Here is a 116,688-nt window from a genome sequence, read left to right as displayed (position 1 = left end):
CCAGGCTGGTCTCAAACTCCTGACCTTGTGATCCGCCCACCTCAGCCTCCCAAAGTGCTGGGATTACAGGCATGAGCCACCGCGCCTTTTTTTTTTTCTTTTTTTTTTTTTTTGAGACGGAATCCCGATCTGTAACCCAGGCTGGAGGGCAGTGGCATGATCTTGGCTCACTGCAATCTCCACCTCCCGGGTTCAAGCGATTCTCCTGCCTCAGCCTCCTGAGTAGCTAGGATTACAGGCACCTGCCACCACGTCTGGCTAATTTTTGTATTTCTAGTAGAGATGGTTGTTTCACCACGTTGGCCAGGCTGGTCTCGAACGCCTGACCTCAGGTGATCTACCCGCCTCTGCCTCCCAAAGTGCTGCGATTACAGGCGTGAGCCACCAAACCCAGCTGAGACTTAGTACATTCTTAAAAGCTTTTTCATTCATTCAACAAATATTAATTGAGGGCTTAAGCATGGCTTGGGAGCATGGATGGATAGATGGGCAGGAGAGCAATTCCTGCTTTCATGGACTTGCCATCTTGTCCAACTCAAAGGCTCACACAATTAAACCTGTTGTGGATTTCCTTTCAGGGAAGGAAAATGGTTTCAAGAGGAAAGGCACTGACCTAGATAGGAATATATCCTGGCAGGTTCCTTCAGGAAGTAATGATGGAGTTGACATCTGAATGAAGAGTGGGTGTTAACAAGAGAAAACAGGCTGGAAAAGCAAAAAGAAAGTGAATGTGGGCAAATCCCAGGAAGCCTATGGAAATAGTGCAAGATGAGGCTGGAGAAGTAAGAGTGAGCTAGACAACAGAAGACTTACTAGGAAGAGGAAAGTTTAAAGATTTGGCTCTGCCATAGACTGAATGTTTATGTCTTCCCAAAACTCATTGAATTCATTAGGGTGAAATCTAATTCCCAGTGTGATGGTATTTTGAGGTGGGGCCTTAGGGAAGTGATTAGGTAATGAGGGCAGAGCCTTCATTAATCGGAGTAGAGCCCTTATAAAAGAGAACCAGGACGGAGGCCCCTTGTGCCTTCCACCATGTGGACACGATGAAAATATGGTCACCTATGAAAAAGTAGGCCCTCATCAGATATCAGATCTGCTAGTGCCTTCATACTGGACTTCCCAGTCTCCAGAACTGTAAGAAATACATTTCTGTTGTTTTTATAGTATTCTGTTATAGCAGGCCAAACAGAGTAACACAGGGTCTTTTCTAAGAACAAAGGAAGTCCTGAAATATTTCAAACACTGATGTGCTCAAAGTTTTGTTTCTGTAAGCTCACTCTGGCTAAGTGTAGAAACAGGTTGTAAAGGGCATAGAAGTAATTCAGGGAGCCCGGGTAGGGACCTATTGCAATAGCTCAGGTAAAAGCTATGGTAATATGGACTAGTCTAACTGCAGTAGAATAGGGAATTTGAAATAACTGACTTATGGACTGAATGTTTGTGTCCCCCCTCCCACAAATTTCTATGTTGAAGCCCTAACCCGTGTGTGGCTGTATTTGGAGTAAGAAAGTAATTAAGGCTAAAGAGGTCATGAGAGTAGGGCCCTAATCTAATAGGACTGGTATCTTTATAAGAAAGAACATTGAAGAGCTTGCTCTCTCCCCACTGCCCCTCACTCTGCTGCACATGTACCAAGGAAAGGCCAAGTGAGAACATAGCAAGGAGGCTGCCATTTGCAAGCCAGGAAGAGAGCCCTCACCCACAAAGAACCCTGCTGAACTTTGATTTGGGACTTCTAGAATCCAGAACTGTGAGAAAACAAATTTCTGTTGTTTAAGCCACTCAGTCGTCCCTTGGTATCCATGGGGGATTGGTTCTAAGATGCCCTGTAGAACCCAAAATCCATGGATGCTCACATCTCTTATACAAAATGGCATAGTATTTCCACATAACCTATGTCCATTCTCTTGTAATTACACTGCCTTATTTAGAGAATGAGAGGGAAAAAAAGTCTGTACATGTTCAACATAGATGCAAATATCCTTTTTTAACTGAAATATTTTTATCCCCAGTTGGTTGAATCTATGGATGTGGAACCCTTAGATATGGAGGACCAACTACTATATTTTGTTATGGCAGCCTCAGAAGATAAATACAGATTTTGGTACCAAAAAGTGTGGTATTTCTGTAACAAATACCTAAAAATGTGGAAGTGGCTTTGGAACTGGGTAATGGTGAGAGGCTGGAGGAGTTTTAACATGTATGCTAAAAAAAAAGTCTATAGTGTCCTGAAGGACTGTTGATAGCTATGGTCCAACAGGTGAATGGATTAAAGGTAACTCTTATATGGGCTCAGAAAGAAAAGAGGAGAGCCAGAGAGAAAGCCTCCATATTCTTTCAGAATACATATATCATCATCAACAGAATGTTCATGGGCATGATGGACTTTAAAGGCCCGTCTAGTGAAGTCTTAGGTAGAAATGCAGAACAGGTTAATAGAAACAAAGAAGATTCTTGTTATAAAATAGAAAGAAATAAATAGTTGTGTTCTAGTGTTTTGTGGAAGGCAGAAATTGTGAGCAATGAAACTGGATCTAAATTTAGCTAAGGAGATTTCTAAGCAAAGTATTGAAGGAGCAACTTGGTTTCTCTACCACTTAAAATGCAAGGAGATAAAGTGAAGGAATTTTAAGCAAAAAGAAACTAGAACTTGAAGATATAGAAAATTCTCAAGCCTATCCACATTGCGAAGAAATGAGAAAGCTTGTTTTGAAGAGAACATTAAAGGTGTGGCTGAACAACCATTTGATAACATTAGTGTGGGTGTGAACTACAGATTTAATCAGCCACCTAAGCAGAAGCCAAGAATAGAGATGGGATTGTACCAGCAGAGATACTGCCAGCCGGGACTAAAGGGGACAGGAAAAATCAGAACGGAATGAAAGAAGGCTGTAGGACTTCTCAGATTCTACAGAAACATACAACAGAGCTATCTGGCTGTGAGCATGAGCTATCCTTTTAAAAAGTGAAGAATGGCCCCAAAAGTGATTCAAATATTGTCCGTGAACCACAGCCTGCCATTCTCACCACAGGCCTAAGAAGCAGGGATAGTTCCTCCTCCATTTCAAAGGGTGGGGCCTTTTCACTCAGGGGAGGCCAGGATCCCACTGCCCAATGCCTCAGGGACAAGGCTGAGGCCCAGTGCCATAAGGGTGACAGTGCCACCCAAGTGGGCCTGGAGGGCATAGCATCAAACCAAAAAGAATAATTTTAGAGCCTTAAGACCTAATGGGATTTGCCTTGCCAGGTTTGGGGACTTGCTTGGGACTTGTCATCCTTTTTTTCTTTCGTTTCTCCTTTCTGAGATGGCATGTCTTTCCTATGCCCGTCCCATCATTGTGTTTTAGAAGAGCACATTGTCTGGTTTCACAGGTTCACAGCTGGAGGGGAATTTTGCCTCAGAATGAATGGTACCAAAAGTCTCGGCCATACCTGATTTATGCTTAAATTAGGCTTTGGATTTTAGACTTTAGAGGTGATACTTAAACAAGTTAAGACTTTTAGTGTGGTTGGGATGGAAGGGAATATATGTGCATGTGACAAGAACATAGATTTTGGCAGGCCACGGACAGAATGTTACAGATTGAATGCATGTGCCCCCCACTTCAAAATTCCCATTTTGAAGCCCTAACCCCCAGTGTGGCTATATTGGAGTAAGACAGTAATTAAGATTAAATTAAGTAATAAGGGTGGGGCCCTGATCTGACAAGACTAGTGTCCTTATAAGAAGAGACACCAGATAGCACTCATGCTCTTCTCCCACCCACAACCCACTTTGTGTGTACACATTGAACAAAGGCCATGTGAGGAGAAAGCAAGAAGGCAGCTGTCTGCAGGCCAGGAAGAGAGCCCTCACCAGAAACTGACCCTGTTGGACCTTGATCTGAGACTTCTAGCTTATAGAACTGTGAGAAAAATTTCTGTAGGTTATGGTACTTTGTTATGGCAGCCTGAAAAGACTAATACACTGACAAAAATTGGGAAGTATTGAGGTAATGTGGTGTTAAGCTAATTCCTCACTTTTAATAGTAGAGTAGAATAAAATAATGTCTAAAATATACTGGCTAGTATTATGATGGTAACAACTAGAAAAACCAAAATTGATTATTAGAAGAAATTGGAGGGGGGTGTCGATGATAAAATTTTACTTTTTAACCCTTAGTTTTTCTAAAGCTATGTATATTAGTTTCATCAACCATTTCAAAATTTTAACTTAATTTTCAAAGAAAACTTAAAATATCATGCCTTCATTCCTTAAATTTCATTGCTTTATTTTTATGATTTTTGCTATATTAATCCTTGCCAATTTTAAACCAACATTTTTAACCTAAATCAATTTATTTTACATTATTTTCAACTTAAGCTGCTTATACTTACATTTTCCAATACATTAAAATATATAATTATTACAAATGTTCACCCATGTAATACCTAAAATTATCTCGCGTTCCAGGAGTGGTAGACGGCTTACACTTTGAAAAACATGACTAGATGCAAAATTTGAGTATTCGTCTTGATGGCTTAAAAACATATTAAACATAGGCCGGGCACGGTGGCTCATGCCTGTAATCCCAGCACTTTGGGAGGCTGAGGCTGGTAGATCACGGGGTCAAGAGATTGAGACCATCCTGGCCAACATGGTGAGACCCCGTCTCTACCAAAAACATAAAAATTAGCTGGGCGTGGTGGCGCGCACCCATAGTCCTAGCTACTCAGGAGGCTGGGGCAGGAGAATCACTTGAACCAGAGGCAGAGGTTGCAGTGAGCTGAGATCACGCCACTGTACTCCAGCCAGGCAACAGAGTGAGACTCCGTCTAAAAAAAAAAAAAAAAAAAGAAAAATCACATTAAACATATATGAGAAAATGAATTCCTGTCTTTTAAAAAATAATTGTCTCCACAAGTTACACGGACACTGATAGGATTTTAAGGACACCTGAGTATTTGGATGTCCCTTTTTAGATTACATTAAATATAACCTGAAAATATTCCACATAGCCAAAAGTTAAAAATTTAAAACTTTTAGTGCTGTTAAAACTAAATGCTGTTTTTAAAAAATCCAGAAACTGAACTTTGTTACATAAAATGGGCTTAGCTAAATAAAACAATATAAATGCCTTTTTAAAAAAATCATGGGCCAGGTGCAGTGGCTCACGGCTATAATCCCAGCACTTTGGGAGGCCGAGGTGGGCAGATCACTTGAGGTGAGGAGTTCAAGACTGGCCTGGCTCACATGATGAAACCCCGTCTCTACTAAAAATACAAAAATTAGCCAGGCATGGTGGTGGGCACCTGTAATCCCAGCTACTCGGGAGGCTGTGGCAGAAGAATCGCATGAACCCAGGAGGTAGAGATTGCAGTGAGCCGAGATTGCACCACTGCACCCAGCCTGGATGGATGACAGAGCAAGACTCCATCTCAAAAAAAAAAAAAAAAAAAAAAAAGGTTAAGTTTGTCCAATTCATCAATTTATTCAAATAATGTTTAACCAGTACCTACATGCAATCTACTCTGCTAATTACTGGAAATGTAAAGACAGATACAATGTCTCTAAAATTTGGAATGTGTCTGTGTAAGAATTTAAAGCATAAAGAAATGCCCCTCAATATAATGATATAACTTGTTGAATTAAAATAGTTCAGCTGTCAGTTATTGAAAACTAGTAAAAAGACTTAACCTTCACCACAATCTTCAGTAAAATTTAGAATGAGACTTACTTCTACTTATAGTCTTGGTTTAAAAAGCATAGTACACTACATCAAGTAGGCCCTAAGCATTCATATTTCTTTGCAGAATAAATATGCTATGGTCCATTTCTCAGCAGTCTAACTCTGTAAGGCAGTTCTTATATTTTAAGTGTCTAAAACATGTGTTTTCTTGATATGGGAGGAAATACTGAATTATTCATAACACAGATGAAAGTATTTTTCATCTACTTATATCCAGCCTTCTTAAAAAGCATGCCTTCAACCCCCATTTGCATAGCTCCTCTGCTAAATGTTAGCCATTCCCTCTTATGAATGTACTGCCCTCTTTGTCTGAAGGCATCTGTCTCCATCAACATTTCATTTCTTACAGGAGCAGGGGCAGTGAGCTCTCCAGTTCATTCAACCTTTAGTAGAGGAAGGGGCCCCTCACAGCTCCTAACTTAGCCTTCTGGTACTCTTAGCAGAGTCTGCTACCCCAGGGCTGCAGAGTCTACCTGGGTTAGGTGCTAGTTGTTTACCAGGGTTCAGCATCAGTCTGAACTGAGCTTCTATACAGCAAGTGGCCTCCCAAATGCCTTAGTGGTTTCTGGTTACACCTGGGGAACAGGGTCCTTAATCTCCTAAAAGAATATTTTCATACTGATAGTTATTTTATCCACGTAAAATAAATCACTCATTTAATTAAATGGTTTTATAAAAGAAAAATTATTTATAAAAGAAAAACTATTATAAATAAATAATAAAACTCATAATGAAATTAAATATTTATTTGAATTTCTCCTGGTAATAGCACTCAACAAATAAGAAAAACCAAGCTGTGAGGTTTTGTTTTAAATGTAGCCATTTTTCAAAAGGTAAAAAGTTGGCTTCTATATTTAATGGCAAGCAGGACATCTTCTATTTTAAAATTAACATTCAAAAAGTAGTAAAATATACACTATCATGAACACGATGTGTTTTATAGAATGGATTCATGTCTGAATGCTAATCTGAATGTGGAAGAAATATATTATCTGTTAAAAACCACACTGGAAAAATGTTCTTTTTTATAAAAAGTAGCTTGAAGTAAAAAGGAACTTGCTAATAAAGCCAGTAAACTTTCACACATGGGATTTTTAAAAAATCTCCACCCATCCCACCTCTGGAAAAAAAAAAAAAAGAAAGAAAGAGAAGAATAAAAGAAAGAAAAAGAAAAAACCCATATGGTCAATTTGAGTAGAGCCATTCATTACATGACTGCTCATTCTGTACAATGTGGAAGGCTGGTTATTTAGGAAATATTTCGTTTCCTCAAGTGCATCTTTTGAAGATTTGCCTAGTAAAACTGCAATATCATATACAAAACACTTAACACAAGACATGCAATAACAAAGCTAAATCATTCCAGTGTAAAGTTTTTAAAACTACTTTTAAAACTTTTGTTTCACCAAGAAATAAAGATGTAAAATACAGTAGCATTCTTGTTCTCCAACAGTATGCATTGTATGCTTTTGTTATTTGGCAAATCTTTTGGAGTCGAACAAAAATAATGGTCTAAACAATATTTCTTCTGTCATTATAATACGATTCCTGGGCAGAACAGTAAGATGTAGAGGAAGAGTTAGATTTTTGGAAGCTTTGGTGCGTTAACCACAGGATTTGCCTCGTGCAAGTATCTCCTCCCTGCACTCTTGTAATCATAGGTACAGCCATGAGTTTCTGCATAACGATGAGATGCACAGAAGTTGTTTCCACATCTAAAGCACAAAAAAAGTTTACATGAATAGTTGTATTTCTATGAAAGGCTCATCTGTCTGGGAGACAGGAGCTTGACTTCAGGTAGTCCAACAGGGGCCTTTTGGTTCTTTTTAGCAATTTCACTGCTGACATTTCCCTTCCATTCGTAAACAAGTATAAATACCCCCAAAAAGAACAAGTTAATTGTCTATGAATATGACAATTTATGATAAAGAAGTCATTATTGACTGAAACAGGGTAGACCAGGCGCGGTGGCTCAAGCCTGTAATCCCAGCACTTTGGGAAGCCGAGGTGGGTGGATCTCGAGGCCATCCAGGCCAACATAATGAAAACTCATCTCTATTAAAAATACAAAAATTAGCTGGGTGTGGTGGTGTGCATCTATAGTCCAGCTACTTGGGAGGCTGAGGCAGGAGAATCGCTTGAACCCAGGAGGTGGAGGTTGTAGTGAGCCAAGATCGTGCCACTGCACTCCAGCCTGGTGACAGAGAGAGACTCAATCTCAAAAAGCAAAAAGCAAAAAAAAAAAAAAAAAAAAGAATGAAACAGGGTATAGAACTCTATCAGTAGTAAAATTGCAAAAAGCCGATAAATATGCCCATCGTTTCTCTTATACCTAGTAAACCTAAAATAATTCTGAATTTCTGAGGAATTCTGTCTCATGATAAAATTAAAATAGTAAAACCTAACTATGCCATGAAAGGATTTTTAAAAATATTTCTAGTAGCAAAATAGGTTGTTTTCATTTGAACTGAATACACTCTAAAAAGCAGGGATTGGGATGGGTGTGGTGGCAGCTCACACCTGAAATTCCAGCACTTTGGGAGGCAAAGGTGAGAAGATCACTTGAGGCCAGGAGTTTGAGACCAGCCTAGGCAATATAGTGAGATCTGTCTCTACAAAAAATTTAAAAAATTAACCAGGTATGATGCCACATGCTTATAGTCCTCACTATTAGGGAGGCTGAGGCAGGGGGATCGCTTGAGCCCAAGACATCAAGGCTCCAGTGAGCTATGATTACAGTACTGGAAAAAAAAAAAAGGCTGCAGCAGCAGTTATTTTAATTCAAGCCTAGCCTCAATCTAAGGGCAGACATCCAAGATAATATGACATAACATCCTTGGAGGATATCAATCAATACTAATGAAATAAATAATTACAGTAAGAAAAAGGTCATACTTTTTGGAAATATATTATTCATCTATTTTATATTAACTTTTAATTTTTTAATTAAATTTTTAATAGAATATTCAGGGAGGGGTTCTTCCAAGGTACCACTCAAACAAAATCCAAGCAGGTTCATCATAAGACAAAAAAGGTACACTCTCAGATTGATTTAAATCTCCTAACTTAAAGGACAAGGAAGGATCTGTTTTTGTCTTTTGGAAACCCATGAGCTATCTACTTGTTCTTTACTTCAGCCAATTCGAAGTTCAACTGAAGATAGCTATTTGAACATCATCTTAATGATGTTATAAACAAGCAATTTAAATATTTTATTTTGCATAATCCCCAAGCTGGGTTATCAGAGAGAAAGCATCTGAGCTTCTCCAGCTCGCCAACCTGCCTGCATTCGTAGCTACTAGCCAGTCCTGTTTTCTTTCCACAAAGAAAACAATGATTTGTTGTTTTCTTCTTTGTCTGAAGAGGGGCTTTCACAGGTGGGAGGTGATGAGTAGTACATTCTCCTGTTTAGAGAAAGGACACCTTGATTAACACAGGCATAAAATCCTAAACATGAAATATTATTAAGCAAAACACAAAACATAGTCCTATCAAAGTAAATATCTATGCCATAAAAATTAATTTGTGCTATTTTTATATCTAAAATTACTTATAAAATCTACAGGTCAAGTTGCAGTGGAACTATTTCTTTTAAGATGTGGCAGGTTTCCAAACACCGCATATTCTCACTCATAGGTGGGAACTGAACAATGAGAACACATGGACACAGGAAGGGGAACATCACACTCTGGGGACTGTTGTGGGGTGGGGGGAGGGGGGAGGGATAGCTTTAGGAGATACACCTAATGCTAAATGACGAGTTAATGGGTGCAGCACACCAGCATGGCACATGTATACATATGTAACTAACCTGCAGATTGTGCAGATGTACTTAAAGCATCTACTTAAAACTTAAAGCATAATAATAATAAAATAAAAAATAAAAATAAAAATAAAATCATTGAAAAAAAAAGATGTGGTAGGTTTCCACTGATTAGAATTTATATTTTTAGAATTTTTTATACACACCATTTCCTGATTATTTCTAATGGTAATCAGTTTATATAAAGTACACCAAATTTTGACAGAGAATAAAGAAAAATGTCTGCTTCAAAATCATATTTCATGAAACCTCTGAGAACATGATTGCAATACAAATATTGTTTGTTCACACCAAAAAGGAGTACCAGAGTATCATGAAACATGCCTTTTAGTCCTATTATACCACAGACAGTAAGTTCATCAAACCATGAGCAAGTCATTTATTCTTTCAAAACTTCAATATGTTCATTTTTAACATAATAGAACATATATTTTTCTCTCTAGGTTAATAAGCACTTTAAGGTCAATTCAGTCCATATATGTAAAAAGCACTCTGAAAGTTTTAAGCATGTTATAATTACATAAAATGTCATATTAATAATAGTAACTAACACAGTACACAGCTCAATTTCACAGTACTACTAGTTTTCCAAAAATATTTACTGAATTCTGTATTACTGTATCAACTTGAGTTTTTACCTTAAAAATAAGAACACATCTGTTATTATATAAGAAAGAATTAAATCAATTTTTTTTTTTTTTGAGACAGAGTTTTGCTCTGTCGCCCAGGCCGCAGTGCAGTGGCACGATCCTGGCTCACTGCAAGCTCTGCATCTCGGGTTCAAGTGATTCTTCTGCCTCAGCCTCCCCAGTAGCTGGGACTATGGGCGCACGCCACCACGCCCAGCTTTTTTTTTTGTATTTTTAGTAGAGACGGGGTTTCACCATCTTGGTCAGTCTGGTCTGGTCTTGAACTCCTGACCTCATGATCCGCCCATCTCAGCCTTCCAAAGTGCTGGGATTACAGGCATGAGCCACCACGCCAGGCCAAATCAATTTCTTTAATTACTAAGTGAAATGTCTTTTAGAACTGATCAAAATGCCAACAAACCCCAGTCATAAGCAGAGAGGCTCAAAGTTCCTACCCATAGTTGATAAAGTAACAGTACAAATACACATGTGCTTGGTGTCACACAAAGGCTAAGAAGAGGCAAAGAAAGAATGCAAGAACAAGTGGAAGGAGTGAGGAAAAACTGGTAGTGTCAATGGTGCTGGGATCTTTTCTCCACTACTGAAAAAGGTTAGGAGGCCTAAGCTTGGTATTTATTTGGCAGCTGAAAGTCTGAAATTTCTTAAAGGGTTCAAAAAATTGGATTTACAATTAATTGGTTCTATGTCTTTTTTTTTTGTCACAACAGAGATTAGGTAATTTGTACACAAGCCCAGCAAAATTAAATCTTCTTTATTACCAGTCTAAAATACACTCCCAGATCTTGCCAAAACTAGAAACAAAATTTGAAACAACTGAGTGACTCCTAATGGTGCCTGGGTACCAACTCAGTTAATAAACGTTTTCTTTCTCAAGTGCACTTAGAGATACCAAGAACATCTCACAAAGGTGAGGGAGTAATTCCATTATTTAAAATATTTTTTAAAAGATACTTACTTGCACTTGCACAGGACACCAAAGAAAGGCATATATACAATGGTGGAAGAATTTCTGATGATAATTTAATTCACTGTAGTCACATTTTCATTTTTTTCTTTTCTTAGGGGATGCTTAACTTGATATTCTCCATACTTTTTTCATTCAAGAACTCTTGTGAGGCTGGGCGCAGTGGCTCACACTTGTAATCCTAGCACTTTGGGAGGCCAAGGTGGGCGAATCACCTGAGGTCAGTTCAAGACCAGTCAGGCCAACATGGTAAAACTCCGTCTCTACTAAAAATACAAAAATTAGCTGGGCATGGTAGCATGTACCTGTAGTCCCAGCTACTCAGGAGGCTGAAGCAGAAGAATCACTTCAACCCGGGAGGAAGAGGTTGCAGTGAGCCGAGATCGTGCCACTGCCCTTCAGCCTAACCAGGCAACAGGGCGAGACTCTGTCTAAAAAAAAAAAAACTCTTGCGAATGTGTAGAGACAGAGAATACATTAGTGACAGTAATGAGGCAGCACAAAAATATAAGTGCAGTACTCTATGAGAGCAGCTTCCATACATCCTTTTACCATTCAGAGAAAACTACTAGTCAACTACTGTGCGCTAGGAACCATCACTAAACATATTGATTCCCCACTATAAACAGGAAAAATCTAAATTCCTTAGACTGGCATTTAAGGTATTATTATGTCAATATAATGCCTTTCTAACTATCCAGAGACACTGTAATTTACCATGTCATACCTACCCTGAAGGATGTACCAAGTCCTTCCACATCTGCAATCTCTTCTAAAATAAACTCTACCTTGTCAACCCAGTAGAATTTGACTTATCCTGTAAGACATCATCAATTATCAACTCCTCTCTGAAGCCTTCTCTCAAATGTGTACTGAACAGATGAATAAAGAAAAAAACCCATAAAATCATATTGATGGGAAGAGTTGCTTTTCAGAACAAGATGAAAGGTACTTGAGGTAATTCACTTGTTTGCCATTTCCTAGTCTCAAATTTTATCTAACATCTAACAGGATCTACAAAAACTGACCCAACAGAAAGGCAGCAAAAAGTAATAAATTAGTGTTCCAGACGCAAGGCTGGCACTCGTCTGCCTAAAATCAATGGCTAAAACTATAATAATGAATACAGTTTCCAAGGGAAACCTTATAGTGAAAAGAATAGAGGACCAATGGAGGAATCTAGGAAGTCAATTAAATGAAACTTGTATCAAAATGTATACAGACTCTTCTAGATAATTCAAAATGATAGTTATTACGGTGAGAGAAAAATGGAAGCAAGTTACACAGCTGTACTGCAGCTAGCAGCTGATACTTCAAATCTAAATGAAATCAAACAAAAAAAGCATATATCTGGGGACAAGCAGAGGGCTGGTTAAAAAAAAAAAAAAGGCCGGAAGAAAACTGAGGTTAAGGCCGGGCACGGTGGCTCATGCCTGTAATCCCAGCACTTTGGGAGGCTGAGGTGGGCGGATCCCGAGGTCAGGAGATGGAGACCATCCTGGCTAACACAGTGAAACCCCGTTTCTACTAAAAATACAAAAAATTAGCCGGGCGTGGTGGCAGGCACCTGTAGTCCCAGCTGCTCAGGAGGCTGAGGCAGGAGAATGGCGTGAACCTGGGAGGTGGAGCTTGCAGTGAGCCGAGATTGTGCCACTGCACTCCAGCCTGGGAGACAGAGTGAGACTCCATCTCACAAAAAACAAACAAACAAAAACTGAGGTTAAAAAAAGATTAAAACAAAAGTAAAAATTTATAACAATGTAATAGCCTAGAATGTAAAAAAAAACTATTTCAAGAATGAAGGACACAAAAATCAAGTAAGATAAAGATATGGAGGCATCCAATGGATTTGAAATTATGGAGACTGTCAGTGACCACAGCAATAGCAGTTTCAGAAGAGCAGCGACATGAGAACCAGCACTGAAGGCTGAACTCGAGCTGAGTGAGTAGGGATGGCTGCAATGCAAATTTCCAAGATTAGCTGTGCGTTAGGGCAGGACAGAGTTATGTGTCAACGAAAAACAACAACTATAACATTAAAAGTCAGTAAATTACAGTAATAAAAACAATGTGATACTGGCATAAAACAGACACATAGACCAATGAGTAGACAGTCCAGAAACAAATCCTCATATACATGATCAAATAACTTTCAACACAGGTGCCAAGACCATTCAATGAGGAAGGACAGTGTTTCAACAAAAGTTAATAAGAAAATGGGATGTTCACATGCAAAAGAATGAAGTGGAACCCTTACTTTACACTCTATATTAAATCAAAATGGATCAAAGACCTAAACATAAGACCTAAAACTATAAAACTTCTAGAAGAAAAGATGGGGAAAAGCTTCATGGTATTGGATTTGGTGGTGATTTCTTGGATATGACACCAAAGGCACATGTAACAAAAGGAGAAAACAGACAAACTGGATTTCCTAATGTGTCAGGCATCGGATTTCCTAATGTGTCAGGCATTCTGGACTTTCCAGTGATGCCACTGAGATGGCACCTGTCAAAAGAGCAGTGGTTCCATTTCTAGATTGTGGATCTTCAGATAAATTCTGCCATTTTCATTTCACTTCCTGAAAGTTAGGGTCGGCTTGTGAAAAGTTGTTAAACAACATGCTAATGTGAAATGTCAACCCTCACTCTAAACTTTCCCCATTCAGAACATCAGATACTTCATTGGGTTTTATAGTGGCTTTCTGATTTTTGGTAGTCCATTGAAGAAGGGAGTTTGAAAGTTGTTGTATACTGTTAACCATTGTCCATGTACTGCCTGAAATACCATGATTGTTTATGGAAAGTATCTTTAATAAAGCTGATACAGTTTGGCTTGGGGGGAAAAAAAAAACATGAGAAGACATTTCTCCAAAGAAGATCTACAAATGGCCAATAAGCACATGAAACTACTCATTAGGAAATCAACTTCACTAATTAGGGAATCAATAATCAGTAACACTAATCATCACAGATACGCAAATCAAAACCACAGTGACATCACCTCACACCCATTAGGATGGCTACTAGCAAAAACATAGGAAAATAACAAGTGTTGCCAAGGATGTGGAGAAATTGGAATCCTTTTGCACTGTTGATGGAATGAAACATGGTACAGCAACTGTGGAAAACAATATGATGGTTCCTCAAAAAATTAAAAATAGAAATACCTTCTGATCCCGCAATTTCATTTCTGGGTATATATTCTAAAGAATTGAAAGTAGTGTCTCAAAGACATATATGTACACCCATGTTCACAGCACCATTATTCACAATAGCTAAAACATGAAAACAATACAACTGTCTATTAACGGATGAATGGATAAGCAAAATGTGGTGTGTGTGTGTGTATGTGACTATTGTGCGTGTGTGTGGGTACACACACACGCACAATAGAGTATCAGCTCCAAAAAGAAAATAATTTCTGATATATGCTACTACATGGGTAAACCTTGAGGACATTCTGATAAGTGAAATAAGCCAGTCATAAAAAAGACAAATACTGTTTGATTCCACTTACATAGGTACTTAGAGTATCTAAAAAATCATTGAATTAGGAAATGAAATGGTGGTTGCCAGGGTGGTGGGAGGGGGAAGAGTGTTTTAGTTTTGTAAGATGAAAAGTGTTCTAGAGAAAGATGGTGGTGATGGATCCCCAACAATGTGAAAGTCACTGAGCTTTATACTTAAAAATGGTTATGACAGTAAAATTTATGTTATGTTTATTTTACCACAGTACAAAATAATTGAAAAAATATGCAAACAGATCATGACTTTACAACCTTGGGCCTTACATAGGAATGAAAAACAAACCCTAAATGTCTTCAATAAAAACATAAAACCCACATGACAACCATAACAAATAAGATATCTTTTAAAACCTTGAGGCTACAAAGATGGCACATCTTTGGTAACGAGTTTCCCATCCCTGGTCTGGGTATTAAAACATTTAAAAAGATGGCTTCCTTCCCCCTTGAAAATAATGATTGGCCGGTGCATCTTTAATGTGTTACCATACTGGTAGAAAGAAGTGCTAATGTTATAGTCACTTCCACTACTAGGCCTTGGAAAGGGCTGGCCCTACAGACTGTCCCTTTCTTTTATCCAGAAATGAACAGTTCATCAAAAAGATTCTTACCACCACCTCTGATGTTTGGCCACGATGTTGAAAGACATCTTTCTAGGGTAGTTCTTCAAAACCCACATGGCTCTAGAGTGGCCAGCAACTAAGGTGGCTGGGAACTACATGTTCATTCTTCAATAATCTTGTGGGTTTTTTTGACATAGATAACCCCTCTTCCAAGATAATATATTTCAATTTCAATTTTTGTTTTATTCTTTATATATGTCCTACAGTCCTATCTCATAATTATTTTCTTAATTGGAAAAAGCATTTAGAGACAGAATTTACTCTGTACATGCCACAGAGAAGGTTCTTCCCATTTCTCTTTGAAAATTCAACCGGATGCATAATTATGTAATTATCAGCCTTGTATTGTTTTCAAAATTATCTGTAGCTTACCTATGCTTTTCTCTGCTGCTGCATTATTTCCATTCATTCCAACACCATGGGTAGACTACAATTAAAACACAAAACATCTATAGAGGTGAGTCAAAGAAGAATAGAAATAATCAACAAACATGAAATACTTGTATTTTATCACTAAGATGCTGTTGGACTTTCATTTTAAATTATTTAATCCAATTTTTGTTTAATTAAATTAACTCAGAACCTGATTCCACATCTAGCAATATCGTGCTTATTATTTAAGAGGGTAAAATTTGCCGGGTGCTGTGACTCACGCCTGTAATCCCAGCACTTTAGGAGGCTGAGGTAAGAGGATTGCTTGAGCCTGGGACGTCGTGGCTGCAGTGAGCTGTGATTGCACCACTGTGTTCCAGGAGTTTGAGAGCAGCCTGGGCAACATGGTAAAACCCCATCTCTACAAAGAATATAAAAGTTAGCCAGACATGGTGGCATGGGCCTGTAGTCCAGTGACTCAACAGACTGAGGTGGGAGGATTGCTTGAGCCCTGGAGGTCAAGGCTGCAGTGAACCATGATTATGCCACTGTGCTCCAGCCTGGGTGACAGAGTGAGACTCTGTCTCAAAAAAAAAAAAAAAAAAAAAGGCCGGACGCAGTGGCTCACGCCTGTAATCCCAGCACTTTGGGAGGCCGAGGCGGGTGGATCAAGAGGTCAGGAGATCGAGACCATCCTGGCTAACACGGTGAAACCCCGTCTCTACTAAAAATACAAAAAATTAGCCGGGCTGGTGGCGGGCGCCTGTAGTCCCAGCTACTCGGGAGGTTGAGGCAGGAGAATGGCATGAACCCGGGAGGCAGAGCTTGCAGTGAGCCGAGATAGCGCCATTGCACTCCAGCCTGGGTGAAAGAGCGAGACTCCGTCTCAAAAAAAAAATAAAAAAGGGAGAGAGAGAGTAAAATTTGATGACTCAAATAAAAAGTTCTTACTTGGGATGGAAAGAAACATTAAAAATATTTAGCATTTAAAAATACATATTTTTAATATGAATTTAAAAATACAGGTGTATTGGCATGTCCCTATATTCCCAGCTACTCAGGAGGCTAAGGCAGGAGCATTGCTTGAGCCCAGGAGTTCGAGGAGTTCAACATATACATACATATCTGATAAACTGTTTACATTAACTTATGTTCAAATTACTGTTCTCATTTCAGGACTAAAACAGCATTCAAAATTCAACTATCAAGAAGATTTTGTACAAACTAAACATTTTCAGATAAATTTATGAAAATAATCTAATCTTAGCCTTCCTTATTTATGTAAACAAAAACCAAACTTTAAATAAGTTGAATCACTACAAGGATAACTACTAGAGCATGTTGAAAGGAAAATACTGACCAAAAAAACTCCTGTATGTTCTAACTGGGGAGAACTTTTCCTAAAGTTTTCTTCCTGAAAATGCTGGAGGTCTGTAGACAGCCCAGTTCCAGAGTTCTGAAGCCTGCCTGCCCCACGTGTGCTCTGTAATCTGTTTCTACTTGTGCTCCGCGCCAGTGAGGCAAGAAAACTGATACTATTTACACAACCAACAGGCTCTTTGGAAGCCTTTTTAGTCATTTCTGTGATATCCTGAGCCTCAACTTTGGAAATAACATCAGATCTTTTCCCAGGTGAATCAACTTTAACACCTTGAAAGCAAGTAGTCCTAGAGGAAGAAGAATCAGTTATGTTTCGAACATTCAGTGACTGAGAAGAAGGCTGTAGCTTCCCAAACTCAAAACATTTGGACTGTTTCTCTGGTTTCACCAGAGAATTATGTAGCGACATTGGTGCAGAACAGCGAAGAGGTGACAAGAGTCTATTCTTGTGAGGACTTAATTCCCGGTAGTTAAGAACTGAAGTCTCTACTGATTCCCCATTCAGCACTCCTGCAACATGCTTGAGATGCTGCTCTGGAGCTTTCAACCCTTTGTCAGCATTAGTGAGTAACAACTCCGGATTCCCTTTGCATGCACCTTCTAAGCCGCTGCTCTGTTCATCAGCATTTCCTTCTGCAAATGAAGCCAGTGAGCCCACTTTAGGTAGAAGTGATTCTTCGGTTACACATTCTTCTGAAGGTAAGACAATGTCCTCATTACTAGATGGCAAGTTTCCTAAAAAATGTTTTGTTTGCCTAGGCAGGGATGATCCAAGATGGAGAACAGAGTCAGCAAGCTCCTGGTCATTTCCCAACTCCAAATGGGGTATCTGAGGAGGTAGTTTGACGTTGCTACTGGAGTGAGACAGTGTGTTATTCTCCCAGCTATTATCTTCCTTAAGAAATTCACCAGTGATAGAAGATATGGATCTCTCAGCAGAGAGTTGAGTTGCCAAACTTGAAATTCCATTCCTGGAGATTTCGGGCAGATATGCATTCCCAAAAGCAGGTGAACAAGATTGACCAATGTTGGGGAGGACCCTTAACAATCGGTGGCGAGATGGTGCAGTGGAACCACTAGAAGGTCGAGGAGCTATAGGTGGGTGAGGTTTTATCTTGACAGCTTTCTTAGGCTAAAAGGAATGAATATACAGTTTCTTTACACAGTCGTTTTCTCTGCCCATTAACAAAAATTAGCGAAGGAAGAAAATGTTACTTACCATAACATACTAGCATTTTTACTATCTCAATTTAAAATGTTTAAGAAGAATAAAATCTTAAGATTATGATAGAGAAGATGCTATTTTCCTTCACTGAGTATACTTTTCTGGGAATATTAAAGAAAAATAATTTTGTTTTATTTCCTTACTGCTGTTTCTCAGAGTTTTACTACAAAGAAAATGAACTGATTATATTAGATATGACATTGCTGACCTATTTTAGATCTCCAACAATTTTTCCTACTATGTTGAATAAATGTTTCATTGGACTGGTACACAGAAAAAAAGTTATCAATCCTAAAAAAAAAAAAAAAAAAAGAGTTAAAAGGGCTAAACTGCTATCCTTGAAAAGACTTGCTGACAACACTGGCCTTTGGCTGGCTTTTGGGAACATCTATTTCAGGAGGTTCAGGAGGGTTCCCATGAACCTAACTGATAAGAGTGGTTCATTGTGCCAAACTATTTATGCAATAATACAGTTCATGCCGAACATTTGCTTTCCTTTTGGGAATCTGAACTGTAAACGCTAGGCAGAGGGTGCCTACAATGAAGAGGCCCAGTAAAATCCCTGGGCACAGAGTCTCTAATGAGCCTCCCCGGTAAACAACATTTCACATATATTGTTACAACTCATTGATAGAGGACTAAGCACATCTCATGAGACTCCACCGAAAGAGGGCTCTAGGAAGCTTGCACTTGGTTTCCTCCAGACATGGCTCTATGCACCTTTTACCTTTGCTGATTTTGCCTTGTATCTTTTTGCTGTAACAAGTACAACTATATACAACAACATACTACAGCCCTGTGAATCTTCCTAGCAAACCATCACACCTGGGGTGGTCTTGGTGCCCTCTGGCACAGTAGATTTTAATAAAAGTACCATAAAAATTCAAGATCTTATAAATAAAGTTGAGAATAAACATAAGAAATCTTAGCTCTTAAAAATAAGCAAAAATGGTAGCAAGCAGGCATGAGGATGGGATGGAATATCTTATGACATACCAATGTTCCCACTTACAGAAAATATAAAATATATGAAAATATAAGAAAAGCTGGATAATTCAGTGGATACCAACTGAGGCAAGAAAAATTAGAGGAGCTAAGAAGGAAGAACCTTGGAAAGATGAGCTGGCTCCTATAGAAGTTTTTATCCTAGAGACAGAGTTGTCACCTAGGCTGGAGTGCAATGGCACAATCTCGGGCCTCCACCTTCCGGGTTCAAGCAATTCTCTTGCCTCAGCCTCCTGAGTAGCTGGGATTACAGGCACCCGCCACCATGTCCAGCTAATTTTTGTATTTTTAGTAGAGATGGGGTTTCTCTATGTTGGCCAGGCTGGTCTCGAACCCCTGACCTCAGATGATTCACCCATCTCGGCCTCCCAAAGTGCTGGGATTACAGGTGTGAGCCACCACACCTGGCCCAATCTGCAATTCTTTATCCAGCAAAAAATTCTTCAAAAATGAAGGATATGACTTCTGGGCTGTCGAAATTAATGACAGCTGCCTAAAACTGAATTTCTCCATGCTCCAGAAAAACTACACAGATCAACAACATACACAAATAAAATCACTCATAACCCATGCATCAGAAAAACTGGGAGACATATAATATGAACTTCAAAATATTCCCCAATCCAAGAAACTCATCTGCAAAGCCTATGCCTGTGGTGAGAGACAGGCAAAAGTATGGAGCTTCACCAAAAAAAAAAAAAAGGGAAAAAAAATAAAGAAAGGAAAGGAGAGGTTTGCATAACCTACAGCTGATGGAACAAAGAAAAATCCACAAAAGACAAAATCCCACTTGATTATGAAGATACTAAAAATAGGTCTAAGATATGGGATATCAAACACAGGCTACTGAGAAATTAAAAGGAAGTAACTTTATTTTTATGTGTATTTTTTGAGACAGGGTCTGGCTCTGTTACCCAGGCTAGAGTGCAGTGGTACAATAATGGCTCACTGCAGCCTCACCCTCCCAAGGTCAATCGATCCTCCGAGCAGCTGGGACTACAGACACACATCACCATGCCCAGTTAATTTTTATATTTTTTGTAGAGATGGGGTCTCCCTATGTTGACAGGCTGGTCTCAAACTCCTGGATTCAAGTGATCCTCCCACCTCGGCCTCCCAAAGTTCTGGGATTATAGGCATGAGCCACCACACTGGGCATTAAAGTTGTTCAGGATAAAGGAGGTAGCTTCAAGAAGACATCACTTTTTGAAGGGAGAAGGGGTAAATTGAAAGGAAAAGGCAACCATTGAGACTTTGACAGTAAAAGTAAAGAAAGAAACAGGAAAGGGAAAGTAAGGATCCTACAAAAACAATAGTGAATCACAAATCAGAAAACATACTGACGTTGCCCTCCAATAAGAGTGTCATTGATTTGAGCCAGGCATGGTGGCTCATAACTATAATCCCAGCACTTTGGGAGGCCAAGGTGGGAAGACTGCTTGAGTTCAGGAGTTCGAGACCAGCCTAGAAAACATGAGAAAAACCCATCTCTATCAATAATACAAAAAAATTAGCTGGGCATGGTGGCAGGAGCCTGTGGTCCCAGCTACTTGGGAGGCTGAGGTGGGAGGATCGCTTCAGCTCAGGAGGCAGAGGTTGCAGTGAGTCAAGATCATGCCACTACACCCCAGCCTGGGTGATAGAGCAATACCCCATCTCAAAAAATAAAAATAAATTAATTTTTAAAATAACAAATAAAAAAATGTGTCATTGATTTAAAAAACCTGATTTCACTACACCAAAGGAAGAGGATGCTCTTGAAATAAGAAACTTACTTCCCTACACAAAATCCTCACTTCTGTGTATTCATATATAACTGTTAATACTCATCTAAGTAAATAAAATTATGGAAAATACAATTAGAAAATAAATAGAAAAAGGCGACCAAATCCATGTAAAGCTGCTATAAAAATAAAACAGAAAATGAGAATCAGAACATTTTAGCTAATGAAAATCTCCCTAAAACAATGAAACAAAAGAAAACTCCATCACAATACCCCAACTTAAATTAAGTATCTTTTAGTATTTGCAGATATTTTTAAAAATCTCATCAAATCATAAATGCAAAAACTTAAGGCAGAATGGATAAAAGTAATAGGAGGATATGAAATGAGAGCTGAGCAAACCCAGAAATACTCTGCAGAAAACAAAATCATCTCAGAAATGAAGACTAAATTACAAGGTGCCCACAGGAGACTAAAATTCTACTTAATAAAGAATACTGAGAAAAGGTATAGGCCGGGCGCGGTGGCTCACACCTGTAATCCCGGCACTTTGGGAGGCCGAAGTGGATCACAAGGTCAGGATATCGAGACCATCCTGGCTAACAGGGTGAAACCCTGTCTCTACTAAAAATATTTAAAAAATTAGCCGGGCGTGGTGGCAGGCACCTGTAGTCCCAGCTCGGGAGGCTGAGGCAGGAGAATGGTGTGAACCCAGAAGGCAAAGCTTGCAGTGAGCCAAGATCACCCCACTGCACTCCAGCCTCGGCGACAGAGCAAGACTCCATCTCAAAAAAAAAATACTGAGGAAAGGTATGAAAACAGCCAAAAGAATAAAAATAAAATAGAGAATCTAAAAGGATAAGAGAGAAGGTGGTTGTATATTAGACAAAGAAGTTCTAACAGGGCAGGGGGGTATCTCATGCTGCTGAGGTAGGAAGGTCACTTGAGCTCAGGAGTTCGAGGCTGCAGTGAGCTCAGGCTATGGCACTCCAGCCTGGGTGACACTGCAAGACCCTGTCTTTAAAAAAAAAAAAAAAAAAAAAGACGACGACGACGTTCTAACTTATGTATAAAATAAGCTCCAAAGGCCGGGTGCGGTGGCTCACGTCTGTAATCCCAGCACTTTGGAAGGCCGAGGCGGGCGGATCACCAGGTCAGGAGATCAACACCATCCTGGCTAACACGGTGAAACCCTGTCTTTACTAAAAATTCAAAAAATTAGCCGTGCGTGGTGGCGGGCGCCTGTAGTCCAGCTACTCCGGAGGCTGAAGTGGGAGAATGGCGTGAACCTGGGAGGCGGAGCTTGCAGTGCGCCGAGATCGCGCCACTGCACTCCAGCCTGGGCAACAGAGTGAGACTCCGTCTCAAAAAAAAAAAAAAAAATTCCAAAAAAGAAAACAAACAAAAAAACAAATAAAGGACTAAAATATATATATATAAATTCTAAGAAATCATCCTTAAATAAAAGACTTGAATCTTTATGTTAAAAAAAGCTCAAGTGTATAGTGAAAATTGACCCTGAAGAGTTAATTCCAAGATACATCCTAGTAAAACCACTACATTTAAAAGAAAAAAAAATCCTCATTTTCTCCAGACAAAAAAACCAGATCATTTACAGAGAAAAGAAAGATTGGTAATTAGATTTCTCAATGGCAATATAAAAAGCAAAACAACAGCAGAGCAAGATTTTAGACAAACTCAGGGAAAAGATGTGAACCAAACATTTTACATCCAGGCAAGCCATCGTGTAAGGATTAAGGCTAATGTTTCTAGCATTAAAAAAAGATGAATATTGAAGGTTATGGATATGCCAATTACACTGATTTGATGTTTACAAATTATATTCATGGATTAAATTATCACATGTACCATGAAAATATATCTATTATGTATCAATGAAAATAGGAAAATACCAAAATAGAAGAAAAACCTACAATTAATAACATACATAATGGTAAAAACAAATAAAAATGTTAAGTCTAAAGAAAAGGGTTTGAACATCGAAAAATTCAAGAATTACTGTACCTACAAGCCTTTCTTGAGGACTTCAGATGAGCTTCTTCTAACCAAAATGTATGGGGAAACCTACAGCAAAAAGACTGATCATAAGAATGGAATACAATTGGCCGGGCATGGTGGCTCATGCCTGTAATCCCAGCACTTTGGGAGCCCAAGGTGGGTGGATCACAAGGTCGGGAGTTCGAGACCAGCCTGGCCTGACCAACATGGTGAAGCCCCGTCTCTACTAAAGATACCAAAAAAAATTAGCCGGGTGTGGTGGCACACGCCTGTAATCCTAGCTACTCAGAAGGCTGAGGCAGGAGAATCGCTTCAACCCAGGAGGCACAGGTTGCAGTGAGCCAAGATCGTGCCATTGCACTCCAGCCTGGGTGACAGGGCAAGACTCCATCTCAAAAAAAATAAATAAATAAATAAAAAGGATGGAATATAATTAAAACTGAAATAAGAGTGAGTAGAAAGAAAAATGATTTGTAAAGGCTGTGTTTTCTTTAAAAAAGTAGAAAACATTTTTAATGAGAGGATGAAGAGAGGAGAAAAAAATAAGTTCACTGATTTTCATTTAGTAATTAGGAGTCAAAGGATATGTAAAGCTCACAAATAAAAGAGGAGAAGGTTAAATAAGGAAAAGGCAGATCAAGAACATGATAAATAGCATTAATGTAAAGTGCATCAATAAAACAAAATGCAAAAGCTTTCTGAAATACCAAAAAATACACACTTACACATTCATATATACAGATGCACACAAAAGAAAGCATAGAGAAAGAAACTGTAAGTATAACAAAATAAGACATTTAAGAGCAAATATGAAGTCATATCAATAAATATAAACGTGATTAAGTTACCTGTTTTAAAATTTCAAGCTGGCTCACAAAGCAAAAACCAACTCTATACTGTATATAAAGGAAATATGTAAAACGAAGTGACTTAAAAGTTAATAAATAGAGACATGGGAAAGGTATACTAAGCAAATGAAACCAAGAAGATACCAGTAGGTATGGGCCTGATATCAGGCAAGGAAAATTCAAGGGGAAAGTCAGTGAATGCGATAGAGATGAAACATTTCACCACTTTTGTAACTAGCAACACAGTGAAAATATAAGTTATTAATATTTATGTACCAAATGACACAACTACCACTTTCTTACAGCAAAAAGTATGGGAAATGAAAAGAGAAATACACAGAAAGCTACGAATAATAGACCTTCATCTATTACTGTTCTCATTCTAAGACAGATCAAGTTGACAAAAAAAAAAAAAAACTTTAATAAGGTCTATCTTATAAATATCTAGCAAACTTTTACCTTTTTGATAGAGAATAAACTGTCTTCTGAGGTATATATTCATGAAAAGTGCTATTAGATCCTAAAGAATAAAATACTATAAAGTAGAAATACAAACAACATTCTCTGAGTTCCATGCAATAAAACTAGAAATTAAAAACAATGAAAAATCAAGCCCGGCATGGTGCTGCACACATAGTCCCAGCTACGTGGGAGGCTGAAATGAGAAGATCCCTTGGTCCCAGGAGTTCAGTAACATAGTGAGACTCCCACCTCTAAAAAAAAAGAAAAGAAAAAGAAAACCCAAAAAGCCTCTACCACCAGAACATTTTCAAAATATATTAAAATACTCTTGGACTAATGAGGAAATACCAACTAAAATTGCAAATTTTCTTTAAAAAAAAAAAACGAAATAGAAACTACTACAAATTAACATTATGTGCCTTCTGATGTGTTGCACTGAGAAGAATAAATCATCTGTATAGTATTCCTACCAAAAATGTTCAACTTCCATCTAATCATAATGCAACAGCCAAATCTCCAAATTGAAGAATATTTTACTAAAAGGAGACTATGAAAACATTACAACAAAATGCAATGCATCATTCTTGATTGGATCCCAGATCAAAAACAATATAAAATGCTATTAAGCACATTATTAAGACCTGGGAAATATGAATATAGATGATACAATGTGTATCAATCATAAATGAGTATGGTAACTGTATCATAATCATGTAAAAGGTGGCCCTTATTCTTAGGAGATACATGATAAATAAAGTATTTAGGGGAAGTGTCATGATATCTAACTCGCAAATAGATCAGCTAAAAAAAAATCCAAACAGAAAGCAAATGTGGGAAAATATTAATTGATGAATCTAGTCTTATAACATTTCTAAATAATTAAACATTTCTCAGCCGGGCGCGGTGGCTCATGCCTGTAATCCCAGCACTTTGGGAGGCCGAGGCAGGCAGCTCACGGGGTCAAGAGATCAAGACCATTCTGGCCAACACGGTGAAACCCCATCTCTATTAAAAATACAAAAATTAGTTGGGCATGGTGGCGCACGCCTGTAGTCCCAGCTATTGCTACTCGGGAAGCTGACGGAGAATCGCTTGAACCCTGGAGGTGGAGGTTGGGAGGCTGCAGTGAGCCGAGACCACACCACTGCACTCCAGCCTGGGCAACAGCGAGACTCCATCTCAAAAAAAAAAAAAAAAAAAAAAAGAATTAAACATTTCTCAAAATTAACAAGGTAAAATAAGTTTTCAGACAAATGCTGAAAGAATTTATCATCAGGAACCCTAAATGAAAAGAAGTACTAGTACTAGAAGTCCTAGCTGGAGAAATCAGACAAGAGAAAGAAATAAAGGGCATACAAATTTGAAAGAAGGAAGTCAAATTATCCTTGATTGCAGATAATATGATCTTGTATTTGGAAAAACTGAAAGACTCCACCAAAAAACGATTAGAACTGATAAACACATTCAGTAAAGTTGCAGGATACAAAATCAACATACAAAACCCAGTAGCATTTCTATATACCAACAGTGAATAATCTAAAAAAATCAAGAAAGTAATCTCATTTACAATAACTACAAATAAAGTAAAATAAAATACCTAGGAATAAACTTATCTAAAGAAGTGAAAGATCTCTATAATGAAAGCTATAAAACATTGGACAACACAAAAAAATGAAAAAATATTCCATGTTCATAAGTTGGAAGAATTAATATTATTAAAATGTCCATACCGCCCAAAGCAATCTACAAATTCAACATAATCTCTATCAAAATACCAATGACATTTTTCACAGAAACAGAAAAAATAATCCTAAAACGTACATGGAACCACAAAAGACACAGAATAGTCAAAGCCATCTAAGCAAAAAAAAAAAACAAAACTGGAGGAATCACAATTATCTGACTTTAAATTATACTACAAAGCTACAGTAACCAAAACAGCACAGTACTGACATGAACACAGATGCACAACCAATGGAACAGAATAGAGAACCCAGAAACAAGTCCACATACCCACAGTGAACTTATTTTTGATAAAGGTGCCAAGAACATACACTGGGGAAAGGATAGTCTCTTCAATAAATAATGTTGGAAAAACTGGATCCACATGCAGAAGAATGAAATTAGACCCCTTATCTTTTACCATATACAAAAATCAAATCTAAATGAACTAAAGACTTAACTCTAAGATCTGAAACTATGAAACTACTAAAAGAAAACATTGAAAGTAGGGTCTCAAAGACATATTTGTATACTTATGTTCATAGCACCATTATTCACAATAGCCAAAAGATGGGGGCAATCCAAGTGTACACTGAGGAATGAATGGATTAAAAAAGTGTGGTATATAGCCATACAATGAAATATTATCCAGCCTTAAAAAGGAAGGAAATTCTGACACGTTATGACAATTTTACAAGATAAAAAACTTCTGGAGATTGGTTGCACAACAATGTGTTATACACTTAATATTACTGAACTGTTTGTACAGTTAAGATGGTTAAGATAATTTTATGTCATATGTATTTTACCACAAAAATAAAATTAAAAAAATTTTAATGGTAGAATCTAGATATTAGATAAATAAGTGTTCATGGTAAAATTCTTTCAACCTTACTGTATATTGGAAAAGAAAAATATAGATCAAAATTTCTCTCATGAATGAAATCATAATGCAAAAATCCTAAAGAAAATATTAATAATTTAAATTTAAAGAAATGAAAAGGAAAATACATCACAACCAAGAATCGTTCATTCTAACAATGCAATACTATTTCATATTTTTAAAAAATCAATTCATCACAATATCAGAATATTTTTATTCAGTGAAAAAATACTTATTTCTCTTTGGACTTCTTGACTATTAGTTACTTAGAAGTGTGTTATTTTCAAATATCAGAAGGTTTTCCACATATCTATTATTAATTTCTAATTTTATTCCATTGTAATCAGAGAGCATTTTTGTATTATTTGGAATCTTTTATAATTTATTTGAAACTGGTCCAGGCGCAGTGACTCATACCTGTAATCCCAGCACTTTGGGAGGCCAAGACGGGCGGATTGCTTGAGGTCAGGAGTTCAAGACCAACCTGACCAACATGGTGAAACCCCGTCTCTACTAAAAATACAAAAAATTAGCCAGGCATGGTGGCATGAGCCTGTCGTCCCAGCTGTTCAGGAGGCTGAGGTAAGACAATCGCTAGAACCTTGGAGGTAGAGATTGTAGTGAGCCGAGATTGTGCCACTGAACTTCAGTCTGAGGGACACAGCAAGATTCTGTCTCAAAAAAAAAAAAAGAAAATTGAACCTGTTTTATGGCACACAATATGGTTTACCCTGGTAAATGTTCTACATGCACTTAAAAAGAAATGTGTACTCTGCTGTTTTGGGTAGAGCATACTGTAAATGTCAGTTGGGTCAAGTAGGTTGATTAGTGTTGTTCAAGTCTCCTAAATCCTTCACTGATTTTCTATCTGTTCCATTGATTTTTGAGAGTGGGATGTAGAAATCTTTTAACAAAAGTATTTGTTTATTTCTTTGTAGTTTTTGCTTCATGTATTTTGAAGTTCTATTATTAGATGCATAAACATTTAGGACTGTGAAGAAAGGATTTTTTTTCTTAATAGAGCTAGGTCAATTGTTCCCCATCAGAAAAAAAAAAAAAAAAAAAGATCTTTACCCCACTTTACGTTATATCAAAAAAATTTCAGCTGGGTGCGGTGGCTCGCTCCTGTAATCCCAACACTTTGGGAGGCCAAGGTGGGAGGACTACCTGAGGTCAGGAGTTTGAGACCAGCCTGGCCAACATGGCAAAACCCCATCTCTACTAAAAACACAAAAATTAGCCGGGCATGGTGGCACATGCCTGTAGTCCCAGCTACTCAGGAGGCTGAGGCAGGAGAATCACTTGAACCAAGGAGGTGGAGGTTGCAGTGGGCCAATATTGTGCCACTGCAGTCCACCCTGGAGATACAGCAAGACTCCGTCTCAAAAAAAAAAAAAATTTTCAGCTGGACTAAACCTAAGTGAGAGAAAAACAATCATAAAGCTTTAAGACCTGTGGTAGGAAAATATTTCATCAAAAGGTTATCAAAAATGATAATCATAAAAGCAAGCTGGGCGCAGTGACTCATGCCTGTAATCCCAGCACTTTGGGAGGCCGAGGCGGGCGGATCACAAGGTCAGAAGTTCAAGACCAGCCTGACCAACAAGGTGAAACCCCGTCTCTACTAAAAATACAAAAATTAGTTGGGTGTGGAGATGCACACCTGTAATCCCAGCTATTTGGGAGGCTGGGGCAGGAGAATCACTTGAACCCAGGAGGTGGAGGTTGCAGTGAACAGAGATCATACCACTGCACTCTAGCCTGGGCAACAGGGTGAGACTCTGTCTCAAAAAAAAGAAAAAAAAAGCAAAGCTGATAAATTAGAATACAATTAAAAACATTCACCCAAAGAATAAGAAAGTAAAAGAACAAGCCACCATAGAGTGTTAGAAATATCTGCAACCCATATATCTGACAAAGGACTTGTATCCATAGTATATAAAGATGCCTAGAAATCAGTAAGCAAAAGGCAGAGAACTCAATTTAAAAATAAGCAAAAGACTTGAACAGGCACTTCACATAAAAAATGTATCTTAATGGTCAATAATCATATGAAAAGTCAGTATTATTCCTCATTAGAGAAATATAAAAGAAAACCATTTACACGGTCACCAGGATGGTTAAAATTAAAAGGACTGACAATATCAAGTGTTAGCAAGAATGAGGCATAAACTAGAACTCTCACGTTGCTGGGAAGAGTGTAAATTGGTGCAAATGCTTGGCAAAATTGGCTGGGCTCGGTGGCTCACATCTGTAATCCCAGAACTTTGGGAGGTCGAGGCAGTTGGATCACGAGGTCAGGAGATGGAGACCAACCTGGCTAATACGGTGAAACCCCATCTCTACTAAAAATAAATAAAAAAAAAAAAATTAGCCGGGCGTGGTGGCAGGCGCCTGTGGTCTCAGCTACTCAGGAGGCTGAGGCAGGACAATGGCGTGAACCCGGGAGGTAGAGCTTGCAGTGAGCCAAGATAGCACCTGGGCGACAGAGAGAGACTCTGTCCCAAAAAAAAAATAAATAAATAACAAAATAACAAAAAAAATGCTTGGCAAAATTGTTTGGCATAATACTAAACATGTATCTTCCCTCTGACTCCGAAAGTCCATTGCTAGGTATATGCTCCAAAGAAACAAGTGCTATGTCCACCAAAGAATGTATGAGAATATTCAAAGGAAGTTTATTGATAAAAGCCAAAAGCTAGAGACAACTCAAATGTCCATCAAAAGGAAAAGAAAGAAGCAAATTGAGGTAAATCAATCACATAGTACAATAGTACACAACAATAAAAAAGAATTAACTGATACATACAACCACATGGATAAACCAAACAAATATTTTTAACAAAAGAAACCACACCACATTCTCTATGATTCCATTCATATAAATTTCAGGAATAGGAAAAACGTATTTATGGTAATAGATGTAAGAACAGTAGTTATTTCTGAGAGTAGGAAAAGGTAGGTATTAACTGGGAAATATTATGAGGTAACATTCTGGAGTGAAAGGTACTATTTCAATTTGGGTTGTGTCTACATGAGTGTATATAAATGTAAAAATTCATCAAGTAGTATATTAAAGATTTTTGAATTTTATTATATATGAAAAGGAAGGGAGCCATTAATAGAGTAAAAAAGAAAGCAATAAAGTGGTAATATGAAACAAAGGACTTTTATCTAGAATATATATAAAACTCCAAAAAAATCTGTAACAAAAAACATACAATCCAATAGAAAAAGGGAAAAATATAGGTGTTTTATTAACAAGGGTATCCAAATGCCCAATAAACATATGAAAGGTGCTCAACCTTCCAGGTCTCATCAGAGAAATGCAATTAAAACCACAATGTGATGCCACTACAAACAAAGTAGAATTACAAAAATTACAAAGGACCATGCCAAATACTGGTAAGAATATGGGAAAATGGCAACTCTCATTCACTATTGTAAAGAATGTAAATTGGTTCAATCACTCTGGAAAAAACTGACACTATCTACTAAATAGTAGATATCTTTATCCATAATAAATAAATATTAACATATTTTTAAAAGTAATTATTGCCAGATTAAGCTCTCTTTTTTTATCCTTCTTAGAACCAGAATGATCTTTAAAATGATGAATTATGTTAAGTGCAGTATAATCCCTTCAGGTGTGCTTCTAATCTAAAAAATCCAATTTATCCCTTTTAGAAGTTTAATAAATAACTGAGGCCAGAAACCTGAACTGAATAATACTTTATAATTTTTTCACAATGACCAACAGACCTCATTGCTGAGTGTTCTGCAGGGGTAAGCTAGAGATAAGCCTGGTCAAATGCCAACAGCTTCACCTTTTTGCTGAGATTCATGTTCTTCATCTTAGCCTTCAGCAGCTTCATCTTATTCATAGTTATTGAATTTTCAATTATCTGTTGCCCAGAAGAAGGCTCAGTTTCTTCATCCTCATCTGTATCCGAATTATACATAGAACCACCACTGCAAAGAAAACAATAACTACTTGAAATTTTTCTGATACCTGCTCGGTGACTAAAAATGCTCTATATGAAACAGCAATCTATAGAAGTTACTAATGATAAAACACTACATCCATTTTGTCAATGTCAATGTCACGAAAATATATTTCAAAGAATGTACTTCTTAAAAGAAAAAATGAAATGGGAATAAATATTATGATCTAGGATTACTGAAAATCTAGTATAGCTGAGCTTCTCTGAATTCAGTATATCATAAATGAAGACGTTTTGACACCTGCCATATCATTTCCAAAGAGGCAAAATCCATTTCCATGAGAATGTCTGATTTCATTTTATCAGCCAAGGCTAATAATTGTGCAACCCAGACAACAGGCTGATGAGATTTCCATGAATCAGAATTTTTTAAAATTTGGCACGGGAGAGAAGTACAGATTTTTAGTCATCCTGAGGGGATTCTCACTAAAAAAAAAAAAAAAAAAGAATTCATACACAGGTGTCATCAGAACATTTTCTATTCTTAAAGAGCAAAAAACATTTTTTTTTTCTTGAGACAGTCTCACTCTGTCCCCAGGCTAGAGTGCAATGGCACAATCTCGGCTCACTGCAACCTCTGCCTCCCGGGTTCAAGCAATTCTCCTGCCTCAGCCTCCCGAGTAGCTGGGACTACAGGTGTGTGCCACCACGCCCAGATAATTTTTTGTATTTTTAGTAGAGACGAGGTTTCACGTGTTAGCCAGGACGGTCTCAATCTCCTGACCTCGTGATCCGCCTACCTCGGCCTCCCAAAGTGCTGGGATTATAGGTGTGAGCCACCGCGCCCAGCCAATAAATTTTTTTAAGTAGAGATAACTTCAAATTTTTCTAAGTGTGTTTGAAAATGTAAAAACCTAGAATAGCATAGATTTTAACAAGAAAAAACACATCCAGTCAAGTCATGATACAAGCTATTAAACAGGTTAAACATTTCAATTACTGATCAACCACAGTGACGTTATTCATATTTCAATGTAATTAATATTTGCAGGCCTTCCTCTTTGATTGCATAATATAATGATGTATCACACGACCCTCATATTTATACTTACATGTTTGTTTTGCCCCTTATTCCCCCACATGTAAGCAAGTTGAAAGCAGATATTAGACTTTATCTTCTGAGTCTGCACCGGGCACAGTGCTTGGCACATAGCCAATAAATGTTTGATGAACTGAACACAAAGATTTTGAAATTTAATTTATTTTTTCTATAATGGGAAAATTAGAATGGCAAGGATTTGATAAAACACAAGCTCGGCACATTTGGAAAACGATTAAAACTTTAAATAAAGCAAAATAAGAATACATATTAGTTTCTATGCAGATTTACTTATAGGAAAACTAGGTTATCTACACTATGGAAGTATGAGGAAAATTTCCCGTTTTATATGGTTGTAAGAAATGGAAACAATTTAGGATAGCCTTAATGGGGTATATTCCTTAATGTTTCTGAAGCACATATTATTGTCAGACAAGGGCAAAAAAGAGAGCAGACAGCCCCATTCCTAAATTTTATATGGTGCAACATGAAATGTTCTGAAACTGTGGGTTAATTACACGTACTACACACATGGGTAGCATCTGAAGGAAGAATGTAGGACTGGTCTCCACAACCAATTCAGTCTGTGATGCTTGACTTGTGACAGCCACAGTTACCTACTACAGCATGGCTACCACAGTATGATAACTGACACAAGTACAACACTGAAGTAATAACATTGCCTGCCATTTACTGAATGCCTGCTCTGCCAGGCACTTCCCACACATTATTCCTAATTCTCACAAAACTACATAAGGTAGATATTATAGCTGATTTTATTAATAAAGAAACTCCAGGTGAGAGAGGTTAAGTGATTTGGCTCAAGATCAGAAAGCTATAGACAGCAGACCTAAGATTCAAATCCCCCATGTGTCTGGTTCCTAAGCTGATTCTTCCTACTACTACTCATTGCTTCCCCAGGCACCAAATGACAGGACTTACTGCATCATGCTTGTGCACCCAAATGAGTGCCATAACTTCTACTGTGTGAAGGCTTTTGTCTCAAGGCCAACTATACAATACCTGAAGAAGGGTGTATGAAGATTTTCGTCATGTCACCCTGTGGAGTTAGAAAGAATAACTCAAATATACACTATTCTCAGTTACCTTGCAATATTTTAACCTTAAATACTTCTGAGTTACCCTGTGGCATTTTAAGTATCTTTACTGAATACTGAAAGAAGTTTCTGATTCAACATCACTGTCATGAAAAGACCTATTCTCTCATGGAATATATACATATATACGCACACATACATACACACATATATATCTTTTATATATATAATATGTATTATATACATATATAAAAGAACAATCAGCTGGGCGTGATGGCTCACGCCTGTAATCCCAGCACTTTGGGAGGCCGAGGCGGGTGGATCACGAGGTCAGGAGATCGAGACCATCCTGGCTAACACGGTGAAACCCGGTCTCTACTAAAAATACAAAAAATTCACCGGGCGTTGTGGCAGGTGCCTGTAGTCCCAGCTACTCAGGAGACTGAGGCAGGAGAATGGCATGAACCCGGGAGGCAGAGCTTGCAGTGAGCCGAGATCGCGCCAATGCACTCCAGCCTGGGTGACAGAGTGAGACTCCATCTCAAAAAAAAAAAAAAAGAACAATCATGATAAATCACTGGACTCTAATTTTAGAGTATAAAAACACTTTTAAATTCACCTTTTTTTTCAAAGAACCACATTATTGTGTTTTCTCTCATGACGTATAGATTCATGAGATGAGTTAGAATCCAATCAGAGATTTTTTTCAGATGAAAAAATGTAACTAGGTTAACATAGTAATTCATAAATTTAATCCGAAATGACTTAATGACTTTCTTTATATTTAAATATACTTAAATTAAATACAACATTTCCTTAAATTTCTAAATTTTTTTTAGTGCTATATGTAATTTCTCCAAATCTTTTTTTTTTTTTTTGAGACAGAGTTTCACTCTTGTTGCCCAGGCTGGAGTGCAATGGCACAATCTCGGCTCACCACAACCTCCACCTCTTGGGTTCAAGCTATTCTCCTGCCTCAGCCTCCCTAGTAGCTGGGATTACAGGCATGCACCACCACGCCCGGCTAATTTTGTATTTTTAGTAGAGATGGGGTTTCTCCATGTTGGTCAGACTGGTCTCAAACTCCTGACCTCAGGTGATCCGCCTGCCTCCGCCTCCCAAAGTGCTGGGATTACAGGCATGAGCCACCATGCCCGGCCTCAAATCTTTTGATTTAATGATATGATTAAAGGATACAAGATAGGCAAATGTAATATTATTCAAGCATGAAATCTGTACATTGCAAAGCCAAGACCTCATTTAACTTTCACAGTTTACCATTAAGTCTTACAATGTCTCCTTATCTATCTTTCTGCTTAAAAAATCCCAGGCCGGGCACAGTGGCTCACGCCTGTAATCCCAGCACTTTGGGAGGCCGAGGTGGGCGGATCACCAGGACGGGAGATCGAGACCATCCTGGCTAACATGGTGAAACCCCATCTGTACTAAAAATACAAAAAACATAGCCAGGCGTGGTAGCACGTGCCTGTGGTCCCAGCTACTTGGGAGGCTGAGGCAAGAGAATCGCTTGAATCTGGGAGGCGGAGGTTGCAGTGAGCCAAGATCGTGCCACTGTACTCCAGCCTGGGTGACAGAGCAAGACTCCATCTCAAAAAAAAAAAAAAAAAAAAAAATCCCAGTAAGGTGGCATGATCCACTAAGAAGATTTGAGACTAAAAAAAGACTGATGCTGCATTTTGTATCAGAATGAAACAAATTAACACTCAATTCTCCCTCTTTCTTTTTAGAGCAGGAGCCCAGCAAACCATGGTCATGGGTCAAATCTGCCCCACCACCTATTTCTATTTCTGTGTGGCCCATGAGCTAAGAATGGTTTATGAACTTTAATTAGTTGAAAAAACTCAAAATAACGGTATTTCATAACAAATGAAAATTAAATAAAATTCAAATTTGTGTCCATAAATAAAGTTTTATTGGAACACAGCCACATTCACCCAATCATGTATTACAAATGGCTGCTTTTGCCTACAATGGCAGAGTTGAGTAGCCATGACAGACTTAATGTGGCTCTCTCATTGCTCTACACCGTGATATGGGAAACTACAAATCACAGTAACATAGTCAAAATTCAACAGTATTTTGACTGCCATGTATATTGTTATTCTGTGACTTTTTTTATTACTAGTGTATACCCAACCTTGTCAAACAAGAAAAGTAGACTTTAAATGTTGCCATTTTAAGGTACCGTAGAGTGGATTATTTGTTAGCAATTAGATAGCAAAGCATGATGCTTATAATGCAGTGACACTGTAGCTATGCTAAAGGAAAACAACATAAATAGACATTACCAGGTTAGGCATTCATCACAATATTCCCAACTTTCAGGAAAGCAACTGTCAGAAAAACTAGAAAATTCACAATAGAATATCTCATCACAGCAGAATTTCTTTACACAAATAAAAAATGAAAATGAAGCTATAACCAAAGAAGTTTCTGAATGTTTATATCTGCTAGCCAAGCAAGGAAAGCTACTTATCAATAGTGAATTAATTCACTATTGATCACAGCAGTTGAGGAAGTATGTCCTGAGAAAATAAACTTGTTTAAAGATTACTTTTCCAGCAGAGACAATTTCTCAAAAAGTTGACAGAATTGGACACAATGTCAACAGTTGATTAAAAAATAAGGTAAATGACTAAGTCATTTACCTTGTTTTTTGATGAGCTGACATATATTACCCATATTGCTCTGTGTTACTGTTTATTGAGGGCGTCAATACCAAGTTTGAAGTGACTGAAGAGTTGGCCCCTATGAATAGTCTGCATGAAGCTACTACAGGTGAGAATATTTTCAAATAAATTGCTAAATACTAATTTAGTACAACTTTAAGTGAACTCTGCTATAACTGATGGGGTGATGTGTGGAACAGAAAAAAAACTTAGTTGGACAAATTTATAGAGTTAGTGAACATGTAAGGTCTTTTTTTTTTTTTTTTTTTCCTGTCTTTTTGAGAGGGGGTCTCACTCTGTCACCCAGGCTGGAGTGCAGCTGTGTGATCTCGGCTCACTGCAACCTCCACCTCCTGGGCTCAAGCAATCCTCCCACTACAGCCTCCGAAGTAGCTGGGACTACAGGTGTGCGCCACCAGGCCCAGCTAATTTTTTTCCAGATGGAGTTTCACTGTGTTGCCCGGACTTGTCTCAAACTCCTGGACTCAAGAGATTCGCCCACCTTCCATAGCAAAGACTTGGAACCAACCCAAATGTCCAACAATGATAGACTGGATTAAGAAAATGTGGCACATATACACCATGGAATACTATGCAGCCATAAAAAATGATGAGTTCATGTCCTTTGTAGGGACATGGATGAAATTGGAAATCATCGCTTCTCCCTCCCCCCTCCCCCTCCCCCTCCCCCTCTGCCTCTTCGGTCTCCCTCTCCTTTTTTCGGTCTCCCTCTCTTGCCGAAGCTGGACTGTACTGCCGTGATCTCGGCTCCCTGCAACCTCCCTGCCTCGGGCTCCTGTGACTCTCCTGCCTCGGCCTGCCAAGTGCCTGGGATTGCAGGCACACGCCGCCACGCCTGAATGGTTTTTGTATTTTTGGTGGAGACGGGGTTTCGCCGTGTTGACCGGGCTGGTCTCCAGCTCCTGGCCTCGAGTGATCTGCCTGCCTCGGCATCCCGAGGTGCTGGGATTGCAGACGGAGTCTCGCTCACTCAATGCTCAATGGTGCTCAGGCTGGAGTGCAGTGGCGTGATCTCGGCTCCCTACAACCTCCACCTACCAGCCCCCTGCCTTGGCCTCTTAAAGTGCTAAGATTACAGCCTCTGCCCTGCCGCCACCCTGTCTAGGAAGTGAGGAGCATCTCTGCCTGGTCGCCCATTGTCTGGGATGTGAGGAGCCCCTCTGCCCGGCCGCCCCATCTGGGAAGTGAGGAGCGCCTCTGCCCGGTCGCCATCCCGTATAGGAAGTGAGGAACGTCTCTGCCCAGCCGCCCATCGTCTGGGATGTGAGGAGTGCCTCTGCCCGGCTGCCCCGTCTGGGAAGTGAGGAGCGCCTCTGCCCAGTCGCCCAACGTCTGGGAAGTGAGGAGCGCCTCTGCCCGGCCGCCCCGTCTGGGAGGTGAGGAGTGCCTCTGCCCGGCCGCCACCCCGTCTGGGAGGAAGTGAGGAGCACCTCTGCCCGGCTGCCCCGTCTGGGAGATGAGGAGCACCTCTGCCCGGCTGCCCCGTCTGGGAGGTGAGGAGCGCCTCTGCCCGGCCACCACCCCATCTGGGAGGAAGTGAGGAGCGCCTCTGACCGGCCGCCACCCCGTATGGGAAGTGAGGAGCGCCTCTGCCCGGCCGCCACCCCGTCTGGGAAGTGAGGAGCGCCTCTGCCCGGCCACCCCGTCTGGGAGGTGAGGAGCGCCTCTGCCCGGCCGCCACCCCGTCTGGAAGGAAGTGAGGAGCACCTCTGCCCGGCCGCCCCGTCTGGGAAGTGAGGAGCGCCTCTGCCCGGCCACCCCGTCTGGGAAGTGAGGAGTGCCTCTGCCTGGCCGCCACCCCGTCTGGGAGGAAGTGAGGAGCGCCTCTGCCCGGCTGCCCCATCTGGGAAGTGAGGAGCGCCTCTGCCCAGCCGCCACCCCGTCTGGGAAGTGAGGAGCGCCTCTGCCTGGCCACCCTGTCTGGGAGGTGAGGAGGGTCTCTGCCCGGCCACCCAGTCTGGGAAGTGAGGAGCGCCTCTGCCTGGCTGCCACCCCGTCTGGGAGGAAGTGAGGAGCGTCTCTGCCCGGCTGCCCCGTCTGGGAAGTGAGGAGCGCCTCTGCCTGGCCGCCCCATCTGGGAAGTGAGGAGCGTCTCTGCCCGGCCGCCCCGTCTGGGAAGTGAGGAGCGCCTCTGCCCGGCCGCCCCCTCTGGGAAGTGAGGAGCGCCTCTGCCCGGCCGCCCCCTCTGGGAAGTGAGGAGCGCCTCTGCCTGGCTGCCACCCCGTCTGGGAGGAAGTGAGGAGCGCCTCTGCCCGGCCGCCCCGTCTGGGAGGTGAGGAGCGCCTCTGCCCGGCCGCCCTGTCTGGGAGGTGAGGAGCGCCTCTGCCCGGCCGCCCTGTCTCGGAGGTGTACCCAACAGCTCCGAAGAGACAGCGACCATCGGGAGCGGGCCATGAGGACGATGGCGGTTTTGTTGAAAAGACGGGGGAGAAGTGTGGGGAAAGTTAGGAGAGATCAGATTGTTGCTGTGTCTGTGTAGAAAGAGGTGGGCATAGGAGAATCCGTTTTGTTCTGACTAGGAGAAATTCTTCTGCCTTGGGATGCTGTCGATCTATGGCCTTTCCCCCAGCCCCGTGCTCTCTGAAACATGTGCTGTGTCAACTCAGGATTAAATGGATTTAGGGCGGTGCAAGATGTGCTTTGTTAAACAGATGCTTGAAGGCAGCATGCTCTTTAAGAATCATCACCACTCCCTAATCTCAAGTACCCAGGGGCACAAACACTGCAGAAGGCCGCAGGGACCTCTGCCTAGGAAAACCAGAGACCTTTGTTCATGTGTTTATCTCCTGACCTTCTCTCCACTATTATCCTATGACCCTCCCATATCCCCCTCTCCCAGAAACACCCAAGAATCATCAATAAATACTTCATAAATTAAAAAAAAAAAAAGAAAAGAAATTGGAAATCATGATTCTCAGTAAACTATCGCAAGGACAAAAAACCAAACACCGCATGTTCTCACTCATAGATGGGAATTGAACAATGAGAACACATGGACACAGGAAGGGGAACATCACACTCTGGGGACTGTTGTGGGGTGGGGGGAGGGGGGAGGGATAACATTAGGAGATATACCTAATGCTAAATGGCGAGTTAATGGGGGCAGCACACCAGCATGGCACATGTATACATATGTAACTAACCTGCACATTGTGCACATGTACCCTAAAACTTAAAGTATAATAATAATAAAATAAAATAAAATAAAATAAAAATAAAATAAAAAAGAGATTTGCCCACCTTCCAAAAGTGCTGGGATTACAGGTGTGAGCCACCATGCCCTTTAAACATGTAAGGTCTTTAAAGTCCACAGTTATTCATTGTATTATTCATCAGCAGGTATTTCAAGGTAAATATCTGAATCTATCCTGTGTTATTAAACCAGCAGTGTTAATGGTAAACTTCAATTGTTTCATGGACTTATCCATCATCAGTTTGGTGGCTTACTGGTAATAAAGTTTTATTATGATTTTTTTTAGCTCAGGAACTCTGAATGAGAAGAACTGGCCTTAACTACTATTACAAACAGTTTTTAAATTTTTAAATTGCCTTTGGAAATTAATTTTTACTATGGACTTCATAATGTCTCGTAATGAATTTAACCTAAAATTACAAAATAAAACAATGTTTATATGTGAAACATACACTGCAATAATGTCATGTTAACAACAACTAGTGTTTGAATTGCATGTAATAGCAAGCTGCAATCATTCCCATGCTTTCAAAAGTTGAAATTAAGTGATATCTCTATTCCCACAGAAATTTGCAGCAGATATATTTCCGAGCTCAAACTATAGGTCTAGCAGTGTTTTTATACCTCAGTGCAATTTCCAAAAAATGTCCTATTTCAAAATTCATTTAAATGTGCAACTGAGGAGCTTCCAGGGCAAACAGCAAGAGAAGATCTGATAGAATTTTATAAATGCCTTACAAATGATCAATATGTTCAATAAAAGCATGTGCTCATGGACTGATATCAGTATCTGACAGTACCTATCTGTGTGAAAAAAAAATTTCTAAGATAAAATACATAAAATCTCATTACAGATCAGCACTAACAAGTGAACTTTTGTAATTGACCTTGCAAATTTGATGGGCAACACTAACTTTCAACCTCAATTAGGTAAAACATTATTCCCATGAAAAAGAATTCCATTCTTCTCTGGAATTCTGTGGTACAAACAGAAGAAAAGTACCCAATTGTTAGTCTTACATTTTGAACTTTGTTAGTGAAAGTTTTGTGGAAATTTGTTTTCTCTCTTGTTACATAAGTATCTATTTAATATCCCTGATGCTGTCTCTTGGCCTAAAAATCCTAAAATAGTTACTATCTGCACACCTTTACAGAAGTTTGCTACCCTTGTTGTAGACTAGGAAAGCCTCTTCTAGAACAGGAAAGATAAATGTCTTTCATGGTATGACCAGATCGTTTTCTGCTCCTCTTTCTCATTCATCCATCCCTTTCCTTGTCCAATTATTGTAGATGAATACAAAGGAAGAAAAAATAAATAAATTATCTTGTGATGAACAATAAGACAGTTCTAATTAAATTCCATGAAGATATTCGGGCTGAGTCATAAACACAAATAGAAGTTGGCTGAGGAGAAGCTGGAGTAAGAGGAGAAAATGACGTTTCAAGCAAAGGAGAAAAGATGTATAAAAACACAGCATAATGAAAAGACCTGGAAAACTGATGGTGACAGGTTGTCAAAGGACTCATATGCTAAGCTGAGGAGCTTAGGTTTCCTTTAGGAAAAGGGAGCCAAAAGAGTGTATACTAGAGAAGAAAACTAAACAGTGAGCCAGCACATGGCAAAACTGGTTTGAAGACATTCTATTAATGGCCTAAGGCTGTAACCCTCACTGCTACCTCCTCCATTTCTTGCCCAGGGTTTATGCCAAGTTTGAAGTGCTAACCAGATGCTGACATGTTAAAGTCAACAGGTAACACCCATGTGGCACAGTCTGCTCTCTGAGGCCACAAAAAATTGAGTCTAATCTTTCTTTCATGTAACACTCTGTCGGGGGCAGAATCCTAGGGGAATTTCTCTGACTCTTGACCCTTAGTGTTCACATCACATATGGTTTCCTACCCTTGAGTGTAGGCATGATGGACGTCTTGCTTCTAGCCAAATGAATATGGCAAAGGACGTTGCAGATGTAATTTAGGCCCCAAATCAGTCGGTTTTGGGTTCATCAAAATGGAGCTGAGGGCAGCCTCTAGTCAACAGCCAGCAAAAAAACTGGGCCCTCCATCATATAACTGAAAGGAAATGAATTATGCCAGCAATAAGAGTGACTTTGTAAGTAGATTCTCCTCCCCAGTCAAGCCCCTTGATAAGAGACTTGCTGACACCTTGACTCTAGATTGTGGGACTTGGAGCACAGCGATGCTGTGCCTGGACTCCTGACCCACAGAAACTGTTCTCCAAACTACAAGCTGTTTTTTTTTTAAATGATTTTACCACTACCTTTTTATTTTGCAGGACGTGTAACACCTTCCCTTGCTTTGTCTGCTTGGCAAACTCCACTCCCCTTTTAGGGTTACTTCTTCTCAGAGGGTGTGTCTAACTCTCTGCCTTTCATGCATAATAAAGGCCCTGTCACCTATTCTCCTAGAGATCTTGATATCTTTTTATAACATCACCAACATTATATCACCGATACTCTTTATAGTAGACTGCATGCTCCATGAAGGTAGGAATAATCATCTTTACAACATCAGTGCCTTGCTCAATGAATGGCCATAAAAGTTCAGTGAGTGAATGCTTAATAACTTGAAGTGAAAGGAGATAAAAAATCATAGTAACTCAGAATGCACAGCAACTAACTGAGAGGTTGCCTTGTCCAATTCTCTAATTTTTCTATTGCTTAGCTAATATCTGTAGGGTTTTTCCTCCTGATTTTAGAATATTACAATTTATCTCCCTTTTATAGAGTAGGAAAACAGGACCAGAGAAGTAAAGAGATTTATCCGCCTTTAAGCAGCAGAGTTAAATTTAGAAAAAAAGGTATCAACTTTAGGTTTAACCCTTTCTACTATGCTAAGGTATTGTATAATAACACACTATTATGACAGGATTCTATAATCTGTTAGGCATCTTAGAGTTTCACAGAGTAACAGAAACAAATCTTTTTATGAAAACATCCCACTCCGTAAAAAAACCTCAGTTTTATCATATCAATCATATGAAGGACAATTTCAGACTTATATATTGGGGGCTGGGGTAGGAATGAGATGCATGACATTTGTTAATATACATAGATTATTTTGACAACACAAGGTAAACAGAAGTTTATGGAGTACCTCATACAATGTTCTCCTTTTCTCCGTAGGACACGCAAATGAAAATCTATTTTCTTTGAAGAGTCAGATAACGGTGTTAAAGTGCCATCTCCCCTATCTACTGCAGGAAAGAAATTCAATTGATCTCCTTCTCGGTATACCAAAAATGTAACTTGTTTGTTGCAGGAGGTCTTCTCCCAGACCTCAACTCGACTGGAATCCAAGTACTCTGCCATCTTCCTAAGTGGATCTTCTGTAGGAACTACAAATGGAAAATTGAAGTAAGTCTTCTATTTGGTTCAAGTTTTATGCATCTTGGTACAGTGACAGGATATAATATACTGAATTTGAACAACAGTCCTGTGCATATAATATAAACATGATATTCTTCAAATAAGTTTCTGATCTTTCTACAGTTAATATAGCATTCCCTATGTTGTATTAATAAGAAACAAACAAACAAAATGCATGATTATGTTGCTATATTCAAAGACAGGGCTAAACCAAAACATGAGAGTTTTTTGTTCTATACCATTATAGTCTATATTTTTTTCCCTATGTCACTAGAGTCTGTATATTTGCTGATTCTATGATATTACTATCAATAATTTTTTTACTATATACTTTCTGCTCCCTATATTTTCAAATATTGGTTCCAACAGTAATTAAAACCAACATAAATTCCACTTACTTTAGATTAAAAGTACATAGACACGGCCGGGTGCGGTGGCTCATGCCTGTAATCCCAGCACTTTGGGAGGCCAAGGCGGGCAGATCATGAGGTCAAGAGATCAAGACCATCCTGGCCAACATGGTGAAACCCCGTCTCTACTAAAAAAAATACAAAAATTAGCTGGGCATGGTGGTGCGCACCTGTAGTCCCTCAAATAAAAAAAAGTACACACACACACACACAAACACACGATTAGGAGACAAATCTAAGAAATTAGAAGTAAGCAGACCTATCTTTTTATTTCTGGTTTTATATAAAGGCTGATTCTTAGAGCTGTTCCTTGACGTGAAGTTAGGTAATTAAAAGTACATAATAACTTAGAACGTGAGGGGGGTCACTTAATGTACTAAAACTGCAACAGTTCCAGGAAAAAATAAAAGTTCTCTCCCAAAGACATTCTCATCATACTGCAGAAACATCTGTTTTCTCCTAAAAGAGGCAAAGATTTCCCAAGCTGCATAACTTTCACTTATTTATTAACAGAATCGTGGTGCTCTACAACCCTTTAAAAAGAAGTTGCAGCAATAGGAAAATATTAAACTTGGAAAGCAGTAAGGTAAAAACATCAAAGATGTTTCCATAGCCTAAATTCAATAACACTATTACTAACATAAAAATCTTATAAAATGATTTAGCTTGCTTTATGAAAATAGTTATTTGGATGTTTTGATTTACTTTCACAGGCCCAAAATGTATAAATATTAAAAGACACTTTTCAAACAAGTTCTTGCCTTTTGTAAGTTAATGCTCCACTTTCCATATTACATCAAGAGATAAAAATTTGGATCAGAGGGCAGACTTTTCGGGGGAAAAAAAAACAACAAAACACAACAAAAAAGAAATAAAAATTATGCCCATTTTTTAGATATTGCTATAGCCATTACCACAGGCACATGAAAGCCTTTCCTAAACCAGCACAGGGTGCCTTATTCAGGCAGGTGTATGTGTAGATCTTCTCATAACAGAAAAATCTTTCAGATTTTATCAGCTATAAAACAATATATATGAAGTTTGATATGCATTGGGCACAATTTAGTTTTAGAAAAGAAACTGATTTTAATCTTTCTATGCTGCTTTGATAATGGTTATTTCAAAAACAGTTTTTATTTTTTTATTTGTATTCTTTTTTTGAGACAGAGTCTCACTCTGTCACCCAGACTGGAGTGTAGTGGTGCAATCTCCACTCACTGTAACCTCTGTCTCCCAGGTTCAAGCAATTCTCGTGTCTCAGCCTCCTGAGTAGCCTGCCACCATGCCCAGCTAATTTTTGTATTTTTAGTATAGATGGGGTTTCACCATGTTGGCCAAGCTGGTCTCAAACTCCTGACCTCAATACCAGTGCCTGTAATCCCAGCTACTCGGGAGGGTGAGGCAGGAGAATCATTTGAACCCAGGTGGCAGAGGTTGAAGTGAGCAGAGATCATGCCACTGCACTCCAGCCTCGGTGACAGAGCAAGACTCCGTCTCAAAAAAAAAAAAAAAAAAAAAAAAAGTTAAAAAATATATATATTTACCTCAGAATCTGTATCACACTCCTCATAAACATATAAAATAATTTTAGTCCTAATAAGAAAAGTAGGTGTTTTGATTAAACACTCTGGTTTAAAGTAGTACTACGCACAAATAACCAACTTTCAAAAATGTAATACAATAGAATTCACATGGCATTAAACACTATATAATTGTATCTTAACATAATGGCTCAGTAAACATAGGGTTCTTGTGCTACTCTCAAGAGTTATCACTATAAACATCACATAGTTATTACTATAAACATTTATAGTTATTACTATAGTTATTACTATAAATGTCACATAGGACAATTACCTAAATCCAATTAATTAAAAGTCTCTGATATCAGGAGTGCTAAAAGGCCCTAACATTATTAACTTTGTTTTTCTCTAACCTATAAAAAGCAGTTCAACAGCCAAAGTAGCATATCTCATTAAATCCTCTTGAAGTAGCTAAGAAAAAGATGGCATTAATCCTATTTTCTAACCAAAATTATGAAACATAGGGATATAATTTGACATGTGGAAGCAAGCCAGGACTAGAATCAATACCAAAATCCTTCGGTTTTCTGGTTAGTGAAGGATCAAATAAATCTGAAGGACTTCCTCAAAATGAGGTCCACAGAAGAGGACACTCTGACTAGCCTCCTCCACTTCATGGGAATTCATGTGACATACCTGACTCAGGGACCAATGTGAATACTGCCAGCTCTTCTTGTGCTTAAGAAAACCCTCTCACCAATCAAGTCTCCACTAATGTCATCTTTTTCGAGGGCCCTTCCTACCCTATTTTCTGCATAGCACTTACAACCATTAGGAGTTACATTGACTCTTTACACATTTATTGTAGGCACTGTCATGAAGCAGAGACTTTCTCTCCCATGTCTACCATACTTGCAACATTGCACTGACCATTCAGTAGACACTCAATATGTATTTGTTGAATGAATGACTGGATTTCAGAACTACTTATATTCTGAGAAAGGATGCAACTGGGGCCATGATAATATCCATGAAACCCAGACGCATCACAAACCAGGTAAACAGGCAATGTTGGAATTTCGCAAAACGATCATAATCTTGGGATTTGAAGATCTGGTAGATTTAAAAATAAACAAGACTCGTATGAAACTAAACACAATGGTAACATAGCATTTACAGTATGTCATTCCATTTCTGTTCCCTATACTGGCAAAAGGTTTATTTTTAAACCTCTCTGAATTATATCAGGAATCATGTGATTTTTCTGAATTGTATTTTAGAGTTCCAGCCTCTAGGTATTTAGGTTTTAAAGAACAATGCCTAGAGAATCAAATGTGACTTTTCTAAGACCTAATAGCAGAAAGGAAACCTAAATAAAACCTGAGGCTATAAAAATACTAACTGACATAAACAATGTTACTGTCAAATTGCTTTAATATATATATATGCCTACCTCTTCTAGTATTTATAGGTCCGCCACGCATAGCCAAAACTAGCTTCAAGGTACACCCTTCTGAAATGCTGTGGATAGTTAACACAAAAATAAATCATAATAATCAAAATGCATTCAGTTAAATGTACACATTAATTATGTGCTGGCTTATCAAGCAGAGTGCCCACTCTCTAAAATATAAAAAGATATAGCAATGTAAATACATATAAAATGTTAACATATTTACTGGTACAAATAATAAAAAAGGTGAAACAAATTCTCATAAGCCATAAAGAAATCCAAGAATAAACATACTGGAAAAGACCTCTGTGATTACGTGTTTTAGCCTGTTCATTTCACATTAAGGAAAAGGAGGCCCAGAGAACAAAAGTGGCTTGCCGGAGACCCAAAGTGCAGAAAATAGCAAATCTATTTAATAAAACAGAAATAAAACAGAAAAATAACAAGGTCTCCTGACTTTCAGTGCTCTTATAGCTATTCCACACTGCCGCTCATCCTTTTGCTCTTTTCTTAATAAAGGAGTGATGAATCATGTGAAAGGGGGGAGAAATAAGAGAGACAAAGTGTCAGAAAGTATGTTCGTAGTCACTGGTGCACACAGCATTTCTTAGTAACAAAAGGAGGGCTTAATGAGAAAGGAAAGACTTTGGGAAGAACAATTCTCTCTTATCCAAAACTCTTGTAAAAACAGAAAGAAAGGAACATAGCCATGAAGGAATGGTTCAATATTCAAAGAAAGGAGCAAAGTAGGCAAGAAGATAATAGGAGGATTTCAAAAGGCAGGAGATAAACAGCTTGACATGAAAAATGAAAAGGGAAAATAAATGTATCAGAGAATAAAGGTTAAAGTAGTATAGGGTACCAAACTAATGCATCTAAAGTTCAGTATGTATAATGAAATCTAGGAATGTGAACTATTCAGAAGAAAAAGAGACATGATCTAAGAGTTCAAAAGAAAAACATTAGCATATGGAGTCATAATACTAAGTGCCTACAAAACAGCCAATATGCAATTACACTCACTTGTAATCATTCAGGCAATAATCATTTTCAAGTTCCATGTTATTCCAAATCAAGTGTTGTCGACAGATGGGAATACCTTAAGGGAAAGTTATTAAAAAAAAGTGTTAAAGAATTCAATAGCATCTCCAAGAGTATGATACAAATCTATTTCATTAAGGAACTAAGAGTACTAATAAATTAAACATTCTTCTAAATCGAACGCTAGGTGCTAAAACTTACAGAATCATAGGTAGAAGGCAGGCCTAAAAGGAGATATAGTCCAATCCATTCACTGTAGAAAAGAACAGGATGTTGCAATAACTCTCTGGTCCTAAAACAAGGTATAAGATAGGGATCCCTTTAAAAGGCAAGATACCATGCTCCTGCACAGCAAAAGAAACTATCAACAGAGTAAAGAGATGATCTATAGAATGGGAGAACATATTCAGAAACTATGCATCTGACAAAGGTCTAATATCTACAATCTACAAAGAACTTAATTCAACCAACAAAGAACAACCCCATTAAAAAATGGGCAAAGGACATGCATGAACAGACACTTCTCAAAAAAAGACATATATGTGGCCAACAAATATATTTAAAAAGCTCAACATCACTAATCATTAGAGAAATGTAAATCAAAACCACAATGAGATACAAGCTCACACCTGTCAGAATGGCTATTAATAAAAAGTCAAAAAATAACAGAGGTTGTCAAGGTTGAGGAGAACAGGGAACGCATACACTGCTGGTGGGAATGCAAATTAGTTCAGCCATTGTGGAAAGCAATGTGGAGATTTCTCAAAGAGTTTAAAACAGAACTACCATTGAACCTAGCAATTCCACTACTGGGTATATACCCAGAGAAAAATAAATCGCTCTATCAAAAAGACACATGCACTGGTATGTTCATCACAGTACTATTCACAATACCAAAGAGATGAAATCAATCAAGATGCCCCTGCAACAGTGGACTGGACAAATAAAATGTGGTGCATATACACCACAGAACACCATGCAGCCATAAAAAGAATAAAATCAGGTCCTTTGCGGCAACATGAATGCAGCTAGAGGCCATCATCCTAAGAGAACAAATGCAGGAACAGAAAACCCAAATATCATGTGTTCTCACTTATAAGCAGGAGCTAAACACTGAGTATATATGGACACAAAGATGGGAACAATAGACACTAGGGACTACATGAGGAGGGAAGGGGATGTGGGTTGAAAAACTACCCATCGAGTACTATGCTCACATCCTGGGTGACAGGATAATTCATACACCAAACTTCAGCAACACACAATTACTCACATAACAAACCTGCCCATGTATCCACTGAACCTAAAATGAAAGTTGAAAAAAAAAAAAAAGATATTGGGCTGGGCACAGTAGCTCAGGCCTGTAATTCCAGCACTTTAGGAGGCCAAGGCAGGTGGATCACGAGGTCAAAAGATCGAGACCATGCTGGCCAACATGGTGAAACCCCGTCTCTACTAAAAATACAAAAATTAGCCAGGCATAGTGGCAGGCGCCTGTAGTCGCAGCTACTCGGTAGGCTGAGGCAGGAGAATCACTTGAACCTGGGAGGCAGAGGTTGCAGTGAGCCGAGATTGCGCCACTGCATTCCAGCCCGGCAACAGAGTGAGACTCCATCTCAAAAAAAAAAGAAGATATCATGAATCAGGAAGAGTTTAATATTTAAGGCCTAAAATGGAAATCAAAAGCAAGCAGGAGTAGCTATTCTTATGTCAGAGAAAACAGACTTTAAAGCAACAATATTACAAAAAAAAAGACAAAGAAGGTCATTATATAATGATAAAAGGATCAATCCAACAAGAAGATATTACAATCTTAAATATATATGCACCTAACTCTTGAGCTCCCAGATTCATAAAACTATTGCTACTAGGAAAAGAGACAACAACACAATAATAGTGGGGGACTTTAACACTCCACTGACAGCACTAGACAGGTCATCAAGCCCGAAAGTCAACAAAGAAAAAATGGACTTAAACTGCACTCTAGAACAAATGGACCTAACAGATATTTACAGAACATTCGACCGAAGAACTGAAAAATATACATTCTTCTCATCAGCACATGAAACATTCTCCAAGACAGATCATATGAGAGGCCACAAAAAAGTCTCAAAAATTTTTAAAAAATCAAAATTCTATCAAGTATCCCCCCAGACCACAGTGGAATAAAATTAGAAATCAACTCCAAAAGGGAATCCTCAAACTATACAAATACATGGAAATTAAACAATCTGCTCCTGAATGATTTTTGGGTTAACAATGAAATCAAGATGGAGATTTAAAAATTCTTCCAAAGGAATGATAATAGTGATACAAGTTATCTAAACCTCTGGGATACAGCAAAAGCAGTGCTAAGAGGAAAGTTTATAGTGCTGAATGCCTACATCAAAAAGTCTGAAAGGTCACAAACTGACATCACAGTTTGATGTGTAACATCACACCTCAAGGAACTAAAGAAACAAGAACAAACCAAACCCACAGCTAGCATTAGAAAAGAAATAACAAAGATCAGAGCAGAACTAAATTGAACTGAAACAAAAAAATACTAAAGATCAATAAACAAAAGTTTGGTTCTTTGAAAATATAAACAAAATCCACAGGCCATTAGCTATATTAATAAGAAAAGAAAACAGAAAATGCAAATAAACTCACTGAGAAATAAAAACGGAGACATTACAACTTACACCACAGAAATACAAAAGATCATTCAAGACTACTGTAAATACCTTTATGCACACAAACTAGAAAATCTAGATGAAATGGATAAATTCCTAGAAACATACAATCCTCCTACCTTAAGTCAGGAAGAAATAGAAATCCTGAACAGACCAGTGACAAGCAGTGAGAATGAATCAGTAATTTTTAAATTGCCAACAACAAAAAAAAAGCCCAGGGCCAGATGGATTCACAGACAAATTCTACCAGACATTCAATGAATTGGTACTGGCCGGGCGCAGTGGCTCATGCCTGTAATCCCAGCACTTTGGGAGGCTGAGATGGGTGGATCACGAGGTCAGGAGATCAAGACCATCCTGGCTAACACAGTGAAACCCCATCTCTACTAAAAATACAAAAAATTAGCTGGGCGTGGTGGCACGCACCTGTAGTCCCAGCTACTTGGGAGGCTGAGGCAGGAGAATTGCTTGAACCCGGGAGGCGGAGGTTGCAGTGAGCCAAGATCGCACCACTGCACTCCAGCCTTGACAGAGCAAGGCTCCGTTTCTAAAAAGAAAAGAGAAGAGAAGAGAAGAGAAGAGAAAAGAGAAGAGAAGAATTGGTACCAATCCTACTGAAACTATTCCAAAAGACTGAAAAAGAGGGAATCGGCCAGGCAAGGTGGCTCATGCCTGTAATCTCAGCACTTTGGGAGGCTGAGGTGGGCAGATCACAAGGTCAGGAGTTTGAGACCAGCCTGGCCAATATGGTGAAACCCTGTCTCCGAGAGCTCAAAGCTTCAGTGAGCTGTAATGGTGCCACTGCACTTCAGGCTGGGTAACAAAGTGAGAACCTGTCTCAAAAAAAAAAAAAAAAAAAAAAAAAAAGAAAAGAAAAGAAACAAACAAAAACTGTAATGGAAAACTTAAAAGCACTAGAATATCAAAACACAATAACAAGAAAACAACAAAAATTTGAATAGACGCTTCACCAAAAAAGATATACAGATGATGCAACAGACTGAATGTTTGTATTCCCCCACCCAAATTCATATGCTGAAGCCTAAATACCCAATATAATGGTATCAGAGGTAAGGTTGGGGGTCTTTGGAGGTAATCAGGTCATGAGGGTAGGGTCCTCAATAATGGGATTACTGTCCTTAGAAGAGAGATGATCTCCCTATCTCTCTACCGTAAGAGGATGTAGAAAGAAAATAGCTGTCTGCAAAATAGGTGAGGGCAGAAAGAGTGCCCTCACCAGACCCTAGACCTGTGGGTAATCTTGGACTTCCCAGCTCCAGAACCGTGAGAAATAAAATTCTGTTGTTTAAGCCATCCAATCTATGGTATTCTGTGACAGCAACCTGAACTTTTTTTTTTTTTTTTTTTGAGACAGGGTCTCATCCATTGCCCAGGCTGGAGTGCAATGCTGCAATTTTAGCTCACTGCAACCTCCACGTCCTGAGCTCAAGCGATCCTCCCACTTTAGCCTCCTGAGCAGCTGGGACTACAGGCGCATGCCACCACACCCAGATAATTTTTGTATTTTTAGTAGAGACAGGGTTTCGCAATGTTGCCCAGACTGGTCTTGAACTCCTGGACTTGAGTGATCCACCTGGCTCAGCCTCTCAACCTGAACTTATTAGACAGATGACAAGCCAATTAAAAGATGCATAACATCATCAGTCATTAGGAAAATGTAAATTAAAACCACAGTGAAATATTTCCAGTTCGAATTATAATAGCAAAAATGAAACAAAAACTAAAACTAAAAGAACCCAGACAATATTATTAAGTGCTGATAAGGATACAGAGCAACTAGAACTTTTATGTATTACTCATACAAACACAAAATGGTAACAACCACTCTGGAAAATAATTTAGCAGTTTTATCAAGTTAACTATATACTTTCTATGCAATTCAGCAATTCCACTCTTAAGTATTTATTCAAGTGAAATAAAAACCTATACTTCCATAAAAATGTGTATGTGAAAGTTTATATGGCTTTATTTGTAATCACCAAAAACTAAAAACTACCCAGATGTCCCTCAACTTGGGAATGAGTAACTATGGTACTTCCTTATAATGGAACATTACTCGGCCATAAACAGAATGAACTACTGATACATATAACAATATGGTAAGTCTCAAACATATTATGCATAAGTGAAAAAAATCAGACTTAAGAGACTATAAAGTATATGATTTCATTTATATAAAATTCTAAAAAAGGCAAATTACAGGAACAAAAACAGATCAGTGGGTACGATAGGGGCTTGGAATAGAGGAAGGGATTGACCACAAAAGGTACAGGAGAATTCTGATAGGTGATGGAACTGTTCTATATCTTGATTGTGGTGGTGACTGTATGATAGTAAATGTCTGCCAACACCAACAGAACAATATACTTGTTATGGGTTCAACTGTGTCCCTTCAAAATTCTTATGTTGAAGTCTAAGCCTCTTATACCTCAGAATGTGACCTTATCTTGAATATAGAATCTTGACATAAGTATTCAAGTTAAAGTGAGGTAACTAGGGAGGGCCTAATCCAATATGACTGGTATCCATATAAAAAGGAGAAATTTGGAGGCAGATACACACAGACACAAGAAGATTATCACATGAAAAGACCAGGGTGATGCCTTGAATAAGCCAATGAACTAGAAAGATTGAAAGCAAACCCCCAGGAGCTGGGTGAAAGGCATGTGACAGATTCTACAGCCCTCAGAAGGACCTGACACCGTCATGAACTAAATCTTGTATTTTCAGCCTCCAAAATTGTGTAACTTTCTGTTATTTAAGTCACCCAGTTTGTGATACTTTGCTATGACAGCCCTAGCAAACTAATACAATATGTAAATTGTATGATATGTAAATTATATCTTCCTAAAAAATAGTTTGTTAGAATTTGGAGACAAATAAAAACATGCTCAGTATTATTAGTTAGCAAATTAAGAATGTGTATAAACTACAAAAAATGATTGAAGCTGTCTAATCATTTATATTGCTGTGATTACAAAGCCCTTAAATAACTATTATAATTTTTTAAACAAAAAAATATTTTTAGCAAAACAAATACTTGGAATTTAATAACACTGACATTCAACTTACCAAAAGCTTGTAGGATATAGCTAACACAGTTATTGGAATTTTAAAATAAATGGTTATGTTTTTAAGAAGTTGAGACTCCTAGTTTCAGCGCTGATATATAGAGAACTTTTAATTCATCACTCCTTACAAGAAAAAAAGCTGAACAAACCGAAAACCAACAACTTTTCTTGGTGCCATCAGAGAAATTAGGTAGTAAGGTAAACCACCATAAGAAAATCTGTTGAGATAGGCAAACCCAGAGAGTCAGAGCCAAGATCCATTTATGTGAAGCTGAAGCCTCTAAAGTCATAAACTGGAAGGAACACTTAAATGGTAATTTTGATGAATTCATAGAGGCTGAGTGTGGACTAGTATGAGACTGGGAAATTACCGAGCGCCAGAAACCAGGCCCCTCTAGCCTCCCTACCTCAACTCACCTAAACTACTAGAAGTTGAAGGAGGGGAGAAGCTAAGATACACTTTGAAGGTCCCAGCCTAGAGGCACAGGCCCACTGAAAGATTTAATCATAAGATTACAGAATGTTCCCCCTCTTCCTAATACCTCACCACCACACTAACAAGGCTCCAGTATAACAACAGTGGATTACAACAGAAAGAATTGTAAGACACAAACTCTAAGGAGGGAAACTCAAAGGCAACAGGGGAGACAAAATAAGAAAAAACTAGAGGAATTTGAAGCCTCTGGCACTTATAATCACAGCAAACATTAAACACAGCCCAATTTCTAGCAAGTTGAAGATAAAACCTCACTCTAATGTCCTATTTACCTCAATTCCTATTACCTGATATATTATGTCTGGTTTTCAACTAAAAATTACAAAGCATGCTAAAAGACATGAAAAAATACAGTATGAAAAGACAAAACTAGCATCAGAAATAGACTCAGATATGGCAGAGATCTTGAAATTATCAGACAGGGAAATTAAAACAGCTAAGATTAATATGCTAAGAAATCTAATGGAAAAGTATACAACATGAAATAACAGATTGATAATACAAGCAGAGATGGAAACTTTAAGAATAAAAAGTAGATGTTAAAAATAAAAACACTAACAGAAATAAAGAATGCCTTTGACTGGTGATCTGCAGACTGGATCTGGAAAAGAATTGGGAAGTTTGAAAAATGGCAACAGAGGCCGGGTGCGGTGGCTCACGCCTGTAATCCCAGCAATTTGGGAGGCCGAGACGGGCAGATCCCGAGGTCAGGAGATCGAGACCATCCTGACTAACGCGGTAAAACCCCGTCTCTACTAAAATACAAAAAATTAGCCGGGCATGTAGTCCCACCTACTCGGGAGGCTGAGGCAGGAGAATGGCGTGAACCCGGGAGGTGGAGCTTGCAGGGAGCCGAGATCACGCCACAGCACTCCAGCATGGGCGACAGAGCAAGACGCGTCTCAAAAAAAAAAAAAAAAAAAAAAAATGGCAACAGAAACTTCCTAGGCAAGGCACAGTGGTATGCACTTGTAGTCCCAACTACTTGAAAGGCTGAGGCACAAGGATCATTTGCGTCCAGGAGTTCAAGTCCAGCCTGGCCAACATAGTGAAATCCCATCTCAAAATAAATAAATAAATAAAAGAAACAAAGAAAATAAAATAAACTTGGCAAAACGGGCTGTTAAGAGAAAAAAGAATGCACAAAAACAACATCTATTAACTGTGGGACAATTTCAAAAGTTGTAGCAATTTCAAAAGGTGCCACTAGAATATCAGAAGAAAAAATGAGACAGAAGAAATACTTAAATAATGGCCCAGATTTTCCAAAATTAATGAAACATACCAAACCACAGATCCAAGAAGCTCAGAGAATACCAAACACGATAACTACCAAAAAATATACACCTTCAACATATTATATCAAACTGTAGAAAAGCAAAGACAAAGACAAAATCCTTAAATCAGCCAGGAAAGGGAAAAAAACACCTTACCTAAAGAGAAGCAAAGATAATTACTACAGGGGAGTTTTCATCAGAAATCATGCAAATAACAAAAGAGTGGAGTGGAATATTTAGTGTTGAAAGACAAAAAATACCAACTTAGAATTCTATACCCTGAAATATTACCCTTCAGAAATGAAGGAGAAATACTTTTTCAGACAAACAAGAAACGTTAAAAGATGGCTTTTTTGCAAGAAACGTTAAAACACATTATTCACAGAAAAAATGATGTAGGTCAGAAACTAAGATCTACATAAAGAAAGCAAGAGGGCTGAGCTTGGTGGAATTTGTTGCCAGTGGACCCATATTGCAAGAAATGTTAAAAGACATTATTCACAAAAAACAAGATGTAGGTCAGAAACTCAGATCTACATAAACAAAGGAAGAGGGCTGGGCCTGGTGGCTCACGTTTGTAATCCCAGCTCTTTGGAAGGCTGAGGCAGGAGGATCGCTCTGCTAAGCACTTCACCTTTAACTCATTTAATCCTGAGAACAACCCTTTGAGATAAATACTATTATTCTTCCTATTTTAGACTGAGACAACTAAGATACAGAGAGATTAAGTAATTTGGGCAGCCAGTAATCTGAAGCCAGGCAGCATGGCTTCGGCACTCCAGTCCCTTTTTCAAGGCCCATTTTAAGTCCCTGAGCAGGCCCTGCTCCTCCCTTGCTGCAGCCTCCTTGTTCCTAATGCGGCACACTGTTTCAGCCCTTTCTCCACTAGCCCCTCCATCCTCCCCACTCTCTCCGCCAGGCTCTAGTTCTCAACTCACCAAAAACTTCCCCTAAAGGAAAAGCAGTCTGGCAGAATAATCATTTTCCCAGCAGGACAAACCCAAGCAGCCTCATCTCTGCCCTCCGTACTCCATATCCCTCTAACTTGGAGAATCTGACTCATACCGTGTGATCCCAAATGTCTTCCAGGATATAAATGTAAAGATCACCCAGAAAGGGCTTAAAATGTATTTTTTGGCTGAGTTAGGTGGCTCACGCCTGTAATCCCAGCACTTTGGGAGGCCAAGGCATGTGGATCACCTGAGGTCAGGAGTTCGAGACCAGCCTGGACAACATGGTAAAACCCCATCTCTACTAAAAGTGCAAAATTAGTCGGGCATGGTGGTGCATGCCTGTAATCCCAGCTACTTGGGAGGCTGAGGCAGGAGAATCGCTTGAACCCAGGAGGCGGAGGTTGTGGTGAGCAGAGATTGCGCCATTCTCCAGCCTGGGCAACAGGTACGAAACTCCGTCTCGAAGGAATAAAAAAAAAAAAAAAAAAAAAAAAGATACTATGCCCTCTCTCTGCCATGTGAAGATGCAGTGAAAATGCAGTGAGCAAGCGTAGAGGACAGTCCCCACCAGAACCTGCCCATGCTGGTACCCTGATATTCAGCCTTCAGACAGTGAGAAATAAATTTCTGTTGTTTAAGCCACCAGTCTGTGGTATTTTGTTATGACAGCTCCAGCAGACTAAGACAGTAGGTATTTTACATATTACCTTATTTAATTTCCCAATATCTGTATTTGTTCATAAACATTTAAACTTAGATTCAATTGTCTAATAACCACAAAGCCACTGCTTTTGTCCCCACAATGTCTCCTCCTACAGAGGACAAGGACTCTATAACTTGGCTCTGGTTCTGACTCACGGAAACTAAATATTTCCCTTGGATGAGTTATTAATCTCCTCTAAACCCAAGTTGACTCTTCTGACATAAAAAGATTGAAACAGGATCCTCTCTAAAGTGCTTTTGCTGCATACAAATTATTTAAAATTCATGAAAGAGATAAAAAGTACAGAGATTATTTACAACGCAAGATTTTATCTTCATGCTCCAAAAAAGGTATCCTTTAAACTATGATATAAATTGCAAAAGAGAACAAAGTCAAAATAAACTATTATGACTCTAGATCTCACCAAATCATTTAGGGCAGACAAAAGCTTCAAGAGTCATTACTGAATGTGCTGATGTGGTCACTGGACTCGGCCAGCCACTCACTTCAGTAGGATCTCCTGGGTCTAGAGAAATAGCAAATATTCAGGAGCTCATATATATTCTTGGCCTCACAAAAATGAAAAATTCTAACCCTCCTCATCCTTCTATAATTCTGAACTTAAACCAGCTGGAGGGCAACCCTAGTCACTACCTTTATATTACAAGCAAGTTCCAGCTGGTTCCATCAACAAAGATCCATTTACTGTTATATGGAACAATTTAATTTTCTACTCAAAACTGGATTTTTAACAACTATAAATGGCAAACATTACTTATTGCAGAAATCTGCAAAATGCAAAGACTAATTTTAATACAAATTAGTCTTTTTAGGCACTTTCTGCAAATATACAAACCACAAAAGAGACATTACACATTATTCAGCACCCCTGCTATACTAAGGGAACTTTGAATATATGTAAATGTAAGCCAAAAACTCTTTTTGGAAAACCTCCACATTAAAAAAAAAAAAGGAGGGTGGTTGCAAAGCAGTGTAAAAAGGGAAATAAGGCCCCTAGAAGGGAATATAATTACTATTTCCCATTAAAAGTAATATAAAGTAACATTAAAAGTAACTATAAAATAGTTAAGGCATAATTTGCATGTCACTATAACCTGCTGAAAGCTATTCTAAAATATTATTTCACACCATAGCATGATGCCAGGCATTTGTTTCCAAAGAATGTGGTGAACACAGCAATGGGGATAAAATAGTTCATAAGCTGATAAATGTTGGAGAGAGGAAGTAGGAGGGGGTTCATTATCTTATTCTAACATCATATATGTTTGAAATTTGTCTCCATTAAAATAGTTCAAAAACTACTAGACATTATTGATGAACAAATTTAATTTTCATATCCTAAAAACAAAGAAAGACGAGTACCTTCCAATCTTCGAATTTTTGCTTTCACAGAAATAACAGTTTCAAAAGGTGAAACTCTCAGCTCAAAACATGTTCCAGTTAATGTTTCAATGAAGAGCTCCATGGTATCACAGAAATGAAGCCTGTAGTAAAATGGTCCCATGTTATCATCATTGAAGAATGGAGGCTCTTTTCTGTTATCCATTACTTTGACTTTTCTAGTTCCTCTAAAATATGTCGTAGGCAACTGTATTCCAGTTCTAGCCAAATCAGGTTTGAAGATTGGTAATATATATTGTTGTTCATGTTTTGAGTTTTGTACCTAAAAAGACAAGAATTTTTTTAACAAGCCTATCTGAAAGTCGTATTTGTCCATAAAGATTTTCCATGTAACTGTGGCCCATATCAATCTTCCAGACAGTCCCAGAATTCACTTTAGTGCTTTTAATTATGTCTAATCCTGAACTTTTCACATTTGTCTCTGAAATCACTCTCCCATCTAGACCATAAGATTATTAAGACTAGGTATATTTTTGATATTATAATGTATCTTACTAGAGCTCAGCACAGTTATATATACAGTACATGCTCAACAAATACTTTTGTTGTTAAATGATATATAAGCCAAACTCGACAAACACATCAGTATATTTCTGTAAGGCTTTGAAAAATTTATTCATATCCTTTTCTAAAACATACAAATTATGTCTTCTACACCATATAAAGCATAACTTTACAACGATTGTACATTTGACTTTTTTTTTTTTTTTTTTTTTTGTTGACAGAGTCTCACTCTGTCGCCAGGTTGGAGTGCAGTAGCACAATCTCGGCTCACTGCAACCTCCGCCTCCCGGGTTCAAGCAATTCTCCTGCCTCAGTCTCCCAAGTAGCTGGGATTACAGGCACCCACCACCATGCCCAGCAGATTTTTGTATTTTTAGTAGAGACGGGGTTTCACCATGTTGGCCAGGATGGTCTCGATCTCTTGACCTTGTGATCCACCCGCCTGCCTCCCAAAGTGCTGGGATTACAGGCGTGAGCCACCATGCCTACTCCTGTTGTATATTTGAATCATACTGGATAAAAGGAATGCCAACCACCATAATAGGTTGCTTAAAAATAGTACTCACTAGGCCAGGGGCTGTGGCTCATGCCTGTAATCCCAGCACTTTGGGAGGCTGAGGTGGCAGATCATGAGGTCAGGAGATCGAGACCATCCTGGCTAACATGGTGAGACCCAATCTCTACTAAAAATACAAGAAAAAAATGAGCCGGGTGTGGCGGTGTGTGCCTGTAGTCCCAGCTACTTGGGAGGCTGAGGCAGGAGAATCGCGTGAACCTGGGAGGCAGAGCTTGCAGTGAGCCGAGATCGCACCACAGCACCCCAGCCTGGGCAACAGAGAAAGACGCTGGTCTCAAAAAAAAAAGAAAAAGTAGTACTCACTAAATCATCAATGGTTTCCAGTATTATAGCATTCAGATGACATTAAAATTGATAATAAGTATTAGACAATCTCTGCTCACACACATACAATGGCTAATAAATATGAGTGGTAAGCCCAACAAATAGAAGTAGTAAACTAAATGACAAGTATAGAACTAGGTGCACAAAAATGATCAAATTGCTATTGCTATTAATCGTGAAAACTCTATACAGGGGGGCCTTGAACTTAAACTAGGACAAATGATACACATCTTTCTGGTGAGGTGGGTAAACCTTTTTAAAAATAGCTTTACTGAGGGCCAGGCGCAGTGGCTCACACCTGTAATCCCAGCACGTTGGGAGGCCGAGGTGGGCGGATCACCTGAGGTCAGGAGTTCGAGACCAGCCTGGCCAAAATGGCGAAACCCCATCTCTACCAAAAAATACAAAAATTAGCCAGGAATGGTGGCGCACACCTGTAGTCCCAGCTACTCGGGAGGCTGAGGCAGGAGAATTGCTTGAGTCCAGGAGGCAGAGGTTGCAGTGAGCCAAGATTGCGCCACTGAACTCCAACCTGGGTGACAGAGCAAGACTCCATCATTAAAAAAAAAAAAAAAAAAAGCTTTATTGAAATATAATTCACATACCATAAAAGTCACTCATTTAAAGTCTAAAATTCAATGGTTTTTATTACATACACAGAGTTGTGCAACCATCACCACATTTGCTTTAAAACATTTTCATCACCTCTAAAAGGAACCCCATACCCTGTAACCATCACTCCCAAATTCCCCCAGTCCCCCACTCAACCCTAGACAACCACTGATCTACTTTCTATCTCCAAATTGGTCTATTCTGGACATTTCACATAAATAGAATCATATATGATTTTTTCGTGACTGGCTTCTTTCACTTAGCATAATGTTTTCAAAGTTCATCATGTTCTAGGATATATCAGGACTTCACTCCTTTTTATTGCTGAATAATAGTCCCTTGTAGCAATATATCTCATGTTGTTTATCCATCCATCAGTTGATGAGCATTTGAGTCGTTTCCAATTTTGGGCTGTTACATATAATGCTAAGATGAACATTCAACTGCAAGTTTTTGTGTAAATATATGTTTTCCTTTCTCTTTGAAGTAGCTTTGCTAGGTAATGTGATAACTCTTATGTTTAGCAATTTGTGGAACTACCAAACAGTTTTCTAAATGGTATGGATCATTCTATAGTCCCATCAACAATGAATGAGGGTGCCAATTTCTCCACACCCTTGCCAATACTTGTTTCTGTCCTTTTGATTAAAGCTATCCTAGTGGGTGTGAAGTAGTATCTCATTGTGGTTGACTTCCATTTCTTTAAAAACTAATGATATTGCGCATCTTTTTTATGTCATTATTGGCCATTTGCATACATTCTTTGGAGAAATGCCTATTCATATGTTTTGTCTATTTTTAATTGGATTTTTTATTGAGTTGTATGAGTTTTTATATCACATATTCTAGATAAAAACACTTAACAGATATATGAATGGCAAATATCTTCTCTCATTTTGTGGGTTGTCTCTTGATAATATCTTTTGAAACACAAAAGTTTTTAATTTTGTTGAAGTCTAATTAGGCTATTTTTCCTTTATCATACTTAAAAAGCTTGGCCTAACCCAAGGTAATAAAGATTGACTTATATATTTTTCTAAAAATTGTATAGTTTTAGCTCTTATATTTAGGTGTACTGTCCAATTTCAATTTAGTTTTGTGTATGGTGTGAGGTAGGGTCTAACTTTATTCTTTTGCATGTAGATAACCAGTTGTTACAGTATCATTTGTCAGAATAACCATTCATTCCCAACTGAATTGTCTTGGATCCTTCTTAAAAACCAATTTATTGTAAATGTGAAGGTTTATTTCCAGACTCTTTATTCTGTTGATCTACCTATGCCAGTACCACCATATCTTAATTACTGTAGCTTTGTAGTAAGTTCTGAAATCAGGAAGTGTGAGGCCTCCAATTTGTTCTTTTTAGATTGTTGGCTATTCTGGGCTCCTTGAATTGCCATATGAATTTTAAGTATGCCCATTTTGCAAAAATGTCAGCTGGGATTTTGACAGGGATTGTATTAAGTCTGTAGATTTGGAGAATATTGCAATCTTAATACTAAGTCTTCTAATCCATAAATACATACTATTTTTCAGTTTATATCTAATTTATTTCAACATTTTATAATTTTTAAAGCACGAGTTTTGTTCTCTTTTATTAAATTTATTCCTAAGTATTTTATTCCTTCAAATGCTATTACAAATGGAATCACTGTCTTATTTACAGATTTTTCATTGCTGGTTTATAGAAAAACAACCGATTTTATTTTATTTTATTTTTTTTTTTTTATTTTTTGGTTTTATTTTTATTTTTATTTTTATTTTATTTTTCTTTTTTTTTTATCTTTTTTTTATTATTATTATTATTATTATTATACTTTAGGTTTTATGGTACATGTGCGCAATGTGCAGGTAAGTTACATATGTATACATGTGCCATGCTAGTGCGCTGCACCCACCAACTCGTCATCTAGCATTAGGTATATCTCTCAAAGCTATCCCTCCCCCCTCCCCCCACCCCACAACAGTCCCCGAAGTGTGATGTTCCCCTTCCTGTGTCCATGTGTTCTCATTGTTCAATTCCCACCTATGAGTGAGAATATGCGGTGTTTGGTTTTTTGTTCTTGCGATAGTTTACTGAGAATGATGATTTCCAATTTCATCCATGTCCCTACAAAGGACATGAACTCATCCTTTTTTATGGCTGCATAGTATTCCATGGTGTATATGTGCCACATTTTCTTAATCCAGTCTATCATTGTTGGACATTTGGGTTGGTTCCAAGTCTTTGCTATTGTGAATAATGCGGCAATAAACATACGTGTGCATGTGTCTTTATAGCAGCATGATTTATAGTCCTTTGGGTATATACCCAGTAATGGGATGGCTGGGTCGAATGGAATTTCTAGTTCTAGATCCCTGAGGAATCGCCACACTGACTTCCACAAGGGTTGAACTAGTTTACAATCCCACCAACAGTGTAAAAGTGTTCCTATTTCTCCACATCCTCTCCAGCACCTGTTGTTTCCTGACTTTTTAATGATTGCCATTCTAACTGGTGTGAGATGGTATCTCATTGTGGTTTTGATTTGCAAAAATCCTCAATAAAATACTGGCAAACAGAATCCAGCAGCACATCAAAAAGCTTATACACCATGATCAAGTGGGCTTCATCCCTGGGATGCAAGGCTGGTTCAATATACGCAAATCAATAAATGTAATCCAGCATATAAACAGAACCAAAGACAAAAACCACATGATTATCTCAATAGATGCAGAAAAGGCCTTTGACAAAATTCAACAACCCTTCATGCTAAAAACTCTCAATAAATTAGGAATTGATGGGACGTATCTCAAAATAATAAGAGCTATTTATGACAAACCCACAGCCAATATCATACTGAATGGGCAAAAACTGCAAGCATTCCCTTTGAAAACTGGCACAAGACAGGGATGCCCTCTCTCACCACTTCTATTCAACATAGTGTTGGAAGTTCTGGCCAGGGCAATTAGGCAGGAGAAGGAAATCAAGGGTATTCAATTAGGAAAAGAGGAAGTCAAATTGTCCCTGTTTGCAGATGACATGATAGTATATCTAGAAAACCCCATTGTCTCAGCCCAAAATCTCCTTAAGCTGATAAGCAACTTCAGCAAAGTCTCAGGATACAAAATCAATGTGCAAAAATCACAAGCATTCTTATACATCAATAACAGACAGACAGAGAGCCAAATCATGAGTGAACTCCCATTCACAATTGCTTCAAAGAGAATAAAATACCTAGGAATCCAACTTACAAGGGATGTGAAAGACCTCTTCAAGGAGAACTACACACCACTGCTCAAGGAAATAAAAGAGGATACAAACAAATGGAAGAACATTCCATGCTCATGGGTAGGAAGAATCAATATCATGAAAATGGCCATCCTTCCCAAGGTAATTTACAGATTCAATGCCATCCCCATCAAGCTACCAATGACTTTCTTCACAGAATTGGAAAAAACTACTTTAAAGTTCATATGGAACCAAAAAAGAGCCCGCATCGCCAAGTCAATCCTAAGCCAAAAGAACAAAGCTGGAGGCATCACACTACCTGACTTCAAACTATACTACAAGGCTACAGTAACCAAAACAGCATGGTACTGGTACCAAAACAGAGATATAGATCAATGGAACAGAACAGAGCCGTCAGAAATAACGCCACATATCTACAAGTATCTGATCTTTGACAAACCTGACAAAAACAAGAAATGGGGAAAGGATTCCCTATTTAATAAATGGTGCTGGGAAAACTGGCTAGCCATATGTAGAAAGCTGAAACTGGATCCCTTCCTTACACCTTATACAAAAATCAATTCAAGATGGATTAAAGACTTAAATGTTAGACCTGAAACCATAAAAACCCTAGAAGAAAACCTAGGCATTACCATTCAGGACATAGGCATGGGCAAGGACTTCATGTCTAAAACACCAAAAGCAATGGCAACAAAAGCCAAAATTGACAAATGGGATCTAATTAAACTCAAGAGCTTCTGCACAGCAAAAGAAACTACCATCAGAGTGAACAGGCAACCTACAAAATGGGAGAAAATTTTCGCAACCTACTCATCTGACAAAGGGCTAATATCCAGAATCTACAATGAACTCAAACAAATTTACAAGAAAAAAACAAACAACCCCATCAAAAAGTGGGCGAAGGACATGAACAGACACTTCTCAAAAGAAGACATTTATGCAGCCAAAAAACACATGAAAAAATGCTCACCATCACTGGCCATCAGAGAAATGCAAACCGATTTTAATATATTGATCTTGCACACTGCAACTGTGCTGAACTGTTTATTTCGTTCATTTAGTTATTTAAATCTTCCTAAATAAATGCTCTCCATAAAAGCTCTATATACAAGATCATGTCATTTACAAGTAGAGTTTTACTTCTCCCTTTCTAATCTATATGTTCTTTTTTTTTGTTTTTCTTTTTTTTGGAGGCGGGGACAGTCCCACTCCATTGCCTGGGCTGAAGTAAAATGGCACAATCTCAGCTCATTGCAACCTCCACCTCCCGAGTTCAAGCGATTTGCCTGTCTCAGCTTCCCAAATAGCTGGGATTACAGGCACCTGCCACCACACCAGGCAAATTTTTGTATTTTTAGTAGAGACGAGGTTTCACCAAGTTGGCCAGGCTGGTCTCGAACTGCTGACCTCAAGTGACCCACCCACCTTGGCCTCCCAAAGAGCTGGGATTACAGGCCTGAGCCACTGCACTGGGCTTATTTCCCTTTCTTGCGTAACTGCCCTGCTCTAGAACCTTCAGTACAAGATTGAATAAAAGTGGTGAAACTGGACATCCTTGTCTAATTCTTGATTGTAGAAGGAAACCGTTGAGTCTTTAGGCATAATGTTAACAGTGGGGTTTTCATAGATTACCATTATAAGGTTGATGAGCTTCCCTTCTATTCCTGCTTTAGGTGGGTTTTCTTTTTAATCATGAAGGAGTGCGGATTTTGTCAAACGCTTTTTTCATTGTCTATTGAAGTAATCATTTGGTTTTCTTTACTTTTTTATTCACATATTACATTAATTTTTATGTGTCAAATCAATCTTGCATTACTGGGGTAAATCCCATTTGTACATGGTATGTAATCCTTTACATATGTTGATGGATTTGATCTGAAAATATTTCCTCAGGATTTCTGTGTCTATAATCACAAGAGATGATGAGCTGTAGTTTTCATTATGTCCGTCAAGATTTGGTATCAGGGTAATATTGGCCTTATAGGATGAGTTGGGAAGTGGTTTCCAACATGGGTAAATTTTTAAATGTATTTCATGATAGGTAAAGCCTCAGAGTGGGAGAAGGATATCAGTGAGTAAATCTAGGTAAACAAAAAGTGAACACTGTGAAAGTACAAGAGTCATAGAAATATGTCATACATACATTTTTTGCATTTTTTTCTACCAAAGGATATGAGATATCACTGAACTCACTACAATTTTCATATAAGCATGTTTAAAGAAGCAGTTATTTTTAAAGATTGTGGTTTGGTTAATAATCTCCACTCCATAAGCATGCTATTCCAGAGGCATCTGAAATCTGTATACGCCACAAATCCAACATACTCAAAACTTATATTTTTCCCACAAACCTCCTGCTTTCCTGTAGTCCCCATCTTGGTAAAGAGTACCACCTTTCATACTGTCACTCAAAATGATCTGTCAATCATTTTGGATTTTCCCCCAACCCCATGACACCTACAGAGGACCAATTCTAAACAATATGACTTCTTTATATTGTTCTTTTTTTTTTTTTTTTTTTTTTTTTTTTTTTTTTTTGAGACAGAGTCTCCCTCTGTCGCCCAGGGTGAAGTGCAGTGGTGTGATCTCAGCTCACTGCAACCTCCACCTCCTGGGTTCAAGTGATTCTCCTGCCTCAAGCCTCCCGAGTAGCTGGGACTACAGGCCCACACCACCAAGCCAAGCTAATTTTTGTATTTTTAGTAGAGACGGGATTTCACCATATTGGCAGGCTGGTCTCGAACTCCTGACCTCGTGATCCGCTGCCTCCCAAAGTGCTGGGATTACAAGCGTGGGCCACTGCACCTGGCCAACTTTTTTTTTTTTTTTTGAGACAGAGTCTTGCTCTGTCGCCCAGGCGTGAGCCACCACACCCGGCCCCTAGGTTCTTTTAAACCAGATCTCATGTGAAATCAGAGTGAGAACTCATTCATTACCACAAGGACAGCACCTAGACATTCATGAGGATCCACCTCCATGATCCAAACACCTCCCACTAGGCCCACCTCCAATGCTGGGGGTCACATTTCAACATGAGATTTGGAGGGGACAAAACATCCAAGCCATATCATGCTCCAAAAGTTTGTTTAGAGCTGTGTTGGCTTCTCATGGGAATCCCATTCTGATTCACTCCAAATGAAGTCCACCAATGTTTATCCAACTCATAACGTACGTGCACACACAGGAATCTGCTATAATGTAAGTTTTTATAACACTAATAGGAAATACAATTAATTAATTTGGGAATCTGAATTGCATTTTACAGACTGCTAATGATCCTAAAAGAGATGGAGTTACAAAAAAGAAAGTTGTTGCTTATAGCACAGCTTTTTTTTTTTTTTTGAGATGGAGTCTGGCTCTGTCGCTAGGCTGGAGTGCAGTGGCACAATCTCGGCTCACTGCAACCTCCACATCCCAGGTTCAAGTGGTTCTCCTGCCTCAGCCTCCTGAGTAGCTGGGACTACAGGCACATATCACCACACCCAGCTAATTTTTGTATTTTTAGTAGAGACAGGGTTTCTCCACATTGGCCAGGACAGTCTTGATCTCTTGACCTCATGATCCGCCTGCATTGGCCTCCCAAAGTGCTAGGATTACAGGCGTAAGGCACCACGCCTCGCCTGCACAGCTCTTTTGAGTATTGTTACACCATATTTCAAAATGATGGGTAATAAATAGGGTAATACAAGATACCACGCTAATAATACTGCTGGTGATAGTGGTAAAGGGGTCATTGCTCTTAAATAAAAGCTAAATTAAAAAGCTGCATTGCTTATATATGACTTTGTATGGAGCTCTCTAACCTTAACTCCCTTTCTTTCACTCATTTAAGCAACTGCTTTTATAATTTTGGATAACATGAATTCTTAAAAACATATTTATGCTATATCAAATAAGAGTGTACTAACTATAGAGTTGCCAGTGTGTGTATCCCCAAAGCCAACAGTACTCCTACTTACATAGGTGTAGCTCTAGCAACAGAAGTCAGGTGTCAGGACTGTAAAATGAACATGACAGAAATAAAGACATGAGTGACTATGACTGCCCAAGGAATTAGGAGTGTTTCTTTCACCACAGTGTTCTTCCATAGTGAGACCCTGAAAATAATAGGCTGGGGGAGGGTAGAAGATAACAGATTTGGAAGTCCTTCACCTACAATGAGAATGGATAATGCATATATGCCAGAAGAAAAAGAACAACCCCAAACAGCATTAATTGTGCTGGAACTTCCACTGTAAGTCTGGGTCCAGTCAATGGGGTAATTTCCAATATCCCAAAAGAACAAAGGTTGATAACCAAAAGTGAAAATGTTTCCCTCTAGAAGATAGTTATGCTTCTCCTCAGGAGTAGAAATCACTGTAGCAGAGGACAAAATGAGGCCATGAAATCTGGTTAAGCCAGACTGGATGCCTAGAGGATAGCTGAGGAGCAAATGGAAGCTGCAGCAGGACAAAGACCCAGCCAGTACTAAAAGCTGGGTCCATGAATGGCTTCTTGAAATAGTGTGTGATCATGCTTAGCTGAGCATACGGTAGGACTCATGATGTTGGAAAATGAGGGGGCAATGAAGACTTAAAGATGGGATGGAAAAACAGCTAAAAAAACAAAACAGAAGGGGAAGAGGAAACAAAGAAAACAGAAAAAAGCTGACCACAGTGGCTCATGCCTATAATCCCAGCAATTCAGGAGGCCAAGGTAGGAGAATCACTTGAGGTAAAAGTCGAGACCAGCCTGGGCAACATAGTGAGACCCTTGTCTCTACAAAATTAAAAAAAAAAAATTAGCTGGGCATGATGGCACACACACCTGTAGTCCCAGCCATTCAGGAGGCTAAGGTAGGAGGATCACCGGAGCCCTGGAGTTCCAAGCTGCAGCAAGCTATGATTATGCCACTGCACTCCAACCTGGGCAACACAGCCAGACCCTGTCTCAAAAAAAAAAAAAAAAAATGTGGGCAGGTAGAGAAAAAAGTACCTCCAGAATTTTTACAATTAAAATATATACCTAGCTATTAAAAGTAATGACACCAAAAAGATTTCTAAATCAATTCCTAGTTCGTTCCAAGATGGCTGAACAGAACAGCTCCGGTCTGCAGCTCCCAGCGTGATTGATGCAGAAGACGGGTGATTTCTGCATTTTCAACTGAGGTACCTGGTTCATCTCATTGGGACTGGTTGGACAGTGGGTGCAGCCCATGGAGGGCGAGCCAAAGCAGGGTGTGGCGTCCCCTCACCTGGGAAGCGCAATAGGTCGGGGGATTTCCCTTTCCTAGCCGAGGGAAGCCCTGACAGACGGTACCTGGAAAAACGCAACACTCCGGCTCAAATACTGCGCTTTTCTCACAGTCTTAGCAACCAGCAGACCAGGAGATTACATCCTGTGCCTGGCTCAGCGGGTCCCATGCCCATGGAGCCTTGCTCACTGCTAGCACAGCAGTCTGAGATTGACCTGCGAGGCAGCAGCCCAGCAGGGAGAGGGGTGTCCACCATTGCTGAGGCTTGAGTAGGTAAACAAAGCGGCTCGGAAGCTGGAACTTCCGCAGCATTACAAGGACGCTACTTCCGCAGCGTTACAAGGAAGCCCTACTTCCGCAGCGTTACAAGGAAGCGGCTCGGAAGCTGGAACACTGCAGCGTTACAAGGCTTGCTGCCTCTATAGACTCCACCTCTGGGGGTAAGGCATAGCTGACCAAAAGGCAGCAGAAACTTCTGCAGACTTAAACGTTCCTGTCTGACAGCTCGGAAGAGAGCAGTGGTTCTCCCAGCACAGTGTTTAAGCTCTGAGAACGGACAGCCTGCCTCCTCAAGAGGCTCCCTGACCCCCGTGTAGCCTAACTGGGAGACACCTCCCAGTAGGGGCCGACTGACACCTCATACAGGCAGGTGCCCCTCTGGGACAAAGCTTCCAGAGGAAGGATCAGACAGCAATATTTGCTGTTCTGCAACCTCCACTGGTGATACCCAGGCAAACACGGTCTGCAGTGGAAATCCAGCAAACTCCAACAGACCTGCAGCTGAGGGAACTGACTGTTAGAAGGAAAACTAACAAACAGAAAGGAATAACATCAACATCAACAAAAAGGACATCCACATCAAAACCCCCTCTGTAGGTCACCAACATCAAAGACCAAAGGTAGGTAAAACCACAATGAACAAATCCTCCAACAAATATGGGACTATGTGAAAAGACCAAATCTACATTTGATTGGTGTACCTGAAAGTGATGGGGAGAATGAAACAAGTTGGAAAACACTCTGCAGGATATTATCCAGGAGAACTTCCCCAACCTAGCAAGGCAGGCCAACATTCAAATTCAGGAAATGCAGAGACCACCACAAAGATACTCCTCGAGAAGAGCAACCCCAAGACACATAATTGTCAGATTCACCAAGGTTGAAATGAAGGAAAAAATATTAAGGGCAGCCAGAGAGAAAGGTCAGGTTACCCACAAAGGGAAGCCCATCAGACTAACAGCGGATCTCTCAGCAGAAACTCTACAAGCCAGAATAGAGTGGGGGCCAATATTCAACATTCTTAAAGAAAAGAATTTTCAACCCAGAATTTCACATCCAGCCAAACTAAGCTTCGTAAGTGAAGGAGAAATAAAATCCTTTACAGACAAGCAAATGCTGAGAGATTTTGTCACCACCAGGCCTGCCTTACAAGAGCTCCTGAAGGAAACACTAAACATGGAAAGGAACAACTGGTACCAGCCACTGCAAAAACATGCCAAATGGTAAAGACCATTGATGCTATGAAGAAACTGCAACAATGGGCAAAATCACCAGCTAACATCATAAAGACAGGATCAAATTCACACATAACAATATTAACCTTATATGTAAATGGGCTAAATGCCTCAATTAAAAGACACAGACTGGCAAATTGGATAAAGAGTCAAGACCCATCAGTGTGCTGTATACGGGAGACCCATCTCACGTGCAAAGACACACATAGGCTCAAAATAAAGGGATGAAGGAAGATCTACCAAGCATATGGAAAGCAAGAAAAGGCAGGGGTTGCAGTCCTAGTCTCTGATAAAACAGACTTTAAACCAACAAAGATCAAAAGAGACAAAGAAGGCCATCACATAATAGTAAAGGGATCACTTTAACAAGAAGTGCTAACTATCCTATATATGCACCCAATACAAGAGCACCCAGATTCATTAAGCAAGTCCTTAGAGACCTACAAAGAGACTTAGACTCTTAGACAATAATAATAGGAGACTTTAACACCCCACTGTTAGTGTTAGACAGATCAATAAGACAGAAGGTTAACAAGGGTATCCAGGACTTGAACTCAGCTCTGCACCAAGCAGACCTAATAGACATCTACAGAACTCTCCACCTCAAATCAACAGAATATACATTCTTCTCAGCATCACATCGCACTTATTCCAAAGTTGACCAAATAGTTGGAAATAAAGCACTCCTTAGCAAATGTAAAACAACAGAAATCACAACAAACTGTCTCTCAGACCACAGCGCAATCAAATTAGAACTCAGGATTAAGAAACTCACTCAAAACCGCACAACTACATGGAAACTGAACAACCTGCTCCTGAATGACTACTGGGTAAATAATGAAATGAAGGCAGAAATAAAGATGTTCTTTGAAACCAATGAGAACAAAGACACAATGCACCAGAATCTCTGGGACACATTTAAAGCAGTGTGTACAGAGAAATTTATAGCACTAAATGCCCACAAGAGAAAGCAGGAAAGATCTAAAATTGACACGCTAACATCACAATTAAAAGAACTAGAGAAGCAAGAGCAAACAAATTCAAAAGCTAGCAGAAGGCAAGAAATAACTAAGATCAGAGCAGAACTGAAGGATATAGAGATACAAAAAACCCTTCAAAAAATCAATGAATCCAAGAGCTGGATTTTTGAAAATATCAACAAAATTGATAGACTGCTAGTAAGACTAATAAGAAAAGAGAGAAGAATCAAATAGACACAATAAAAAAAGATAAAGGGGATATCACCAGCAATCCCACAGAAATACAAACTACCATCAGAGAATACTATAAACACCTCTACACAAATAAACTAGAAAATCTAGAAGAAATTGATAAACTCCTGGACACATATACCTTCCCAAGACTAAACCAGGAAGAAGTGGAATCTCTGAAGAAACCAATAACAGGCTCTGAAATTGAGGCAATAATTAATAGCCTACCAACAAAAAAGTCCAGGTCCAGATGGATTCACAGCCAAATTCTACCAGGGGTACAAAGAGGAGCTGGTACCATTCCTTCTGAAACTATTCCAATCAACAGAAAAAGAGGGAATCCTCCCTAACTCATTTTATGAGGCCAGCATCATCCTGATACCAAAGCCTGGCAGAGACACAACAAAAGAGAATTTTAGACCAATATCCCTGATGAACATCTATGCAAAAATCCTCAATAAAATACTGGCACACAGAATCCAGCAGCACATCAAAAAGCTTATCCACTACGATCAAGTCGGCCTCATCCCTGGGATGCAAGGCTGGTTCAATATATGCAAATCAATAAATATAATCCATCACATAAACAGAGCCAACGACAAAAACCACATGATTATCTTAATAGATGTAGAAAAGGCCGTTGACAAAATCCAACAGCCCTTCATGCTAAAAACTCTTAATAAACTAGGTATTGATGAAACGTATCTCAAAATAATAAGAGTTATTTATGACAAACTCACAGCCAATATCACAGTGAATGGGCAAAAACTGGAAGCATTCCCTTTGAAAACCGGCACAAGACAGGGATGCCCTCTCTCACCACTCCTATTTAACATAGTGTTGGAAGTTCTGGCCAGGGTAATCAGGCAGGAGACAGAAATAAAGGATATTCAATTAGGAAAAGAGGAAGTCAAATTGTCCCTGTTTGCAGACGACATGATTATACATTTAGAAAACCCCATCATCTTAACCCAAAATCTCCTTAAGCTGATAAACAACTTAAGCAAAGTCTCAGGGTACAAAATCAATGTGCAAAAATCACAACTATCTGATTTTTTTTTTGAGACAGAGTTTCGCTTTTGTTGCCCAGGCTGGAGTGCAATGGTGTGATCTTGGCTCACCACAACCTCCGCCTCCCAAGTTCAAGCGATTCTCCTGCCTCAGGCTTCCTAGTAGCTGGGATTACAGGCATGTGCCACCACGCCTGGCTAATTTTTTTGTATTTTTAGTAGAGATGGGGTTTCTCCATGTTGGTCAGGCTGGGCTCAAACTCTCAACCTCAGGTGATCCGCCTGCCTCGGCCTCCCAAAGTGCTGGGATTACAGGCGTGAGCCACCGTGCCCAGCCTACAACCATCTTTGACAAACCTGACAAAAACAAGACGTAGGGAAATGATTCCCTATTTAATAAATGGTGCTGGGAAAACTGGCTAGCCATATGTAGAAAGCTGAAACTGGATCCCTTCCTTACATCTTATACAAAAATTAATTCAAGATGGATTAAAGACTTAAATGTTAGACCTGAAGCCATAAAAACCCTAGAAGAAAACCTAGGCAATACCTTTCAGAACATAGGCATGAGCAAGGACTTCATGACTAAAACACCAAAAGCGATGGCAACAAAAGCCAAAATAGACAAATGGGATCAATTAAACTAAAGAGCTTCTGCACAGCAAAAGAAACTACCATCAGAGTGAACAGGCAACCTACAGAATGGGAAAAAAATTTTGCAATCTACCCACATGACAAAGGGCTAATATCCAGAATCTACAAAGAACTTAAACAAATTTTCAAGAAAAAAACAAACAACCACATCAAAAAGTGGGCAAAGGATATGAACAGACACTTCTCAAAAGAAGACATTTATGCAGCCAACAGACACATGAAAAAATACTCATCATCACTGGTCATCAGAAAAATGCAAATCAAAACCACAGTGAGATACCATCTCACACCAGTTAGAATGGCGATCATTATAAAGTCAGGAAACAACAGATGCTGGAGAGGATGTGGAGAAATAGGAACGCTTTTATACTGTTGGTGGGAGTGTAAATTAGTTCAACCATTGTGGAAAACAGTGTGGCGATTCCTCAAGGATCTAGAACTAGAAATACCATTTGACCCAGCGATCCCATTACTGGGTATATACCCAAAGGATTATAAATCATGCCACTATAAAGACACATGCACATGTATGTTTATTGTGGCACTATTCACAATAGCAAAGACTTGGAACCAACCCAAATGTCCATCAGTGATAGACTGGATCAAGAAAATGTGGCACATATACACCATGGAATACTATGCAGCCATAAAAAAGGATGAGTTCATGTCCTTTGCAGGGACATGGATGAAGCTGGAAACCATCATTCTCAGCAAACTGTCACAAGGACAGAAAACCAAACACCGCATGTTCTCACTCACAGATGGGAACTGAACAATGAGAACACTTGGACACAGGGAGGGGAACATCACACACTGGGGCCTGTCGTGGGGAGTGGGACTGGGGGAGGGATAGCATTAGGAGAAATACGCAATGTAAATGACGAGTTAGTCGGTGCAGACAACCAACATGGCACATGTATAGCTATGTACCAAACCTGCACGTTGTGCACATGTACCCTAGAACTTAAAAAAAAAAAAAAAAAATCAATTCCCAAAGCATTTCTCTCATTTCTTCTGAAAAGTTTCTAAAAACACAACTCCAAGGATGAAATGGAAGTTAAAGGTAAACAGGCAATAGCGCTGAATACGTAATTTCAGTAACTCAGAATTTCCTCCATCCTCTGCTCTAAAGAAGCTTAGCTACAGAAGAGCAGTTACCTTTGAAACATTTTCCCCAACATAAAGATATCCAGAATGTGAAGCTGCCATTAAAACTGTGACACAGATCTACATTTACTGATATGTGAAAACATCCCTAAAGTTCTAAATACGAGCTACAGAATCACATCAACCGCCTAATTTGTCTGTAGCCTAAGCTCTAGTCCGGAGTTGATCTGCAAGCGGAATTGGGAAATATTTCAGAGCTAGCATCTCCTCGCGCCATCCAGGTACCTACACACTTGAGGCCACCGAGTCACCTGCGCAGCCGTTGCTCCTCCAAGACCAATCCGGGCTCCCCCGACCCACGGGCCTGAAACTGGAGGACAGCAGTCCGCGTGACAACAGCGACTCGGAGATCAGCACCCGTCGGGAAAGCCGGGTACCCGTTGAAGCTGGCGTCACGCCCAAAGGAACAAACGCCAGAGCGTGTGTCCTGGGCAAAGGCGGCCCGCCGCTCCGGTCCCCGGGCAGCAGCGGCCGGCGTCAGGCCGCAAGGCGAGGGGCGGGGACAGTACTCTACCCGGCAGCCCAGCGCCGAGCGCCCGCGCCACTCCGGCCTTGCGCCATTCCGGCCCCACGACGGCCGGCGGCGGCAGCGCGGCTGGGCTCAGCGGCTCGCAGCCCGGGCGCCCCCCCTGCCGGCCGCTCGCTAGCTCAGCCTCACCCGCAGTCTTGTCCGCCGGCTCGCTCGCCCGCCTACAGGTCGACAGGGCCCAACGACCCCGCGAGCGACTTCACGGAAGGCACTGGCCGACAACACTCCGCTGCCGCCGCGCCCCGCCCCTTTGTGACATCACCTACCAATCGCTGGACGGCGCTTTCGCTGCCCTCCAATCAGCGCGGACGGGGGCGGGCCTGGCCCCGGACGGGGGCGGTTGCCGGGGCGCCAGGGCCCTGGGGCCTTCTTGGCATTCCCTGGAAGTTGTGGGTTACGAGGCCCGGTTGTTGATCTTTTATTACTAGCAACACTGGACCCCTGACTCGTACCCACGCGGGCGTCTGGAGGGCAGCCGCATGGCCTGCTGGGAACGGCGGGGTTGAAGCCGGAGCGCCCTCCGTGAGACCCACCGGGGATCCTCTTCCAGGCGCCTGATTTGCTGGGGATAGGCGATACAGGCAGACGCTGTCCAGTTGGTGTCCTCTCCAGAGTCAGGGGCACTCCTGGTGCGTTTGGGCCGGCCTGTCCTGAACAAATCTGCTTTAGGCTTCACCGTCCCCTAATGTTTCTGGCCTCAATTGCCTCATATGGAAAATGGGGGTATTACCGTGCCTGGTTGAAGACAAGGGCGAAAACAGATAACTTTCTGTAGTCCTCAATTTACTGTAGGCCAGGCAATGGAGTAGGCACCCTGGGCTCAAATCCTAGCGTTGGGTAAACCCAGCCACACCTCCTGCTCCAGTTTCCAAGCTGCTGAGCTGCGGTGTAAACAGTAACTGGCTTCAAGCCAACACTTGCCTTTCAACCTAACATGGGAGCCCACTGCCTCGTTCCATTCCCCCTGCTGATTTTCCAACTCCGTGAACCTCCTTCACTAAGTGGGTTACTCAGCTGGCAAAGAATGTCATCTCACTCCCACTGCGGGTTCACTCATCCTCGACTTGTGGCTCAGAGGAGCCAGTCTTAATATGAAACTAAACATCTAATCTGTGTCTCCTGTCCTCTCATTCTTCTGAGACCCTACCCACCAACTTATCTCCACAGTTCAATGAACTATTGAGCATACACTGGGGGAGTATGGTGAAGCATTGGGCATTGATTCACCAGTCTCGCCGCTGGTTCCTTCTGAAACTCCACATATACTTAATGCTAAATAGATTGGAGACCTTTGAGGACAGAGCTACGATGGTAATCATGTTTGCATTCCTGAGCCTAGAATAGGGCCTGTGATGGAGACTTACTGAGTAAAAACCTTAGCGTTTCTCACCCTTGCCTGCCCACTTCATTCACACTGGAGAATTGACAGCATGGACCGTCGAGTCAGGCAGGTGTGTTTAAAGCCTTGGCTCCCAATACCGGAAGCTCCATTACCTGGCCAAGTCATTCATTCTTTACAACATCATCATCATTATCATCTGCCATTCTTCAAGTGCCAGATAGTTGATAAGGGTCTTTACATATTCTCTCCCCATCACAATCCTGCAAAGTTGGTATTGAAACCCCTCGTCTACAAAGGAGTAAACAAAAGCCAATTAAAGTAGAACAATTTACCTATAATCAAACAGCTCTATGTCGGAAAGCCAGATTTAAATCTAGGACACAATACAAAAATCCAACCTCGTTCCATTATTCCACATTGCTTCCAGATTTTAGCTTTATCTGTAAAATTAGTGTTACTACGTTACCTATCTGATAGACCATGGAGACTGAATAAAATAGCATTAAAAGTTGTTACCATAGGAACTTTTTTTAACGTAAGTTCTCTCTCCCTTTCAAGCCTCTCAAAATAGCAGTTTGCGTATTTTCTAAACCTATTGTCTCCTGAATCTCCTGAAATCAATCCTACTGATTGATGAGTAGATTTAGTTGTTCCTAAAGAAAATCATCATATTTAACAAATGCTGACTCTGACCCACATTGGGTACTACAGCAAGAAACTGTGTGCACAAATAACCTAAGGACAGAAGGAAGATGCATAAAATGAATAGGGGAAAGGAGTAGCCAACTAGCAAGTACCCTCATCTGTCATCGTCACTCTCACAGCAGACTTGGGCAAGTGGTTGACCTGTGGGAGCTGGACAAAATCTTTGACTCTGGGTATGAGTATTTCCCTGTCTGATCTTACAGTGCCAAAGGAAGAAGTCAGTAGCTCCAGGATCGCTGAGACCAACCTGGGCGGCCTACAAGACTGTGCCATGGTGACAGGCTGAATAGTCAGCAGCAAGACGACAGAGCACCAAAAAACACAGACTAGAATGGAGTCAGCCATCCAGGTGGCTAGTGGCTACTGCCTTTGTCGATACAGATAAAGAACATTTTCATTCCTGCGGAGTTCTATGGGGCAGTGCTGCTCTAGAGGCTGACATTTCCATCCTCAGCACTTCCCCCGGCTATTACCTAGGTTCATTCTGCTGCTTCCACAAGGCAAGAATGGAACAGAATGCCTTAGAGCAATGGTCAGCAAACTGTTTATGTAAAGGGGCAAGGCAAGGCGCGGTGGCTAACGCCTGTTATCCCAGCAATTTGGGAGGCCGAGGCAGGTGGAGGTCAGGAGTTCGAGACCAACCTGGCCAATATGATGAAACCCCACCTCTACTAAAAATACAAAAATTAGCCGGGTGTGGTGGCAGGTGCCTGTAATCCCAGCTACTCGGGAGGCTGAGGCAGGAGCATCGCTTCAACCCAGGAAACAGAGGTTGCAGTGAGCCAAGATCACATGACTGAACTCCAGCCTGGGTGACAGAGCAAGACTCCGTCTCAAAAAAATAAATAAAATAAAAGGAGCAGATAGAAAACATCTGAGGCTCTGACAGCCATCCGGTCTTGTCATAATTACTCAACTCTTACATTGGAGGTAGGGTGAAAGCAACAATAGAAAGTAAGTAAATCAGTGAATGTGGTTGTGTTCCAATAAAACTTTATTAACAAAATTCAACAGTGGGGGGGGGGTGGCATAGTTTGCCAAACTAAAATCAAATAAAAATTTATTAAAGATTTAAATGTGACCAAGCGTGGTGGCTCACGACTGTAATCCCAGCACTTTGGGAAGCAGAGGCGGGTGGATCACAAGGTCAGGAGGTCGAGACCATCCTGGCCAACATGGTAAAACCCTTTCTCTACTAAAAGTACAAAAATTAGCTGGGCGTGGTAGCGCGTGCCAATAGTCCCAGCTACTCAGCAGGCTATGGCAGGAGAATCGCTTGAACCCAGGAGGCGAAGGCTGCAGTGAGTCGAGATCGCACCACTGCACTCCAGCCTGGGCAACAGAGTGAGACTCTGTCTCCAAAAAAAAAAATCAAAAAACAACATTTAAGTGTAAGACCTGAAATGAGAAAACTTTTCTTTTAGGTTTTTGTCTAGAAGTTTCTAGGTATGGATCTTGACAATAATTTACTGAATATGTCACAAAAGTGGAGACATGAAAAGCAAAACTAAACATGGGACAATGTCAAATTGAAAACCTTCACAGCAAAGAAACCAATGAACAAATTGAAAAGCTTTTTAACAAATATCCAAAATACCTAAAGAACTTATATTAATAAATAGGAAAAAAAACTGAAACAAAACAGAAAAGCATCAAAAAGCTTAAAAATAAGCAGATTTGCCCGGGCACGGTGCCTCATGCCTGTAATCCCAGCACTTTAGGAGGCCGAGGCGGACGGATAACCTGAGGTCGGGAGTTTGAGACCAGCCTGACCAACATGGAGAAACCCTATTTCTACTAAAAATACAAAATTAGCCGGGCATGGTGGCGCATACCTGTAATCCCAGCTACTAGGGAGGCTGAGGCAGAAGAATCTATTGAGCCCGGGAGGTGGAGGTTGTGGTGAGCCAAGATCATGCCACCACCCTGGGCAACAAGAGCTAAACTCCGTCTCAAAAAAAAAAAATGTGTTCAGCAAGGTTGAAGCATCAAAGGTTAATAGCCAGAATCATTTATCAATTGTATTTCTATACATCTGCAAGACACAATCTGAAAATGAAATTAGAAAAACAACTTAATTGGGCAACAAGAGCAAAACTTCATCTCAAAAAAAAAAGAAAAAAAATAGCAATCTACAATGTCACTTCCCGTCCAAGCTTGACTTCTACCTTTACTTTCTGATATGGTTTTGCCATGTCCCCCCACCCACATCTCATCATGAATTGTAATCCCCATAATCCTCATGTGTCGAGAGAGGGGCCTGGGGGGAGGTGAGTTGATCATGGGGGCAGTTTTCCTCATGCTGTTCTTGTGATATTCAGTAAGTCCTCATGAGATCTTATAGGGTTTTGTTTTGTTTTGTTTTGTTTTTTGGGATGGAGTCTTGCTCTGTCACCCAGACTGGAGTACCATGGTGTGATCTTGGCTCACTGCAGCCTCTGCCTCCTAGGTTCCAGTGATTCTCCTGCCTCAGCCTCCTGAGTAGCTGGGATTACGGGCATGTGCCACCACACCCAGCTAATTTTTGTATTTTTAGTAGAGACCGGATTTCACTACGTTAGCTAGGCTGGTCTCGAACTCCTGACCTCAGCTGATCCACCCTCCTTGGCCTCCCAAAGTGCTAGGGTTACACGTGTGAGTCACTGTGCCCAGCTAACATCTGATGGTTTTATACATGTTTGACAGTTGCTCCTTCACATGCTCACACTCTCTGTGCGGCCACCATGTAAGTCGGACCTGGTTCCCCTTCTGCCATGATTGTAAGTTTCCTGAGGCCTCCCCAGCCATGTGAAACTCTGAGTCAATTAAACCTCTTTCCTTTATAAAATACCCAACCTCAGGTATTTCTTTATATCAGTGTGAAAACAGACTAATGTGCTTTCTGATAATCATTCTTCAGGAATTGGGGAATTCAGACTACCTGGGATCAAACTGTGGCCCCACCCTTAGCAGCCATGTGACCTTGGGGAGGTTACTTACCTTCTCCATCTCAACTCCTTCAGTAAAATCTGTAAAATGAGATTATTTCTGAGGGTTAAATGAGCATAGCACAGTGGGGACACTGTCAGGCAGACACTGCTTGCCAGATGTCGAGTATTCATCTTTATTGAACTCATTGTATGGCTCTCGATTTTGTATGACAAAATCATGCTTAGTGCCTTGTTAGTAAAAGAAAGAAAATCTGAAAGTCCCTGCCATGGAAGGAAGAAATAGCGGGGAGAAAAGGGAATTGGTAAGTTTCAGCATTTCAGAGCTTGGAGGGACAAGTTAGGTTTCTATTTTATGGAGAAGGAGGTGGAGGCAGGATGGGTCCCAAGGTGTCATTCAAGACACACAGCCATAACTCTTCATTGGGAGTAGAACTTGGCCCTCAGGGATTGCTGTGGTCAAGTTGCAGACAAAAACGACCACTCATTGGAAGACAGGAGAGGAGTGTTTAGTTACAAAAGCAGTCAACAATTCAGGTGTATCTACATTCAGTCAGAAAATAAAAGTTGTTCAACTTGGTTGCTAATGGGACCCACTCTACTGAGGCTTTGTATAGAACTCATAGAGGAAGATGGCTTCAAGTAACGAACTACCCTGTGCTTTTCTTAGGACTAAAAAGCTCAGGAAGCTGGTGATAAGTGAAAACCTCAGTCCCACTGGCACTGCAGTGGGCCTGCAGGGTCCAGGAGAGCAGCAGCATCATAAGCCACAGGGTGGGGCAGCCCAGGCAGGGGCATTCTGAGCTGTGGGGGAGGGGTGGCAGCCAGGGTGGGGCACTGTGAGCTGTCGGGGAGGGCATTGTGAAGTGTGGGGCGGGGCATTGTGAGCCACAAGCCTGGGCTCCCAACTGGGCCAGTGGGCTTCAGTCTGTAGGTGACTACAGAAGGAGGAGGAGCTTCGTCTGTTCTCTCTTCAGGCAGTTGTTGTGTCTCTCAGCGCTTGTTGGGTTCACAACCTATTAAATAAGCCGGCTGGTCTTCACCCTCCCAGACAAGTCAACTCAGGGGAGGCAGCAGGGTGCAGGCCTTGGCCCACAGCCCTAGCCAGGGTCGGGGCCAGGGCCGGGGCCAAGGCTTGGGGCCGGGCTGTGAGGTGGGCAGGTGAGCAGCGGGCAAGACCATCTCTGCAAGTGCAGCATAGCCTCGTCCTAGGGCAGCGGTAGTGCGTGGCCAAAGCTGTGAGCAGAGGCACAGGTGGTGGCAGACAGTAGAGGCGCCCCATGGGGAACATACTGACCTGTTGTGTGCACCCCAGGGTCAGCCCCGAGTTTGAATAGCAACAGGGGTCGGTGTGTCCATCTGAATCTGAAATCTATGAGGCAGGAGCTGGGGACAGGATGGCAGGCTAGCCCATGGCTGCTGCTGTACAGCCTACTGAGGTGACTGTTGAAGTTGGTGAGGACCTTCACATGCACCACATCCGTGACCAGAAGATGCCTGAAGGTAAGGAGGTGACGGGTGCCATCTGCCCTCTGCTTGCCTTTTCCTGCTGCTGTCCCCAAGGTTCCCTTTGAGGCATCCCCCACTTCGAGCTCCTTTCTGCCTGTAGCCAGCTTTCCCGGGGGCTGGTCAGGAACAAAAGCTGGCTCCTCCTTGCATTCCTACCCCTTAGTCTTTCCCCACTGAGTCCAGTCAGTTTCTTTTCGCCTCCCCTCCCAATTGCCCAGTTCTTGCTCTCTCATCTCATTCTCCCAGGCTGGCATGGGACCATTTATTTATGGCTCTTCTTGTCGAATAAGCAGCAGTCAAATAAACGAGTTGATAAATTTTTATAAATGATTACATTTTTTTCTCCCTCTATACATATAGCTTTGGAGTTTAACCTTTCTGCCAATCCAGAGGCAAGCACAATATTCCAGGAGAACTCTCAAACAGATGATGAGACAACATTATCTGTAGCTCTATTTATTATCCTGTAGGACTTTGTTAAGGCTTCTTCGGACTATTTTCTTCCTTTTCTCAATAAAAACTCAAATATCCCAACTTTTCGGTACCCATCTTATTTTTTTGTACTTATTTATTTGTACTTATTTATTTGTATGTATTTATTTGTACTTATCCAGATGGTACCTAAGTGAAGGAACCAGTTAAGTGCCTAATTGTTTCCTTTGTTAAAGTAGCTAAATCTCAGGACAGTTCATATTCAAATATTTGGGGATTTCTTATTTAAAATCAGAATGGAGGTTGCCGCGGGAGAGGCTATATGGTATTCTTAATGGGCTGCTTTAAGTCACCTTGATAGAAGCTGCTTAGTTTCTTCTAACTGTGATTTGAACACAGAAGGAAAAAAAAAGGAGGGTGTTTAAAATAATTGTGAAAGGTGTGAAATGTCACAGCCAGGGCTGCAGAAAAATGGTTGTGTGTGTGTGTTTGGGGTTTCTCAAAGGAGTTTACCCATGAGGCCCTGATTACTTTAGAATTCTTACTTGAACACAAAATGTGTCTCCAGATTTATTCTGGTGGCTTAACAGACTTTATTTACCTCCTTGTTTTAAAAGAGAGGTGGGGATTGGTTCATGATCAAAACTTCCAAAAGACATGACACGTCAATGTAGACTTTTAATATGTAACATAAAGAGTGCAGGTTAAAATGTCAGACCGACCCTGTAAGAGTGTTTGTTGCCGTGGCTCCCCCTTTGTCCTTTCCCCTCCTGACAATAGCATCTTGTTCAAAGATAAGAAAGAGTTTTGGCTGTGCATGGTGGTTCACGCCTGTAATCTCAGCACTTTGGGAAGCCGAGGTGGGTAGATCACCTGAGGTCAAGAGTTCGAGACCAGCCTGGCTAACACGTTGAAACCCCGTCTCTACTAAAAAAAGTACAAAAATTAGCTGGGCGTGGTGGCGCATGCCTGTAGTTCCAGTTACTTGTGAGGCTGAGGCAGGAGAATTGCTTGAACTCAGGACGCAGAGGTTGCAGTGAACAGAGATCTCGCCAATGCACTCCAGCCATGGTGACAGAGTGAGACCTGTCTCACAAAAAAAAAGAAAAAGAAAGTTGGAGTTTTTCAGTCTCTACACTGGGAGAGGCGGGGCATGGGAGGTGGTAGAAAAGAGAAAACAATTAGTTGGTTTGCCTCTAAAATTTTGCAAAGAGATGAATCTAAGTAAAAGTAATTGTAGGTAATAATATGGTTCTTGAATAAAAACTAAAATTTTCAAAATAGACAACATTGCGTCATAAAGATATTAAATCCAGTTGGCTTATTGATTTCATTTAAATGCCAGAGATTTCATTACTGTAGAGGGAATGTCTTATAGCTCTTCTATTTAAACTTTGGTTGGGCTCTTAAATTTTAAGAGGTAGGATAATTAAGACTCATTATGAGTGTGACTTTTTAACTTTGAAGTACTATCCTCACTTTTCAAGATATTTAAGGATTGCGTTAGAATAAACAAATATATTATGTGAATTAATTGATTGGATGTAAGGAAAGCCTCTGAGTGATGTTACACACCAGCTAGTAGATGAGTAGTGTTAGATGAGAGCCCAAAAATGGCTCTTTATTGTCATTCTTTAGGATTACAACACAGTTTCTGTATGTCTCACTTGGCCCTTTCCAATACAAATAAGGCCTGTGTATGTTCTACCTATGTATTGCTAATGAAGAAATGAAGACTTAGAGATATCACATGAGCATGGAAGGCAGCTACTTAACAGAACTAAGGTTCTATGTCCTCAGAATGACATGGAAATGACAGATATGCTGAATTTACTTTTAAGAATTTTTAAAAACTCTAGAATGCATCTTATATTTTGCCTATAAAATAGACCTGTCTTTTGAAACTTACTGCCATCTTGATTTATTTTATGCAAAGTTGATTTTACACAACTCAAAGCCAACATTTACCTCTTCATTATTATTTTTTTTTTAATAAAGGAGGGTGTCACTATGTTACTCATGCTGGCCTCAAATTCCTGACCTGGGTTCAAGATGGGGATGATTTTCCCATCTCAGCCTCCTGAGTAGCTGGGACTACAAGCATGTGCCGTCTTGCCTGGCTCTATCTTATGTCTATACATTCATTTCAGTGGATAAGAATAAAAGTAGAGATAGTGAAATAGCCTAAATGTAGCAGTCGAATAAACGAGTTGATAAATTTTTATAAATGATTACATCTTTTTTTCTTTTCTCCCTCTATACATATAGATTTGGAATTTAACCCTTCTGATAATCCAGAGGCAAGCACAATGCTCCAGAGGAACTCTCAAACAGATGGTGAGACAACATTGTTTTTTCTGCCAAGAGAAAGAATAAAAACTCTTGTTTGATCAGGTTTTAGAAAGTATTTAGAAAAACTCATATTGGTTTAAATTTTTCACCTTTTCACACGTTCACTTGTCTTATTTTAATGTGTGATATACTTTCCTTTAGATGTTATCATGTTAGTGAAAACATGTAAACTTTTTGTTTATACATTTTGTCATCTTTTTATAAACACAATTAATTTGTCATGTAATAGAGGAGTCATGGATTTATCTTTATTTATAATTCTTGGATTTATCTTTATTTATAACTCATGGATTTCTCTTTATTTATAATCCCTTTTCCCTTGCTCCAAAGAGTACATTTTAAAGATGAATGATAGAACTTAGACTTCAGCTTGGTTTTCATTTAAACAAATTAAAAAACATAGTTGTTTATCATCAGGGATTGAATCTGTGATTTGGGCCTCCTCTTACACAGTCCTCTGACCACATTCATTTACCACATCCAAGTTTATGCTACTCAAAACTTTTAAGTTATTAACCTTTTCATTTGATGTAATGTAAATTTAAACATGCCCTACTCCTGCTTATTTTCCTTAGTGTTATGTTAAATCCTCATTTATTTGCTAAAAAGCCATACACAGCCAAGTTTTCCAGTTGACTTAAACAGCAAGAATACAAGTGAGGGTTCTATAATAATATGCGAAGTAATGCAGCACAGTAAAACATGGGAGTTTGTAACCTTTGTTTTTATAGTTTGAGTAGACTTTGCCCATCCTGAGTCAGTTATTTCTAGCTAAAATTTGTCTTCATTTTTTACATTACTCTAAAGAGATACCTAAGGCTGGGTAATTTATAACAAAAAGAGGTTTAATTGGCTTAAAGATTTTCAGGCTGTACAAACATGGCTTCAACATCTGCTTCTGGTGAGGGCCTCAACAAGCTTACAATCATGATGAAAGGCAAAGGGGAAGCAGGTGGTTCCACATGGTGAAAGAGGGAGGAGAGAGGGGAAGGGGGAAGGTACCAAAATTTTTTTTTTTTTTTTTGAAATGGAGTCTTGCTCTGTTGCCCAGGCTGGAGTGCAATGGCACAATCTCGGCTCACTACAACCTCTGCCTCCTAGATTCAAGCAATTCTCCTGCCTCAGCCTCCTGAGTAGTTGGGACTATAGTCGGGTGCCACAACACCTGGCTAATTTTTGTATTTTTGGTAGAGACAGGGTTTCACCATGTTGACCAGGCTGGTCTCAAACTCCTGACCTCAGGTGATCTGCCCGCTTCAGCCTCCCAAAGTGCTGGGATTACAGGCTTGCGCCACCACATCTGGCTGGTACCACACTCTTTTAAACTACCATAATGAGAATTTGCTTATTACCATGGGGATGGGACCAAGTCATTCATAAGGAATCCACTGCCATTACCCAAACACCTCCCACTAGGCCCTATCTCCAACATTAAGGGTCATATGTTAACATGAGATTTGGAGGGGAAACATATCAAAACATATCAGAATTGTATTTCCCAGTTCCTTCCAGAGCCATTGGCTTCTGTCACCTAGAGAGCATGGAAGCAGTAAAAGAAAAGTTATTCCATGTCCCTCACTCTTCAGTGGTAGGAACTTTTGCCTACAAGGCCCTTCCAGCATCAAAGGCAGAGGCAGTGTAGGAAACAAAGCATGGCCCAAGTCCTTCTTGGGGCTTTTATTATTCTGGCCTTTTTTTAGAAAAAAAAAAAAAAAAAAAGATTTTTTGTGCTGCAGACACCTTATCCAATTAGGTTTGTATACTCATTTTAAAATTAAAATTTAGGGAAGGCTCTGTGGCTTAAGCCTGTAATCCCAGCTATTTGGGAGGCTGAGGTGGGTGGATCACGAGATTAGGAGATCAAGACCATCCAGACTAACGCAATGTAACCCCATCTCTACTAAAAATACAAAAAAAAAATTAGCTAGGCGTGGTGGCACGTGCCTGTAGTCCCAGCTAGCTGGGAGGCTAAGGCTGGAGAATCACTTGAACCCAGGAGGCAGAGGTTGCAGTGAGCTGAGATCCTGCCACTGCATTCCAGCCTAAGTGACAGAGTGAAATTCCATCTCAAAAAAAAAAAAAAAAAATTAAGATAGGTTACTTTCCAGTTGTGTAAAGACCCTTTTGTTTTGTTTTGTTTTGTTTTGTTTTTAGTGACATATTAGTAGATAACCACTAAGTGTGGTTCAAGATGCTTACAGGGATTCTGTTGCATCTAGCGATAGGTGCCTGGTCAGGAAGTACTTCTTAGAGCTGTTAGCTCTTAGAGTCTGATAATTAAAGTAGGTTATGTGTAAATGCAGAATGAGAGAATACTAATGGATCATGGCTTATATATGCAACAGTTAAACTTTTTTATTAGCTAAATTTTTCATCTGGCCTAATTTTTTTGCCCTTTTCTTTTGTACATGAGGATTCTTTCATTTTTATGTAATAGAAACCAAAAGTAAACTAGATGAAAAACTAAGTTTTTAGATTTTACTTTATGAAATTAATCATGCCAGATAATTTAAGTTACAAATTATTGAAAATAATTTTTTAAATGGAATTTTGTCTCATTTTACATAGGAGTAATCAGTAAGATGTTAACAACTACTTTTATTTTATGGTATTTGTATCAGAAGTGACCAGGTTTTCTTTTATTCTTAGTTGTAGAAATAAGAAGAAGCAACTGTACAAACCATATAAGTAAACAGTCAAATAATTAAGAAATTGATAGTTTGACATAAAAGGATGTCTCTCTTGATTTCTTTAAATTACAATGTGGACCCAGTGGTGATAGCATGGACCTCTTTTTGTGGATTTTCTAAATCTCTTCTGTTTTCCTAAGCATTAAATTTATCCACAAAAGTCTTTAGCTTAGTGTGTCCACCTTTTAAGGATTTCTGACATTTAAGTTAAATTTCAATAGTTTGGTTTTGGTAAAAAGATCTGCCTTAAGGCGGGGTGTGGTGGCTCATGCCTGTAATCCTAGGACTTTAGGAGGCCAAGGTGGGTGGATCATCTGAGGTCAGGAGTTCGGGACAACCCTGACCAACATGGTGGAATTCTGTCTCTACTAAAAATACAAAATTAGCTGGGCGTGGTGGCGCATGCCTGTAATCTCAGCTACTCAGGAGGCTGAGGCAGGAAATCACTTGAACCTGGGAGGCAGAGGTTGCAGTGAGCTGGGATCGCGCCATTGCACTCCAGCCTGGGCGACAGAGCGAAACTGTATCAAAAAAAAAAAAAAACTGCCTTAAATATTTAATCTTATTTTTAATGAAACAACAAAAATAGAATAAGTTAATTGCCAGCACTATCTATTGACTTTCTATCACAGCAGGTAAAAGCATACCTTCCTCGCTACACCATGATCTTATGTTTCTCCCTCTGTTTCTTCCAATTGTAGCACACTTTTTCATTAAATCAGTAATATTTACATGATTATGACTCTGCAAATATTATTCACTGCTAAGTCATATGGTGTTTTCACTGTGCCTCTGCATTACATATCCTTGGTCCTGTCTCTGAAACAGTTCTGAAATCTGAGCACTTCTGCAATTCTCCTGGATCTTCTCTTTTTTCCTAGCCTATGTTAGTTTATCCATCCAAATATCGTAAGTAGCCTCTGGGGGGTCTGTTTGCTTTCACATCCATTATTTTTTAGCATGAGGCTAATTTTCTGACTATATTCATTTGCCTATTTTCTAACAGCTGTTTTTCCCCCAAGTATTGTAGCATTTATCACATGCCTTTCAAAGATATTTTCCATCTGCGAAAACACATCTGTTCCTTTTTATTTTTTGTGGGGGAACAACTTTCTTTGACCTTTAGTTATCCTAGTTCAATAGCGTGTCTTTCCCTAGATATGCTCGATGTCTGCTTTTCTGTGCTAACTCCTTAAAGTCTTTTGGAATCTCACATAACTGCTGTCTTGTATGGGATTGCCTGAGTCCTAGATTCTGTGTTTCCTTCTGTTCTGTTACCCTCTCTAGTTGTACTTGAACATTTTCCTGGGTGGAGATGTTTAGAGAGCTGGCCAGTCTTTTTTTTTTTTTTTTTTTTTTGAGACAGAGTCTTGCTCTGTCGCCCAGGCTGGAGAGCAGTGGCGCAATCTCAGCTCACTGCAAGCTCTGCCTCCTGGGTTCACACCATTCTCCTTCCTCAGCCTCCCGAGTAGCTGGGACTACAGGCACCCGCCACCACGCCTGGCTAATTTTTTGTATTTTTAGTAGAGATGAGGTTTCACCATGTTAGCCAGGATGGTCTCAATCTCCTCACCTTGTGATCCGCCCGCCTTGGCCTCCCAAGGTGCTGGGATTACAGGCATGAGCCACCGCGCTCGGCCAGCTGGCCAGTCTTCAAATCCCTCCTCTTTGATAGAGAGTACACCTCTAGCTTGAATCTAAATTGTATGGTTCTGAAGACATTTTGCAATTGTGCTCTCATTACAGTGTTGTTCTTGAATCTATTGCCAGTGTGTGATACATTATTTACAACCAGATTTTAGGTATTTGTGGAAGCTTTTTAGGATCTCTCTCGCTGAGGTTCTGAAATGTTATAACAGCTTACTGGGGATCTTTTCATTTTATTGAGGCTACTAAACCTGTAGACTAACTCTTCTTGATAATTTTTTTATTTTCTCTGTTACTTTTTTACTGATAGTGTTGTTATTCAGATGCTAGGCTGCTTGGACCAGTATACCTGCATTGGTTTTTAATTTTTCCTCTTCTATTTTTTTGTTTGTCTTTTTATTCTACATCTGGGATAGTCTGTGATTTTATCCTCTACTATTTCTATTGAATTGTATGTTTTTTGAGAGTATTTTAAGATTTTTTTTTTAAGTTTTGTTCCTGATTTTGACTGGTCCCATGAATTCCTTTTTTCTGTTTTTTCGATCTTTTTTGTTGGAGGCTTCCCTCCAACGTGTGGTGGTCCCTGGCTTGCTTTATTTGGAAGCAGGACTTCTGTTAACTGATAGCACTCAGTGTGAGGTTTTGCAAGCCAAACTAGCTTTTCATTTGGGGGACCACAGTGTATTATCTGGGATCTTTGTTCGAGACATTTCAGTTTCTTCTGACCAGGATCTCCCAATTTTCTGCCTGGGAAGTAAAAGCGTGGCCACTTGCTTTCCAAAAGCAGAGTTAGCGAAGAAAGTTGGAGTTCCATTTCTGGTGTACAGTTTTCTTTATATCTCAGGTAAACCATGGTATATCTCAGGTAAAGCCATGGTATCTCTGAGCCAGAAATTCTCAGGTTTGATATATCCAGAGAACACACGTCTAAGTTTCTTGTGAAATGGAAGGGCAGGTGGACTGGGGGCTCTGGTTAGAGATTTTCAGCTGCCCTTGCTGGCTTTTGTTTTACATTTTACCCTACTTTCCAAAGTGCCATTTGCCTGTAAGTCACAACTTGCCTTTAGCTCTGCAAGACAAACTGGCTTGCTTCTGTTAGTCACTTTCTGTAGGCACTAAAGTTGTGCTTCCGTGTTATTTACCACTCCTTTATCTACTTTTTATGTCTTAGTATTTCTTAAAAATTATCTCTGTCAATCTTCTCTCCTGGTCATGTGTGTAATCTTTATTTTATGACTAATGAGACTTCGGGAGGGAGAGGAAATAAATTTGTGGTCAATCTATTATATTTAATCCAAATTTAAGACCTATGTTTAAATCAAAGTCTAATTTCAGTATAATTAATGATATTAATCCAGAGAATTTTTTAAATTAATGTAGCTATAATAAGCATATTACACTTTTCTCCTAAGGCCTTGTTTGATATTTTTATCCAAACTTTATCCACTGCCATATACTTCCCATTACTTCACAACATAGATGGAGCTGTTTTCATAAATGCCCAAAGTGTTAGAAATATTTAAGTTAATTAAGATTTGTTCATTTTTAAGCTGGTAAACATAGCAAGACCTCATGTCTACAAAAAGGTTAAAGAACAAATTAGCCAGGCCTGGTGGCATGTGCCTTTCATTTTACCTACTCAGGAGGCTGAGGCAGAGAATTGCTTGAGCTCAGGAGTTTGAGGCTGCAGTTAACAATAATTGCACCACTGCACTCCAGCCTGGGCAACAAAGGGAGACCCTGTCTCAGAAAAAGGAAAAAAGTTATTAATTCTTAAAGAACATATCTAAAATTTGTCCTGCCCAAAAGGAGAGCAAACAATGTAAACTTTAGTCTTTGTTTTATTTTATTTATGTTTGCTGAGAAAAATGCTGTATATTATTTATTTAGTTAGTTAGTTAATTATTTATTATTTCCATAGGTTTTTGGGGGAACAGGTGGTATTTGGTTACATGACTAAGTTCTTCAGTGATGATTTGTGAGATTTTGGTGCACGCCTCACCTGAGCAGTATCCACTGAACCCAATTTGTAGTCTTTTATCCCTCACCCTACTCCCAGCCTCTCCCCCGAGTCCCCAAGTCCATTGTATCATTCTTATGGCTTTGCATCCTCATAGCTTAGCTCCCACGTATGAATGAGAACATACGATGTTTAGTTCTCTATGTCTGAGTTACTTCACTTAGAATAATAGTCTTTAATTCCATCCAGCTTGCTGGGAATGCCATTAATTTATTCCTTATTATGGCTGAGTGGTATTCCTCATGTATATATGTGTATGTATATCACAGTTTCTTTATCCACTCATTGATTGATGGGCATTTGGGCTGGTTCCGTATTTTTGTAATTGTAATTTGTTCAAGTTCCTCATAGATTCTGGGTAATAGCCCTTTGTCAGATGTATAGACTGTGAGGATTTCCTCTCACTCTGTGGTTGTCTGTTTTCTCTGCTGATTGTTCCTTTTCCTGTGCAGGAAAAAAAGATAATCTACCATGATCAAATGGGTTTCATACCAGGGATGCAGGGATGGATTAATGTACACAAGTCAATAAATGTGATACACCACATAAACAGAATTAAAAGCAAAAAAATCACATGATCATCTTAATAGATGCAGAAAAAGCATTTGACAAAATGCAGCATCCCATTATGATTAAAACCCTCAGCAAAATTGGCATAAAGGGTTATACCTCAATGTAATAAAAGCCATCTATGACAAACCCACAGCCAACATAATACTGAATGGGGAAAAGCTGAAAGCATTCCCCCGAGAACTGGAACAAGACAAGGATGCCCACTCTCACCACTTCTATTCAACATAGTTCTGGAAGGCCTAGCCAGAGCAATCACACAAGAGAAAGCAATAAAAGGCATCCAGATCGGTAAACAGGAAGTAAAACTATTGCTGTTTGTTGATGATATGATCGTATACCTAGGAAACCGTAAAGACTCCTCCAAAAAGCTCCTAGAACTGGTAAATAAATTCAGCAGTTTCAGGAGACAAAATTAGTGCACACAAATCAGTAGCTCTGTTATACCCCAACAGCAACCAAGCTTAGAATCAAACCAAGAACTCAACCCATTTTATGATAACTGCAAAAATAAAATAAAATAAAACAAAATACTTAGGAATAGACCTAACCAAGGAGGTAAAAGACCTCTACAAGAAAACAACTTATTATTTTTAATGGGTTAAAATGAGAGGCAGCAGGTACAGCGGAAGAAGTCAGTGTGTGGGCATCAGCGTCCAATGGGTACTGGACCTTTGATGGTAAGGCTTTGGTTTTGACTTACTAAATTACCAGGTATGATTATCTTCTAGTTTTTGTTATTAAACCTTAAAACTACTAAGTAACCCCTTCCCTTTCTTGTTAAAGATCGTAAAATTTCATACTCTGATTTATTCTGACTGATGTTAGATTATTTGTTTCTATTTTGTGACTTCCTTAAATAATACCTATAAACAGTAAACTGTTAGTAGTGTTTTTGCTGTAATTAAATATAGTAAGACTTATCTTCCAAATGATAACTAAATTGTCAAACACTTGTTGAAGTTTTGGATTTACTCAAAATACTATGCTCAGCAGCTGGAGGTAGGAAGAGTAAGGGCCCTGCCTTCCTCTTATTGAGAGGCATACTTTCTCATGAGGGGAATACTCTGCAAGAATTAGTATCTTGTAAGGAGTGGTGAATTTGACTAGTGTACAAAAAAACATTTTTTGGTGTGGCTGCTGACCAAGAGATCCAAGAGGCTAGATGGAGTCAAGCTTTTGCTGAAGCAAGGAAAGAGAAAAGCAGTATTCTAGGCAGACAGCAGGGGTAGAGCAGGAAAATGGCTAGGTGCAGGTCAGATGATTTATAGAATAAACTGATCAAGTTTTGAAATGAATGGAAAGTATTCTCTGAGAGTCTCATTTGAGTCATGTCTTGGCAGTCTTATTTAAACATGAAGTGAAAGTTAAATTGTTTAAGTTGTCATCTGTTTTCAGGGTGTGAGAGAATATTTAAGTGATACTCTTTTTATCCTCCACATAAGAAAATAGGACTAGAGAAACCTATGGCTTCCTCACTTGTTGGTGGCCTAGCAGCCCTGGCACACAGAGTCTCTGAATCCGAAACACTTGTTTTGTCACATATCGCCTGAAATAATACATTTAAGATTAGCAATTTAGTAAATGCATTAGTCTTGTATTCACTGCAATAAAATGCTCTTGTACCAGTATTATTTAATACATTACATTTTACTGTAGTAAATAAATAATAGAAATAGAAATTCTTGGCTGCTTTATATTGCTGTAGAAAAAACAATTAAATCTTATTTTAAACTTTTCTCATTCTTTTTAAAGGGAATTCATAAAATCCTTGTTAGGTTTGATGACACTTACCATTTTAAGAGCAGCATTTTACAACCCATATCTTAAACATCATCTCTGGAAGTTAAGAGCCTCCAATGGGTTTTCTATAGAATGCACATGATACCACACTTAAGCAGTTCATGGAGTGTAAGAAATATCTTAGTACTTTGTCATTTGCCATTTTTACCAAGAAAAACTTACACTTTGATAAGTTTAACTTGTACTTCCCTTCTCCTTCAGGTATCTACTGAGCGTTTCAGAAAACAGTACAGCTCATATTCGACAATATTCCTTGATGACAGCACAGCCAGCCAGCCTTATCTTACAATGACAACAATATCGTGAGTACAACTATACTGCCCAGGGACAGATTTCTTTATTCTAAAATTATTTCAGCCATTTGTTTGTCCTCTTCAGCAATCAGTTTAAGAAATTGGAGTCAACTATGTATCGATATCCAGATTCTACATATTAAGTATCAGTTTCTCTTTTAATCTTCGACATCGTAGTGGAAGGAAAAATCAGTTAGTAAAGAAGCAATCCCAGAAACAGTGTGTCTTTTTGATGCCTTTATGCCTTAAGACAATGTTGAACACAGTGAGAAGGATAGGTTCCCTTTATTGAATGTTTTTTGTGAAAACTTTATAGGCCTAAATCAGTGTGCACTACTTTGGACATTAGCCTTGGAAGAAGGAACAGCTTTTTCTCTTCTGGCACCACAGCGTATCTGCATTTGAACTTCTCCCATTGTGCATGAGTGCCTCATGGGCCACAAAGATGCACTTTGAGAGCACCCTGAGATGAAGTTTATTTTAAAAGGAACAACAACCAACACCACCACTAGCTCCATAGGGGCTGTCTAGTGTACATTATTCTCATCTCCTTGGGTTATGAGTGTTGATTTTTAGAACACAGTTTGGAAAAGTGCTAATTTAGAATATTAATTATCTTTAATTTTACTTTTCATTCTGTAAACATAACTAGCTTATAAACAATTTTGTTTCAAATGCCCTAGCCTTTTTAGCTAATTCAATTGTCAGTAACTTTTACTTTAATTAAAAATGGCAAGTTTACACTCATAATAATGTCACTTTCCTCCCTCCCTTTTAACAATAGTTGAGATGAAATTGTGTTTCAGCAAAAACTGGACTCAAACTCTGTCTCAAGTCCTGAGCTTTGGGACCTATTGAGTAATCACTAAATGTCTGTAGTTAGCCAAGTCTCTTAAATCTTCGAGCATACATACAAAAAAACTACTTTGACTAGAGTCCCTGGCTTCTTTTGAGTTCAAAAGATTTTGATGTGTTAGCATATAATTCAAAAGCAGCTTTGAAGATTAATCTTTCTCAAACAAATTTCATGCTTTTTTCCTCATTATTCTGCTTTTTAGAAGTCTACTTTTGAAAGTAAAGTAAGTTTTAATTTGCCATCAGCAAGTTTGAGAAATGATCATTTGGTGTATTCACTATTGGTGAAATAAAGGTTTATTGAGCAAATTAATCGGACAAATTGGCTTCAAGAAAAGATTTTGAAAAATGTTTATCATGAGTCAGTAGTGTACTGTTGTCAGTGGGATAGGTGGAACTCACTGAGATCACTTATGCAAGGTTTTTTTTTTTTTCAAAATACATGTCTGCAAACACTTGTATCTTCCCATCTCTACTTTACCTCTATCTCTAGGCACAGAGAAGCCTTTTAGGAAAATCAGGATGGATGTGAGGCATCTTTCTGTGAAGAAAAGCATCCCAGAAGATTCTGATTTTCACCCCAGCTCAATCATTCCAAACTTTGCTGCACATTGAAATCACCTGGGAAACTTTTACCAACAACATTGATGCCGAAAGTCATACCCAATACTAATTAAATTAAAATGTCTCATGTTAAAGATGAGGCAGTTATTAAAGCTTCTCAGGTGATTTTAATGTGTAGTAAAGTTTGAGAGCCCCTGCTTAATTTGAGTTTAGGATAAGAAACTATTTGGTGGGATCTTGGGCAAGTCAGTTTTAAGGTTTGTTTCCCTGATCTGTAAAATGAGTGTTGAATTAAATGTCACATAAGGTCATTGGTCCTTTCCAGCATGTAACTTTAAATTCTGTGATTTTAAAATTATTTCAGAGATGAAAACTACTTGAAGCACTATCGACATATCCATCTTACATGCTAATGTTACAGGCTTTTTAAAAAGTGCTAGTATTGTATAGACCTATTACTAAAATTAAGATTTGCCTTCCCTCAGTTGTTCTGAGCCTTATTCTACAAAATTAGCTGGGCGTGGTGGCACATGCCTGTAATCCCAGCTACTCCGGAGGCTGAGGCAGGAGAATCGCTTGAACTCAGGAGGCAGAGGTTGTGGTTAGCCGAGATCGCACCATTGCACTCCAGCCTCATCAACAAGAGCGAAACTCCATCTCAAAAAAAAAAAAAAAAAAAATTTACCTGGGCATAGTAGCACAAACTTGTAGTCCCAGCTACTTGGGAGGCTGAGGCATGAGAATTGCTTGAACCTGGGAGGTGGAGGTTGTGGTGAGCCAAGCGAGACTCTGGGTCAAAAAATAAATAAATACATAAAATAAATCACATGGGATGAAAGCTTTTGTGGGTAGAAGAGCATATAACAGGGAAATCTGTTATTATTTATATATTATAATCGTCAACAGAAATGCATCTTCTAAAAGCATATTGCCTCGCATTTTGGTTCTCATATTTTTGCGGAAAACCAAGAAATGAAAACAAGAAAGTGCCCTTATGGTACTATTCTGAACTAGAGGATTTGAATTTCAGGGCCGCTAGGAGAGTCTCCTCTGCCTCCCTTTTAAAAAATGTCTTCAGGCCTAACAAATGATAACATCTATTGTTCTGAATTTTTTTTCCTTCCACAGCGTGACCTTGGAGATACATCATATCACACAAAGGTGAGCTTTTTAGAAACCTGTCTTGTTATTCTAGCTAATTACTTTGCAAGATATCAAGCTCAGTGTTAGGTCACAGCTCTAAACATCATAAGCTGTATTGTGCCTACTAAAATATCAAAGCAAATTATTTGTGCTTTCTTTGTTCCTTAAGACTCTTTTAATTCTTAAATGATTGAGAATCTCAAAGAGTATATGTTTATATTGATTATATTGATATTTACTGTGGTAGAAATATAAAATTGAGATTTTTTTTCAAAATCTATTTTTAGTTTAGATTGCACAGCCTTACCACTGTTGATATTATGGGCTAGATCATGCTTTGTTATGAGGACTGTCCTGTGCATTGCAGAGAGTTTAGCAGCATTCACGGCCGCTACCAACTAGATGTTGGTAGTAACCCATGACCCAGGTTGTAACAACACAAAATATTCCTTGAGATCAATATTGTTAACATAAATTTTTCACTGAAAAAATAACTTTTCTACAACAAAAAGTTGAGTAAAAAGTGTGTCATGTATTTATATTATTTAAAGTCTCTCATGCTGAGCTTAATAGGAGACAACTAGACTCTCTAGATCTTTCTTTGCAATTTGCTTTAAAGAAGCAATAAGAGGCCGGGGCAGTGGCTCACACCTGTAATCCCAGCACTTTGGGAGGCCAAGGCGGGCAGATCACAAGGTCAGGAGATCAAGACCATTCCAGCTAACACGATGAAACCCCATCTCTATTAAAAATACAAAAACTTAACCAGGCGTGGTGGCACACGCCGTAGTCCCATTTACTCAGGAGTCTGAGGCAGGAGAACCACTTGAACCTGAGAGGCAGAGGTTGCAGCGAGCTGAGATCGCACCACTGCACTCCAGCCTGGGTGACAGAGCAAGACTCTATCTCAAAAAAAAAACAACAAAAGCAATAAGATGGCTGGGCGCGGTGGTTCACAGCTGTAATCCCAGCACTTTGGGAGGCCGAGGTGGGCAGATCACTTGAGGTCAGGAATTTGAGACCAGCCGGACCAACATGGTGAAACCTGAGTCTCCTAAAAATACAAAAAATAGCTGGGTGTGGTGGTGCATGCCTGTAGTCCCAGCTACTTGGGAGGCTGAGGCCATAGAACTGCTTGAACCTGAGAGGCGGAGGTTGCAGTGAGCCGAGATCTTGCCATTGTGCCCCAGCCTGGGTGACAGAGGGAGACTCCATCTCAAAAAAAGAAAAAAAGAAGCAATAAGATGACCTAACCTCATGCAAGTGTGTAGTTGGTAAAAGGTGTATTTTTAAAGTTTTCAGACAGTTGTAGGTATTCGTTAATACTAAATCAAAACTTCACAGGTGCTAGTTTCTTAAATTAGTTACAGTGGCATTTTACATATTAATAAATTTATTCCATCAGTACTCATTGATCTTTCTTGCACAGTAAATGGATCTTTCCCCCCAAACCTGCATTTATAATATTGTGCATTAGTTACTTGGAATATATTGGTTTATATTTTATTGTGTCAAAAATCACTTTTAGTTTAACCACCAATCTTACTTTAAAACACCTTTAAGTATTGAAAAGCTTTCAAGCCTACAGTAGAAGGAACAAGTTTTTCAAAGTCCTCAGGAAAGCTTAAATTTTATCACTGGGAACAAATACTTATTTTCCTTGAAGTGACAACCTCTCACTTCATTTATTTTTGAGAATGATAGTTGTACTTTTTTTAGACAGAGTCTTACTCTGTCACTTGGCTGGAGTGCATTGGCATGATCTCAGCTCAAGCAATCCTCTCACCTTAGGCTCCTGTGTAGCTGGGACCACAGATGTGTGGCACCATGCCAGGCTAATTTTTTTGTATTTTTGGTAGAGACAGGGTTTCTTTATGTTGCCTAGGCTGGTCTCGAACTCCTGAAGGAGCTCAAGCCATCTGCCTGCTTTGGCCTCCCAAAGTGCTGGGATTTTACCAGCATGAACCACTGAGCTGGCCCAGTTGTACTTTTAAATAAAAACGATGCTCTGTGAAAAAAAGTGATTGTTCAGTTCACAATTAAATCACAAATTCTTTTTTTAGAAAAAAAAGAACAACCATCCTGCAGTCAGCAGAAGCACTTCTTGTTAACTTTCCACTTCTTCAGAATATTAAAGAGACATGTCAAGATTGAATAACAACATTAATTTTTACTGCTTCATCAAAGACATTCTTAAGAAATTCAGGCTATCTTTATTAACTGTAGGGGACAGTAAAGAATAGAATGACTACTAGTGTAATTGGTACCACTCCCTTGATTTATGCTGAGAAACCAGCAGTTTTACCCACTTTTGCTTTTATACAATCATGGCAACTGTCAATGAAAAAGCAGGCAATGACTTTGTATTACTTTTACAAATTTTTAAATGTTCTAATCAGCTTTCTCAGGTTTAATTAGTATGATTCAGAACAGTGTCAGCCAGGCACAGTGGCTCAGGCCTGTAATCCCAGCACTTTGGGAGGCCAAGGCGAGCAGATCATCTGAGGTCAGGAGATCAAGACCAGCCTGGCCAACATGGTAAAACCACATCTCTACTAAAAATGCAAAAATTAGCCAGGCGTGGTGGTGGGCGCCTGTAATCCCAGCTACTTGGGAGGCTGAGGTAGGAGAATCACTTGAACCCAGGAGGCCGGAGGTTGCCATGAGGTGAGATCGCACCATTGCACTCTAGCCTGGGCAACAAGAGTGAAACTCGGTCTCAAAAAAAAAAAAAAAAAAAAAAAAAAAAAAAAAAAAAAGAACAGTGTTGACCTCTTAGGCCTTGTGGAAATGGTCTTGGGGATCCTGAGAGGTCCACAGAGTACATTTGGAGAACCACTGGTTTATACACAGGCACAGTGCATTAGTTTTACAAAGTTTAAAGTTCATCAAAGACTGGCCTCTTAAAAAGGCAGATGAGTTTTTAATTCAAACAACAGAAAATACATAAATACATCATGAGAATATACTACAGAGAACTAAAAAGAAAAGAAGCTAGGAAATCTGAATCACGTTTACTTTTTTTTTTTTTTTTTTGAGACAGAGTCTCACTCTGTCACCAGGCTGGAGTGCAATGGTGCAATCTCGGCTCACTGCAACCTCCGCTTCCTGGGTTCAAGCAATTCTCCTGCCTCAGCCTCCTGAGTAGCTGGGATTACAGGCACGTGCCACCATGCCCAGCTAATTTTTGTATTTTTAGTAGAGACGAGATTTCACCACGTTGGTCAGGCTGGTCTCGATCTCGTGACCTCGTGATCCACCCGCCTTGGCCTCCCAAAGTGCTGGGATTACAGGCATGAGCACCACGCCCAGCCACATTTACATTTATTAAAGTTCACCACTACTGCTTTGTAAAACATTCTTGTGTTTCAATGTGTGGTTAGAAGAGTGAAAATATATTTGGTTTATTTCCATTGCTGTTAGGGAGAGTCAATACTTATGGGCATTTCTGACTGGTTATCATATAAAAGACTTCACAGTACAGGCTATGACGTGCTGAGAAAGAAGTCAGGAAACCCTCTGCAAGTCAGGATCCAGGAGAAGAATTCGTAAAAAGTGCTTTGGTAAACACCAAAGCACACAGGCGGCAGTATTTTACTAAACAGATATTATACTAAGATATTAACAGTTTTTGAAGTAATGCACATCCTTATTTTATAGAGATGCAGATAGATCTTTGAGTATATTTGATGAACAGTTATACTCATTTACGGTAAGTGTCACTTCTATTGAGGTTGTATTTTCATCATACACTTGTATCTGTTTCATGCTAAAGTCAAAGGCATCTTTTTTTAAAATCTTCCCCATTTCATGTTGCACTTAGTCATCTTAAGTGTTGTACAAAGAATGTGCTGGAATGAGAACTGGTCTGCAGCTGTCTTTGGTTAGTGAGCTAATAAGTGTAAATATACTATCCAAATGACAGAAAATGTGTTTGTTTGTTTTTTGTTTTGTTTTTTTTTTTGGAGACAGAGTCTCTCTCTGTAGCCCAGGCTAGAGTGCAATCACGTGAACTCAGCTCACTGCAGGCTCTGCCTCCCAGGTGCCTGTTCAAGCAATTCTCCTGCCTCAGCCTCTCGAGTAGCTGGGATTACAGGCATGCACTACCATGCTCAGCTAATTTTTTTTCTTTCTTTTTTTTTTTTTTTTAGTAAAGACAGGGTTTCACCATGTTGGCCAGGATGGTCTTGAACTCCTGACCTTGTAATCCACCCGTCTTGGCCTCCCAAAGTGCTGGGATTACAGGTGTGAGCCACCGTGCCTGGCCCAGAAAATGTATCTTTTTAAAAGGTAATTGTGATTGTCTATAGGACCCTGCAAGTCACTACCCAATTTTTGAAGCCATTCTTCCTCCTGTTCCACACAGGTTTCCACTGTGCACTTACCCAGACAAGAAATGGAGGTGGGAGTTTAAGTAACCATTTCTCCTCCATTCCATCGACTCCCAGCACCAGCCAGGAGGACCTTCAGATCAATGTTCCTCCCACTGCCAACACACCCACGCCCGTTCACAAGCAGTCCAAGCGCTGGTCCAACCTGTTTACATCTGAGAAAGGGAGTGACCCAGACAAAGAGAAGAAAGCCCCGGAGAATCATGCTGACACTATCAGGAGTGGCAGAGCCATCCCCATTAAACAGGGCATGTTCTTAAAGCTAAGTGGGAAATGGCTGAAGACATGGAAAAAGAAATAATGTCACCTTGTGTTCCAATGGCGTGCTCACCTATTATTCAAGCTTAGGTGATTATATGAAGAATATTCATAAAAAAGAGATTGACCTTCGGACATCTACCATCAAAGTCCCAGGAAAGAGGCCACCCCTAGCCACATCGGCCTGCACACCCATCTCCAGCTCTAAAGCCAATGGCCTATCCAAGGACATGAACAGTCTACATATCTCAGCCAATTCAGACACCAGGCTGGGTGACTCCATATGCTCCAGCCCCAGTATCTCCAGCACCACCAGCTCCAAGCTCAACCCACCCCCCTCTCCTCATGCCAACAAAAAGAAACACCAAAGGAAGAAAAGCACCAACAACTTGAAAGATGATGGCCTGTCTGGCACTGCTGAAGAACAAGAAGAAAACTTTATCATTGTGTCCGTCACTGGTCAAACGTGGCACTTTGAAGCCATGATGTATGAGGAGCGGGATGCCTGGGTCCAAGCCATTGAGAGCCAGATCCTGGCCAGCCTGCAGTCATGTGAGAGCAGCAAGGGCAAGTCCCAGCTGACGAGCCAGAGCGAGGCCATGGCCCTGCAGTCGATCCGAAACATGCGTGGGAACTCCCATTGTGTGGACTGTGAGACCCAGAATCCTAACTGGGCCAGTTTGAACTTGGGAGTCCTCATGTGTATTGAATGCTCAGGGATCCACCAGAATCTTGGCACCCACCTTTCCCGAGTGCGATCTCTGGACCTGGATGACTGGCCAGTTGAGCTCATGAAGGTTATGTTATCTATTGGCAATGACCTAGCCAACAGCATCTGGGAAGGGAGCAGCCAGGGGCAGACAAAACCCTCAGTAGACCACAAAGGAAGAGAAGGAATGGTAGATCTGTGCCAAATATGAGCAGAAGCTCTTCCTGTCCCCACTACCCTGCACGGAGCTGTCCCTGGGCCAGCACCTGCTGTGGGTCACCACTAACGAGGACCTGCGGACAGCCATCCTGCTGCTGGCACATGGCTCCCGGGAGGAGGTGAACGAGACCTGTGGGGAGGGAGACGGCTGCACAGCACTGCATCTGGCCTGCCGCAAGGGGAATGTGGTCCTGGCGCAGCTCCTGATCTGGTACGGGGTGGACGTCATGGCCTGAGATGCCCATGGGAACACAGCGCTGGCCTACGCCCGGCAGGCCTCCAGCCAGGAGTGCATCGATGTGCTGCTGCAGTACGGCTGCTGCGAAGAGCACTTGTAGTATCTGTTTAATTTTATTTGACTGCAGTCTCCTTGGTGCAAAAACAAAATGGGAAAAATAAATAAGAATAACTCAGAAATTCAAAAGGAAATCACAAATTCAGTGAATAATACCATTTTGAGTGCATTTCGTAAACTAAGTAAATACACAAAATGTTGATTTTTCCAACCGTAAGATATTTTATGTCTTTTTGCCAAGGTGGATGTGTTAGTCTCAGGCCCTCCTGGGCCACATTGCCCAGGTCACACAGGCTTCTGTATTATGTATTTAGATAAGACATGTGAAAATATATTTGAAAAAAAGTTCATAAATATGCTTTGATTTTTCTACACATGGTACCTCTCTTTTATTTTTTTGAGATGGAGTCTCGCTCTGTCGCCCAGGCTGGAGTGCAGTGGTGCAATATGGGCTCACTGCAAGCTCTGCCTCCCAGGTTCACGCCATTCTCCTGCCTCAGCCTCTCAAGTAGCTGGGAGTACAGGCATCCACCACCACGCCCAGCTAATTTTTTGTATTTTTAGTAGAGACGGGGTTTCACCATGTTAGCCAGGATGGTCTTGATTTCCTGACCTTGTGATCTGCCCACCTCAGCCTCCCAAAGTGCTGGGATTACAGGCGTAAGCCCCCGTGTCCAGCCCATGGCACCTCTTAATTTATAAATTGAACTGGATGTGAACTAATAATGTGCAACTAGTTGAGCAGTAAACACTTCCATTAATGTGATCTACAGCTTTTAAAAAGGAGCATCTCAGAATAAGATGGTGGTACAATTTGCTTATTCAAGTTGAGAAAGGAAAAAGAAAAAGACAGTGGAGTATATTAGAAAGGGAAAAGAAGGAATGTGATTTCTCATGATTGAAAGCTTGATTTACATTGCATATGGCTTTTGCTAACCAAGACCAAGCAGCTCTGGCAAGACAGAGTGGTTTTCCGAATGCCAGACTGAGGTGACTTACAAAGGCAGCTGCTGATGGTTCCAGATATAGAGAGATAGGTGATGCAGGAGGGAAAGCTGGATTGGAAAAGGGAGAGTTTTGTACATGGGCTAAACTCAATGTGCCTTTGAGAGAGCAGAGCTGGCAGCCTCTAGTCATCATTTGGATATACAGGGCTACAGCATGAATCTGATGTAGAGCTACAGAATGAAGAGCAACAGCAGCTGTTTAAATACCGAGAAACTGTGTAGAAAGAAATTGGACAAGCCGGGCATGGTGGTTTCATGCCTTTAGTCCTAGCTACTTGGGAGGCTGAGGTGGGGGAATTACTTGAGCTCAGCAGTTTGAGTCCAGCCTGGGCCAGATGGTAAGATCCTGTATCTTAAGAAAAGAAAAAATAAGGCCAGGTACAGTATCTCATGCCTGTAATCCCAGCACTTTGGGAGGCCAAGTTGAGAGGATTGCTCAAGTGTAAGAGTTCAAGACCAGACTGGGCAATAAAGTGAGACCCATTTCCACCAAAAAAAAAAAAAAAAAAAAAAAATCAAGAAATTAGCTGGTCATGGTGGCACATGCCTGTGGCCCCAGTTACATGGCATGGCAGGCTGAGGCAGGAAGATCACTTGAGCTCAGGAGGTGGAGGCTGCAGTGACCCGTATTCGTGCCACTGCACTCCAGCCTGGGCAACAGAGTGAGACCCTGTCTCAAAAACAGATAAATTGGACAGAAAATAAGTCGGTAAGGACTAATCATTTAAGGGACAAGCCCCCAGAGGAGTGGCTACTAGAGTGGAAGGGAAAAAGCAGAAGAGGATAATAAAAGGAGAAAGAGTTGAAGATAGGAGAGGCTGTGGTCACAGTGCTGAATGCTGCCAAGCAGTGACTTGATTCATGAACACTCACTGGATGCTGACTCTGTTGCTCTTCTAAGTGCTGGGTTAGTGGAGAGGACAGGTGGAACACAGTTCTTGCTTTTATGAAGCACGTTCTAGCTTATGTTCTAGGAAGTTCAAACTTAAGTATTTTTTCAGGTAGTATGAAACAGCAGGAAGAGAAAGCAGGCTAAAGGGACACAGAGTGATTGGGGGCTATTTTAGGTAGAATGATAAGGAAGAGCCTGTCTAGAGAGCTATTTGAACAGTGACCTGACCGAAGGGACGACGGAAAACAGTGCTGACATTACAGGCAGCAGGATGACTGCCAAGACAGACAGAAACGCATTTCATGTGCGTTTGAGGGACAAAGAGCAAGGTGACCAGCATGGTGAGAGTGAAGAATGGGGGAAACCTTGAATGAGAATAAAGCAATTCCATCTTGGATGCTAATCTGCCATGCTCTGATTAATCCCAGTTCCAAGAATTCATCTACGATTTCTATTTTATCTTTTTAAATTTTTATTATTTTTTTTAGACGGAGTCTCACTCTGTCTCCCAGGTTGGACTGCAGTGGCACAATCTCAGCTCACTGCAAACTCCATCTCCCGAATTCAAGTGATTCTCCTGCCTCAGCTTCCTGAGTAACTGAGATTACAGGTGCCTGCCACCATGCCTGGCTAATTTTTGTATTTTTAGTAGAGACGAGGTTTTACCATGTTGGCCAGGCTGGTCTCGAACTCCTGACCTCAGGTGATCCGCCCACCTCGGCCTCCCAAAGTGCTGGGATTACAGGCATGAGCCACCATACCTGGCCATACACATCCCTCTTGAAGCACACATTACCCTTTCCCTATGCTATATAAGCCCTGGTCAGGGTGGTGGGGGTAATGGCGCAAGGATCCACCATCTTGTCTTGGTGCCATCCCTGACTTGGCTTCTGTTCATAAATGCCTATTAAACATTTCTTTCTGAGAAACTGGATTTGTCAGCCCCTTTCTCTGGTATCTCAGTTTCCTTGGCCTTTACAGGTAGGTTTATATAGACCTGTTCAGCACAGAACAGGCAGTTTCTCAAAAAATTAAAAATGGAATTACCAAATGATCCAGCAATACCACTTCTGGGTATATAGCCAAAATAATTGAAAGCAAGGTCTCATAGAAATATTTGTACACTGATACTTATAGCAGTGGTATTCACACTCGTCAAAAGATGGATGCAGCCTAATTGTCCATAGGCAGATGAATTGATAAAATGTGGTGTATACGTACAATAAAATATTCTTCAGCCTCAACAAGGAAGGGACTTCTAACACATGCTACAACAGGGATGAACATTGAGGACATTATGCTAAGTGAAATAAGCCAGTTAGAAAAAAACAAATACTGTGTTCTTTCACTTATGTGAAGTGTCTAGACTGAGTAAGCAAACTAATAGAAACAGAAAGTAGAACGGGGGTTGCCAGGGACATGGGGAAGGGAGAAAATGGGAAGTTGCTTAGTGGATATAGGGTTTCGGTTTTGTCAGATGAAAAATTTCTGGAGATTGGTTGCATGGCAATGTGAATATACTCTCCAACCCAAGGGCTCTCCTTGACCCCTGTTCCAACTGTACACTTAAAAGTGGTTGTAAATTTTATGTATATTTTACCACAGTTCAAAATATAATTATTATTATTATTTTTTGAGATGCCTCACTCTGTTGCCCAGGCTGGAGTGCAATGGCACCATCTCGGCTCACTGCAACCTCCGCCTTCTGGGTTCAAGTGCTTCTCCTGCCTCAGCCTGCCAAGTAGCTGGAACTTACAGGCACATGCCACCATGCCCAGCTGATTTTTGTATGTTTAGTAGAGATGGGGTTTCACCATGTTGGCCAGGCTGGTCTCGAACTCCTGACCTCAGGTGATCCACCTGCCTTGGCCTCCCAAAATGCTGGGATTATAGGTGAGCCACCGTGCCCGGCTGTCAAAATAGAATTTTTTTTTTTTTTTTTTTTTGGGACAGAGTTTCACTCTTGTTGGCCAGGCTGGAGTACACTGGCATGATCTTGGCTCACAGCAACCTCCACCTCCCAGGTTTAAGCAATTCTACTTCCTCAGCCTCCCGAGTAGCTGGGATTACAGGCATGTGCCACCACGCCTGGCTAATATTGTATTTTATTTTAGTAGAGACAGGGTTTCTCCATGTTGGTCAGGCTAGTCTCCAACCCCCAGCCTCAGGTGATCTATCCGCCTTGGCCTCCCAAAGTGCTGGGATTACAGGCATGAGTCACCACACCTGGCTTCTTTTATTTATTTATGTATGTATTTATTTATTTATTTGTGACGGAGTTTCACTCTTGTTGCCCAGTCTGGAGTACAATGGCACAATCTCGGCTCACTGCAACCTCTGCCTTCTGGGTTCAAGCGATTATCCTGCCTCAGCCTCCCGAGTAGCTGGGATTACAGGCATGTACCCCCACGCCTGGCTAATTTTGTATTTTTAGTAGGGATGGGGTTTCTCCATCTTGACCAGGCTGGTCTTGAACTCCTGACCTCAGGTGATCCACCCGCCTCGGCCTCCCAAAGTGCTAGGATTACAGGTGTGAGCTGCCATGCCCAGCCTGAAAAAAAATTTTAAATTTGAGAAAATACAAAATTTTCATAGTCTCTAAGTATTTCTCCTAAGATGTTTTCACCCTATAAGGGGGAATGATAGTAACTTTACAATGGAGAAACCAGCAGAAACCTGAACCAAATGAACAAATTCAACATCATCAGTAAGAACTATCAATGCCATAACTCTGATGGAATGCACTGGGAAGGATTCCACATCATTTTTGTGCTGTAATTGCCAAAAGTGCGTTAACTTCAGTCCAATCACGGAAATACATCAGACAAACCCAAACTGATGAACATTTGACAAATACTGATCAGTACTGGTTCAAAGTGTCATGGTTATGAAAGATAAGGAAAGATTGAGGAACTGTTATTGCAGTCCTACAAAACGGAGAGAGACTAAGAAATAACTAAATGCAGTGTGAGCCTGGGTGGAATTTGGGAACAGGAAAAGGACATTAGTGGAAAAAGTGGCAGAACTCCAATAAGGTCTTTAATTTAGCTAATATGTTCATTTTAAAATAGTTAAATAATTTAAATATATTTAAACATCATTTAAATATATTTAAATTAACAAAATTGGGGTGCCAGCAAGGCCTTCCATCTTTCTTTCTCTCTCTCTCTCTCGCTCTCCCTTGCTCTCTTGCTCTATCCTCCAACCTCTTTTTCCCTTTCCTTCTTTCCAGATGTGAAGGATATAGAGACTTCAGTGATTGAAGCTGGAGGAGAGGATGAGAAGAAAATACGGACCGAACCCGAGCAGGGAGCAGGAGCAGGAAAAGAAAGTCACGTGTACGCGGGAGCTGCGGACCCCATGATCCACGAGAACCAGAAGGGCGGTGCTGGCCACCAGGAGCCCTGGCAGCAGCAGCCTGAAGAGTTGGCCCAGGACTCCTCCGCTGAGGATCCGCAGCCCCAAGATCAGGAGCGTCTCTTCAGCCCAAGCGCGTTAGGCGGGTTGCACCTGAGGAGCTAGACAGCATTTTCTGACCTTCTCAATATCCGGACATGTTCGCTTGGAAGTGAGGAGCATCTCTGCCTGGCCACCCATCGTCTGGGATGTGAGGAGCCCCTCTGCCCGGCCGCCCTGTCTGGGAAGTGAGGAGCGCCTCTGCCTGGCCGCCCAACGTCTGGGAAGTGAGGAGTGCCTCTCCCCGGCCGCCCCGTCTGGGAGGTGAGGAGTGCCTCTCCCCCGCCGCCCCGTCTGGGAGGTGAGGAGCGCCTCTGCCCGGCCGCCCTGTCTAGGAGGTGAGGAGTGCCTCTGCCTGGCCGCCCCGTCTGGGAGGAAGTAAGGAGCGCCTCTGCCCGGCCGCCCCGTCTGGGAGGTGAGGAGCATCTCTGCCTGGCCGCCCCGTCTGGGAAGTGAGGAGCGCCTCTGCCCGGCCGCCCCGTCTGGGAGGTGAGGAGCGCCTCTACCTGGCCATCCATCGTCTGGGATGTGAGGAGCACCTCTGCCCGACCGCCCCGTCTGGGATGTGAGGAGCGCCTCTGCCCGGCCGCCCCATCTAGGAAGTGAGGAGCGCCTCTGCCCGGCCGCCCTGTCTGGGAGGAGAAATTCTTCTGCCTTTGGATGCTGTTGATCTATGGCCTTTCCCCCAGCCCCGTGCTCTCTGAAACATGTGCTGTGTCAACTCAGGGTTAAATGGATTAAGGGCGGTGCAAGATGTGCTTTGTTAAACAGATGCCTGAAGGCAGCATGCTCTTTAAGAGTCATCACCACTCCCTAATCTCAAGTACCCAGGGACACAAACACTGCAGAAGGCCGCAGGGACCTCTGCCTAGGAAAACCAGAGACCTTTGTTCATGTGTTTATCTCCTGACCTTCTCTCCACTATTATCCTATGACCCTGCCATATCCCCCTCTCCGAGAAACACCCAAGAATCATCAATAAATACTTCATAAAAAAAAAAAATTGGTTATTTTGTGAAATAATTTTAATATAGTTAAATATGAGAATGTGGATTTCCTGGTTCTGTTCACCGTACTGTGGTTATGTAAGAGGTGAATGTTCAGGGAGGCTGGGGGAGGAATAAATGGAAATTATGCTATTGAGTTGGAAGAGAGAAACCTACCCCATCAGTCATGAAACCCTCACATTCATGGCCGTGTGTGGAGGTTCCAATATGAATGGAATTTCCCAGATGTCAGTGCGAGGTCTCTGTGGAGGGACTGGGGCTCCCTGGGAATCTAGTGGAGAGCATTCGAGGCTCCCTTCCTCAGGAGCCTGCCCTTCCTGCACAGAAGCGTCAGCCTCACCTCTGTACCACTGCCCCTCTGCCTCTCAGAACCCACTCGGCTTCAGGAAGTTTCTACTGCCAGCCTCCTTTCCTGGATACAGCCTCCAGGGACTCAGCTCTGCCTTCCCAAGTGTTCCCGCCTCTCTTGGGAAGGGACGCTCTCAGATCCCGCACCCCTGGACTTTCCCGGGCACCACCTGCTCCTTCTTTCTTCACTTCTCCAGCTCTGCATTCTCATTCTGAGGGTCCTCTCCTGCTGGGAGTGTGTGTTGCTGGCAACAGTGAAGATTCCCCCCTGGGTGGCTCCCCATGCCCTGTTCTTCTGCACCTCCCTGGCTTCCTGTGTTGGTTCTGCTGGTGTCACTTGCTTTTGAGTTTACGTGGCTTCCCAGCTTCCTAATTTCTCTGAAGTTGAGTTTGATGTGTGTGTTGATTATGGGCTTTTTCTTCCTCCTCCTCCTCCTCCTCCTCAGTCTTGTTGTTGCTCTATATAGTTTCCAGAAGGAGAGAAGTGACACTGTAAAATTGAGCTGCTGCAGGCTGGGCACAGTGGCTCATGCCTGTAATCCCAGCCCTTTAGGAGGCCGAGGTGGGCGGATCACCTGAGATCAGGAGTTCGAGACCAGTCTGGCCAATATGGTGAAACCTGGTCTCTACCCAAAATACAAAAATTAGCAATGTGTGGTGGCATGTCCCAGTAATCCCAGCTACTCGGGAGGCTGAGGCAGGAGGATCTCTTGAACCTGGGAGGCAGAGGTTGCAGTGAGCCAAGATCACGCCACTGCACTTCAGCCTGGGTAAAAAGAGCGAAACTCCATCTTAAAATAATAATAATAATAATAGTAATTAAGCTGCTGCCATGTTTCTATCAGACCCAGAAATCCCGCAGAGTGAGCTGGAATTCTCTGTTTCTCTGTTTCCCCTCCATACCCACTGGCTCCTCTCTGCCCACTCCCTCTTGGACTGCATCTCCAGGGTGCCTCACTGTCTGGCCCTAGTGGAATTCAGACAGTGGGGGATGTCATAGGAGGTGGGAGAGAGAGAGGAGAGGTGGTTATTCACTCAGATTCTTCCTTGCTGGTTTGCCAGTGGCCACATCTTTCTAGTGATGGCTGCAGCTCCTAATGATCCTCCTCTGCAGCCACAGCTCTCTTTGGGATCTGTGGACACCTTTCCTGTCCCTCTAGACCCAGGGAGATAACAGCTCCCACTCTTGCTGGTCCAGGGCATTCCTCATCTCTCATTGGTTCCCTTAACTCTGTCCACACTTCTGTGAACAGCCCCTTTTCCTCAAGTACTCATTCTAATATGTCCTCTGGCTTCCACCAGGAGCCTGACTGATGCCCACAGGTGGGTGAATGCTGGCGTGCTTCTGGGCCGAAGCATGTTTTGTATGCAGAGGTCAGCAGCTGTGCGTGGGGAGGCCCAGCCAGGCCCCACTCGTGGGTCACCATGTGAAAAACAGCCTTGCCTCAGTTTATGTCCTCTTTCTAAATGGCAGCAGACATGTATTTTGTTTTTGACTCTGCAGCTGGTGATAACCACCTGCTTTAAACTTTCACTAGCCTCTGAGTTTTCTATGATTCCTGTTGGGAAAAAAGCTGAGTGTTGGGAGAGAAGCTGAGGCAGGGCTTGCATGTCTGCTAGACTTGCTGGCTCCTTGATTCCAGCATTCCCATTATCTCAAGTAGCCATATGTTTCTCATTCACTTGCTACACTGTTTCCTTTCAACCTCCACATCCTCACCACCTGTTTCTTTGTTAGATCACCAATAAATAGCATGGGCTCCCAGAGCTTGGGGCCTTTGCAGCCTCCACACTGGCAATGGCCCCCTGGTCCCTCTTTCTCTCTTAAACTTTTTCTCATTCCTTTGTCTCCGCGGGACTTTGTTGCCCCCACGACCTGGTGTTAGGTCTGATCACCCCAACAGATGCCCATTCTAAAGATGAGGGAACCAAGAGGTAGAAGGTAGAGTTAGAGTAAGAACCATTTCTTCTGACTCCGAAATCTTTCAGTTCTAGCACACTACCACCCACACTTTAAAAAAACTCTGAAGTAGGCAGAGAATTCCCTCTTGTTGGAGGAATTGCTTTGAGAGATATGGTTTTAACTGGATGAGGCTTTGGAAATTGACCTGAGGCAGGCGCCAGCACATCCTGAGAGGGGTGTGATCTGGCACAGAGGCCTAGCCTGGTCTCCAGGTCTCAGCTGGCAAGACAGCCTGATCGTTGACATTCCAGGCCGGGCAGGGCCAAGGGGCTTCAGGTACCCATGCCCTCATGGGGCTCACTGAGCTCGTCTCCCGGCAGCCAGGGCCCCAGCACCTCTGAATGAAGCCAGCTGCGGGGGGAGGTCCTTCTAATGAGCCAATCTGTCTTGGCTGGGGGTGGCATCCCAGAGCCCCACCTTGGATGTCCAGGGATGTATAGGTCCATTGTGAGGATAAGTGGGTCAGCACTGAGCCCTCACCCTGGACTCGGGGGGCATGGGCCTGCTGTGAGCCCTCTCCCTGGACTGGGAGGGCAGCGGGCTTGCTCTGAGCCTTCACCCTGGACTCAGGAGGGCAGTAGGCCTGCTCTGAGCCCTCACCCTGGGCTGTGGGGGCAGTGGGCCTGCTATGAGCCCTCATCCTGGACTCAGGGGCAGCGGGCCTGCTCTGAGCCCTCACCCTGGACTTGTCTCCTCTGTTCAGTTCATGCCGTGGAGGAAGTGGTGAAGGAGGTGGTGGGACATGCCAAGGAGACTGGAGAGAAAGGTACAGCTGGCTGAGGTCAGGCAGGGAAGGAGGGAGGGAGGAAGGGAAGCTCAGTGCTGGGCCAGCCTGTTCTTTGACTAACCAGGTCAAACTCTGCCCCTAATGTTGCAGCCTTTCAGAGCCTCTCGGCTGGGGCAGTTATCTATGCTTATCGGAGGCCACAGACTGTACTGCGTTAGGGCACTGTCTAGATGGTTCTCTCCATGGAATGATAAGAAGACAAAGTCACAAAAGACTATGTGACAGCACACTGGGACAAAACATTTAACATGTAAAATTCTATGTCAAATCTCAAATTGATGTGTGTGAGCTATGAGTAGAACTATGTACAAAGCATGTGTATATCTCATTCCTTTTCAACAAAATAGATTCTGGGTAGATGAAGGACTTAAATTTACATACCTGAATTTATTAACTTACTAGGAGATAACTATCTTAGCTCAGGCTGCTATTATAAAATACTGTAGGCCAGGCACAGCGGCTCACGCCTGTAATCCCAGCCCTTTGGGAGGCTGAGGCAGGTGGGCCAACTGAGGTCAGGAGTTCGAGACCAGCCTGACCAATATGGTGAAACCCTGTCTCTACCAAAAATACAAAAATCAGCTGGGCATGGTGGCATATGCCTGTAATCCCAGCTACTCAGGAGTCTGAGGCAGGAGCATCCCTTGAACCTGGGAGGCGGAGGTTGCAGCGAGCTGAGATTGTGCCACTGCACTCCAGCCTGGGTGACAGAGCGAGACTGTGTCTCAAAAACAAAAACAAACCATAAACTGGGTGACTTAGAAACAACAGAAATTTATTTCTCATACTCCTGGAGGATGGGAAGTCCAAGATCAAGGCTCCAGCAGATTTGGCATCTGGTGAGGGTGTTTTCCTGGTTCGTGGATGGGCCTAGCTGTGTCTTCACATTGTGGAAGGAGCTAGCTCTCTGTGGCCTCTTTTATGTGGGTGCTAATTTCAACCTCCCAAAGGCCCCATCTCTGAATACCATCACATTAGGGCTGAGGATTTCAACGTATGAGTATTGAGGGGGAAGACATCATAAACATTTAGACATAGTAATAACATAAGAGACTTTGGCCTAATCTTGGAGAGGGGAGAATCTTTAGAACTATGACCAAAAAACCCAGCAACCATAAAGGAAATATTAAATAAATTTGACAATCCAAAACTTCAAAATTTTCTATAGCCAAAAAAAAATATAAACCAAGCCAAAAGAAAAATCACAAACTATGAAAAATATTTGTAATAGAAATGATAATCCAATATAACAACCCAATATAAAAATGGCCAAAAGACATAAACAGGCATTTTCCAGAAAAAAGGATAAGCAGGCAATGTACCCATGAGTAGATGCTCAGTCTCAGAGTTGAAGAAATACAAGTTGTTGGGGAAAGTAAAACCAAATTCAAATTCATTCTGCCAGGAGTCCTGCTGCCCTTGGTCCCATCGGGCCACTCCATGGACTAATCCATTAAGATGGCCACATCCCACAGGCCACTCAAGGGGATACAAGTTCACTGGGTGGATCACTAGGACATTCTTCCTCTTTCTTTCCAACAGCCATTGCCAAAGCCATAAAGAAAGCCCAAGAGTCAGGGGACAAAAAGATGAAGGAAGTCACTGAGACAGTGACCAACACAGTCACAAATGCCATCACCCATGCAGCAGAGAGTCTGGGTAAACTTGGACAGTGAGTGCACCTGCTACCATGGCCCACCCTTCCCGAGTCTCAATAAAAAGCCGTGAAATGTGTATGTAGAGCCCTGGATTTATTCCCATTTGGATAGAAACACTAGGCAAACTATTTTCTTGTTGATACAAAATATTTAAATATTTATGGAGTACATTTGAGTATTTATTACATGCACAGAATGTGTGGTGATCAATCAGGGTGTTTAGGGTGCCCATCACCTTGAATATTTGATATTAGTATGTGTTGGATGCATTTGAAGTCACCTCTCCTGGCTACTTTGTTTTTTTGTTTTTGTTTTTGTTTTGAGACAGAGTCTTGCTCTGTCGCCCAGGCTGGAGGGCAGTGGCGTGATCTCGGCTCACTGCAACCTCTGCCTCCCAGGTTCAAGCAATTCTCCTACCTCAGCCTCCTGAGTAGCTTGGACTACAAGCGCAGGCCACCATGCCCAGCTAATTTTTTTATTTTTTATTTTTTGTATTTTTAGTAGAGATGGGATTTCACCATGTTAGCCAGGCTGGTCTCCAACTCCTGACCTCAAGTGTTCTGCCTGCCTGGGCCTCCCAAAATGCTGGGATTATAGGCGTGGGATACTACGCCTAGCCTTCTAGCTACTTTGAAATATACAATACATTCCTGCTAACTATAGTCACCCTAGGTGAAGTATTTTTCAACAGAAACACTTTGCATGTCCCCTGTATCTCCTCTGCTGAGGTGGACACTGGCACTGGGGCCCCTGCTGCTGGTTGGATAGGTCCCCATGATGAATCAGATGTTTCTCTCTCACGCTAAGATCTTTCATGTCAGGAAGGGGCTCTTCTGGAAGAATAGTTAGTGTCTGTGCTTCATTTCCTAAAAAATGGTTTCCCCAGAAACTATGTGTAGCTTTCAGGCACCTCAGTGCTTCAAGAACACGCTAAGGGAGGACCTTCATTTGTCTTGCATGTTTTTGGGATTTTTCTTGAGATGTTCTTGCAGGACTCAGGGCAGATAACAGACCAGCTTGATGAAGAATTTAGCAAGGAAGGCCCCCACTGAGCTGCTTCCTGTTCTCCCAGAGATCAGATAAGCATTTCTGCTGGACAGTTACAGAATCTGGTCAAGGAGAGACTGAGTCACTGCTCAGTCATCCTAGAAGCCACTGTTGATTTTTTTTCTTTTTCTTTCTTCTTCTTTTTTTTTTTTTTTAAGATGGAGTCTTGCTCTGTTGCCCAGGCAGGAGTGCAGTGGCATGGTCTCGGCTCACTGCAACCTCCACCTCCTGGGTCAAACAATTATCCCGCCTCAGCCTCCTGAGTAGCTGGAACTACAGGCGCCCGCCACCACACCTGGCTAATTTTTTTTATTTTTAGTAGAGACGGAGTTTCACCATGTTAGCTAGAATGGTCTTGATCTCCTGACCTCATGATCCGCCTGCCTTGGCCTCCCAAAGTGCTGGGATTACAGACGTGAGCCACCGCACCTGGCCCAGAATATTTATTTAGAGACTGATGTCAGGCCTAAGTGTTAATAGTGGGTAGTAGTGGGCAAGAATGCCTGGCCCTCTCTTTTTCTTCTCGTAAGCAAGTCAGTATCACAGAGGTTAAGCATACCTTAAGTAGCATTTAACCTAAAAATTTTTTTAATAAAAAAAGAGAAATAATTTGTAAAAATATTGCATGCCCTATTTATCTTGCTGGAAGCTATTTGTTCTTAGCAGAAATGAGAAGAAAAGGTGTTTTGCTTAAAAAATACGTGAGTTGCTCACCCTTTTTCTGGATCTCATCTAGAATTGGCCTCACAGTTTGTGAATAGCCCAGGAATAGCCAATGTCTTAGCTTTGGAACGTTTGCCACTTTCCAGCTACAGCTGAACCTTATATCCTGATTTGGTTCCTGATGACTTTCAAATTCTGATCCAAACGCAAGCTCAGAAATACGAGCACATTGTTGGTGGCAGTACAGACTGAAACGCCCTCTTTGGATGGCAGTTCCCCTCACAGGACTTTATTCTCCAGGTATGCACAGGCACACACAGGTGCCCAAAGGATAAACACACACATCTATCGTAGCATATTTGTATTACTGAGAGATTAGAAACATCCTAAAATGTTAACCAAATCACTTGGATGAAAAGTTTTGCTTTGCTTATTAGGTTTGGCATACAATATGGAGCTGACATCTATTACTTCCAGTGTATTATAGGTACTTTAGCTCGAAAAATGAGCCCTGTACCTAGATGGGCACCAAAAGGGACTGGTTAACAAATATTGCATATACAGGGGTATGGGGCGGCTCCGGGGCCAGGGATGGTGGTGGCCAGGGTTGTGGCGGCTCCAGGACGAGCGGGTGGATCCCGAGAAGCGCTGTGAAATGGACTGGCTCCCGAGCCAGCCGGGAGGACGCTTACTACAGCTGCTCAGAAGCACCACTGGAAGCTCAGATGTGGGCACCCCAGCCAGAAGCAGTGAGGGGTACAGGGAAGCTACCGAGAAGCCCCGCCTGATGCCCCAGGGAGCAAGCCGACTCCTTCCAGGCTCCAGGAACACCACAAAGCAATATGAAACCTGTTGATGAGAGGAGTCAGGAATGCCTTCCACCAAAGAAACGAGACCTCCCCACGACCAGCTGCTCCACTAACCACACACCCTCCAGTGATGCCTCTGAATGGTCCCGAGGGGTTGTGGTGGCCGGGCAGAGCCAGGCAGGAGCCAGAGTCAGCCTGGGGGGTGATGGAGCTGTGGCCATCACCGGTCTGACAGTGGACCAGTATGGCATGCTGTATAAGGTGGCTATGCCGCCTGCCACCTTCTCACCAACTGGCCTCCCATCTGTGTGAATATGAGCCCCTTGCCCCTGGAAAACAAATGCATGTACAGTTGATTAAATGGAATGCTCCATGGCTATTAGGAATGATGAAAATGGGCCGGGCGCAGTGGCTCATGCCTGTAATCCCAGCACTTTGTTAGGCCGAGATGGGCAGATCAGCTGAGGTTGGGAGTGTGAGACCAGCCTGACCAACATGGAGAAACCCCGTGTCCTCTAAAAATACAAAACTAGCTGGGTGTGGTGGCTCATGCCTGTAAACCCAGCTACTCAGGAGGCTGAGGCAGGAGAGTCACTTGAACCTGGGAGGTGGATATTGCAGTGAGCCGGGATCATGACATTGCACTTCAGCCTCAGCAACAAGAGCAAAACTCCATCTCAAAAAAAAAAAAGAATGATGAAAATGTCTGGGCATGGTGGCTCACACCTGTAATCCCAGCACTTTGAGAACCGAGATGGGAGGATTGCTTGAGTCCAGGAGTTCAAAACCAGCCTGGGCAACATAGTGAGACCTGTCTCTCCAAAAAAAATGAAAGAAAAAAATTATTTATTTATTTATTTATTTTTGAGACAGGGTCTTGCTCTGTCACCCAGGCTGGAGTGCAGTGGTGTGATCTTGACTCAATGCACCCTCCACCTCCTGGGCTCAAGCGATTCTCCTGCCTCAGCCTCTCAAGTAACTGGGATTACAGGCACCTGCCACCACACCTAGCTAATTTTTGGATTTTTAGTAGAGACGGGGTTTCACCATGTTGGCCAGGGTGGTCTCGAACTCCTGACCCCAAGTGATCTGCCCGCCTCGGCCTTCCAAAGTGCTGAGATTACAGGCGTGAGCCGCCGCACCTGGCCTGGTAACACATTTTTCTTTATGGCTGCTGCCTGCCTTTTTCCTGGCTCACTTCTTCATGCCCCACCCAGTGTTCCCTGTGCCTCCAAATAAAGGAACTGTCGCCAAATCCTTGTCTCAGGGCAACTCCTAGGGGAACCCAAACTAGGACATTTTATGCCATTTTTATAAAGCACAAAAATAGGTGAAATTATTCTATGCTATTAGAAGTCTGGGTGATGATTGTCCTCGGGTGAGAGGAAGGTAGAGACTGGATGGGGACAGATGGGGGTTTCAGGCGTGCTGGTAATGTTCTTGTTCCTGATCTCAGTACTGGTTAAAGGACTGTGTTTTTTATTTGTGAAAATTCAGTGAGACATACAGTTATAATAGGTACAATTTTTGGTTGGATTATTATAACTCAATAAAATACTTTTAAAATTATTCAGTTAGTTTTGGCAGAATGCAGGAATTTTTTGTTTGGTGTTTTGTTGTTTGTTTTTCGAGTAAGGATCTTGCTCTGTCACCCAGGCTGGAGTGCAGTGGTGCAATCATAGCTCACTGCAACCTCAACCCCTCCTGGGCTTAAGCAATCCTCCCGCTTTGGCTTCCGAAATAGCTGGGATTGCAGGCAGCAGCTATCACACCTGGCCTCAGTTTTATTTATTTATTATTTTTATTTTATTTTTTATTTTTGAGACAGAGTCTCACTCTGTCACCCAGGCTGGAGTGCAGTGGCACAATCTCTGCTTACTGCAAGCTCCGCCTCCTAGGTTCACGCCGTTCTCCTGCCTCAGCCTCTTGAGTAGCTGGGACTACAGGCACCCGCCACCATGCCCTGCTAATTTTTTTTTTTTTTTTTTTGTATTTTTAGTAGAGACAGGGCTTCACTGTGTTAGCCAGGATGGTCTCAATCTCCTGAACTCATGATCCGCCCACCTCGGCCACCCGAAGTGCTGGGATTACAGGCATAAGCCACCGCGTCCAGCCCTCAGTTTTATTTTTTACAGTGAAGGAATGGTAAAAATTCTTACCCATTGGCTTTTGCAATGAAAACAGAAATCATTCATTTGTAATAAGTAAAACAACAAATCATTTTTATAATTATTTTTCTGATCCACATATGGCCAGAAAATAGGAAGAGACAAAGGCCAGAGGGATGAAAAGTTGGTTCCAGGTAACAAAGGAGAGGACAAAAAAGAGAAGAGATAGGCCGGGTGCGGTGGCTCACGTCTGTAATC

At 40.9% G+C, this 116,688-nt stretch overlaps 2 protein-coding genes and 1 pseudogene across 14 annotated transcripts; 2 read left to right on the top strand and 1 right to left on the bottom strand.

Moving 5' to 3' along the window:
• Positions 1-6,464: 6,464 nt before the first annotated feature.
• ZFAND4 (zinc finger AN1-type containing 4) lies at positions 6,465-74,232 on the bottom strand. Of its 13 annotated transcripts, none has more exons than XM_054435258.2 (10): positions 74,091-74,232; positions 57,356-57,656; positions 46,759-46,834; positions 45,736-45,803; positions 42,078-42,318; positions 30,786-30,930; positions 17,051-18,202; positions 15,691-15,745; positions 9,016-9,136; positions 6,465-7,447 (listed from the first exon to the last, which is right to left on the bottom strand). In XM_054435258.2, exons 2-10 carry the CDS (start codon positions 57,537-57,539, stop codon positions 7,312-7,314), a joined length of 2,178 nt encoding a protein of 725 aa, XP_054291233.1. In that variant the 5' UTR covers positions 57,540-57,656; positions 74,091-74,232; the 3' UTR covers positions 6,465-7,311. The 13 variants fall into 13 exon arrangements, 12 of the variants coding, with proteins under 12 accessions (XP_054291233.1, XP_054291232.1, XP_054291234.1 ...); XM_054435257.2 differs by having other exon boundaries at positions 73,662-74,213; XM_054435259.2 differs by having other exon boundaries at positions 73,684-74,187.
• A 5,671-nt stretch (positions 74,233-79,903) lies between these two features.
• LOC129006056 (arf-GAP with GTPase, ANK repeat and PH domain-containing protein 5-like) lies at positions 79,904-100,998 on the top strand (annotated as a pseudogene).
• Positions 100,999-109,790: 8,792 nt separating this feature from the next.
• Positions 109,791-111,879, top strand: LOC129045020 (protein FAM25E). Its single transcript, XM_054503315.1, has 2 exons — positions 109,791-110,124; positions 111,688-111,879. The coding sequence occupies exons 1-2, from the start codon at positions 109,791-109,793 to the stop codon at positions 111,819-111,821; spliced, it is 468 nt and encodes a 155-aa protein (XP_054359290.1). The 3' UTR covers positions 111,822-111,879.
• Positions 111,880-116,688: the final 4,809 nt, after the last annotated feature.

This window comes from Pongo pygmaeus, chromosome 8 (assembly GCF_028885625.2).
Source record: "Pongo pygmaeus isolate AG05252 chromosome 8, NHGRI_mPonPyg2-v2.0_pri, whole genome shotgun sequence".
Taxonomy (NCBI): Eukaryota; Metazoa; Chordata; class Mammalia; order Primates; family Hominidae; genus Pongo; species Pongo pygmaeus.
The sequence above is the reverse complement of the archived record's forward strand: the minus strand, read 5'-3'. Positions and strand labels throughout refer to the sequence as shown.

Excerpts from the sequence above, each read along its gene's own strand:
- ZFAND4 (XM_054435258.2), bottom strand. The coding sequence starts at position 57,539 with ATGGATAACAGAAAAGAGCCTCCATTCTTCAATGATGATAACATGGGA. Across the intron at positions 45,804-46,758 it reads TATTGCCTGAATGATTACAA|CATTTCAGAAGGGTGTACCT; the intron begins GTGAGTGTAATT and ends AACTATCCACAG. Across the intron at positions 30,931-42,077 it reads AAAGGAGAACATTGTATGAG|TGGTGGTTCTATGTATAATT; the intron begins GTACTCCATAAA and ends TTTTCTTTGCAG.
- LOC129045020 (XM_054503315.1), top strand. The coding sequence starts at position 109,791 with ATGTATAGGTCCATTGTGAGGATAAGTGGGTCAGCACTGAGCCCTCAC. Across the intron at positions 110,125-111,687 it reads CAAGGAGACTGGAGAGAAAG|CCATTGCCAAAGCCATAAAG; the intron begins GTACAGCTGGCT and ends TCTTTCCAACAG.